General features: G+C 41.5%; 3 protein-coding genes and 1 long non-coding RNA gene across 8 annotated transcripts in view; 3 read left to right on the plus strand and 1 right to left on the minus strand.

Moving 5' to 3' along the window:
• The first annotated feature begins 22,824 nt into the window (after positions 1-22,824).
• USP9X (ubiquitin specific peptidase 9 X-linked) lies at positions 22,825-93,608 on the plus strand. The gene is made up of 45 exons (XM_081199227.1): positions 22,825-23,735; positions 43,542-43,795; positions 46,790-46,935; positions 47,070-47,149; positions 49,947-50,059; positions 50,589-50,807; positions 52,232-52,347; positions 53,618-53,869; positions 53,958-54,096; positions 55,396-55,548; positions 56,680-56,784; positions 58,052-58,258; positions 59,134-59,270; positions 60,099-60,232; positions 60,813-60,900; positions 63,117-63,459; positions 65,652-65,747; positions 66,139-66,350; positions 66,910-67,150; positions 67,381-67,530; positions 67,630-67,750; positions 68,240-68,370; positions 68,858-69,136; positions 69,340-69,465; positions 70,008-70,133; positions 71,005-71,171; positions 72,109-72,217; positions 73,580-73,726; positions 73,925-74,071; positions 75,113-75,335; positions 76,273-76,493; positions 77,769-77,959; positions 79,006-79,179; positions 80,400-80,541; positions 81,011-81,761; positions 82,324-82,447; positions 82,743-82,968; positions 83,894-84,023; positions 84,525-84,710; positions 85,515-85,735; positions 86,073-86,161; positions 87,448-87,604; positions 89,482-89,694; positions 90,392-90,487; positions 91,847-93,608. Exons 2-45 carry the CDS (start codon positions 43,700-43,702, stop codon positions 91,979-91,981), a joined length of 7,659 nt encoding a protein of 2,552 aa, XP_081055353.1. The 5' UTR covers positions 22,825-23,735; positions 43,542-43,699; the 3' UTR covers positions 91,982-93,608.
• Positions 93,609-103,690: 10,082 nt separating this feature from the next.
• On the minus strand, positions 103,691-109,496 carry RPL8 (ribosomal protein L8). The gene is made up of 6 exons (XM_081197232.1): positions 109,353-109,496; positions 108,285-108,429; positions 107,077-107,218; positions 106,720-106,938; positions 104,576-104,691; positions 103,691-103,910 (listed from the first exon to the last, which is right to left on the minus strand). Exons 2-6 carry the CDS (start codon positions 108,420-108,422, stop codon positions 103,752-103,754), a joined length of 774 nt encoding a protein of 257 aa, XP_081053358.1. The 5' UTR covers positions 108,423-108,429; positions 109,353-109,496; the 3' UTR covers positions 103,691-103,751.
• A 112-nt stretch (positions 109,497-109,608) lies between these two features.
• On the plus strand, positions 109,609-114,933 carry LOC308588684. Its single transcript, XR_014008871.1, has 3 exons — positions 109,609-109,809; positions 113,022-113,454; positions 113,485-114,933. It is a non-coding gene; the product is annotated as an uncharacterized lncRNA (long non-coding RNA).
• A 13,330-nt stretch (positions 114,934-128,263) lies between these two features.
• DDX3X (DEAD-box helicase 3 X-linked) overlaps positions 128,264-144,179 on the plus strand; it is a 20,174-nt gene continuing 4,258 nt past the window's right edge. The window contains exons 1-16 of one of the 5 annotated variants that reach the window (XM_081199486.1): positions 128,264-128,724; positions 130,354-130,411; positions 131,390-131,440; positions 134,151-134,210; positions 137,445-137,576; positions 138,549-138,675; positions 139,462-139,632; positions 139,716-139,815; positions 140,364-140,499; positions 140,799-140,884; positions 142,052-142,150; positions 142,516-142,676; positions 142,773-142,917; positions 143,215-143,404; positions 143,621-143,802; positions 143,908-144,025. In XM_081199486.1, coding sequence (XP_081055612.1) covers positions 128,680-128,724; positions 130,354-130,411; positions 131,390-131,440; positions 134,151-134,210; positions 137,445-137,576; positions 138,549-138,675; positions 139,462-139,632; positions 139,716-139,815; positions 140,364-140,499; positions 140,799-140,884; positions 142,052-142,150; positions 142,516-142,676; positions 142,773-142,917; positions 143,215-143,404; positions 143,621-143,802; positions 143,908-144,025 — 1,861 coding nt within the window. In that variant the 5' untranslated portion in view covers positions 128,264-128,679. The remainder of the gene's footprint in view (positions 128,725-130,353; positions 130,412-131,389; positions 131,441-134,150; positions 134,211-137,444; positions 137,577-138,548; positions 138,676-139,461; positions 139,633-139,715; positions 139,816-140,363; positions 140,500-140,798; positions 140,885-142,051; positions 142,151-142,515; positions 142,677-142,772; positions 142,918-143,214; positions 143,405-143,620; positions 143,803-143,907; positions 144,026-144,179) is intronic. The other 4 variants (XM_081199487.1, XM_081199488.1, XM_081199489.1 and 1 more) reach the window with 4 other exon arrangements.

Below are 144,179 nucleotides of genomic sequence, written 5' to 3' on the forward strand. Positions count from 1 at the left end.
GCCGAACCTGTAATCTCTCTTCCCTTCACAAACATTGTTCCTCCGGAGCAGGGACAGGATAGAAGGACGGACGCTCTGCTTTCCCTCTCTACTTGCCTGGAGGGGAGGGGCTTTCCCTGCTCTTTGTTCGGACGCTCTGCTTTCCCTCTCTACTTGCCTGGAGGGGAGGGGCTTTCCCTGCTCTTTGTTCGGACGCTCTGCTTTCCCTCTCTACTTGCCTGGAGGGGAGGGGCTTTCCCTGCTCTTTGTTTGGACGCTCTGCTTTCCCTCTCTACTTGCCTGGAGGGGAGGGGCTTTCCCTGCTCTTTGTTCGGACGCTCTGCTTTCCCTCTCTACTTGCCTGGAGGGGAGGGGCTTTCCCTGCTCTTTGTTCCGTTTGAGCAAACACAGCAAGGAAACAGAGAGGGCGGGCAGTAAGACCCTGAGGCAGAATGCAGGAAAGCTGCCACTTCCTGTATCACGGAGCTCCCTTCTCCCTGAAGCGCGGTTTGATTTTTGCCTTATTTTTCCACACATTCGCTCCATAACACGCACAGACATTTCCCCTTCCTTTTTAGGAGAAAAAATCTGCGTGTTATAGAGCGAAAAATACGGTATGTGGAACCTTATGAGAAGTGGACGTCAGTCCCCATATGTTAAAAACAGCGGGATGTATAGGGGAACAGAGAAGAAAGTGGCAGAAAAAGTGGGGAAAGGCAGCGAAAAGAGTGACCCTCCATAGGGCACATAAAGCACAGGAGAAGGGCGCGGCCAGAGTGATGCCTCTCCATAGAGTGTATGACCCTCCGGCCCCCGCGGGACCTGATGGGGTTGTGCCCAATAGAACTCATACAGTTCAACATGTCCCCTTCTCTAGTGCAAATGTTTGTAATTGGAAGAACCAAAACCCTTCATTTGAAGAAAACCATGCCAATTTTTAAAACATACAACCCCACTTCTTATGATGTGCAATATTTGATGGGTGCCCTGCTAGCTACAGAGGCGGATAGGCGAATTCATGCTGAAGCCCGAGCACACATGAGAATGCAAGGGACAGAGGAGGCCCCTGAAGCCTACTTAAAGAGGCTGAAGGAAGCTTACCGCCAGTATATCCCTGTGGACCCAGATGAGGCTGCCAATGCCCCTATCATAAAAACTGCCTTTGTAGCCCAAGCGGCGCCCGATATCCACCAAAAAAAAAAAAAATGAAGGTTTTTTTTTTAGGGGCCACACCCTTGAATGGATGCTGGAATTAGCCCAGACCATTTATAATTAGAGGGAAAAAGAAACCCAGAAGAAAAAGAAGAAGTACCAGGCAAAGAAGTTGATGGCCCTGAAGACAGGAAGTCCACCGTTAGGAGAAGAAGAGGAGGGCGAGGCCGCTTAGGAAAGAATCAGCGTGCCATCTGCCGAAAGGCACCTATTTCTTCTCCCAGGCTAAAATGAGGAAATGTCAGATGCTACTACATCCGCGTTAGAAATTCCAAGTCACCACAGCCCTCAACCCAGCTACCCTATTACCGGTAGGAGAAGGTGAGGAGCCCACGCATGACTGCATTGAAGTAATGAATGAGGTGTATTCTAGCAGGCCTGACCTTAAGATGAAGCAGATCCCCAATGGCCATCATGGTTTATGAATGGAAGCAGCTTCATTGAGGCTGGACACTGGAAGGCAGGCTATGCAGTGGTAGCCCTGGAAGACCAGGTGATCGAAGCAAAGTCACTCCCACCTGGAACAACGGCCCAGCTGGCAGAGCTAACTGCGCTTACCAGAGCCCTGAGCCTGGCAAAGGGACAGAAGATAAACATTTATACAGATTCTAAGTATGCATTCCTGACTTTACATGCCCATGGAGCCTTATGGAAAGAAAGAGGTTTGCTTACCTCCAGAGGAAGCCAGGTGGCCCACCCGCAAGCCTTATTGAACCTTCTGGATGCTGTATGGGAGCCCAAGGCAGTGGCAGTTGTCCATTGTTATGGACACAAGACTGGACCAGGGGAAGTGGCCAGAGGAAACCGATTGGCAGACAGAGTAGCCAAGGAAGCAGCCCGAGAACTGGCCCCCGCCTCGGTTATTGGAGCACTGGTCCCAGAAGAGATTTTAAGCACTACTGACAAGCCAGCTTATACGAAGCAGGAAAGGGACACTGCAGATGCTCAGGGGTTAACGTTGTCCAACGAAGGATGGTACCTTACCCCTGATGACAGGATATGGATTCCGGAGTCCCTTTCTCGGCAGGTTACTCAGAGATACCATGATTCAACCCACATAGGACCAGATGCTACAACCAAGCAGCTGGAAAAATGCTTCTATATAGCCCACCTTTACCAACTGGCAGCCCAGATCTCCAGGAAATGCCTGCTGTGTCAAAAGAATAATCCCAGAGCCGGACCACTGGCTCCCCCAGGGATTCAGCACAGTGGAACTGCACCTATGGAAGATCTTGTCGTGGACTTTACTGAATTACCCCGTTGTGGACTGCACCGCTACCTGCTGGTAGCAGTGTGCACCTACACCGGATGGGTTGAAGCATGGCCCACAAAGACTGAAAAGGCACTTGAAGCAACCAGGTGCCTGCTTAGGGAAATCATCCCTCGCTATGGACTACCAAGGTCCATAGGATCTGACAATGGACCAGCATTTGTTCATGCAGTCCTACAGGGACTGGCTAAAGCGCTCCAGATCAACTGGAAGCTGCATACTGCTTATAGACCCCAGAGTTCTGGAAAAGTAGAGAGAATGAACAGAACTCTAAAGAATCAGCTGTCCAAGCTGACACAGGAGACCGGGTCCAATTGGGTGACCATGTTGCCCTTGGCATTACTCAGGGTCCGCAGTCTCCCGTCAAAACGGACCCATTTGTCACCTTTTGAAGTTATGTTTGGAAGACCAGTTCCAAATGTTAGAATGTTAACTCCATATGTTAGCCAAGATGTGCAATTGAATAATTATGTACAGTCACTCTCCCGAGTTCTTTCTTATCTCAACAGGTGGACCCAGGCTCGCACCCCATGTGTGTTAACTGAACCGTTCCATCAGTTCGAGCCAGGTGACGAAGTGTGGGTGAAAGACTGGCAGCGAGCCCCCCTACAGCCCTGCTGGAGGGGACCCTACACTGTGCTACTCTCTACCCCTACTGCTGTGAAGGTTGCCGGCATCACCCCGTGGGTCCACCCTACTCGAGTGAAGAAAGCCATTTCAGACTGGACAGTAACACCAGATCCAGAGAATTCCCTTCGGCTGACCATCTCCAGACGCCCGGTAGACAACCGCCCTGCTGATATCACTCCGGAGGCTGATATCTCCACGCACGGCTGAAGAATTGGATGGGAGGGGCGCCCGCGGGCAGCGTCCCCAACGTAGAAACTTGCTCTCCAGCAAATTCAGAGGCACCAATCGGACTTTTGGTATTGGGCCCGGAACCCCTTGATATAGTCACCCCAAGTGTCAGGCCATTGCAGGGGTGGACATATTCCTGTGGGTGCATGCTGATATATGAAGAGGGAGGAGCCCCTTTTGGGTATAATATCTTGAAGAGACAACACGAGAGCCCAGTCCACCCACAAGGGATTGTAGGGAAATTGCTCCATATAGTAGGTGCCTCAGCAGAGAAGTGGAGAGGCACCCCTGAGGCCCGGCAAATAATTGAATACGAGTATCAGTGGGCCCTTCAGCTGTAGAAGAAAACTAGAAATGAACCCCGAGTATTGGTGGAAGGAACCATGGAAGGATTGGGTTCGGTGGGTAGGAGTGATATGTACCGCCCTTGTCATATGGATGCTCTCGTATTTCTGTTGGCACGAGCGCCATAGTATTTGTGGAAGGAAGCGATCCCCCTCCATCCCCTTGATGATCCTTCTCCTATTTGTGATGGGAAAATCTATTCCCAAGGCCGAATGCTTCCAGGTCTTAAATCGTAATAACATTTTCCCCACACAGGAAATGAGAAAACAGGGGGCTCAGAGTCCCTATAACAAGTGGCTTCAATTGGCAGAAATAGTAGCCCATGAAACAAATAAAACTGCTTGTTTAGTTTGTACCCTTGGACCCTTAGATGGAGGAGGAGGAATGCCCATGCTCCCCATACCCCTCAATCGTTCTCAGATCCAATATACATATAGTCCATCCCGCCCAACTCCTTATTGGAACCATTCAGCTCCTTTACGAGTTTATAGGGTCTCTGGATGGTTCTGTATTAATCAAACCCGAAATGCCGTCTACAACTATACGAGGTTTATAGGACGGTCATCATGTAACTGTACATGTAGTAGTCCTTTGGACATCTCTGAATGTGGCGGGGCTTGTACCAACCTTGCACTCATGGAGGAAAGTTCTCGAGCCAGCTGGACCTCTTCTCAGCGCGGCAGTAATATTTATTGGATTTGTGGAACAAAAGCTTATCACATCTATCCACAAAATGGATATGGTGTCTGCTTTCCAGCATTTCTTGTACCTCCAATGTGGATACCCTCTTCCCCATCCCATCGTACCCGCCGCTTTGCTGATCTCTCCAACATCGCGGGGGGTAGTAAACAAACCTGGGGAAAGGACGAATGGCCACCTGAGCGGATAATCGCCCACTATGATCCTGCCTCCTGGAACCCCGATGAGCTAGTAGCAGGCGCCAGAGAGCCCATTTACAATCTCAATCGAATCATCAGGCTCCAGGCAGTGGTAGAAATTGTGGCCAATGCCACAGCCACCGCCCTCCGCCTTGTTGCCACCCAGCTAGATGAAACCCGAACGGCTATTCTCCAATTGCGTTTGGGAATGGACTTCATTTTAGCTAAGCAAGGAGGTTTTTGTGCTGCCCTGAACCTGACAGGTGGAGCATGTTGCTTCAACATTTCAGACCATGGCGAGGCTATCCGTGATCTGGCAGCAAGCATTGAAAAGGTAGCACATGTCCCTGTACAAACCTGGGAGGGCTGGGATATGTCTTGGTTGGACGGCATCTTCCCAGGTGGATGGCTGGGGAGAATATTTACTATGGTGATAGGTCCAATAATGCTTCTATTGCTTTTCTGCTTCTGTATGCCCTGCTTGATGCAATGTATGCAAAATATGATGGAGAAGATGATGTCTCGCATGATGGGACCTCGCGTGCTTGCTTTCATGAGAGATTATAGACCCCTACCCCAGAACGAACCTAAGTATTAGGTTGTTCATAAGAAGAGGAGGGAGTGAAGGGAGAGGGAAGGGTTGCTTTCTATATGCTTTCTAAGAAGGATCTTCTATACCTTGGATCTAAGTCAATTTCTGAGCTAGAAATAACTTCACCTGCAGAATAGGCCCCTCGCTTTTTTATTTTAGGAATGCAAGATAAAAAAAGGACACATACGGAGGAGACGGGAGGAAGGGATGCAAGACGCCTGTATAGGGAACAATAGGAGGGCTGTTTAGAGGGCTATAGACATGCTAAAAATAAGTTGAAAACTTTCCAGTTGATTGGGGAGTTTCTGGAGGGCGTGGGGAGGAGGGAGAGAGCCTACTCAAGGTATAAGAAAGTCTGCAGAGGCGTATTTTTTTAGGCAGTCAGTCTTCCAGAAATTATTCTACTGGCTGTCTCCTGTGCACAGAGAATAAAACTGCTTTCCTCCAAAGAAGGATCTTTCCTGGAGTTTTCTTTACTCTCTCTCTGGATCTGAGGACGCGGGCCAACGGTTCCCTGGCATGGACTAGGCTCAGCCTACAATAGAGGTGACTCATGTTCCAGCATTACTTTTTAATGGCCTAACCAACAATTGCTACCAAGCTTATGAAGACCTGCAGAGGAGGACAGAATAGTTAAAAACAGAATATTGTAGTCTGAGTGCTGAGATAATGCCATAGCCCCCAAACAAAAATGTTTCATTCAAGGAGAAAGAGCTGGATCCTAAGAAACAACAACACTTTTATTGTGCTATAAACATGGTGGGGGTATACTTCCTGCCTCTGACTAACACATATTGACACATATTGTTAATATCAGAAACTACTTATAAAACCTTGTTTTCTGGATTAAGGAAGAGCTCGGCTTTGTGAGGAGTAGATTGCGGAAAAGAATCTCCTTTTTACACAGAAAGTCAATAAAACTTCTTACCAAAAAGGACAATAATATACTGATTTTCTTAGTTCATTCCGGAAGAGGCCACATTGCCAAACTTGGGGCCACTTCTAAATGGTGATGCTGTAATAAACAAAAATGATTCTCATGTAGATGAGGATGCAGGGTGTTTTTGTGCTTGCAGGAGCATCTGGTGCAGGTGCTAATATGACCTCCACCTGTCTGGGTCCTAAAGAGGTTAGTAGGAATAAAACTCGCAAAGATCTGAATTAAACAAACTTTCTTCAACTGAAACCACATTCACACCGAACAATATACTACAGCAATTGTCCACATAGAACTAAATTTATATGTAATCTATTTAATACAATAACAATGGAACAAATAGTTCCACTGTCCACAGAACAAGGAAAAAAACTGCATAGAAAACCAACCTATCCAACCATTTAATCTAGTTCACCAAGGTGCTGAACACTTCAAAACTTACTCCATGCATACAGCTTTTGTCCCAAAGTGACAGGACAACAATAGAAAATGGCAATGTTTAAAACACCAAATCTTGAAGGACGCATACCTTATACAAGGTGATAAGAGACCAAAAATCTTATTCAACTTCCAGCAGAACAAACTGACTTTGATTGTGTACACATTACCATTTATTCCAGCTCCAGTGCACTCTCACCACTGATGTTTGAAGCCAAGTAGACATGACATTAGCCACACTCCATAAACATAATGCAGTTTCTTGAGAAATATTTCTGATAGATGTGCTTTCCCTCAAATCAATTTCTATCTTATTTGAAAAGCTATGGCCATTTGTAAGCCATGGTTAAGCTGAAGTATGTACATTTCCTACATCTGTTGCTCATGCACAGATGACAAATTCCCTGAATAAAAGTTCAGGGGGTTCACAAGACTTGAAAGACAGCTTGGAGAAACAACCTTACTGCACTGTAAGCCTCTCTCCATCTTCACCTATACTGGCCTAAATCAGCCCATTAAGTAGTATGGAAGCAATCCACTCCATCAGGAGTTCCCATGTGATAAGCAGTTCTACACATTATAGCAGTACAGTGGTACCTCGGGTTACATACGCTTCAGGTTACATACGCTTCAGGTTACACACTCTGCTAACCCAGAAATAGTGCTTCAGGTTAAAAACTTTGCTTCAGGATAAGAACAGAAATCGGGCTCCGGCAGCAGCGGGAGGCCCCATTAGCTAAAGTGGTGCTTCAGGTTAAGAACAGTTTCAGGTTAAGAACGGACCTCCGGAACGAATTAAGTACTTAACCTGAATACCACTGTATAAGGAAGTCTGCACACTACTGAATTTTCACTTTAAATTGTATAAGTCCCTACACACTGTAAGTTTGATTTACATAACTTCCTATCTCGAACATGTTTCTAATTAACCACATAAGAAGGTACTATAATAGTTGTTATAAACAAGGTATTTTGGAAGTAATGTCTATGTCCTAGGAGGAGTGCCTGTATTTAAATATTTAATGGTTCATCTTGGGTAAGTGCAATGATTGTGTGTTATTTATGACGCTGTGAGTTGCAAAGGTGATCTGGGGGTTAGGCTATATGCTAGAGCCCATTCTGTATGCATTGGGGAAAACACCAGGGAGAGGAGAGTAATTCTGATATATCCAGTAGCAGGAGACAGATTGTGCTGTAAATACTCTGTCTTGTGACCTTGGCCAAGTTAGGAAGGAAACTGATAAGATTTAACTGCTGCTGAACAAATTCACCCCCTTAGACGAGCCCATAGTCTAGAGAAGCCGATGCACTTGGATTTAAATTGTCTGGCACCTAAGTCCTAATAGCATTTACTTGGTACTAAGATGCATTGATTTCAGTAGAACATATTGCCAAATAAGCATGCTTATCTGTGAATAATGAAGGCAGTTGATGATGATGATATCTATTTATACTGCCCTTTATCTGAGCATTGTTGTTTAGTCGTTTAGTCGTGTCCGACTCTTCGTGACCCCATGGACCAGAGCACGCCAGGCAGAGCACGCCTGAGCATTATCTGAGCATTACAGGGCGGTTTTCAGATTCTGCTATGTTAGTCTTATAAATGAATTACATTGGCTTAACTGGGTTATAGAGAGGAGATGTGAATATGGAGATCTTGTAATAGAAAGAGCTTCGGCTGTTGATGCCTGCCAGTCAGGCAGCTGTTAAAGCAGTGATGTTGTTGGACTAGAACCCCCATGCTGATTGCGGCTGGTGGTTGAGTCTAACAAAATATAGAAGACACAAATTCCCTATGAAGCCTTTGCCTATTAAAAAATAAAATGTGCAACTTTCTAATATGGGGAAAGTGCTGGTGCATGCATTGCCAAATACACTACACTGTATGTTTGTTTTATGTGCTGCTCCATATGAAATGCACATGCCATGCTGTTGTGTATGATATGCTATTGCATGTGTTTTTCCTTGGCATATTGCTGCATGTTTCCACATGTTTGGGCGCTACATGTCTCTCTGTGTGTATGAGATTGTGTGACAGAGAGAATGCAACTGACATAACACTTGATTTGCAGCCACAGACTTTGTTCACTTCCTCTTATCTGCTAAGCAGCCTTTGAGATCTCTGCAATGTTTGCAGTCTGTGATAACAGTGGCCGACATGCCAGGATTGTTGTAGGCACACTTTTTCATCTTTATTCCCACCCTTTTGGAGCACTACACTGCCAAGTATATTTTTTGAACCATTGGACTAACTACAAAGATAATAACCCAAACAGCATTAATTTAGAGACAATTATTAAAAAATGGCTACTTTACAGTGTTGGTGTAAAGATAACTTAGATAATATGCTTGAAATGCTTTTAACACCTTCAAATGCAATATACTCGCAAAGTTGCAGAGCCATGCTGAAATTAATTTTTGCTTCCCCACCCTGCAACCAATAGATTTCTCTTAACATGAATATCCTAGAATATTCAGGTCCTTGACTTTACAGGTTAAAGACTGCTCTGGGTTCCTTCACAATCACATTTTACTGACACGTCTGTTCCTAGCATTTTGAGGGGCACCAGGTTTTTAATCTTTTTTCTCCAATTTGCAGTTGGGGGGAGGCAACTCGTTTATACACTTATTTACAGCATTTATCTAATTCAAAACTGCTGAAAGTGAAGCATAAACTAAAAGCATTGTAATCTAAAATACAGGCAACCCCCCCAATTTGTGTGGAGGTTGCTTTCCGTGTCATTGCACAAGTCAGGAGAGCACGCATAAGCCTTCTTTTCCCCACCCCCATTAGGGGCCTCTCCTGGATCGTGTGCACAGTTGTGAGTTCAAAGGACGTGTGCAAAATGGCCGTCCCCTGTATTGATAACAATATTATACCATGGTTGCAGTTGGAGACCCAGATCTGTAGAGATGCCCCTTCCTTTCATAAGGATGATCACAGGCTGGTAACCAGGCATGTATGTGGTCGGGTTCAAAACTTAGCAACATTAAAACCTGCTTTTAATCACATACATTTTTTCAGTGATTTTTTTTCTAAAAAAATGTTTAGGGGTACTCTCATTTTCCTACTCATATTGAAATACTGCCCCTCAATGAAGCCAAACCTAGATTCACAAAATGTTTAGGGGTATGCGTCCCCACAGAAAAAAAGCACTATTTTTTGCAGAAATTTCTAGAAGCAACTGAAAATGCTACCTTTGGGTTCTAAATCATACAAGGCTCTGAATAAGGTAGACAACAAATGGAGCCAACAATTGCATTCTGCTGCAGTATATTTTCTGCAACAGATGAAGGAATTGAGATCTAAACTGTGATTTGCCACCTGATCAGCTTTTTATCAACCATTTTTACTTGCTCAGGTTTCACAGAGCTAGTGATTTTCTTGTGACTCATTCATCTCACACACTCAACACTCTCTTCCGCTCTTTTCCTGTGGGCACAAATAATTCAAGTGTCTGAAAGATACCTGCAGTAATTCTATTGTGGACTTCTAGGCACCTCCATTTGCAGCACTTACATACCTTTATCCCAACAAAATAGAATAGAATTGCAGCTTCTGTACTGAAATGCCTGCAACACAATAGCAAAATGTCCCGCATTTGCTCTGAACTCCAGAGTGAGCTTGTCAACTATGGACACTTTTACAAACCTTTTGTAATCATTTTTGTAAAAGTCACTGCTTTAAAAAAAATAATGTTTAGGGGTACTCTCATTTTCCTACTCATATTGAAATACTGCCCCTCAATGAGGCGAAACTTAGATTCACAGAATGTTTAGGGGTACCCCTGCATCCCCCCAGAAAAAAGCACTGGTAAAAGTTGTTCTTTTTTTGTAAATACTGCAGATTTCCTCCTACTGTTTCCTTCCCTACATGATCCGTCATTTGGTGTAAATACAGAACTGTTTCATTTTATTTTAAAAACATTATAATTCACACACTTTAAGTAATAAGAGTTCTTAAAAATTAATAAATGTTTGAATTGAAAGTGTGTTCATTTCAAGCACAGACCAATCCTTTCTGCAAGCATCTATGTATACATTTTAGACATAAAATTAAAATTAGGAGAGCATGGAAAAATTGTTATTTTACATGCTGATGCATGAAAAGATATTTAGACAATTTCTTTTGTTTATATTTGCATCAAACATCTATACAGCCACAATGGGAAAATATTGTAATTTATTTATTGTTTAAAAAGGAAATTTGTGTTAAAGCAAATAGGTAAAATATAATTTATTTGATAGAAGGTGGCACTGAGATATGAACTGCTTCTTTCAGAACTGAAAAAACCTGAGGTTGAAAGAACCCATCACATTCACCACTAAATGACTAGTGCATAATATCTTACCACAAAGCAAATTTACCTCTAAGAGATATTTGTATAATTCATATTACTATGGTAACCAAATGCCTTCCAAAGCATACATATTATATACCAAAGGGATATGCTATTCTCCTTTTTTCCTTTCATACCTGAGGGTAGCAATTTTATGTATATTGTTAATAATTTGACTTTTGCTGTTAATGCATCTATCACTTTGGTTTTTCATAAAGTGTTCCTTAAAAGGGGCCAAAGATTTAATAAAAGAATATTAAGATTTTTTGAGAGTGGAGCTTTGAAATGCAGCAGTCATCAAAGTTTGGGAAGGCGACACTCGTTCAACAGAAACAGTCTGGATCCAGTTTGCAGGTTGAATTAATGGGGGTGGGGTGGAGAGAGAGAGAGAGAGAGAGAGAAGAGGGAATTGTGATTTGGGGGGGACAAAGTACCTTTGGGTGCAATAGCTCTCACTGGAAATCCGATGCAGAATAAGTGGGATTGCTGCCTGTTATAGGAGTGTTCTCTCCAAAGGAAACTAAAGCTCCCCTTGAATTGTTCACCCCTTGAGGAAGTGGAGAACATGTCACAGTTGTGGGATGGATTGACTCATTCATTGGGTTATTCAAATTATTTGTTTAGTTGCATATAACCTAGAAACCTCTCTCTCTCTCTCTCTCTCTCTCTCTCTCTCTTTCACACACACACACACACACACACACACATATGCGCTGGCTTCAGGGGGCTGAGGCACTGTGTCACCCCCCATGCTTTTTTTAGGGGAGGCCATTGTTAGAATTGGGCACAGAATAATGTCAAGATGTTGTGTCGGGCCACCCCAATGTGTTTCAGAAGATGGCACCTCTGATCCACACTCATTGGCCTTGCTGTTGCATCCTTTACCAGTCCATTCTCCTGCCCTCCATCTGCTGGAGCTTCCAGTCTCCTCTAGGCATGTAGGTTCTTTGTGAGGTGGAGAAATGTGACTGTGCAGGTTTCTAAATTGTATGGGAAGTCCAGTTGCATAGAGCAGGCTCCTCACTTCAGGACAGCAGCCCCACAGGAATTGGCTGTTAGGGGATGTAATGGGGGGCAGCCAGGTTGATCCTATTTTCCCCATCATGAGATGGTAATAATGTGAGTGGCAAATGAGTGAGTAGCCTACATCTGTCCCTCAAAATAAGGTATATGAAATATACCCTAAATCAGGGCTTTTTTTCAGCAGGAACTCACCAGAACTCAGTTTCAGCACCTCTCAGGTAGTCACCATTGCCATTCTAACAGAATGAGGAAGGCGGTCATGGTGAGTTCCGGTACCTCTTTTTCTATAAAAATAGCACTGGCCTAAATGCCTAAGGTATTGATGATATATATGCTTTTAATTGCCACCATCCCTTAATTTATTGAAAATTTCTGGCAAGTTGATTTTTGAACAGTTGCCAACGCAGCTATTTTGCGCATCTGAGGGCCAAACCAGATGTGACAGGGACGGGCAAGTGTTTTCCTCGTACATGGCTTCCCATTCCACATATACTTCACACCCACCCTATACATTTAAAGCGCAATTAGAATATATGACCCCCTCCCATGGAATCCTGGGAACCATAGTTTATTAAGGGCGCTGGGCATTATAGCTCCATGAGGTGAAAACTACAGTTCCTAGGATTGTTTGGGGAGAGCCATGTGATTTGAAGGTAGATGTGTGGTTTTACTTCAAACAGAAAAGGACAGCATGTGGTGAGGGGTGCTGAACACTGAGCTCTCCCATGCCTTTCCTCTCTTCAAACTTTTATTTGTGCCTGATTCACTTCTGGCATTAGAGCTAGAAGGAGAGAACATTGGCCCTAGAGCAAATGGGTCAGAAGTGAGTGAGGCAGACCTTTTGTATGTGCTCATTTTACCGTTCAAGAGACCCACCTCCATTCCCCACATTCTGAGGGTGGTAGTGGTTTTCATCAAATCTAATTTCACCCTGAGAGTGAATAACTTGCCCAGGGCCTCCCAAGTATGCAGACAAGGCCTCCCAAGTATGTAGAGCGTGGCCAGCTCTGCAGAGCAAAATCATTTTCCGCACTGTATAAGTTATGTCTCAGTGTTCCAAGTACAATAAGCCTTTGGACTGTCACAGAGCTGCAAGCATGTAACTCTGTGGAGAGCTGTCTTGCTCCAGCTGTATTTTCCCTGTGAGCTAAGCATTCAGAAACATGAGTCACTACAGAGCAGTGAAACGAAATGGGAGCTACTGAATAGGAGCAGTCTTCAGGATCATTATATAGATCCTTTGCTTGAGACTCCCACAATTCCTTCATTAACATCTGTGATTGAGAAAAACATCCAGCAAGATTCCTGAGGCAATGTACTGTGACCAGTTTTTGCAGTCTTAATCTAAAAAGAAGCTTTGTTTCCAAGAATGGAGGGAACATTACGAGGCATTTTCTCAATAAAGATGGTTCTCAGCACAGCCTGATTTTTGGATGGGAGCCTTCCAAATGTTGCTATTAGAACAAAAACAAAACCCACAAAACCATTTCAATTCCTATGTGCATTTCTGGATTTCCACCCAATAAAGGGGGGGGGGTTCCTCTTGGCAGTAGGAAACAATTTATCCCAAAATAGTACAGCTTAAAGCATGAGTGGGATTAATATTTTAAAATATGTGCAATTAAAATGGAAATACCCATGATGTGTGCATCAAAGTAGGTAGCTTCTAAGTTTCTTTTCTGCTCACCCTTAAGTCAGATACTCATCAAGCAAATACAAATGTGTGTTTGGCTTGCCTATGGAAGGGGAATTTAGTCTTCAGCACATCCCTCTTGTGACATTTATTGACTGCATTTCCATAACTCTTTCCTCTCATGCATTTAATTCTCACACCAACTCTATTTATCAGATTGTATAGACACTCTGCAGGCGCTTCAGTGGAGTCCTAAAGGATCACATCACACTTTCTATCCAAGTTTCTTTCTTGTACTAGGAAAGTTCCGTTATGCTATGTTCATCTCTTCTTCTGCTTACAGTACATGCCTTTGTGTGAGAAAAATGAGAGCCAACCCCCAATGTTTCAGAACATAAGCAATATATGCAGTGGACAAACAGCTGAATATTTTGTAACTGATTTTTATTGGTGTTCATCCTCCTATTTCTATAAAGGTAATCAAAAGGAAGTTTAGGGTACATACACTGTTGTGGCTCTTTGAGCAAGCAGCAACTCTACTCATTCGTCAGCGGGGGGGTGTGTGTGTGCATAAGCAACAAGGGACTTGTAATGGTTCTAAGGGGTTGCTCGTGCGTAAGCAGGTGCCTATCTCCCTGGCTGGGTGCAAACACCTGGCTGGGCTGCCAAAGTGAACCTCCTCTGTCCGGACAGCCACTCACCCGTGACTGACTCAATCGCTGGCAGAATCCGTGAGTGGGCGTTTCTTAAACTTCTTCCAGCAAAGAAGCTCTTTGACTAGTCTCCGCCTACCCTCTCTGCGCGAAAGCCTTCTGCACAGGGAGGGCGTGGGCAATGGAGGACCCCTACTCTCCCCGCTGGTTCCAGGCAAGGAGTCATGGGACCGCCTCGCCACTTCCCCCACCTGCCCCCCTTCTCCACTGGTGCTACACTGATTCTCTTCCCCAGAAGATGGGCTGCTTCTCCTGATCCCTGGACGCTCTCTGGAATCCCTCTGGCTTTTGCGCTCCCCCTCCAGTACTGATGGCAGTTCCCTGACAGGACCTAACTAGCTTTGATAAATGGTTTTTGAACTCTGATGGAGCAGGTAAAGGCATGGTATCCTCTGATAGGTTTGAAGCTCAAGCAATGAGAATGGGAAATGACATTGTAGATTTACGTAGACAACGAGGACCAGCTGATGGGTTGTGGACTCTTTAAGTCAATATTGACACAAACCAGGGAACTGTCTTTAAAGCTTTTGTATGGCTGATATCTAACACACCTACCATCATATCTGGTGAGACTGCATGGAGATTCAAATGTTCTGGTATGTGTGTGTGAGTTTTGAAGAAATCTCTAGGATTACAAAGCAAAATGTCCCAGCATCTTCAACACTGGCCTTATTATGCTTGTTTGATGAATGGAAAGCTGTATTGTATAAGAGAAAGACCTTAGTGTTGTGTGCTTCGAATGTAGCCCACTTATAAAGGTAAGAACTATCTCCAATGCCTCTGGCCTCAGTCACCACTGACATGTGGCCCCCAGAAGGCTCTTAATTTGGGAATGTGGCCCTACCCCTGCCATAGATAGACAGCAATGGAAAGGTGGGCCTGGAATACAAATTTATCAGAGGCCAGGTCTACCCCAACCTCACCACTGCTCCATCACCAGTTCTACCAGCTGTGACAGATCTACTCGCTGAAGCTAACTACATTTTGCTTTGTTTGTTTGCCTACCTACCCTGTAAAAATTAATGTAGGTGCTCCTGACCACAGGCCCCCAAACCCTGCTCTAGAAACTGGGTGGTTCTTTTTCTTTTCTTTTTTTAGAAAGTGTCAGCATTGTCAAGAAGAAGAAGAAGAAGAGTTTGGATTTGATATTCCGCCTTTCACTCCCTTTAAGGAGTCTCAAAGCGGCTAACATTTTCCTTTCCCTTCCTCCCCCACAACAAACACTCTGTGAGGTGAGTGGGGCTGAGAGACTTCAGAGAAGTGTGACTGGCCCAAGGTCACCCAGCAGCTGCATGTGGAGGAGCGGAGATGCGAACCCGGTTCCCCAGATTACGAGACTACCGCTTTTAACCACTACACCACACTGGCTCAAGCATATTTTAATAATTTTTGAACCATCTTGCTAGGTTTTGGACCTCAACACATATTGCTATGGGTTTGCCACTGTGTTATTGTTTTCCCCTGATGCATCTATTGTATCCTTCAAAATGTGTATGTGGTAAACTAACAGATAAAGGTGGCAACCCTACTAAAATTTAATCAATAGGGTAGGTGTCTTTTTTATAAAACTGCTTATGTTTAGCAACCGTTTCATTTAAAATATTGTTACAGGCCACCCCAATCTCCGCCAAGTGATAGCAGAGAATCCAGGGGTCTGTGCACTTAAGGGTTTGTGTTTCCTTGGGGTAGATGAGGCACAGCAGAGACCAGTGCATTTGAGAAATGTGGTTTATTTTACACATATTTACAACCTAGGTTTTGTTGGAGAAGTAATTCATAGGATTTACATCCCAAGAGGGGCTTGTCCTTCTCAGCAGTGCAGCATTACATCCCGAGGCATCCTAAGTGCCATCCCCATGTCTCTCTGTAGTAGTCTGCTATAGCCAGCCAGCATTTCTGCTGCCCTTCAGTCCCCGCATGGAGTTCTGCCCACTTCCTGCTCCTTCTTCCCAAAAACCCCTGCTCCCAAACCTCTGTTTTAAACTTCTGTAGTGACATAATGCCCCCTGTTACCCCGAAAACCTCCTCCTTTCGCTTCTTCTGTTCTGTCCAGTTCTCAGCCAGGGAAAGGACAGTATCTGCATGGTCAAATTTTTCTTAATAGCCCAGTACTTAGTTCTCCTTAGTGCGATCTCCTGAACAGGAGAATAGGTTCAGCCTCTATTTTCCCCTGGCCTGACATCTTCCCTTAATACTCCTCAAATCAGCTAAATTCTACCTCTTTACTACATCTAGGATTATAGGGAGTCTGCACCCACCCATAAATTTGTAACAATATGTTCAAAACACAAGCTCATCTAATAGCTCTTCATACTTCATTTATATTGAAAAGTGGAAAGTTTTGTTTAGGTTTGGCACTTCCCTTGGGAGGAGTGAGGACCGAGGGTGACTTTGCAGACATCTGTTTATTTACAGTATATAAACGGAGGAAGACATTATAAGAATGCAACAGGAGGAAACAAGCAGGGACTGCTAATTCCACAACAATATTTAGTGTAGGCTAAGTATCAGCAAGAGGGATCAAGATGGATTAAAAGGTGCTTGATCCACCTGAAACAAAAATTTGATGATTGACAAAAGCGAATTTATTCAGGTGTCTTGCCATCATGAGCTGAAGGTGCCATGCGATGGTAAATGCACAAACTTCCCTGGGTAGTCTGTTTTAGCAGTTAATCATCTCCATCACTGAAACAAAGTTTCTTTGTGTTTTAAGTTTGTTCAGCATTACCCACAGTATGGATACTATCATTTAATCTGCAGTGTCTTGCACCTTCATTAATTTTCCATTATTATCAATCTGATTATCTCCACCAAATAACTCCCTTCTCACACTTTCCCCCTCCTCAGTCCGGATATTCTCATTTCCTCTCCTTTTTGCAGTATCCCTCATATGAGAAAATCCTGACTGTGGGAGAGGATAGTGTGGGAAGATGGTGGTTTGGAAGAGAACATCATCTGGACAACAGAGAATTAGTGGAGGTGCAGGAAGCTTATTATCCACATTAAACGACAATGTGGATGAGCACAGAATGTCAGCCTCTGCAGGAGTTCCTTACTTGATCTTTGTCAACTCGTGTGTATTTGCTCTTTCTGAATTTGGGTCAGATGCAGCAAACATCTGGTCAGCATTCCATACTTTTTGCCTCTGACATCACATATTATTAGGGAGACTCTGAGTTTGTCAGACACTAATATAAAATATTTGTTCCAAGGTCCTCTAGATTCCACAGCTAGACTAGTTACTGAGTGGCAAATTACATGACAATTTGGTACTAACATGGTGTGCCTCCTATGCACAATTATTGTAACAGGGGAAAAATGCATTTCAGATTAGAATGAGATGCATTGTATTTACTCTGGATCATACTGGACAGCAGGCAGCATTGTATAATCATCATGAAAGAACCTATTGTAAATCATATTCCTCAGGGACAAAAAAATTGCTTCTAGCTGAATGTGAGGCCTCAACCATTATCTTGCATCTGCAATTTTTACTTACATTTGGTTTGGCTTTGCTCTTTACGTAAAGTAAAAATAAAAAACGTCAAAATGAGAAATATGTTGGTATGACTAAAAAATGAAGCTTGGACCAAACAGGTAAGAAGTGTCAGGCAGGCGGTTAAAAAAAGCATTTTGCTAAGCTCTACCCATGATTCAAAACAAAAAAAAAAATAACCCAGTGCAAACACAGAGCTACTACATTCCTTGGATTTGTATTTTTAACTATAGTTGGAACATGCTCATTGAGTGTATTGGGTGGAAGGTTTGAGGCCTATTAAGTTATTCTCATTAAAGTGTTTAGTGAAAAGTGTTTTGCCCTGGAGTGTGGCATTTAACCTCTCAAACCTATTCAAGTAAATTACAGCAGGATCATAACAAATTACTCCCACTGGACAAGGAGAGGGTTGTTTATAAATCTCCTTTTGCTGGCAAAAGAGTTAATCTGGCACAGTCATTTTACACAGGGTGTAGCAATGCTTCTGTACTAGCAGTATGCTACATCTGGAGATCTCCCCCCTCAGCCACATAAGAAGATAGGATTCTGACTAACTTTGGCCAATCCTAACAAGGGTAAAGAAGGCCCAGCAAGGGAACATAGCTCATGGGACAATACCACGTAGCATGAGGCTACATTATTCTGTATCTGTATTTATCAAATTAAGAACCTACAAGTTGGAACTTTGGTAAAAGGACCACAATGCACAGAAACCCCATAAGGAACATCTTCTGTGCTTGCGACTGTGTAGTTAAGAGTCTTTTTTTCTGGAAGGAAGCCAGGTTCTATTCCTATTGCTTCTGCTTTTTCCCATGTGATTGCCAGCAAGTCACTCAAAAGATACATTTGGCCTTGTGAAGATCACATTTACATTTTTCATGAGTTTGAATCAAACCATCCTCTTGCTTCCGATTGCATTGCGCCTTCTCACAGAGCTACTAGCAAGTATTGTCTACTGTAAGCTTGCTACTGTAGTGCATTCTTCCTTGTTTATGTGTTCCAACTGAAATGTCCGGGAAAATCCAGACATGTGACAAGCCAACTTTTGTGTCCGGATTTTCACTTTTTGAAATATGGCAACCCTACTTTACAGACATCAACACAAATACATTGAGTGCAGAATCATCTTCACTGCTGTGGGGTCTGAGCCCTTTAGGAGGCGGCCTGTTGCCTACAGGTTCAATGTGTTGACCTTCTATCCTCTGGACTATAGGAATCGTTGCTATTTCTTATTAATTAATTACAGTGGTACCTCGGGTTACATACACTTCAGGTTACAGACTCCGCTAACCCAGAAATAGTGCTTCAGGTTAAGAACTTTGCTTCAGGGTGAGAACAGAAATCGTGCTCCGGTGGCGCAGCGGCAGCAGGAGGCCCCATTAGCTAAAGTGGTGCTTCAGGTTAAGAACAGTTTCAGGTTAAGAACGGACCTCCAGAACGAATTACATTCTTAACCCGAGGTACCACTGTTAATACTACCACTACTACGAGAATCGCACCCATTGCCCTGACTTTTCCCATCAAATGAGATACTTGAAGGCTGCTACTGACTTTTTTGATGGGATTCAAGCCCCTAAGTGAAAAACTGGAGCTTGTGGCTGTGTTAACAGCTGTCCTCCAAACAATGAGCCATGGAGGCTCCTGAATGAGCAATTCTTTGCAGTGTGTTCATCCATCATGCACTGGAGATGCAGAATGGATGCTGTAACAACACATCATCATGGCATCCCTGTGTTTGGTGTCTTCCATGCATAGATTCTATTTGGTGGTCATCAGTGATTGGTGGGTGATGTTGGACTTGTGGAGGCTGTGGGACTGCCTGTTAATGTTGCTAATTTATCTCATTTCTTTTGGTATTGTTTTTCTTTCTACTTTGCTGCTGGGAGTGTAGGGTTGTGACTATTTTATGACATAATTACACCAGCCTAGCTAGTGGTGCTGTGGCTGCTGGCAGTGGCATTGCGTTCCTTTTTTTGCCGCCCAGGGTCAACAGAACCCACTGCGCCAGTCTAGCCCTCGCCAGGTATTAAAACTCATGAATGTGGGGAAATAAAGCAAAAAAGCTGTTTCACATAGGAGGCTATAAAAATCACAAAGGCCATGGCCTAACACAATTCATAATGCTTTTGCTCACTAATTTCAACGAAATTAAATATGCTTGAATTATTGCTGTACTGTGACCAATTAAAAAATGATTATATACTGTATAGCAAAATCCTTAATTAGAGCCAGTGTGGAACCTGTAGGCTTCCAGATGTTGTTGCACTGCAACTCCCATCAGCCCTAGCTATCATGGCCAACAGTTAGGGATGTAAGTTGGGAGTCCAATGACATTTGGAGGGCTACAGGTTCTCTAGGCCTGCCCTTATTGCCCACACCTGTCCTGCCACTGAACCTTCCACTGCCAATCTTTTATTGCAAAACAAATCCTTAAGTGGGAGGAGAGGGAAGGCATCTAAACAATATTTTGAGCTATATATATAAAGGTAAAGGTAAAGGGACCCCTGACCATTAGGTCCAGTCGTGACCGACTCTGGGGTTGCAGCGCTCATCTCGCTTTATTGGCCAAGGGAGCCGGCGTACAGCTTCCGGGTCATGTGGCCAGCATGACTAAGCCGCTTCTGGCAAACCAGAGCAGCGTACGGAAACGCTGTTTACCTTCCCGCCGGAGCGGTCCGACCTTCTAATCAGCAAGTCCTAGGCTCTGTGGTTTAACCCACAGCGCCACCCGCGTCCCACTGCTATATATATATATATATATATATATATATATATATATATATATATGTAGGTTTTGGTGTCTTCGGGTGTCTTCCCGTGTAAGAGTTGGGGTGTCTAGGCGACGTTTCGACGAGGTCTCACTCGTCATCTTCAGGCTGGTGCTTTCGGCTTCTTGTTACTAGAACAGAGCAGGATCTCAGTGTTTGAGTTCCTATAAATACTGTTGAGGGGGTGTGGTGTATAGCCTCCAACGTTCTGGGCAGATAGGAAGTTCCTAGGTTAATGTGCCTTTTCTTCTTTTGTTCATTAATTACTTGAGGGATATCTTGAGTGATTACTTGAGTGATATTCTGAGTACCACTTAGGAGGGTCATTAGGTGTGGATTAGTTGCTAAAGCTTTCGTGTCTTGACCTCTTGACCTTGTGAAGAGTTTTTCTGAGAAGACCCTCAGAAGACCTAATGACCCTCCTAAGTGGTACTCAGAATATCACTCAAGTAATCACTCAAGATATCCCTCAAGTAATTAATGAACAAAAGAAGAAAAGGCACATTAACCTAGGAACTTCCTATCTGCCCAGAACGTTGGAGGCTATACACCACACCCCCTCAACAGTATTTATAGGAACTCAAACACTGAGATCCTGCTCTGTTCTAGTAACAAGAAGCCGAAAGCACCAGCCTGAAGATGACGAGTGAGACCTCGTCGAAACGTCGCCTAGACACCCCAACTCTTACACGGGAAGACACCCGAAGACACCAAAACCTACATTCCTGTACCCGTGAAAATCTACGAAAGCAAATATATACATATATATATATAATATCAAATAATCAAATGGGCTAAATGTTTCCATTTGCAGGTGTCCTCTAGATTTAGAATCCAGTTTCTCTAGCAGAAAACTAGAACTATGAAAATGTTGTAAGGGTCTGTGGGGAGGTAGTTAAATTTTATGGTATAGTGGTGTCTAGGCTGTATTGCACCATAATGTTACGTTTCTATTCAGTTCATGCCAGGTGCCAGAGGTATAAAAGAGAGCAGCTACCTAATTGTTTCAAAAACTATGAAGAAAGCATGCAAACTAATGACAGAAATGAAGGTAGCTCTCAGGGTGCATGTGTAGAACAGTTCAGTGAGCAGTTGAAAAACACAGGACACTTGATCACCATATTGAACAGACAGGGAAACACTATAAGGTATTCCTGCTGGTGGGACTCTACCCTCCGGCAGACACAGGGGAGTATAGACTCCAAGTGCAATTCTTAGCAGACACTTCTTGCTTGCAGTTATTGATTCACATTTTACTATGGTTTAGGTATTAGTTTGAAAAAGTTATTCCAGCTTCTGTTTACTTGAATATTAAATAAAATCACTGAATGGAATCCCTGCACGTGCATTCCAACTAGCAAGATGTTTTTAATTCCAACTCATGTCCAGGAAGATAACAAAATAACATCATAAACTACAGAATAAAAATATGACAGAAAGCGCAATGGGTGTGAGGTAAAGCCAAAACAGTAAGGTTAGCAATGAAACGTGAGCCACTATATGTAACATATTTTTGCCAGGTCTAAGAACGTAGGGAGTCTGTGAAATTTAAAAGTGTTGGGTACAAATGTAGTCAGGAGACGTTTATGCATCTTGCCAAGATGAGGCAGACGTCCCACTTCTTCTTATTATTTTAAAATAATAGTAACAAAGAGGGACGAGTCCTCTCAATCTGGCAGAACACAGAAACAGCACTCCTCTCGGCTCCTTTACACCCAGCACTACTTCTGCTCTCTTCAGAGCTGTTTCCGGTGGTTTTGTCCAGACGACGGAGATGTGCAGAATAATTTCCTCTGGCGGTGATGATGATGATGCGCAACGCCTGTTTCTCCAGCCCGCGCAGTGAGAGGACGCTCCAGCCGATAACGCCCCGAGGCCTTTAAAGGGCTCTTGCTCAGTTTCCCCAGGTTTGCACCCGCTGTAACTGAATCCCATTTCCCCCTCTCTTCAGCAGCCCGGCCGGAGCTTCTCTTCTCTTTCTTTCTCCCTCTTTCTCTTGCCGCCCCACCCACGCGTCAGCCTTTGGCTGGCCCCTGGGACGGAGGGGAAGGGGAGGGGAGAGGAAGGGGAGGGTCAATTCTGTTTCTTCCTCCCCCCCTCCAAACACGAAAAGGTGACGTCATTATCCGGGCTCTCCGCGGCGGCGCTCTTCGCACCGCGGGTCACAATGGAGCCAAAACCGAGCCCAACCGAAATGAAACGGCCGTGCTAGTTGCCCCCGCCTCAGTGAGCGCGGCCTGGCCCAGCTTAAGCCAGGCCCCGCTCGGCCGCCGTCAGCGCCCGGCCCTCACCGACGCGGGCGCCGCTCCGCCCCCTCCCCCCACACGAGGGAGAAAGCCCCCCCCTCACACACATCGCCCCCTCAGCAGCAGCGACCCCCGTCCCCGCTGCTCTCCGCCCATACAAGGCAAGGCGTAAACTGGTGCCTGCTCAGCCTCGGGAACACGGAAGGGGGGCAAGTGGGAGTGACGGACTGCCTGACACGCAGGAAAGGGAGGGGGTCACGCTCGCCGCCGCGGACGCTGTTTGGGTGGCGGGGCCGGCGCCGCTGCGTTGAGTCGGAGTCTGCGCCGCCGCCGCTGCTGCTGCTGGCCGAACCCTGCTAGAGCCGCCATATTGCCCGGGACACAGACACACCGTCTCCACCGCGCCTGTGCCTCGCGTCGCCGCTGCTCTCCGCCCCCTCCTCTTTCGCAGCCGGGCTCTCCTCCGTTGCCTCGCCGAAGAGAGGAGCCCCGTCTCGTCGCCCCCTCCCCGCTCCTCCTGCTCCCCTGCCCTCCTCCGAGGCACTAGGCGCATATCGGCTCCTCCGGACTGGGAGCGACGGAGCCCCGCAGGCCCAGCCCAGCCGGAGCTTCCTGGCCGAGGCAGAGCGCAGCGGGCTCGGGCCTTGCCTCTGGGCGCCCAGCACTGCGGCCGTCGCCGGGAAGCGGCGGCCCCACCGAACAGCTGGTGACGCAAAACTAAAAAGGAAGAGAAAGGAGACTCGGCCCGGGTCGCGGCGTGTCGGGCGGCTCCCTGGGAGCAGTAGTAACGGCAACGACTCGACTCCTGCCCGGCATGAGACACAGCCCCGCTGGTTGCTGCGGCTGCAGCCGCCTGGGATGAGAAACTCTTCAGCCACACCCGCTGCAGCCTCCTCCTCCTCCTCTCATCGCCAGCAGAGCCAGCGGCGGCGGCGGCGCCCGGGAGCGGAGCGGGCCTCGGCACTAGCGCGAGGAGCAGCAGCGGAAACAGGGGACGCTGTGTGGGGGTGAGCGAGCTGGGGAAGGCGCTGGGGCTGCCATGGCCGGCGGCGGGGTGGGGGGCTGGGAGGAAGGGGGGCCACGCTGTGGGGAAAACAAGGGGGCTGAACCTCCGGGGTGGGGGCGCCTCGCTGTGTGTGTCAGCGTGTCTGGGGGGGTTGGGAAATGCCTGCCCGTGCGTGTGTCGGTGTGTTTTGGAGTGAGAAGGGAAAATGGCTGACGACTCATTCTCTCTGCCCGGCCTCTCCTGGGCCTTGCGGGAGAATGGGGCGCGCACGCCCGGTATCCGCAGTCCCTGGGAGGGGGAAACACGGCCCCGCAGAGCTGGCCGGCTTCTCGCCTGACCCCCTTTCTCAAGTAGCCGGGGGAACGGGGCGAAGGAGGGACGGCGGAGGGAAGGGGCTCCCGGCCCGGCTTCGCCCGGCGTTTAGTTCCTTTTGAGTCTCGTTTCACTTCACGCCAAACGCCATTACTGAGGTGGAGTGATTGGAATCGTGTAGGCCTGGGCTACGCCAGGAAATAAGGCCCTGCTCAAGCTCTTTCTTTCTAAATCCTGTCTCAAACCGCCAGGCCCAGCGCATTCGCATTCCTTGTAAACATTGTCATGGGCGCAGGTGGGCTGTGTCATGGCTGCACTCCTGGTTTCCAGTAAGGCCGTCGTGTTGCCGGATAAGCCCTCAGAATTCAACACCCTTTCTCCGTTAGGTTCCAGAAGATTATATTCTGGTTCTTTGTGTAGTCCTGGTGGTTTATAACTCCTTACATTTTAGTTATTGTGCAAAGTATGCGTTATAATTCACATTATCTTGTTTGTCCTTTTTTAAAAGACCTTTTTCCAAACTCGGGAACATATCTCCTAGATACGTTGTATGAATAATCGACATAGTGCCTTTTTGAACACAGGCTTGCTTTGTGAGATGCTTAAGCATTTTTAGGCTGCAATTTTACCTTGATATAATTAGCATCTGGGCTCCAATTGATTTTAATGGAGAGGCAAATTTACTTGATGAATTTAGTTTTAATGTTATTGGGGTAGTTATTTTCAGACCATGTACAAAATGTGTCCTAATGTACATAGAAAAGGGACTGGAGAGTTACAAATCTATATACAATTGTGACTTAAGCCCCATTGAATTCAGTGGGACTTCTGAATAGGCATGCAGAGGATTGGGTGACATATGCAGTAAAGAATCCAAGGGGTCATGAAGAGTCGGACATGACTAAACAACAACAAAGGATTTTCAAGACACCTCAAACTTGACTCGCACAACAGTCCTATGCATGCTTCCTTAGAAGCAAGCCTTACTGAGTTCAGTGGCACCTACTCCCAGGTAACTGCTTAGGATTGCAGTCTTAAAAGACATGCAGTAGTGTGCTGTTCTTTCAGCATCCTAATTTTGCACCGTATATTTAACATACAATATTGATACAAATAATATTTGAATGGACTTCAACACAGACTTAAAAGTGGGGGGGGGGTTTCAATATAGTTGTCACTATCTACTGTGTGAAGACATGGCCCCAATATCATTTAAGTTCATCAGGTTTTTGTATGAATTGTGCTTCAACTTTTGCTTGCAAATGTCTTCTAATTATGTTGTATTTAGCTTTTATCATTTATAGCTAAGAAGAAATGTTTGGAAGAATGGGTTTTAAGTGAGTTCTGGACTTAAGAGTTTTAATAATATGTACATCACTTCAGGAAATTGTGGATAAAACTTAGAAAATGCATATTTTATTTGGTTGATTTGCACAAAAGGCACAGGGTGGTTTACAAGAAAGGAGATAGATAAAAAACACAAAATCCATAAACATTACACAGTCCTTTAAAAACATAAGGAATCACTGAATATCAATTACTAATAGCAGCAATCAGCTTTAATAATTTCTGAAGTTATTTATGAAATGCTTTCTCATCCTTCTCTTTGAAATCTCCTAAAGTGGTTAAGAAAATTATTTTGAAAATTAGGTTCAACTAGGTATTAGAATATGAAAAAATATTTTCCATCACATCTGGAGCTAAAGGTGACATATAACTGAAATTTATGTATTGTTTTGAACAAAATTATAATACTATAATGTGGAATAAGTTGCAAGATAATTTTTTCATGTGTTGATTGAAAAAATTACTCACAATTACCCTAAACATTTTTACTTGGAAGCAAATGCCATTGATTTTGAATTGAGACTTTCTTCCAACTTAAAGTGCTACACATACTTCTTTGGATGTATATCCATTTAAAATAAATTGATGTTTCTTCCAAATAATGTTTTGGCTGTACTATAAAAGCATACTTAAAAGATTGCAATAAGTTCCTTTATCTTTTAAACTTACTTGGTTCCCCCCCCCCTATGCTTTTCATAAATAGGTTTTAAGGCAGAAACATACAAATATCTTCTGTGTTACTCTTTGTCTTTGCTTCACTTGCAGCCTGTTCAATGTCTCTCTGAATTTACCCTTCTAATAATGTTTTCCTATTACAGAGGGCCAGCATCTTAGAGGACCAGTCATGGGAAAACAACTAAATTCTTTGCTTGTAGGAACATAATCATAAACATTATGATATATTCACATTACAATGTCACCTTTATCTGCTTTGAGTACTTCATTGTGAAATGAAAAGATGGGATACATTTCCTTGGGGAAATAAGAGGATCCTATATTATCATGACTCATAGTTGTTTCAAAATGCTGGAATTGTTACAAGATCAATATTATAAATGCTAGTATCTGGAGTAAGAAATAGCTATCTGTGATAATAGTCAAGAATATGCACTCTTTTGTGGGATGGTAGTAGGTTTCATAACAGTTTCTGAAGAGTAACAGGTCGTTTATTGACTAGGTAGGACAAAAGTCATTTAAGACATCTGGTAACACTTTAGTGAAAAGGTTTTCTAAAGTGACATTTTAAAAGCTATTATTGAAATGGCTGTTTCAAGTATCATGTCTTGAATATTTGTTCTCTTATATTGACTTTCAAAGAAGTTGAAAACCTTGGTATTTTTGTTGTAAACCTAGTATATACAACTTTTACAGGGAATACTTGCGGTTTTGTTCTCATTTGTATTTTTATGTCTTTAGAACTCTTGTTTGTCAAGCTGGTCAATTGTTATGTTTCAGCAGGAAGTATGTGTCTATGAAATTTCAGTGTATTTTTAAATTTTCATCTTTTTATTAAGAAAAGCATACCTGAGAGAGAACTTACATACAAGTTTAACTATTCAAATATTTTGTCTTTTATTATTTTCAATGTATGCTCAGCTTGCATGCTTACAGTTCCAAGTCCAGTTGAGGTCAGTGGGACTCTGCTTGCCTAATTAACACGTGGATCCAAAATATACTTGGAAGCAAGTCTTTAAATTTAATGAAGCTTACTTTCAAGTATATGAATTTAATACTGCAGTTTAAGCAGGATGTCAGTATGTGCATTAGATAGGTCTTGGGGCAAGAGAACAGAAAATAACATGGTTCCCCCGCCAGGTAGGTTGGGTTGCTTTGTCATGAGATTGGGATAAAAAAGTGTCTCCTTAGAAATAGGGTCACTTACCATTTTGTAAAAATGCTGAAAATTGTGAAGTGTAGAAGTTAAAACGTTTAACTACAATAATACTGCTACCATAGTCCAACACTTGGACTATCAAACAACGTCAAGTTGTTTACATCCTGTGGCTTATGCTGCTTTTTCTGTATTCTTTTTTTTAACCAACCCAGTTCTATAGCTTTTCTGCAAAGGGTTGTTGATTCACAAGTATTCGTGTTGATGCAAACTGATTGCTGTCCTGTGCCCTTCTGCAGTCTGATGTTTACTCTATTTGTCTTTTGTCCAGTATGCAGTCTGCTTGTAGTTCTTTATCTACTTTTACATTGCGATTTGTAGTTATAGGAGTGTCAGTAAATGGTATCATATTGTTATTTTGTGTGCCTATGTTCTATTGGAGCTGTTACATTTATGGGCCTTGGCAGTTGGTGTTAATATTTATTTCCATTACAGCTGTGATTGTGTCTTTATATCACTGAAAGAGGGGAAAATGAAGGTTTTCGTGCACATATGGTAATGCTAATTACCCTTACTTTCATGATCTTCTGCCATCACCCAACTCTGCCAGCCTTTCTGCAGGGCCTTTCATGACTGAATTACAGTGGTGTCATTACACAAGAAGTTACTGCACCTGTGCAATGGGCACTTTTCTGCACTGGTAACAAGACTTCTGCCAATTCAGAAATGATATGTATGAATTTATTTTCCTTAACTTAAAACATTTTTGTATGTGCATACATTCTGTAGCAGTTCATCTAAAATCCAAAATATATTCATTTCTTGGAAAGAACTTGTGCAAGAACTGTGCATTTTAAATACCAGCTATTTCCCTTAAAATCTTAGTTGTGATGAAATTTCTCCCCAATTTCTTCATTTGCAATATTGCATGCTTTTGTTTGGATTTCTAGCCTTTCGTGTCCTGCAGTCATAGCAGGCAAGTTACCTGGTGTAAACAATGCTAAGATTTATTTCCCCTTTGTGGGGGCTTGATGAAAAGGTATTGTTATATTTGCCACTCTGGCTGAATGGGTAACAGTGCAGGCCTTTTTACAATTCTTTGTAGCATCACTTGCCTTCTTGAGTGATAGTAAATTGATGAAGTAAAGTACTAAGTGCTCCATTCTTTGGATGAATTAATGTATTGAGAATGTCTTGTGTGTGGATATTCTTGCCTCAACATAAAAAATGACGCTACTATAACTTAAATGTACTTTCTAAGCCTACAAATGCATGTTTCTGTGGTTCCAGTTCTTGCCTGGTCCTGAGTTCTAGATATTTGATAAAACTTCATGAAATATTAACAAATTAATCCTATCCACTTGTGAGTTTAACTTGGTTGCTGCAACAAGTACTTTAAATATTTTGCTAGCTAGATTCTCAGAAGCCCTTGTAAATATGTCCTATCCACTGTATTGTGGATGGTATACTGGCAGCCCCCCCATTCAATATGTGTGTGACAGTGTATACGGCTATACGCTCATCTGCCGAACCTGGAAGTGACCTGGAAACTTCAAAAAGATGTCACTAAAAGGCCCGAATGAGTGTTTGCAGGCTTTTAAAATAGGTTTCAATTATACACAATTTCACTGATATGCGCAGTGCCTCGAAATGTTACTGCCATGTAAATGGGAGTCTGCCTGTATCTAAAGTCAGACTGGTTGTGGGATGATCAAACAGTATACTGCTGTGACTCTTCTCCCTTCCCTTAGTGCTCTGCCAAAGTGTAGAGGACTTGGGACGGAAAAGTTTGGTGGTTAGTGCAAATAATGGCTGGATCCTAATCCAGAGTTTGTGAACTGTTACTATACAAGCCCCTGGAATTACTTTTCCTTTTGTAAAGGAATATCTGATGGGTCAGAAGTCATTCAACACTGGTTTGGGCCAGTAGCTGCAGCTCTGCAAGTGATTTGCTTGGAAAATAGCGCTGCTGAGGCCAAAAGTAAAGTATAAAAGAGTTGTAGACTGCTTTGATTGGCAAGCACAGCTTTCCATTTTGTGCTTGGAAAGTCACTGCTGGCTCAGAACTAGTAGCTCACATACTACTTGTTGCTTGGGTTGTGTTGTTTCTGAAACAAGTTAACTATTGGTTGAACTTAGAACTGCAATCTAACATTTTATATTTTTCAGTATGGAACTTGTTGCCCCACTCTAATCAATCAACCAATTATCCTTTTACCAAGGGGCTTGCAGTGACATGGAGGAAAGAGGGAACAGAGATGGATAAGCAAGGGTAAAAACACGTGAATTATTCAGTTACAGGTATCACCCCCACTTAGATGGGGTTTATGTTCCAGGCCCCCATGCTCATAACAGAAAATGGGGACCACCCTCTAAACACCCTTTAAATGCCCTCTCTGCTGCTCTCTCTTCAATCCATATCAAAAATACTGTATCTAAAAATATCCACAACTAGAATTGAAGCTTAGGGGCCGGCTGGAGGCCGGAGGACTTGCAGAAAAGTGGTTGCTGCTACTGCACACACCAGCTGTTAGACTGAGAGGCTGAGCATCCTAAGCAAAGCCCCACTGTGCCTGTAGTCTTTTTGGGGCTTCCTCACTTTACATCCTCTTTGGGATCTGGGGAGGGTCTCTTCTCCAGCTCTCTCCTGACATTTCCAGGTTTATTTATTTCCTGGTACTTTGTGTATACATGGTAGTGTGTGAGTCGATCACGTGTAAATGGGGCGATTCCTGTATGTGTACTTTGGCTTCATTATAATAGGGACTAGGTTGGTTATCTTTGTTACCTATGGTTTCTAGCTATTGGGTATGAAGCTACTAGAAGTGTACATGGTATTCAGTATATGGTTTCTTGTATGTCTCATGATGGAAATGAACAGTGCCAGATATATGTTCAAAGCAGTTCAAGAAAGTGTACCAGAAACATTACAAGAAGCAGGCTTTGTGTCCATGGCTAAGAATCATTGGTTGTAAACCAGAATGGGGAAGGGAGGAGGGTAGCAGTTGTCTGGCTTGAGGGCTAATCAGATTCTAGAAAGAGAAGGACCAACAGGTCATCTGAAACAGCAGTAGTGTGTTTAATAGATGTTGTGGACAGAGGAATAAGTTCTGCCAGGAGGGCAGTTGCATGCAATGAAATAGACATATGGCTCTTCCATTTTGGAAGTTTGCGATTATGTTGGTTAATTATCGATCCCTAATATTTACCTGTTTGAGGTAAATACTGTAAGTTGAGCTTGTGCCACAATTCAGTAACCCAAAGGTAAGCATGAAGTGAAGCATTAAAGGTACAGTCAACAACCATTTCTCGTGGGGGTTCCATTCCCAGCCCCTATGTGCCTCAGCAGTGTGTATAAGCACGTCCTACCGCACCCTTTTAGTGATTTGTGGGGTAGGATGTCATGCATCTTTTGGACATGCGCTAATCAATCAGTGCCAGTACAGAAGAAACTGAGGCAATGTCTAGTAATGAGGGAGTCAGTTATACTTGACTTGATCTTAACCAATAGGGAAGAGTTGGTTAATGAAAAGTGACCTTGTAATGTAGAATTTCATGAAATTATTTAAAGCCCAAAGTGAGCATCCTCGGGTATCTTTGGATTATAGGAAAACAAATTTCAATAAGTTCAAGAAAATGCTAGGTAGGAGCAGTGTTCAAAATTCCCCAGGTGCGTTTCACTACTAGTGCTGGTCCAGTTGTGACTACCTGGAGATTTCTGGGTGCCAGGTTGGTGACCACAGTTTAAAAACATCTGCCTTAGTCTATAGTTAATTCTTTTTCCACTGTGTGTTTCTCCTTATTGCATACTAGGACAAGTAAGAGCAAGCTACAGTCAAGTAGTATAGTTGAGATCATAGAATGGTAGCATTGGAAGGGATTCCAAGGGTCATCTAGTCAAACCCCCGACAAATAGATATTCTGTTGTGGCAACCATAGCCTAGGTTTAAGGTGCCATTTGGTGCCTAGCTTATATATCTGAGTTTCTAACACTTGGTAGGATTCCATGGCTGGATATGCCAATGGGGAAAGCAGACTAATGTGGGTGAGAATTCCTGAAGATGGGGTCACTAACAGCACAATTGCAAACAATTCTGGGGGGGGGGAGAGAAGAGAAATGAGAGAGATGTTAAGAAACTAGTGTAGCTGGAAGAAAGGGTTAGGAAGGAGCTGAAGATAAAGGGACATATACAGAGAAGTGGAAGGAAGGGTAAGCAAGGGTGAGTACAAATAAGTGGTCCAAAGTTGTAGGGGTGGTGTCAAGAAAACTAAAGCTTGAAATAAGCTGGTGCTTTTGGGGAATGCTAAAAGAACAAAAAGAACTTTTAAAGGTATATTCAAAGGAAGAGGAGAGAAATTATAGAACAACAGCTCAGTAAGGATGATGAATGGGTGACAAGGAAAATGTGAATCTGCTGAACTCCCCCCCCCCCCAGTTTTCTTCCAAAAGTGGAACTGTGAGCAACTTGTTTTGAGTGGGGTGTTTGAGGACTCTGGAGCAATAGTAAACATCTCAGAAGACGGGGGGGGGGGCATTGGAGGATCAAAATGACCTTTATAGCATGAAAAACTGGGCCAAACCTAAGAAAAATGAAATTCAACAGAAACAAATGCAAAGTTATGGCTGTAGGCCAACTCTTCCCCCCCCCCTGCAATGCACAGGTATAGCAATAAAGTGTTTTATGGGTTAGCAATTGGGCATGTGAAAATGTAGTTGGTTTCTGACTGAAATTTAGTCAGTATCATGATGCAGCTGCAAGAAAGGTTGATGTAGTTTGGGGCATTTATAGAATCATAGTCAACAGAAAGTTTCCATGTCAACAGAAATAGTAATTTCCATTTTATTTTGCACTAGCCAGCCTTCATCTGGTACATTGTGACCAACCCTGGGTGCCTTAATTTAAGAATGATCTAGGGAAATTTAAATGGGTTCAAAAGAGAGCAGTGAAAGATAGTGGTATGGAAAACAGTCCTTATAAGAAAGGTTTAAGGAAGTGGATATTTTCAGCCTGGAGGAGAGAATATTGAGAAGAGGAAATGATAGTATGCTTTAACTTTCTGAAGGCTGTCTGATAGAAAATGGTGAATACGTACAGTACTTGTTTTCTGGTGCCCCAGAAGGCAGGACTCTATAACTAATAGGCATAAATCCCAGGAGAGTTGATACTGAGTACTAGGAAAGATTACATGGTAGTTCAACAGCAACGCCCCTAAATCCATACTACAATGTTAATAAATGCTTATTGTGGGAAGGCTAATCTCAAGTTTGGGGATAGCAGAGTATCCACACTACTTCTGCTGCTCCAAAGTTTAGAGAAAGAACATCTGCTTCCTTTTCTCCTTGAGAGAGGGAGGGCTTATGTTGTAAGTTTTATTTTAAAAACTTCTTTTACAATATTTGTATACGTTTCAACCAAAATGGTTCTAAAAGTTCACAATAATATCTAGGCTTATTTGCGTTGAAGATTGTCTTCACAATGATGTTTGTGGTACAGTGCTGGAGAATATACTTTATGAAATTCAGCAGGATAACATTCAAAAGCCCTTACGTTTGTTCTCAATATTCAGGAAGAAATTGGGGCAGTAATTTATGTGCTGATAGGCATCTTTGCCAGAGAACCAGGTGGCTTGGGTATTTGTAGAAAAATATTCTGAGTGACTTCTCCTTCTATGCTGAGATGGGTGCTGTTGGTTTAAAGGCAGTAGAGAAGTTTCTCACATTTGCTAACTAGAAGAGTGGTGGAGACTAGAGAAAATAATGAGTTTGAGAGGTGTCACATGTGGTCCTAACTTTGGAAAATAAGTGTTTGTCCAGCTTCAGTCAAATTCTTGGTAGCTTACAATAGAATCATTGATAATACGATCACAAATATAATAAAAGCAATACTTTCAGCCATCCTTAACATTTCTGGCGACGCAACCCCAGAGTCTTTAACTGTTAGGCCAATAAAAATCTTAAATATAATAAATTACCTGTGCTTTTTAAAAAAACAAATGGTTGGGGAGTTCCAAAAGTGTCCGGGTCACCATGAATAATGTGCAGAACTTGTTAAGTAGGAGCTTGCCCCTGACATCTTGTAAGGTGGAGAGGGAGTTAACTTGCCAATGATCTATGGTAGTAATAAACATTGCACATGAACAGATTAATAACTTTATGAGAATTCACACATTCAGCCAGTGTTAGAAACAGATAAGAAAGGTAGGGGCTAAAGGCACCTTAAGCACAACGGAATGCCCAGGTGTGCTACTTTATAACAAGAATACAAAGCTGAAAATGAATGAACTGCAACTAAAATATTATGTTCATTTTTCACATGGTCTAGTCCTTCACCTGTTCACCCCCCTAATATTCTTAAGAGGGTCTCTTCTCCTGTCTTCAGAGTGTAGCTGGAGGTGGGGAGGCAGAAAAAGGTCCTCTTTTCCTTCCACTCTGCAGCTTTAATCTGGAATCTTAGGCGTAGTACTGCGCCCAGAGCTCGGAAACTGTTCTCACTAATGAAATTCTCTGTCGCAAAATGTGCCTAGAACTATGGGAGTTTCGAACACTGCATTCAGCATGTGTTTTATTTATGTTTGTATTCAAATAAAATCTTTTGTTTGCATGGCAATGGAAAACTTCAAATAATCTACAGCTTTTGTTAATGTGTAGTGTTAATGTGGTAACTTGTACTTCCTAACAGTGTAATTTTTGCAGTGCTAAAGGTTTTTATGAATTAATGAACAAATCTGTGATATTAAAGGAAGCCAAATTTTTATAGAGTTATTTGCCTTTCAAATTTTTGTATTTCTGTCCTTTCTGCTTTATGGTAGGGCAGAGGTAGCTAATGTACCTGGACCCTTTTGTTTTACTAAGCTACTCTGATACATAACCAAAATGCACTGAGGGAGTTATAGCCTGCAGCTGCGTTTGAAACTCCCATTTCTCCAGATAATAATAATAATAATAATAATAATAATAATAATAATAATAATAATAATTTATTATTTGTACCCCGCCCATCTGGCTGGGTTTCCCCAGCCACTCTGGGCGGCTTCCAACAAAGATGCATTTTGTGACAAGGAATTTCATTTGCGCTATGATTTCATGTTAAAACTGCAGAGGGGTGGGCAGGGGAAGCATGGCTTTGTTTTTTGCAGTCTTCAGATGAGGACTAAATCATGTGAAAAATGAATATAAGATTTTATCTGCAGTTCATTCATTAAAAGTGCACCTAAACATTCTATTGTTGCGCCCATAACCTAAGTTTAAGGTGCCATTTAGCTCTTAGCTTTCATATCTCAGTTGCTAACACTGGCCTGCATTAGTGTGGGGCAGCAAGACTTGTGTCCTAATATTCCGAAGTCTTCAGAATGGTCCAGAAAACACAGTGCAAAGTACCCTGAGTTGTGACCTGCACATGGATATGGTGAATTGATACCTCTCAGTGTTCAGTAAGTAGCTAGACAAGAATTGAAGGCTTATTTCCATTATATAATTATATAATTATATTTCCATTATAATTTCTTCTATGAAACAGTAAACTTTCTACATCTTGGCAAAATATTAACTCACAGTAAGTAGAAATAGTGGTTTTAAACTAACTTGCTAACAGTGATGCAAAAGCCATGCAACATGTCAGAACACAATGAATGATCTATTCTTAGTGACCCCGATTTGTCTTCTTGCTGTAGAAATTTCCATAACATGGAAGCTGTGTTACCACTTTTTAGGATTTAAGATTAATATTTAATTGTATTTACTTTTAGTGTGCAAACACTAAAATACTGCAATATGTTACCATTAGAAATGCCTGAAATTCAGCCTCAAGCTTTGGAAAATTAAAATCACATATTCCATTACATTCTGCTATCTTTCTTGAAATTTTCAATAAAGTAGCTCTCAGGGCACTTTCCTTGAATGATTGCTTGCTCAAACAATTGGTTGATTACCAAATGTTAATGTAAAGAGTGCAAAAGAGTTAGATTAAATTTAAATATTTAAAAGAGTTAAATTAGGTTTTAATATTGCACATCTGGAGATTTTCCTTGTGAATGCCTTCTGTATTCATTGGCATTGTGTCAGCTTTAACGATACAGACAACAGTTTGATTTTTCAGAAACTGTATAATTTGTACTTTCATAAATTTTTGTTTTGATAGAAAGTTTTGATAGAAAATGAAATATGCTGTTTGATAGCCCAGACATGTTCGTATTGAGAGTATATGTTTTTGGAGAGCTGACATTCTGAAAGAACATCTGTTTCTTGTCTCTATACATGAGAAAGTTTGGACAACTTTACATAAATCTATTTGCTGCTTTATGCGGAGAGTTAGTGATAGTACCTATAAATTACAGTGCTGCAACTCTGCTGGTATGTATTTGTCAAGGAATAAATACAGTGGGTTGTATCCAACATTATGGGAATGGAAGTCTTACTGTACAATGGGGCTTTTCGACTCCTCATTTCGACTCCCAACACCCCACACTCCTCAAAAAGCCTCTACAGAGTATTGGGGGAACCTCTGACCTTGTGTATGCATTTCAAAAGAAATGGGAAAACAACAGCTTGCTTTGGGAGAGGCTTTCTGCAGGGTACAGGGAGTTGGAAAGCCCTAAAACACAACTTACTTTAATGTTACAACCATTCTTTTTGATACTGACAGCAGTAGTATAAAGACGACATGGATTTATTTGAAACTCCTTTTTTGATATGAAAGGTCACTTCCCAGAATTTAATTATTGAACTGGCAGTACTCTATTAATTTGAAGTTTGTGAGATGTTTTAGGATTTCAGGAATGCTTGGGGTATTTTCTGGTTTATTTGCCTAGAAAAACCAAATGGCATTGCTAAAGCATCAGTAACATTGTGTCTAAACCGTGTCACTATATTTTTTGTCCAGTAAGGACTTCGGATATTTTCGTGACAGTCTCTCCCAAAACACCTAAATAATCTTCCATACATATGTGCTGCTGCTGCTTTTTCTTTTTACTGACCAGAATACCCTATGGAAACTTAATGAAATATTTGTATAATGGTATGTTTATTTAATACAGATTTAGTCAGATAGTTTTTCATATCAGTGGTTGCAGACTTGCTATGTCTGTCAATGGATTTTTTTGTGATTAATTTTAATGGAAAGTGGATTGTATCTGAGCTTGATGAGGCAATAATCAGGTATTCAGAATACTTCATTAGTTTGGGTGGAAGGTGGTGTTGCATGCACTAGGCCTCTTAAAAAGTTTATGAAGACTTTATGAATTCTGAAAAGTCAATCAAAGGTATGTGGTTGGATTTCAGCTGTTTGGCTTGTCTTGAGTTTTAGAGCAATCAGTTTGGGAAAACACTGTCTATGCAGAATTTATTTTGGAGCAAAACATTCCTTCTATCTATGTATACCAAGACCATGGTTGTAGCAATAATTTGTATATGAGAGAAATGCAGTGGGCTTGGATCCAGAGCTTGTGCACCTCTGGATTGATGCCCCTAACTTTTAAAAATAAGCAAATAGGGAATTAAACAATGTGAGGTAAGTTAAAATTGCTTGAGATGTGAATTTTTCTAGAAGATGAAGAAAATTGTACAGCGAAAATTGTATCTATAATTATATAAAGGAACTACAGCAGAGTTTGGTAATTCTACAAACAATTATAAAGAAGCTCAAATTAGCAACAGTAAACTCTAAGGCTTCTATGTTTACTAATAACTAGAATAAGATTTATGAAACATATTTATTTGACTGTAGCAGGTGGCTATCAATGGTAATGACAACTGTAATGCTGGATTTCTTTGCAGTCCACTTTAGCTTTTGAATTGATTTTACTTCATCAGTAAGTACCACTGGAGGGTGCTAGCTAGATGTTCTCTCTCTCTCTCTCTCTTTTAATTAATTTTTCAAATTGAAGTTTTTATATCTATAAAATAACAGAAAGAAAGAAAGGTTTACACATATGTACATGTTAGTAACACAAAGCATCCCCCCACCTCACCCCACCACCACCATTGGTTCGACACAACTCGAAATGTGAGTTAAAATCTGACTTCCTTCCATCATTGCTTGACCTTATGCAAGTCAGATTTTTACCTCCTTGCAAATGTATTTTTCCTAGAATATTTTTGGTTTATTATTCCATTGAGAAACATTAAAAAGATATATAAATTAAAAATTGATAAGAAACCTGTAGCTTTTCAGATATTGCTGGGCTTGAATTCTCATCATCCCTTACCATTGACCCTGCTGGCATGGGCTAATGGGATCTCGAGCTGAATAATATCTGAGACACAGGTGCTTTAGCGAGATGTGAATGAGTCTCATATGCTCCCCCACCCATCCTCGTGTGTCTAGGAGGAATATTTTGGAAGTGTTAACTTCTGCTTTTGGTAACAGCAGTTTGTTGTATGTTCTTGCCTGTCAAACTGTAATTAGCATTAACTACAGTTAATTTCAAACCAACTACAGGCAATGGTTTCTGAAGCTGGCTTGTTTACACTAACCATAGTTAACGATAACAACAGTTCCAGGTCCAAATGACATAGCAAACCGTTAACCTGAAGCAAAAGTATCCAAACACCAAATCCAGACTGTGGAACGAGCAGAGGGAAGGGCCTGAGCTTAGGTGGGGGCTAAGCTGGTTCATATAATTAAACTCAGGGGTGCGGAATCTTTTTTTAGTCCCATGGGCCACATTTCCTCTTGCATAACTTTCTAGGATAAAGTGGCTCTGACCAGGAAAAAGAGGAAAAAGTGGACCAGGCCAGAGAGAAGATGTTTATTTTTGTATGGTACCCTATTTTCCATCCATGTAAAAGTCATAAGCTTCCACAGACACATGTCTCCATCCTCCATCTAGGAAAGCAAGAGGCATCCTCCAAGCTCAAGGGCAGATGCCAGACAGGCACAAACACTTGAAGATAATGTGAAGCAGGGCTGGTGAGGGGTATGTCTTGAGGAAAGGCATGTGGACCAAATATGGACTCCTAGTTGGCCACATTCAACACCCATCCCAGTTTCCCATCCCTGTTGTACATTATATTCTAGCATGATGTCCAAATGCAGACATGGTCCAAATGACGGCATCTTTCACATAAAAATTATAAAAAGAATGTGTAACAGTTTAGAGTTGTATAATTTCAGTAACTAGCAGATGTGGGCTATCTACTAAATGTTAACAGTAGATTTGCCTTAGAGATTTCTGGTAACTAAAATGTACAATAACTATCCACGTATTGTTTTGGAATCAGCTGTGTGGCTGACATTAGCTCGCTCTACACCAGTGGTGGCCAGACTTGGCCCTCAAGCTGTTTTGGGACTACTATTCCCATCATCCCTGACCACTGGTCCTGTTAGCTAGGGATGATGGGAGTTGTAGTCCAAAAACAACTGGAGGGCCAAGTTTGGCCACTATTGCTCTACACTATTACTACTAGCCATATATTGTCTAAGTAATTGCCTTGAAAGCTCACTGGGTAAGATTCAACGAATGGCTAAGGAGATCCATACACCCTCTCACTATATATAAGGATCTGGTGACTTCTGTTTCAGTGTAACTGAAGAAGTGTGCATGCACATGAAAGCTCATACCAATAACTAACTTAGTTGGTCTCTAAGGTGCTACCGGAAGGATTTTTTAAAAATTAATAATTTACCGTATTTTTCGCCCCATAGGACGCACCGGCCCATAGGACGCATCAAGTTTTTGGGGGGGAAATAAAGAAAAAAAAATTATTTCCCCCCCAGGCGCTTGTGGGGCAGGCAGCGGGGAGAAGCGCTCTTCTCCCCGCCGCCCGCCTTGCGATCAGGTCCGGGGACAGCAAGGAGACGCAGCGCGTCTCCCTGCTGTCCCCGGAGTGGTGGGGCAGGCAGCAGGGAGAAGCGCTCTTCTCTCCCCCGCCCGCCTTGCGATCAGGTCCGGGGGCAGCAGAGAGACGCAGCGCGTCTCCCTGCTGTCCCCGGAGTGGTGGGGCAGGCAGCGGGGAGAAGCGCTCTTCTCCCCGCCGTCAGCCTCCAAACCACTTCGGGAGACAGCGGGATGGCGGCGTTCCGCCTCCCTCTGTCCCCCGACCTTGTGGGGCTGGCGCTGGGGCTCTCCTGAAGCCTGGAGAGCGAGAGGGGTCGGTGCGCACCAACCCCTCTCGCTCTCCAGGCTTCAGTGAATGCCTGCATTCGCCCCATAAGACGCACCCACATTTCCCCTTCATTTTTGGAGGGGAAAAAGTGCGTCTTATAGGGCGAAAAATACGGTATCTCTTTTTTTAAATTTTGTTTCGACTATGGCAAACCAGCATGGCTGCCTACCTGTAACGAGATCCATTCAGTCAGTGCAAGCATTTCTGCTTGCCTGATAGAATGATTACCCTCCTCCATCCTGCACAGTTCTCCCAAGAGGGTTATTCCAGAGCAGATTTGGGAGCTGGGGAAAGGGGGAAGCCACATTGCTTTAGCAAGATTCCTTGCACTGGGTTCTACTAGTGGAATGAAGTAGTCGAAACTGGGCCTGTGTAAATAAAAGAGATTGCATAACTAAATCACTTCTTTGTTTAACCCATTTCCCAAGACTGACACAGGAATCACTCTAAAAGTATTCTTTTTAAATCCTAAATTCAAGATGATAGAGTTGGAACTTGCGAACAGAGTTTGTTTATGAGATCAGAACACAGTAATTATTCTGTGTTTTTAAGTGACTCGTAATAATGTGCATGTGCTCAAAATCATGTAACTGCAGGTTAGTGGCAGCAGTAGAGGAAGTTGTTGTTCCCTGTTCTTCCCACCACAGTGCTCATTTCCTTTCCTTTATAGAAGAAGGGAAGTGGTTGTCATAGTGATAAAGAGGAAACCCATTGGAATTTTCTCTTTTTACAGACTAGCAGATTTACAAGATTATAAGCTTTTCTGAGAAGACCCCCAAACCATTTTAGTTTGAACAGGCCTGTCACAAAGGCCTGTCACAAAGGTCTGCACAGACCCTGCTGTCTCTTAAAATTGCTTTAAACCAAAGATCTCATTTCTCCAAGAGATCTCCCACCCTTCATTTGAATTCACAAGTGAAGGGCAACGATGCTAAATCAGTTGTCTGTCAGGAAGTGGAGGGAAAAGCATTCCTCCAGTTTACACCTTTTAACATTAACAGTGTTCTAAGTGTTAACCTGGTGTGTGTTTGTTGTAGCAGGCACCAGGATCCTTTACAACTGGATGGTGTTTCCATGTGGAGGTAGAAATCTGTTTTATTCTTTTAAATAAATAAACCTTTATTGTCACTACACCACCTGTGTGCAGTGAAATTAAACATGCCCCCCTCTTCCCCCCACATACACTCAGTCTTGTTTGTGCTCTGTGTGCTTGTCGGAAGTCAGTTGCACCACTATTTTTTCCCATTCAGCAGCCCAACAGCCCACTGATAAAAACTGTTCTTTAACCTGTTGGTGCGGCTGACTATACTTCTGTATCTCCTGCCCGAAGGTAGGAGATTAAAGAGGTGCTGGCCAGGGTGTGAGTCGTCCCTAAGAATTTTCCTTGCTCTCCTGAGGCAGCGGTCTTCCGCGATGTCATCTAGCGAACTCCAGGGACAGCCAATGATATCATGTGCTGTATTCACCACCCTCTGTAGGGACTTCCTGTCTGTGGCTGTCAAACCGGTGTACCACACTGTAATACAGTGTTTTAGTTCATTATATCTTACTGGAAAAAAATAGCAAAAAGAAAAAAAGAAAGGTCTCATGTCACTGTGGCTTGGATCTGCTTGTGGATGTTTTTGAAAAATGAGAATGCATTTTTAAATAAAACGGAGGTGACTGGAGGAGGAAAAAACAGTGATGCACTCTGTGAACTGCACTGCTCTCCTGGAAGCAGTTGCAGCTCACAGTAGGCAAGAAGGCAAGCTGCAAACTGTTTTAACACAGATTAGTTACACCATGAAACTTTTTACTCATTCTATTTTTGTATAGTTATGGTGATTGAAAGAAGGTGAAGTGGTAGATTCTCCAATTCTTGAACTTCTTGAAATTCGTTCTATAGTAATTGTGGATGATTGAGTTCAGAACTATAGACTACTTGGATTAATACATATGTACAGTGGTACCTCTGGATGCGAACGGGATCCGTTCCGGAGCCCCGTTCGCATCCTGGAGCGAATGCAACCCGCGTCTGCGCGGGTCGCGATTCGCCGCTTCCATGCATGCGTGTGATGTCATTTTGAGCGTCTGTGCGAGCGGCGAAACCCGGAAGTAACGCACGTCATTACTTCCGGGTTGCCGCGGAGTGCAACCCGAAAATATTCATCCCGAAGCTACTTCAACCCGAGGTATGACTGTAGTATGTGGCTTTTAACTGATTTACAAAGTGTTTGTAGGCTTGGCTGATTCCAAATTTTAGTGGGCCTTTTCCTGTGTTGGTCTTCCCTGCTGTAAGTGTACCTGACCGCAGAACTGGGTAGCTAAGCACTGCCATTTTAAAATTTTCCAACATGCTCTGGAGGTGCATGATATCTCAGAACATTGTGGGAAATGGCAATATGTAGCTGCTCAGTGGAGGCCTAGCAGCTGCTCAAGGATACAAGGTGTTGAGCTGGGCCTGATTGCCTGGAATATTTGTTACACATAGCTTTAGTGGTTAGAATGGTGACTCTTAATTCATTATTATTTTTTTACTGGAACATTCTTGTGAGACAGCTGAATTAATATTTTATGCCAGTTGAGTAGATGTGCGTTTAGTTGTAACCCATAGCATTCTTAAACTACTGGACTGTGCTGTTTAAAAGTAATTCCTTTCACCCTTTAAATAAAACTATTGTCTATTTAGATGTGGCTTCACAGATTGTGCATACCAATTCCAGGCATTAAAAGCCTACCAGAAATAATGGAGTTGCCAGTAAGCAAGTGAACATGATGCTTCAACCAGTGGATAAATAAATACTTTTCAAAAAAGAAAACTCAATATTTATTTGATTTAAATTGTAGTTAAAAGCCAGTTTTTAGATTAATTTACCAAATTCATCTTGATGCAGCATTAATGCTATTCCTCCTTGTCTGAAATGTATATATTCTATTTAGTATTCTAATTTGATTGGTTTTTGTGGTTATCACTCACCAGTGTGTTACAGGCTACAGTGGTACCTGTGGTTACGAACTTAATTCGTTCTGGAGGTCCGTTCTTAACCTGAAACCGTTCTTAACCTGAGGTACCACTTTAGCCGTCGCTGTGTGATTTCTGTTCTCATCCTGAGGTAAAGGTCTTAACCCAATATACTATTTACGGGTTAGTGGAGTCTGTAACCCGAGGTGTTTGTAACCACTGTATATCTAATTGCCATATGCCACCTTAAAAATGAGAATGCCAGAACAGGGCAGTCTTGAAGCACATCTGTAGCAAGAATGAGGAACTTGTGTCCCTTTAGATGTTCTTGTAGATGCCCAGCTCATCCACTCCAGCAAGCATGGCCAGTAATCAGAAATGTTAGTAGTTGTCCAGTATTTGGAGGGCAACAGGTTCGCCACTCCTGGTCTAGAAAATGCTCAGGTTCTGAGAGATAGGAGTTGCCGTCACTGAAGAGATACTGAGATCAACTCTTTGTACCTTTTTAACAATCTAACTAGTAGTCAGAATACCTATGGTAAATTTAAGGGAATTCTAAGCATGATTGAATGTAAGCTATTACTGTACTGCCAAAATGCTGGGAATAAGTTTTTATGTAGGTGATTTTCTGTATCATTTGAGATAGATTTATTTCAAAAAGGGTGAGGGTGAATTAAGGATGAACTCATAACCACAACTGGTCCAGCACTGACCATGGCATAGTTTTTTCAAATGTACTCTTGTAGCAGAATGCCCTTTTTGCCGCATAAACTGCTATTGTTGGAACTGTATTTTCTTCATGCCTGAAGAAGACTTGCTATTCTGAGGGAAGAGATAAGCGACTGGTCAGATAAGTCTGGCAGTATAAGAAAATAATTGGGTCACAGTAACTACTTTATTGCTTAAACTCTATTACCCTCATAGTTTGGCTCTCAAAGGCTTACTAAATGGCTTAGGCCAGTGGTTCCTAATTAGCTAAGCACTGAGGACCCCTTTTTTTCAAAAGCCAAGCCATGGACCCCCTTACATTTTAAAATGTTGATATTATCTCTGGTATTTTTTGTTATGTGAATGGTGCCATAGCTCCCCTGAGTGGGTTGCATGGACTCCCTGGGGTCCACAGACTCCCAATTGGGAACCACTGGCTTAGGCCATTTGTAATTCTGAGTTAGATTTATGTGTGGGGCAGGAAGTTCTTTAAATGGGGCTGTTTGTATTTGCATGTTCAAAAAAGTTTAAAACAAAATTAAATGTTTGAATGTATCTCTTTCAGGTTATGCAATGGTCTCTGCAAGATGGCTTGTTCTTGAGTTGGAGCTTTTTAAAACAGACATATGCTGGTACTTCAACTTTATTAAGCGGACTATAAGTTTTTCTCTCTCAACAACTACATAAGCAGACAAAATTGCAAAAATCTGCCCTGTTTCGAGTATGACAGCCACGACCCGTGGCTCTCCAGTAGGAGGGAACGACAGCCAGGGCCAGGCTCCTGATGGACAGTCCCAGCCTCCTCTCCAGCAGAATCAGGTATGGTGGATATTCATATTAGTAATCAAAATTTAGATATTTTTGAGCAAAAGTTGCAATTGATAGCACTAATTAACCTTAATCTTGCAACAGTACACTTCAGTTCTACTTTCCACATTAAATAAATTCCAGTAAAGTTGGTCTGGGCACTTCCTGTTTACAAACCCCTTGCATGGTGAGAGTCTCTTTGAATATTTGTCTTAAAAATTTAGATACTCTAAATCAAGATTCCACATATTTTGGCTGGCCTTGTTAATTAAACATTTTTTGGTCCTGATCTTGTGTAGTACCCTCTGTAATACAGCATGAGGTTGGGTACAGTCACCCCATAGTTCTGAGCTTGGAGATACACAGGGAGTTAGTGTGATCTTTTCTGCAAAAACAAGCCCATTTCATCTTCTTCAGCTTGGAAAGGGGAGTGGGGATTCCCTACTCTTGTTCTAGGTCTCTGAGTCCCTCAGAAGCTCAGGTATGATTACTGTTCCCAGGTCTGGATCCAGTTTAGAGGGGAAGAAATGGCTGGGACTGGTTATTTGAACAGTTGCCTTCTGAGATGCACTAAGAAGAAGTGGCAGCACCTGGCTGCACTGGGGTGTGCCAGGTTGCCACTGCACTTTGAAGCATAAAACAACCCCCAAGCTTTCTTTCCAATCTTAGGGCTGTGGAGAAGGCAAGGATCATCCTCACAGTAATGCTAGACTTCTGAGGTCTCTGAACTGCTATTCCACTGCATAAAAAAACTCCTGTTTTTCTTGCCAAATGAGTGAAATGTCACATTCTATAGTAGAATAAAATTACAATTGCTAAGGGAATCATTGTTGAAGTGAATTGTAATAGTTATTAAGCTTTATTTACATAGACAAGTTTTCCATGGCTGCTTTTGGAAGCACTAGGTTTTGTACAGTTAACTTCACTTATAGCAGGTGGACTGCTGATGTTTACAGTAGCTTTGTAAATTCACAAAAGCTGCCTGCCACCCACACAACTATTTGTAGCAAATAAGCATAGTAAATGAGAGAGAATACACAAACTCTTCCATGCCTGTTTGCACACAAATGTTTAAATGTGTTCTTAAGTTGTTACAAGTAAGCAGATAAGTGACAGCTTGTATGTATTAACTGCATATACTAGAGGCTATTTCTTAAATTACTGCTTTTATTAAACAAATTGTTGTTTGGATATATACTCTGTTCATCCGGCTCAGGAAAATATAGTTGTTTAAAACCATTCTGAAAAGATCCAGTGATTAGATTGGGATTTCTCAGAAATTGCTGCAAAAAAATGGTTTTGCTTGTTGCACTTGAGATTTTATTTTTTGCACACATGGTGAACAAAACTGGTTTTATTTGAGGCCTGTTCTGATGATAGTGTTACATGCTCACACATGCTTCCTTTATGCACAGTGATAACAGGAGTGTGAGTAGTTCAGAGCTCTTGTATTCTTGCTGCATGAACATAATCACATTAGTTTCTTGGAGATCTTTCACCAACTCACATCCTCCAGTTGAAGTAATCTCTCCCCCCCAACTTTCTTTTGATAATTGTATCCCAAGAGTGTTGATCCAAACTTGCTTTTGCTGTTCTTTCATTGTTCTCAGCATATTGGCAGTCAGTACAAGATGTAAGAAGTTTCTCATCCAAGCAAGATAGATTTGTGGATGTTCATCAAGGAGACGTTGCTACCAAATGTAGTGCAGCACTGAAAGCTAGAGGTGCAGTTCTAACGAGCCCTGTCAGTGCAAGAACTTCAGTTTGCACAATGGGTCTGTCCCCTCTCCCCTTATCCATGTGCCTCCCTGCACCTCTGAAATTAACTCTCGGAGGGTCAGGAGAAGTGCCAGAGCAGCACAGGGAAAGGGGATAGGTATCATTCTGCCTAGTAAGCTGAAATGCTTAGACAGATGGAACAATTGGAAAAGCTTAATGTTGAATTCCACGGTTGGTGTTTGCACAATGTTGTGAATGTGTTGTCTCCAATGAGGAGAAGATTGTCAAAGTGTTGCTGGCTGATGTGCTTTTTCTCCTTTTGTAAGAGCAGCCTACAGCTCAGTTGAGAACTTTAGAACATACTTGGCTCACATTAAAATATTGTAAATATTGCCAAGGAAACAGGCAACTGGAATAGATTTTCACTGGTGCTGTTCTCAGTAGCAAATAGAGCATGGGTAGTCAGCATTCTTCTCTCCAGATGTTTTGGGCTTCCATTGACCGTGCTAGCTAGGCTGATAAGAGCTGTAGTCCAAAACCTCTGGAGGGCACTGTGTTTGCTATCCCTGAGAATAGAACTTGGTGGAAAGTGGCTTTTTTCTTCATCATGCTTGGAATGTAAAGTGCTTTCCCTACAGGAGGACTCAGAGGGCACCTGATTGAGACTTGAGTTTTATAGGTTTCAGGCTGCTGTGGGTGTTGCTTGTGTTATTGGTGCATTACATTGCACAGAGGCGTTGAATTCATTACATTTGCAGTAGTGCATGATAGACCAGTGTGATCTCACCAGTGCTCCCTGCACTGGTCCGAAATTGCTGCTGTCCTGCCCTGTCAAGTAGCAGTGATGCTGGTGTCAGGAGGTTGTGTCTGCAGCTCTACCCCACCACACATGGCAGCTACTGAGTTAGAATTATGACCTAGAAGCAGGAGGACCATATCAAAGCTTCTGTTTTGATTTTGGAGGGGGTTGTGATTTAGAAAAGCTATTAAATTTAGTACATAGGGGAAAGGAAATTTGCAGAATTGTATGTTGAAAACTAAAAACACATAGTACAAATATGATTAAAATGAAAGTGCGAAATAACTGTCCAGTGCAGCATAAAGATGATGAAGAAAGAGATACATTTACCCTTGAAAGGTTAGGGGGAAAGAGGCCTACCCTTTGAATGTTATTAGAAGGATACATTAAAACTTGATTAAACTGTATGATGACTCCGTAATTTTAAAAATTATTGCAAGAATTTCAGTATTTGAGTGGTTTACTTAACTATGTATTTTCTAATTCAGACTTCTTCCCCTGATTCTTCAAATGAGAATTCCCCAGCTACACCCCCTGATGAACAGGGTCAGGGTGATGCTCCACCACAGCTTGAAGATGAGGAGCCTGCATTTCCACACACTGACCTGGCCAAGTTGGATGACATGATTAACAGGTATTTAGATATATTTTTCAGGCTGTGTGTTAATTTGTGGCTCAGATTATTTTATCTTTTCCAGATGAAAAACATTGAAGGGAAAAGTTAGATTTCATGTCAAATTGAAATTTTATATTCTAATGTTTTCTTAGACCTCGATGGGTTGTTCCTGTATTGCCTAAAGGGGAGTTAGAAGTTCTTCTAGAAGCTGCTATTGAGCTTAGTAAAAAAGGTAAGTTGAAAAATTAAACTTTTAAGAACAATGGGTATATCACCTCAGTGACCTAAAGTGGTATCCCTTATTTAGAATTGCTAGCTTTACTAACTACTTGACTGTGTATACAGAGAGATAAAGAAATGAATAGATTCAAGCCAGGAAATGGGAGAGCTGGAGAGTCCTTATGGCTTGCAAGGGACCCTTCCTGGTGCCTGAAGAGGACTTCATTGGGGACAGAGGAATCCCCAAAGAGACTGGAGGCGCAGCAAAGCTTTTTTTAGGCTGCTAGGCTTAGCAGCTGATGTGTGCAGTAGTGCAGCAGCCACTGCTTTTCTGTGCATCCTCCAGCTGGCCCTAGTACTTCAACTCTAAGTGAAGAGAGAGTGGTGGGAAGAGAGAGCTGGAGAGCTGGAAAAAATGGGCATTTAGAAGGTTCTCTGCACTTACGTGATTTTCGCTTATGTGCACAGGGGCCTGTATATCTAAGCAGCATTTCAGTAGTTGAAGAAGTCTTGTAACATAGTGGCTGAGAGTGAGCTATGACTTGGAAAGTCCATGGGTTGAAATTTAAACTTAGTAGGCAGTACAGTGGTGCCTCGCAAGACGAAATTAATTCGTTCCGCAAGTCTCTTCGTCTTGCGGTTTTTTCGTCTTGCGATGCACGGTTTCCCATAGGAATGCATTGAAAATCAATTAATGCGTTCCTAGGGAAACCGCCTTCGGACCAGGTCCGGGGACAGTCTGCCCCCGGACCTCTTCTGGAGGCTGGGGGGGGGGACAAGGGCTTTTCTTCCCACCCCCAGCATTTTAAAAAACCCTGGGACAGCGGAGGACTTCTCCGCTGTCCTGGGCGATCTTAAAATGCTGGCGGGCGGCATTTTAAAATCGCCCCGGACAGCGGAGGACTTCTCCGCTGTCCGGGGCGATTTAAAAGCCCCTGGGAAGGCAGGCAGGGGGGACAAAGACTTTCGCCCCCTGCCCGCCTTCAGAAGGTGTTCCCGCCCCCTGCCCCACTTCGGAACAGCTTTCCGAAGTGGGGCGGCTGGGGCAGGTGTCCCCACCCCCCCTCCCCACTTCGGAACAGCTTTCCGAAGTGGGGCGGCTGGGGCTGGTGTCCCCACCCCTCCTCCCCACTTCGGAACAGCTTTCCGAAGTGGGGCGGCGGGGGCAGGTGTCCCCGCCCCCACTTCGGAACAGCATTTTAAAATCTCCCCGTGTCCCGGGAAGATGTTAAAATGCTGGGGGTCGGGCTGCCGACCCCCAGCATTTTAAAACCTTCCCGGGACACGGGGAGATTTTAAAATGCTGGGGGTCGGCAGATCGCTTCTCCCCTTTGCCGCCCCTTGCTTCAAAAGGGGTCGGGGGGGGGAGAGAGAGGAAGGCACACGCTTTTCCCTCTGTCCCCTCTTTTGAAGCAAGGGGCGGCAACGGGGAGAAGATCGCTTCTCCCCTTTGCCGCCCCTTGCTTCAAAGGGGGTCGGGGGGAGAGAGAGAGGAAGGCGCACGCTTTTCCCTCTGTCCCCTCTTTTGAAGCAAGGGGCGGCAACGGGGAGAAGATCGCTTCTCCCCTTTGCCGCCCCTTGCTTCAAAAGGAGTCGGGGGGAGAGAGAGAGGAAGGCGCACGCTTTTCCCTCTGTCCCCTCTTTTGAAGCAAGGGGCGGCAACGGGGAGAAGATCGCTTCTCCCCTTTGCCGCCCCTTGCTTCAAAAGAGGTCCGGGGAGAAAGGGGAAGACGCCAGCATTTTAAAAAACCTCGGGACAGCGGGGGACTTCTCCGCTGTCCGGGGCGAATTTAAAATGCTGGCGGGCGGCAGCAAAGCCTTCGCTGCCGCCCGCCAGCATTTTAAAAAACCTCGGGACAAAGGAGAAGTCCTCCGCTGTCCCGGGGTTTTTTAAAAACCTCTCCGCCCCCCGCCAGGCTTCGGAGCAGCCTTCCGAAGCCTGGCGGCGGGAGGAGGTCCGAGGACAGTGGGCAAGACGCCCTGTCCCGGAGATTTCCCTATGGGCTTTCGTCTTGCGAAGCAAGCCCATAGGGAAATTCGTTTTGCGAAGCGTCTCCAAAACGGAAAACCCTTTCGTCTAGCGGGTTTTCCGTCTTGCGAGGCGTTCGTCTTGCGGGGTACCACTGTATTGGGCAAGCGGCTTGTTCTTGTCTACCTTTGGGAAGATGATGATAGTGACCCATGTTATAGGAATTGTACAGATTATAAAAAGATAATTGGATTTTTACAGGTTTTAGTTTAAATCATTTGTGTTACTACAGATGGAAGATTTGATGCATTTCTAAAGAATTAGCACAGGAGAAAGTGCTCAGCTAATAGAATCAATGTTGGGAGTCAGTTTCAGGTCTAAATTGCCTTCAGATCCATTGCAAGTTAGAGAAGGGCAGGCTGGCTGGGGGCTGACTGGTAGAGGGAGTTGCACAAAAGCAAGGTTGAGAGGAAATAAATAATAAGGATATTAAAAATGATAACCCTACTTCTTTTAGCTATTGCAATATTCTTGATAGGGACTTCCTAGCTTCTGGGCATTTAATGTCTGCAGTGTAGTGTTTCCTGCAACCTTGAAGGCTAAGAACATGCATAGAAAAATAATCAACAGTAGTTAAACCGTTGCATGGATATAGTGTCTATGCAGTGTTGTTAAGAAAATTTAACTCACGTTTTATGCAGTTTAGTTAAAGTATAATAAGTATTAAATGTATTAAACAGCTTTCTTTTGAAGCATTTTCCGAATGTTTTACTGTTGGTAATTTAGTAGTCAGTGTATGACACCAAGTAACTTAATTCTTTGATGATCTCTTTTTACACAGGCCTTGATGTTAAAAGTGAAGCATGCCAGCGATTTTTTCGAGATGGGTTAACAATCTCTTTCACAAAAATCCTTACAGATGAGGCAGTGAGTGGCTGGAAATTTGAGATTCATGTAAGTTTGTTTTAGCTACCCATTCATGTATCCATTATGTCAACAGCTTCAGTATGGTAAAAACTGGTTAATTACCTGTGACACTTGTGAAAACTGTTGTGTTACTTTTACAGCGGTGCCTCGCAAGACGAAATTAATCCGTTCCGCGAGTCTCTTTGTCTTGCGGTTTTTTCGTCTTGCGAAGCACAGCTATTAGCGGCTTAGCGGCTATTAACGGCTTAGCGGCTTTAAGAAAAAGGAAACAAACTCACAAGAACTCGCAAGACGTTTCGTCTTGCAAAGCAAGCCCATAGGGAAATTCGTCTTGCAGAACGACTCAAAAAACGGAAAACTCTTTCGTCTAGCGAGTTTTTCGTCTTGCGAGGCATTCGTCTTGCGAGGCACCGCTGTACTGTATAATTCCTGTAGCTTAAATTTGTACGGTTTGAAATAAATAATTTCATGCAACAAGGGTTTATAGAATTTTCTTTACTCTGATAAGGAATTTCACTATCAATCAAGTTTATATAAAGTATTTTTTTCTTAATAGAGATGTATCATTAACAACACTCACCGCCTAGTTGAACTCTGTGTGGCAAAGCTGGCCCAAGATTGGTTTCCTCTTCTTGAACTTCTTGCAATGGCCTTAAATCCTCATTGCAAATTCCATCTTTACAATGGTACACGTCCCTCTGAAACTGTTCCTGCTGGAGTTCAGCTGGCTGAAGATGAACTTTATGCTCGTCCTCCAGACCCGCGGTCACCAAAGGTATGTTGATTTGAAATTTTGAAGCAGCAGTGATCATTCTCACTTAAGACATTTCTGGACAGTTGTTTTCTAGGGTATTGGTTTGCCTCTTCGGTTTTTTGCTAAGTTGGAAAAGTAAGAACCAGCTGAAGCAGAAACTATACTCTCCCTGTTTCCTAGTGCATTCTTAATCAAGTCATAAAAGCAGTAGACACATAAACACGTGCTATAGCCTGCATTGTGCTTAGGCACAAATCAGAACTAGGTATCATCTTAAATATTCATCTTAAAATGAATTCTCTTCACTATTTTCTGTCAGATTTCACCATGGTTATTTATTAGATCTGCTGTGAAACCTTGGCTAATGCTAAACATGCTTCTGTCTTAACCAGGATTTGTAAACCAAGTATCATTCGCCTTAATATACAGTCGTACCTTGGAAGTCGAACGGAATCTATTCCGAAAGTCCGTTTGACTTCCAAAATGTTTGAAAACCAAAGCCCGGCTTCTGATTGACTGCAGGAAGCTTCTGCAGCCAATCAGAAGCTGTGGAAGCCCCATCAGACGTTCGGCTTCCAATAATAGTTTGCAAATCGGAATAGTCACTTCTGGGTTTGCGGCGTTTGCGAGACAAAATGTTCAACAACTAAGTTGTTTGAAAACCAAGGTACGACTGTAGTTGCAAATGTATCAAATCACAGCCCAAAAAGTTGGAGTTAAAATTTGTGAAAGTTGCTAACTTTGTTGTAGTGTATAAATTGGTACGTTACTTTCAAAGCTAACTCTCTTGGAGCCTCAAGGTGTTGGGAAGTCTCAGTTCACATGACTGGAACTTCAAAAGGAGGTCAATACAGTGGTACCTCGGGTTACATACGTTTCAGGTTACAGACTCCGCTAACCCAGAAATATTACCTCGGGTTAAGAACCTTGCTTCAGCATGAAAACAGAAATCGCGCAGCAGCAGCGCGGCGGCAGCAGGAGGCCCCATTAGCTAGAGTGGTGCTTAAGAACAGTTTCAGGTTAAGAACGGACCTCCGGAACGAATTAAGTACGTAACCAGAGGTGCCACTGTATAGCTTTTGGCTGAGGCCTGTTATGATGATCTCCATATACTAAAACTGTCCCCCACACCCCATTAATCTATTCGCTTCTGGTTTCTAACCTAAAAGGAAATCTTGTATTAATTTCTGTCGGAAGATAACAGATTACTGTGCATAAAAGCTCTCTTGTTCAGAAATACCTGTCTTTTATAATAGTAGAATACTGAATTGCTGGTATTATCACAACTTGCAAAATATTTTGAAATGATTAACAGTACACGAGAGGATAATCATGGTTAAAAGAGTATATTTACTTCTAATTGTGACCAAAAGTAGGACTTGTTCTTTGCAATGTAAATATGTGTTGGTAGAATGACATGTAAAGCAGGAAAAATTGTTTTGCAGGGTTGGCTAGTAGATCTCATCAACAAGTTTGGCACGTTGAATGGGTTTCAGATCTTACACGATCGTTTTATGAGCGGATCAGCATTGAATGTTCAGATTATTGCAGCTCTCATCAAGTGAGTCCCTTTTCTATGTATCAACTGAATAACAGTATCCCTTGAGCCAATTTGTTCAAAAATAGATATTTTGTCATTTAGGGTTTGCAGTCTAGGAGCAAAGATTTATAAAACTACCTTAATTACCATACAGATTAGCTTTGAACCTTACACACTTTCAGAAGACCTTAATTTTTCTTCTTTGCTTTGATCTAGCAAGCTCAGCTTTTGGGCAAGTAACCTTAATTAGGAACCATAATGTATGGGAAATTACGGCAATGAGACTGATGAAAGCCAAGGTTTGTTGTGAGGTTTCAGAGTTTCCCCAGTAGCAGTTTGCTGTTGGAATAGAATGCTGGAACTTTGGTGAGCTACGTCTGTTCCTGGTGGAGGACCACCACTCCATTTGAACTTTCTACACCCTTTATTGTTTCTTGTGTGAAAAATTTGGCACATCTGGATTGTAATAAGTTGGGGCAAGAGGATATTACATATATAGTAGGGAGTTGCGTCTGTGTATTTTGCAGAATTGTATGTATAAGGACCTTAGGAACCTTACCCCCAGTGCTCTTGGAAGAGAGATACACACAAACTCAGCCAGAGCCATTTTGCTAGCAGTTCAGCTCTTTGTAGAGAACATTTATCTTGAATAGTATGGAAGTGGTCAAGATCTGGGATGAAATTAATAATGTTGAGACACAGCAAGATCTTTTTTCAGTTATTGACGTCCACTGTTTACACTCACAAAGGCCCTTGGAACAATGTCATGAGATGTCATTCTGGCAGGGGCTTCTGGGGCAGAATGGGAGTCCAAGTGGGGAGAGGGGCACTAATTTTCCCACAGTACCCTCTGTCAGTTTGACACTTTGTTACCATAAAGTAGGCTTCCTCAAACTCAGCCCTCCAGATGTTTTGAGACTACAGTTCCCATCATCCCTGACCACTGGTCCTGCTAGCTAGGGATCATGGGAGCTGTAGACCAAAAACATCTGGAGGGCCGAGTTTGAGGCAGCCTGCCATAATGCATTGCTTCAGTGGGTAGACGGGACATGGTGGCCACCAGGAGGAGCTCCAGTGTTAGTGGTGGTTTGGGGTATCCAATTCACATATTGCCCCTCAAAAATACCTGGAAATGACAACATTCATCATCTGCTAATGGGATGGCAAAATGTGGGGAGGGATAATATTTTGGCTGGTAATCATTAATTTGCTGGTTTGTAATTTTTTTTAGTAAATACTGGTTCTCCTTAATACTACTTTAAGCCTTTTATACTGTTTTTTCTCTCTCCAGACCATTTGGACAGTGCTATGAGTTTCTAACACTGCATACAGTGAAGAAATACTTCCTTCCAATTATAGAAATGGTTCCACAGTTTTTAGAAAACTTAACTGATGATGAACTGAAAAAAGAAGCCAAGAATGAAGCCAAAAATGATGCTTTGTCAATGATAATCAAATCTCTAAAGAACTTAGCCTCAAGAGTTCCAGGGCAAGAGGAAACTGTAAAAAACCTAGAAATATTTAGATTAAAAATGATACTTAGGTAAGGCCTTTTATTTTATTTTATGACTACAGTGTTTTCTATGTTTGGTATCCGATTCTGCTTCTCTTATACATACATTTCTCCACAGGTTGTTGCAAATTTCATCGTTTAATGGAAAAATGAATGCACTAAATGAAGTTAACAAGGTGATATCTAGTGTGTCATATTACACTCATCGACATGGCAATCCCGAAGAGGAGGAATGGCTTACAGCAGAAAGAATGGCAGTAAGTTATTTGAATTATATCATTGTATCCGTTCAAAGCAATTGTCTGCCTTTCTTTCCAGGAGATGTTTTCCTTAACTTTGATTTTGATTTTATTATTTTACCTTGTTTTGTTGTCTATGGGCACAAAGTAGCTTATGAGATTAAAAACAATAAGACATTAAAATGTATGTAACAAACAATCAAAATACAACCATACACTATTTGATAAAATCAAACTCAAAACGACCCACTAAAAAGCTCAGTATATGGTAAAAATTCAAGAACCAAAGACTTTGTGTAACAAAACCATTTCCAGCAAGGTATATAAACCAAGGGTGGGGAACCTGTGGCCCTTCAAATATAGTTGGACTTCAACTTTCCTCAGCCAGCATGGGAAATGGTCAAGGATTATGGGACCTATTATCCAACAGCATCTGGAACACCACAAGTGTGAAAAAGTGAAGGATTCCACATCCTTAGGGCAACTACTGAAAAAGCCATGTCATAAATAGCTCAGTGGAGTTAAGACTTCTCTCAGCATGCCCTGTGTACTTTCTACTCTATGCTCAAATTTAGTGGGGTTGATAGTGGAAGTTTTAATTTTAATACTGCAACATTATGAGTTTGGGGTAGGGAATTTGTGGCCTTCCAGATGTTCTTGGACTCCCACGTCCCATCAGCCCCCAGCCAGGATGACCAATGATCAGGAGTGGTTGAGAGTTGTGGTCCCCCAACATCATGTTATAGCGGCTGGAAATGGTTAGGACAAGGTGCAGGAATGGAAGGGAAGCACTGGGAAAATGAGAAAATGAACAGATATTGTGAGTTGTACTATCAGCCCTTCTGGAAGTTGCTCTGTTTGCCTGTTGTTTAACTCAGATAGGTAACCAGGTGTACTCTAACTCCCATCAACTGGCGCCAGCATGGCCAATGGCCAAGGGTTGATGGGAATTGTAGTTCAACATCTGGATGGAGGGCCATTGGTTAGCCACCCCTGGTGTAACAAGTATCTCCCTTTTGACACTTCTGTGAAATGGCTTTTGATGCTTCTGCCAAATAGCTGGTTCTTGGCATTACTTTTGGTATCTGCTTGCATGCCTATATTGTATATTGAGCCTGAATAGTGTAAAATGTGAAATTGCCAGTATACCACATTTATCTTATTCACGTTGCTTATGAATAAGATAAACTCTGGTGGTCAGAGTTGGACCCCCTGTTCCATATTGTTACAAAAATAAGTTTGACTTTCATTTTTTGGGTGTGTTTATAATGTGCTGCTTGCTGTCATCTGAAATTTTCTTTACCTTCTTAAATTTAGGAGTGGATTCAACAGAATAATATCCTATCGATTGTGTTAAGGGATAGTCTACATCAACCTCAGTATGTAGAAAAATTAGAGAAAATTCTTCGTTTTGTCATCAAAGAAAAGGCCCTCACCTTGCAAGACCTTGACAACATTTGGGCTGCACAGGTAGGGACTAAACAACTGTCACCTTGAGTGAGAGCAGTTTATTTTGAACTACTTATCATGCATGAGTTGGAGTTACTTATAATTTGTGATACAGGTGTTAAAGTATAATTCGTCAGTCTCTCTGCAAATACCATAGTTTATTATGTTATGTTCTTCTGTAGTGGACACAAACTTTTGGTTAGTTCACATATGCTGTGCTACCAAAAGAAGGAAGCTAAATGTGGCACAGGAAGCCTGATGAATTATTGGTGTGCTCTTTTTTCTTGGGTCATCAAATTTAAGAAGTTAATCATTGTAGGTTTTGCCTTTTGATCAACCCCCGTTTCCATTCCCTATGGCATAAACACATATAACTGAAACAATTGCATATTCTTTGATTTATCTTGCCTTTCCTTTCTCTGTTTTGTGTATGGTAAGCTTCTTGGAGCAGGAATTTATCATCTTGTTGCTCTGTGAAGTGCCATGCCCACTGAGAATGCCATATAAATATTATTATTATTAAGTTAAATGGGTCTAGTAGATTGAGCTGACATTGCGGTCATAGTTCTAATTGCCTCCTTTTTCAAACTTGACTAGTTAAGTTCTATTAATGTTTTGGAACAGGAAGATTTAAGCCTAGTGTTGCTGTTGCTCTAAGTCAGTTGCAATTCTAAAGTGTAAATTAAAAAGCCCAATTTTTATTAGCTTAAATGTTCAAAAGCAAATGTGCTTTAGAAATATGAAGGAGTATCAACTATTGGCTGTACCTTTCTTTGGGAAATGTAATGATGATTTGTAAACTGATCATTTAGCCTCTTTATATAGAGTATCGATTTTGTAAATAAAAAGCCAAAAGGGTTTTAAAGAATAGGAATTGAAAAAGTCAAGAGAGCAAGAGATAAGTGCAGTTTAAAGTCTGAGGTATTATTTAAGCTATCTTTTCCAACCTGCCATAGAAAAATGAGAACAGGATGAGAACAGTGCTAGTTTTACAAGAATTGTTCTAAGGTCACTGTAAGTGCAGGTCAATTCCACTTTGTAGGATACTATGTGGGGAAATGGCTGTAATAGAAATTCAAGTCTCAGAAAAATAAAGACAATCCTGTCTTTTGTAGAGATAGCAGTAAATGGTGTTAACTGTTTCTTATCAAGGCAGGAAAACATGAAGCCATTGTGAAGAATGTACATGACCTCCTTGCAAAACTGGCCTGGGATTTCTCTCCTGAACAACTTGACCACCTATTTGATTGTTTCAAGGTAAGCATACATATTAATCTGCTGTTATTAATTGGAGCAAGGGACAGCCCCAGGGTCAACAGTGGGAGTTCCTGGTATTGAAGGAACTTTACTATTCCTTCAGTGCTTTACTATCACTGAACTTGGGGATAAGCTAAGCTCCTCCAGAGGCCTGAGTTTTTTGTACTTCATCGAATTGGGAGGAGCAAATGTTATGTTTCGTCATGTGGAAAAGCAGCCTCTCAGTGCTTAGTGTGCATGTTTTAGTGGGTGGAAGATGAATTTTCAAAGGATGAAGGGGGTCGAGAAACCGTAGTTTCTGTCCAGTCCTCTGGGATGTTTGGACTTATAGTAAAATTGAGGGCTCGTGGGAGAATGCAACAAAGGAAGTCTCTGTTTGAGCAGCAGTTTCGCCATCAACCACCAGGTGGTGCTGAAGTCCTGTAACGACAGCAGATTTATGTGCACACAGATATCCCCTTCACACTCATGACCAATGCTTCTTTTTCACCCTCTCATAATAGTAGAATCCAGGGCCATCCAGTGAAGCTAATGATGGGCAAAATGAAGTATTATTTCACTTAAGGCATAAACAACAGAATTCACTCCTAGAAGGTGTAGAGATGACCACCAATTTGGATGATTTTAAAAGAGTAGGCAAATTCATGGAGGATGAGGCCATCAATAGCTGCTAGCCATGGAGGCTATGTATGGCATCCATTGTTGCAGACAGTACGCTTTTGAATACCTGTTGCTGGTATTCACAAGTGCAGATTGTGCTCATCTACTGTGTGTGAACTTCCCATAGTCTGTTTGACCACTTAGAAGTTGATGTTGGTGTCGATGGGACTTCGTCCTGATTCAGTAGGGCAATTCTTAACAATTTTGGGTAACGAAGTAAATTTTGCTTGGCTTCTGCTCTTCTGCTGAAGCAGGGCCATGGATTTATTTTGAATGGAAGAAGAGGCCTTTCTGTCTGACTTCCTATTATTTCCTATTACTGTGAAATGCAGTCACTGAACAATTAATATTATTACTGATTACAAATCCATTCAAGTGAAGTATTTGAAAATGATCTAAAAATAGCTTAGTTCTTCCAGTTTTTGGTAAGCTACTCAGTGCTGACATTCTAATTGGTGTTACTGGAAAGAACAGTAGAATTACTATCATATCTTAATTTGCATTTTGACAATATAACTTAATTTTAACACTTTTAGTATTTCAGTTCACATACCTTTGATTTTCAGGCCACATTAAAATATTCTGGTGGTGTCCCTTTATTTTCTAGGCAAGTTGGACAAATGCAAGCAAAAAGCAGCGTGAAAAGCTACTTGAGTTAATTCGTCGTCTTGCAGAAGATGATAAAGATGGTGTGATGGCGCACAAAGTACTGAACCTTCTATGGAATTTAGCACATAGTGATGATGTTCCAGTTGATATCATGGACCAGGCTCTCAGTGCCCACATTAAAATCTTAGATTATAGTTGTTCTCAGGTAAATATATTCTGTTTGGTAGTCATTATCTTTGGGTTGGCTGACATTATGCTTGTGTATTCCTACGTTTCTCTCTCCTAGTTTGCTGTTAAATATAAAATGGTGACCTTGCTGTTGAATTCTTTCAGACTAGGATTGCATCCCTGGTTTAGAGGGGTTATGAAAATCATAGTTTGGCAGTTCAGATGTAACAAGAAATTGTTTTTGGTGATGGAACTTATTGAAATTAGAGCATATGATGAAGGGAACTTGTGAACACAAGGTTAATTCATGTATGTCCCAATAATCCATAGTCCCATTGGTATTAACACTGGGATTTGATACTATAGTGGCATTAAAACTGTTGTATTATTTTCACAAAAATAAAGGAAGAGGGTAGATATCAAAAAGCTCGTTTCAGATGCTACTCCTAACCATGGCTTAGAGGATTATGAGCAAGCTATGGGCTGGCATATGTTCTCCCTCCCTTTCAGCTTCACTTTGTCTTCCTCCCTTTTGATTTGTGTTAACGAGAGCTTGCCATGGTGTCCATATTATTTATGTATTGAATTTGTACCCAGCCCTACTCCCAAAAGGATACCAGGGCAGCAGACACTAAAGGGATAAAAACAAATGATATTAGATGTTGCAGGGGAGGGTTGGTCATTGTCCTTTTGTGCTGTGTATGTGATGAAGGAGACCCATATTGGGCTAAAGGTGCCCTCCTTTGCTTCTACCTGTTCTCTTTTGAGTTTGTTGGTTAACTTCTCTAGTAGGCTGTTTTCTAACCTAATGATTCAGTTCCAAAGTATTTAAAACAGGGAGCCAGAAATGGATAAACCACTTTAAAATTACTTAATTGTTGCAAGCTAAAATAAAAATATTTGTTTTTTAAGGATCGAGATACACAAAAAATACAATGGATAGATCGTTTTATAGAAGAGCTTCGCACAAATGATAAATGGGTCATTCCTGCATTGAAACAAATTAGGGAAATTTGTAGTTTGTTTGGTGAAGCACCACAAAACTTGAGGTGAGACTTTAATATAAACTTTTCATTTCTTTAATGTGTTGGGCTAGAAAAAAGGGTACACAGTTCACATAATCCATTAGTATTGCTGAAATATAATGGGAAATATTAATACATAATGGATGCAATTCCATTTGAGATGGTTGCTGATGACCCAGATGGATGGGTTGGGTAACTTTTCTAATCACGTGACAGAGGCAGGAGAGCAAAGAACTCTGGGAGGCAAGCGCAGTCTCCTCAATTTTCTCTCTCCTGCCTGACGATCAGATTATTTCCCCCTGGTTCTCACTGGTCATTCTTTCAGTTAAATTGGCTTATGGCATTCGTAAAGCTGAAGCCTATAGAAGCCAGAAAATTGGGAGTAACTCACTCAGTTGTCTGAAGATGGAACTTGTTTCACACTGAATGTTGAAGACAAGAACTCATGTCTTTGCTGTTACCTTTGGGGTGAGGGCACTGTTGCCCAATCACAATTATACTAAAATACTGGATTTTTTTCAGTGTTTTCTGTGGGAAGCTCTTGTCTTGGGGTAGGGGGAATAAAGACTTAAAGGGCAATCTGAAGCTTGGCAGTCTGCATGAGTATGTCATTGCTATGGTTGAGAGAAGTTGAGATACAGAATTTTAATGCATTCATTGAAAATAAAAGAGACAGAACTGGGGAGAACTAATTGGTCTGCTTAAGTCCCCAAACCCCTCTCATATCTAAGGGGATTAGGAGCTTTGGGAGGGAGTGTGCATAGTTTTGCAATATGGTAGCCATTTGGAATGGATTGTTTGAAACTCTCAGTAACAGGACTTGTAACACTTTGATGTGTGCTTAAACTGCAGTCAAACTCAGCGAAGCCCCCATGTGTTTTATCGCCATGACTTAATCAATCAACTTCAGCACAATCATGCTCTAGTAACTTTAGTTGCAGAAAATCTTTCAGCGTATATGGAAAGCATGAGACAGTATGCTAAAGGTGAGTTAAATTTAATTTTGTCTAGAACTACACTATGAGATATATTGCTATTTATTTCCTCTTTATATGCTGAAGGAAGTGGGAAAGTCACCTTCCACCTAGATTCTACTTTAGGTATTTTTCCAGACCCAACTGTACATATTTAAGCAAATACGTGGGGAGGGGCAGAATTATTTTATTGGCAATGCTGCCAATTTTGTGTACATTTGTGTATTTTTACAATAGCTATAAAATGTGCTGTGATTGAAATTTATATCTCCCACATTTTGCTTAACTACTTCTGGAAAAGTTAATTTCAACATTTGCTGCAAATATGGTATCCAATATTGGGTAGTTTCTGATAATTTTCCAAAGTAATTTTGTTGTTGGAATGTAAACTCTGCATATACCTTTCAAATAGAAAAGCCATCACTAATTTTAAATACTCTTTTAATAGATAAGACTGGATATGAAACTTTATAATGTATGCAACCCTAAGCACTTTCTTGGACATAGTGGCACGTCCTTTAAAGAAAAATTGAAAAGGTTTTGCTGTTGGATTAAAAAAAAAGTATTATAATATTTTGTATTAAATTTTCAGAGCATGGAGAGTACGATCCACAAACTGTAAGACCTGGGAGTAGATACAGTCATGTGCAAGAAGTCCAAGAACGTCTGAACTTCCTACGGTTGGTTTTAGTGATACTTGCTTTACATTGGGTGTAAAAGTAGCAATCTATGCTGTTCAAAAAGCAAAAAATGAATGCCCCTTTTTGCTGTTGAGAACAGCGGATCTACAAAATGATATTTGTCTTGTGGCTGAATCTATTTCTAGACAAGGTCGCAGTAAGGCACATGGCTAGAAACAAGTTCCTCTTGCATGCTCTTTAGTTCCAGGTCTTACCAGCTAGAATGCACAATCCCTTTATTTGTCTCATTCCCATGTCACAGATGAAGGCTCACTGGCTGCTTTCATTTATCCACATACCAGCTCTCTATTGCTCCTAGCGCAAGCACTGATGATCTTTATTCTAACTAGTTGAGTTACTGCTTAATTGCTCTGCTGCCCCCAGAAGAATAGGGGCAGAGAGTGTACTGGTACACTTTTTAGTCTGATACAGCTGATGCAGACATATCCCTTGTTTCATCAAAACATGTTTGAAGGAGCAGGTTTTCTGATGGTAGGCCAGCAATGATATGTGATAACACTAGAAACCTTTCCATATACAAGGGATTAGAAAGAGGCATGCAGTACCTCAGTCAAGGAAAGAGATGACTCATGTACAAGTTCTAATGTTCTTAAGGTTTGAAAATATAGAGAATGAATATTTCTAGCCAAGTGTCCATTCCACAGACAAGGTTCCTCACTTAAGTTTACTCTGACATCCCTATACTTACTGCTTACACACACACACACACACACACACACACACGCACACACACCACTTGGCTAAAAGAAAAAAGCCTTGAATATTAGGTGAGATAAGCCCAGAATAATCTACTAAAATCAGAGCACATGTATTCTTAACTATGATGGTGGATGCTTTATTTAACACTTCTGAAGAATATACAGTTGTAATCAAAAGCATAACAAAGCATTTCCCCCCTAAATATTCGCAGTAGATAACACCATGAGAGGAATGGTAAACGTTCTGATTATGGCTGATACTGCTCATGTTCCTTCTAGGTGTGAAACGTATCAGCTGGGATTAATGGGGGAAGGATACCTTTATTTATCCATGTGTGACCACTGGATAGAAGAATTGTTCTTTGGACACAGTAGTTAGGCTCTGTGTGAAATTCACACAATTTTCTCTGTGCAATTTGTACACAATTTTCTTTACTGCTCTATTCTGCTTTGGATAGTTATTGAAGCATTTTTCTGCTTATAGTACTGAGACAGATGCATCTACGGGAAATCAATAGCTGGGATTTTTTTGTAGGACTGAAGGATGTTCAATGAAATTGAACCAGCCAACTAGTCCAAAAAAGTACATAATACCTATTTATCTAGGCTGCTTGGCATGATACAAAGGCAATCTGTTTGCTTAACTCAAATTTTCTTTTATAGTTGGGATTCTAACATCTTTTACCTGCTTACACATGTCAGTATGTGACTGACATTTGTGTACAGAGTAGTTGTGTGAAATGTCAAGTTTATAATATGCATATTATTTAATCTGGATACCGTATTTTTTGCTCCATAGGGCACACCAGACCATAGGGCGCACCTAGGGGTTTTTTTTTTGGGGGGGGGAATAAAGATTTTTTTTATTCCCCCCCCCCCAGCCCCAAAGAGCAAAGAAGCCAAGACAGCCAGCGGGATGAATCTCTTTAGCTACACACAACCTCTCCAGCCGGGAGAATCTGCGTGTGGCTTCGTTTTTAGCCGCGGGGCTGGGGTGGGGGAAGCCCAAGCTTCCCCAGCCCCCAGAACAGGTCTGGGAGCAGAGGCAAGGTTGCGCAGCCTTGCCGCCGCTCCCGGAGCTTGCAGGCTGGGGGAGCGCTCCGAAGGTTTGCAGATAGCTGCTTGAAGCCCAGGGAGCGCAGTGGGAGTTGGCACTGCGCTCCCTGGGCTTCAGGCTGCTATCTGCAAGCCTTTGGAGCCTGCGGGCATTCCAGCTGGGCTCCGAAGGCTTGCGGATAGCTTCCTGAAGCCTGCATTCACTCCATAGGACGCACACACATTTCCCCTTCATTTTTTGAGGGGAAAAAGTGCGTCCTATAGAGCGAAAAATACGGTAGATTGTTCTCTTTTCTGTGATTGAGAATATTCCAGAATGTATGAATACATTGGAGAACAGTTGAAAACAGCATCAGCTACTGAGTTTCAAGTGTTAATTCATAGAGTTAGAGCAACATTTCTAATTTTAATGACTTCTTGTTTCTCTCTGTTTCATTCTAGATTTTTACTGAAGGATGGTCAACTATGGCTCTGTGCTCCTCAGGCAAAACAAATATGGAAGTGTTTAGCTGAAAATGCAGTCTACCTGTGTGATCGTGAAGCCTGTTTTAAATGGTATTCTAAACTCATGGGAGATGAACCGGATTTAGACCCTGACATAAATAAAGACTTCTTTGAAAACAATGTTCTTCAGTTGGACCCTTCACTCTTAACAGAAAATGGAATGAAATGTTTTGAACGTTTCTTCAAAGCTGTGAACTGTCGAGAAGGGAAGCTAGTTGCAAAGAGACGAGCCTATATGATGGATGACTTGGAGTTAATAGGATTAGATTACCTTTGGAGGGTAAGTGTAAAAGTACATCTAACTTACTCAAGTTGTAAAGGTAAAGGTACCCCTGCCCGTACGGGCCAGTCGTGTCTCACTTAAGAGGCCGGGGGCCAGCGCTGTCTGAAGACACTTCCGGGTCACGTGGCCAGCGTGACGAAGCTGCTCTGGTGAGCCAGCACCAGCGCAGCACATGGAAACGCCGTTTACCTTCCCGCTGGCAAGTGGTCCCTATTTATCTACTTGCACTTAGGGGTGCTTTCGAACTGCTAGGTGGGCAGGAGCTGGGACCGAACGGCGGGAACTCACCCCGCCACGGGGATTCGAACCGCTGACCATGCGATCGGCAAGCCCTAGGCGCTGAGGTTTTACCCACAGCGCCACCCGCGTCCCCACTCAAGTTGTAGTTTATAGTAATTTGACAAAAAAGTTGGTTTGTATGGTTAGGCCATTAAAATAAAAGTTCTGCAGCTGTTATTACATGTGAGTTCTACTGTGTACTTCAGCTACGCATTGCCTATTTTGATACGCTGTGATTTGTACAAAGTGCAAAATCGGCACATGGCTTGGTGAAAAACTCATTTGATGTTGGATATGAGGTTGCCACAGATACTTATTCTTTCTAGTGCTGCTGCAGAAGTCTGCTATGTCCATGCAGCTACACAATGCTTCCTGAAGTCATCATTATATATGTGGAGTATCAGGTTGCAACTGTGGCTTTGGTAGTTCGTTGCTGTCACACTGTAAAAGGAGTGCTCTCTCTGTAGGAATGGCAATCAGTGTCAGGAAAGCTACCAATTATGTAGTTTGCTTTCATTTTCTTCCTCTGTTCAATTAGTCCAGCTGTCTCACTACCCAAACTGGCAGAAGTAGTCTTGGGTGTAGGGTTGGAAAATTCCCAGACTTGGTGATTTCAAAATCCATGCTGACTTGGGACATTATGGCTGCCATGGCAACCAAGGGGCTGCCTCAGTACAGAATTGACCTGACAAATAACAGGACATAGCCTTGATCTTTTATTTACAAAAGGATGACTGGTAGATGGATTAGTATTGTAGGGCGGGGTAGGGGTATGTTTGCATTACCCTGTTATGGAGCAACCATTTGCCTTTAGCCTGCAGGAGTGGAGTACTTAATCAGCAGCTTTGCCCCTCGACTTGGGGGATTTTCCATATGGCATTATCTAGTGCTCCTGCCAAGTCCCTGGTCTCACAATGGAAAGTGTCATTGACCTACACTTTGAAAACCTTCACATTGCATATCAAATAGGCACATTCTCCATTATCATTTCAGCACCTTCCAAATACATTCCTTTTTTTCTACAAACCTTCTAAAATCTTTATTCCAATTGGTATTTATTTTGTATTTGAATTGATTTTATGTAGGTGCTACTGTTTTAAGTTTGTTATTTATAGTTGTCATTTACATTTGTTTGTATATATACAGTTGTTTTGTTTTTATATATGTTATATTTTAAATCACAATTGCTGGTCAAGTTAACCTCTAAATGTTCAGAGCTGCACTGCTCAATCTTTTAATGGGAGGCAACGCTAATTTACAGTTAAAACCCCCGATAAGTTATTTTTTACTATTGGCCAGGCTTGTAATGAGATACTGGAAGAACTCCGATGGCATTTCTTTGACAGACTGGTACAATAATGTATGGCAAATAGCATTTGGGGGAAAATAGACTAATAAAATAAAATTGGCTCAAGGTTTGAACCATAAAATTATTTTGCAACTGATTGGTACAGCTTTGTTATTATATGTGGCTAAAACTGAAAACATCCGACTCCCTTCACATTATAAAACTTTTTGATTAGCATAAATTGTATATTGCTTTCTATGTAAATGGTTGTCTGGGATAGAACTTATTATGTTCTTTGGATGTTATTTCTGATGTATTGCTTTAACTTCATCTCATGGGCTAGGGTGGGAAAATTTATTTTATGTGTGTATGATGTTGTCATATGTTAGATGAATCTAATGACTTTTTTAAAAATTGTAAATCACTTTGGGATGCCTCATGGAAAATAGTTCATAAATGAAATAATATTACTGTGTGTTGTATCGAAGCCAAGAATGGGTCATAAGACCATTTGCAGTAGATTTTATATACATATTTTTGTCAAGATTGCACTTAGCGATTTTATTCTCATAGGCCATAATGCTTAAGTTAAAGTGGTATATGCTTTATATTTCTGTCTTAGGTTGTAATTCAAGGAAGTGATGACATTGCCAGTCGAGCAATAGATCTACTAAAGGAAATCTATACCAATCTTGGTCCGAGATTGCAAGTAAATCAGGTAAAATTATGAAAAAAAACTGTTGTTGTTTTTAAAAAATAGGTAGCATCTACCATTTTCATTGATGAAAGTCTCCTTCCTTAGTATGCTTTGCTTGAGGACTATTTTACAAAAGTAAATCTTTGAGAGCAAACATTTCTTCTTTAGCTGGCTCTTCATTCAGATAGGAATTCATACTAACTAATGGCTTTTAAGTTGTTAATTGCCATGTATTTTCATCATTCCAAAAATTCTGTTGGCACACTGAAGCCTGCTAAAAATACTAGTGTTGCTGGAATCTTCTGCTCAGGAGTGTCATCCTTGCAAATTACAGATGTAGGATTAATTTGTCTCTCTTGTGATCTTTTATATTGTTTTGTTGAGATATAGCTATCTCTTGGCATTTCTGTAGGTAGTAATCCATGAAGACTTCATTCAGTCCTGCTTTGATCGTTTGAAAGCATCCTATGATACTTTGTGTGTTTTGGATGGCGATAAAGACAGTATTAATTGTGCAAGGCAAGAAGCGATAAGAATGGTGCGAGTGTTGACCGTTTTAAGAGAATATATAAATGAATGTGACAGTGATTACCACGAAGAACGAACAATTCTACCAATGTCAAGGTTTGTGGAAATTTCAAAACTCTGGTAAATTAGGATGCAATATTAAGTAATTTTCCGAGTAATTGTGGTGTTAGGATTCTGCTATGCATCTCATATTGTGTAAAAACTTTTAAATAACATAGCCTGTGTAATATATTAGTACAGTATATTTGTAGAATCATAAATCTTATATTTCTGATTTCCTTGCCACATACATAAAGGCAAAAGATAATCCATTCATTATATGCTGTAGATAACCTTTTCAGATTTATTCCCCTTTAGTCTAGCAAACAAGTAGAAGAATTATTAAAAAGTAAGCAAAATTTTCTGAATTCCAGTTTTATTGGAGTGTTGTACTCTTTTGAAAATAAAATAAATCTTAACGAGTAAAGTCAACTATGTCAGCAAAATACCGCTATTGGGGCAATTATTAGGTATTGTTCTAATGTGACATTTTGGCTGGCCTGTTAAAGGCATTGCCCCAATATAAATTTAGTTCTATAATTCTCCCTGGCAGTAGTAAACGCTTTTAAAGATTTTTGATTGTTTTAAGTGGTATTATCTTTATCTTTGTTCTCAGAGCTTTTCGTGGTAAACACATCTCTCTGGTAGTTCGTTTTCCAAATCAAGGCCGGCAAGTGGAAGACTTGGATGTTTGGTCCCATACAAATGACACGATTGGTTCAGTTAGACGTTGCATTCTCAATCGTATTAAAGCCAACAGTGCACATACAAAAGTAGAGTTATTTATTGGAGGCGAGCTAGTAGATCCAGCAGATGATAGAAAATTAATTGGACAATTAAATCTCAAAGATAAAACAGTAAGTACTGTAAATATAATATATTGATCAGCTTACTTATTTTTGAAAGTTCCCTGTTGAAAGTTAAATGAATGCATAAATATAATTTGAAATAATGGCATGTTTTGTGAGTAGCTATAGTATTAACAGTTTGATATATTCAGTCAAGTTTGCTATTAGAAAGTGACTGTTTTAACAATTTTGTAAAATCTCTCCATTTTATCACTTTCTTTTACTTACCACCCCCCCAGCTAATTACAGCCAAGCTTACACAGATAAGTTCCAATATGCCTTCAAGCCCTGATAGCTCATCTGATTCCTCGACTGGTTCTCCAGGCAACCATGGCAATCACTATAGTGATGGTCCAAACCCAGAAGTTGAAAGTTGCTTGCCTGGAGTTGTAAGTAAAGAACAGACACACGCTCAAAATTATAGACTGAAATTTATTATCTGATATTAGGAGCTGGTATCTCATGACAGATTTTTGCTTTTATTTTAGATCATGTCACTGCATCCTAGATATATCTCGTTTCTTTGGCAAGTTGCAGACCTAGGCTGTAGCCTAAATATGCCACCTCTTAGAGATGGTGCACGGATCCTTATGAAATTGATGCCACCAGGTAAGATTTATTTTCAGTGTATTTTCTATTTATAGAAAGTGAAATGTAGAGCATCTTAGAAGCTACCTGTACAAAACAATCAAACTGCATGTTTAACTCTCCATGTTCAGAATCAGTGTGGGGATTCATCTGTGTGAGTGTGTTTAAAAGCAGTGCACACACACTGTTGCCCTTTCCACTCCAGAAAGTTCAAAAGCGAGTATCAAGCTGCTTTTCCTCAAACTGGTTTTGGGGTTCTTTGAAGACACATGCTGAAAGAGGTGGTCATGAAAAATTTCTAGTGCATGCCATCTCTCCAGTTTGCAGCATTTGTCTTGGGACTGAAGCAAAATGTGATTTTCAAAGAAAAAAAGACAAAAATTCTCCATGTTCTTCAGTGCTATCTATTCCTTTGCAGTTTCAATGTATTACACTTTCCAAAAGTGCTTCAGAAATCTATATTGTATTCTCTGTGGGAAGAAACCTCTTTAAATTGTGCTTTTATTCCAGATAACACTACTGTAGAAAAACTAAGAGCTATTTGTTTAGACCATGCAAAACTCGGAGACAGCAGCCTTAGCCCATCCCTTGATTCTCTTTTCTTCGGCCCTTCTGCATCACAAGTGCTATATCTTACAGAGGTTTGTAATATCTCATTTTTAATATTTTGATACTTGAAATTTTCCTTCTAGTATTATTTTTACACTGAATTCAGGGATCACACCCAAATTGCAGAGTACAGTTCTACCTCTAGTTGCGGACACGATCTGTTCAGGGGTGCCATTTGCACCCCGAAAAGTCTGCAACTAGAGTGGCACTTCTGCGCATTTCTGCGTATGCACATGCGGCGAAACCTGGATGTATACACTTCTGGGTTTGCCGCGTTCTCAAGCCGAAAAGACACAACATGAACATAACGCAACACGAGGTATGACTGTACTGCAAGGCCTTCCCATAGGACTGGATTGTGGGGAAGGTTGCTCATGGAGAAAAGAGCTTCATCACAAAATGTAAAGGAAGCAAATATGCAAAAACCACCCTCTCATCTTGCATTTTAGTATACTTAGTTTAAAAGTTTGCTGAATTATTTTTCCCGTTTTCTTTCTCCCACTTCTTTCCCCCTTGCAGGTAGTTTATGCCTTGTTAATGCCTGCCAATTTACCTCTGGGAGAAGATGCCACTGACTTCCAGTACAACTTCTTAAAAAGTGGTGGCTTACCTCTTGTGCTGAGTATGCTGACCAGAAATAACTTCCTGCCAAATGCAGATATGGAAACAAGAAGGGGTGCCTACCTAAATGCTCTAAAAATAGCAAAACTATTGCTAACTGCAATTGGCTATGGCCATGTGAGAGCTGTGGCGGAAGCTTGTCAGCCAGTTGTAGAGGGCACAAGCCCAATGTCACAGGTAACGTTAACTTTGTTCTTAAAGCAAAATCGTAAATGCTTTATTGTGATCTGATAACCAGTAAATATTTAAAGTCTGATATTGACTAGTATTGCTTAATTTGTAAATGGCTATGGAAATCTATTTTTTCTCCACCATGTTAAATTTTTACAGTTGAAGATAGTATGTTCTTTCTTTAAAATATTGAAAATAAATTGTTCCAGATCAACCAAGCAACTCATGATCAAGCAGTCGTGTTGCAAACTGCTCTACAGAACATTCCCAACCCAACCTCAGAGTGCATGCTAAGAAATGTAGCAATACGCCTTGCACAGCAAATATCTGATGAGGTTAGTATAATTTTCACTATTCCCACAGTTCCTGATTTAGGCTTAAGGCAGTGACTTGGGGAGTGGGAGAGGAGAATCTGTACTTTCCTCAGCAGCTGCTTATATATCCTTAATGGAAGCTTGTCTCTAGTGTGCAAAATAGAAGGAGCTTCCTTAGTGGCATATGGTCACACCTTAACGCTTCCTGGTTCTGTAGTTGCTGATTCGTATCCCTGTGCCAGGATACTGTCCCTTTCGAGAGGAGCACATACTTTGCATTCATAAATCTCAGTGCCGTTTTAAAAATATATGGTAGTAGGTGATGAGAGAGACTTTGGCTAGAGACCCTGGAGAACCACTTCCCAAGTTGACAGTACAGGGCCACATGGACTTGGTATGAGCTTCAGCCTCCAGTGCAAGAATACAGACTCTCATGGATTCAGATTTTTGGGAAATGTATTAAGTGTTTGCTTTTTTTACTCTTGCTCTCTATGCTTCTTTCTCCCTGTCTGAAGTAAAAACATTTGGAACAGTTATATTTGATGCTATCTTTCTATTTTTAGGCTTCAAAATATATCCCTGATATTTGTGTTATTAGAGCAGTGCAGAAAATAGTTTGGGCTTCAGGATGTGGATCAGTACAGCTGGTATTCAGTTCAAATGAGGATATTAGTAAAATTTACGAGAAGGTAAGAAATCCTAAGCAACCTTTTCTCTCAAACTGATCTTTGATAAGGCCTATCCTAGGAAATTCAGACTTCAAGTGGCCTGTTTAGAAATTGTAAGCATTTTTATATGATTTTAAATAATTTTCATCTAATAGATTTCCGAGTTAAATTGTTGGTAGTTACTTTGCTGGCACTTTTGTTGAGAGAATGCCTTTATAGTTTTTAAGAAAGCACTTCAGTGTTACCTCATTGAAGCATAACTTCGTAGCAGTCTCAGTGCCTTTTTACAGTCCCATGTGGATGGAGAATTCTTGGGTTGGGGCAACTGGCTAAAACGATTTAAACAGTTCTAATTTTGGTTCCCCTGTTTTGTTTTTTTCGGGTTGGTGTTGGTAAAACGTTTAGTTGGGGTTGGCGGTTATTTTAATTTGGGTCTTCTTTTTCATTTCTATTGATCGATTGGTTTGTTTGTTGCTTTTATAGGATATTTTTTGTTTTTTTTGTTTTTTGATGTTTTGTTACATTTTTATATATGTTGTAAGCTGCCCAGAGTGGCTCGGGAAACCCAGCCAGACGGGCGGGATATAAATTTAAAAAATATTTTTTATTTATTACTATATTTTCCCCGCCTTTTCACTAATGCCTTTTCCCTTTCACATAATTTCAGCATTGTGTCAGAATTGATGTTTGTATGTGTGGCTATAAATAAGATAACAGACCGCATTATTATAATTAATCCCTGTTTCAGTTGTAGGCCTTACTCAGGCTGTAGGTTGTAGTAAGTAGATGTTTGTTCTCAGTATTGGTTTGTATCTGAAGGGAACAGTTAAGAAAATCATTAGTTCCTCTTCCATACCTGTTTAATGTCACTTATTTCTGATTAATTTTACAGACAAATGCAGGCAATGAACCAGATGCAGAAGATGAACAAGTTTGCTGTGAAGCACTCGAAGTGATGACCCTTTGTTTTGCCTTGATTCCAACAGCGCTGGATGCACTTAGCAAAGAAAAAGCTTGGCAGACATTTATCATTGACTTGTTGTTGCACTGTCACAGCAAGTAAGTGGTTTTTTTTCATCTCACAGTTGCTGACTCCAGGTGGCAGCAGGTGACTGTAGATGCCCAATTCATAGTACACTTGCTGGGCTGTGATTTCATTTGTATATCTCTAGATCATAATGGCTGTCACTATAACTGTGGTATGGTGATGTTTTTTATTTTCATTTTCTGAGCCAATATCAGGAGATGCACAGGGGGGTGGGGGAAGAAAAGGCAAAAGCCCTTCTGTACAAGCAAATGTGTTTGCACAGAGCTTTCACTGATAGGACTGGTTAGGTCAATCCCACCTATTGAATCCAGATTTTCAGCTAGAAGCCAGAGGAGAGCAGCAACAATCATGATGTCATAAACTCTCAACATTTCAGATGAAGTGTGCCCACAACTGGCTATGTTTTATCTCTTAAAGAATGATTCTCAGATACCTATATTTGTCATTCCCCAAAATGTTACAGATGTGATGGACATCCTTGGTTCTAAACTATCAGAACCAATTTGTGGGCTATCACAGATTCCACATTTAACATTCATCAGAAAGGACAGGTGATCTCCTGTCCTTTATGGATCTGGTGTTCAGGCTCTTGATTTTATTTTCTGTCAACTAAATAACTTTTAAGTGTCATTGCATTTGGTCCTTTTTGGTTCAAGTGCCTTCACAAAACACAGCTTCGCTTATCTCCCTTCTACACATGCAAGTTGTGCATGCCCACTGCTACCTGGAAGACCCGAATCTCCCGTGGTCTCTTTAGAATTTGACAGCACCTTCATAATGTAGATTTCAAATTAAATTCCTCTTCCCTCAATCCTAGGAACTGAAAAAGCAAAGACACTCCTTCTGATAAACATGCAGGGAAGCTGTCCAGCAAATCTCAATTAAGAGTTGTCTTGTTTACAAAGTATCTGTATTAATTTGATTTTTTTCTGGTTAATTTCCCCCCAGAACTGTTCGTCAGATGGCACAGGAACAGTTCTTCCTAATGGCTACCAGATGTTGTATGGGACAGAGACCTCTGCTTTTCTTTATAACTCTGTTGTTCACTGTTTTAGGGGTAAGGCATTTAAAACTCCACATTGTTACTTACACTAATGTCTATAAGAATTTCCTGCAATAGATTTTTATAGATACTTTCCAATAGCTCAGTGCAGTTAACAGATAATACTTGAAATAAAGAAATTAAGATAGTATCATGTATTGCATTTGCTTTTCCTTCTGAGCCCCACATTCAGTGTTATGAGCCTCAAGCATTTTATCACTGATACCAGTCTCATGATTAATTCTACAATCTACTGGAGCTGTTCCTAGCTTTGAAACCAGGTCCACAAATCGGTATACACATGAAAACATTCAAGGTGGTTTGAATTGGAGCCCTTTGAGTTGCAGCCAATTGATGTAGAAAGAAGGTTGCTTTCTCAGTAGGGCATTTCCCCCCTCTGTGCCCCCAAAAGTCCCTCTTGGGGGTTGGTGGACCTTCATGAAAGGTCTGGAGTGCGTTGGTGGGGCACAGTGAGAGGCGGAATTGCTGAAACTTGGGTTGAGGCAGCTGACATTAATCTTGCTTTTGGATGCAACCCAGTGGTTTTGTTAATTTCTTTAAATCTTCAATTACATTTATAATCTACATTTTTCGACTGTTTGACAGATGGCTAACCTGTGATACTACAGGTATTGTTGGACTGCAACTCCCATCAGCTCCCACATGGTCATTAGTTAGGGATAGCATAGGTAAACTATGATGGCCACCAACTTGGATGGTTTTAAAAGGGGAATAGACGGATTCATTCTATCAGAGCAGTATGCACTCAGATCATGCTTGGAGACTTTGCATAGGCCATCTGGTTGCATAGGCCAACTTTGAGAACAGAATTCTGAACTACATTGGGGGTGGGGAACCTTGGTCCCACAGGCTAATCTTGGTCTTCCAGGGGGTCCATTTGGCCCAGCAGGTCCCCCCCCCCCACAAATCATGGCCACTGTCATACCGTCAGCCGTCATCACTAGCAATGTCAGCACTTGGGTGAAAGGGCAGGATTCAATATTGCATTGGTTGTGTGATCCTGGTCCCAGCAGAGAAGAAGATCACACAGCCTAGACATTAGGATTTAATCTCCACATCAGCTAATGAGCGAAGAGTAGAGATGGGAGCTAGGTCCATGCAATATAAGGTATTTAAAAGGGAAAGGAGGTTGGGGGGGGGAGAGATCTGCAAAGGTTTTTGCAAATCTCCTCCCCAATGTCAAGTAAAGGCAGTGTGCTGGAGAAGTCTCCATGTTTTCTTTGCTTACAAGACCCACCTCTCCCTGTCAAGTGATGGAGAAGGACTAAAGAGGTCACCACTCTTTAAGAAACATTCTGTGTTGCTGTTAATGTAAATCACCTTTTCGAATTTACTCATGACCGCTTTCTCTTACAGAGTACTGCACGAGAACGTGCTAAACATTCAGGAGACTACTTTACTCTATTAAGACATCTTCTTAATTATGCATACAATAGTAATATTAATGTGCCCAATGCTGAAGTTCTGCTTAATAATGAAATAGACTGGCTTAAAAGGATTAGGGTAAGTTTTGTTGTTAGTTTTACTCATTTTACTGATCGTTTTATCTGTTAACATTTATGTTTTAGCTGCCATGTTTATAAGACAGAAAGGTGGGAGCATATTTGTAATGAGTTGTAGCAGTATATATTTTCATTTTAAAGTGAGTTCCCAGAACTTGTGACACAGTGTTTTTTCTTTCTTTTTCTTTTCTTTTGTTAGGATGAAGTGAAAAGAACAGGAGAAACAGGTGTAGAGGAGACTATCTTAGAAGGTCACCTTGGAGTAACAAAGGAATTATTGGCATTTCAAACTCCTGAAAAAAAGTACCATATTGGATGTGAAAAAGGAGGTGCTAATCTCATTAAAGTAAGTAATTGCTATATGGAAAAAACTAAAATCATAATGAAGTAGCTTGGTAAGAAGGAACTTGTAAACAAACATATAGATTTAATTAAATTTGAATAATTTTTAGGAGAGCAGGAAATAGTTTTTATAGAAATGTATGAATTCAGTCCATCATAAAATTGCTGCTGATAATCTTGTGAGAAACCCACTTTTTAACAAATAAAAGGCAAAAGTGAATGATGGATTATACTGTGAGATAAAGCTGGAATTCAGAACTTCTCAGTTTAATATGAGGAAGGACTTCATTGAGGTATTGCCCAGGGCAGGCAGAGTTGCATGATTTAGCATTACCGTACAGTAATAGATTGGCTCAATTCAGTGTGCTACCCATTGTGGGTTTTTAAAAACATTTCCTATGAATTTTGATCATGCTGGAGCATGGCTAAAGGATTGGAAGGGCTAGGATTGGGTGTATGTAAATTATTGAGGGCAAGTGGGCTGTTTCTTAGACTCAGGAAAATGGTGCTAGGTTTCCTTTTTGCCTTGGAATCCTTGTTCAGGCTTCCGTTCCTTCTAGCAGTTGACCCCCAAAGGTTTAAAGTCATGAGACATTTTGGGGTGGTAGGTAATTCTGGTTCAGGTATTGCCTGTGTGATAGAACACATTTTTCTGTATGTGTTAGACAGGCCATTAAGATCTTTGGAGGGGGCCCTTTTCTGACTGCTGCTGCTGAGTGAGACCCAGGCAAGGGCCTTCTCACCTTCCTCTGGAGGTGTGTCTAGCATCATCAGTAAACACTTTGACAGCACATAAACTCTTCACTCAGGCTTTCTTACTGGATTTTGAATCTTTTTGAGTTGTGGAATAATCTATTGGATTGTATTATCTTGCTGTTGTTTGAAGTTATGAGATGTATTTGTAATTTTTTAATGTATTTCTCATTGTGTATTTTAATTGTTTATGTGTTGACCACTTTGCTGTTTTGAATTAAAAGCAGTATATAAAAGGCAATAAAATTATGGATAACTTGATTTTTTTCACTTTCCCTTTTTTGTTTTTCAGGAGTTAATAGATGATTTCATCTTTCCAGCCTCAAATGTTTACTTACAGTACATGAGGAATGGAGAATTGCCCGCTGAGCAGGCCATACCAGTCTGTAGTTCGCCAGCTACCATTAATGCTGGATTTGAGTTGCTAGTAGCACTTGCAGTGGGCTGTGTCCGAAATCTCAAACAAATAGTAGATACTTTGACTGAAATGTATTATATAGGCACCGCAATAACTAGTAAGTACTTTTCATAGATTTTATGCTCTATTTAATATGAAGCTTATATTGATTTAAATATTTGCCAGGCTTTAGACATTATTGGAAATCAAATAATTACATATACTTTTTGCTCTTCCAAAATGTTATTTTGTTTGATATCCAGTGATGTAGACCCATTTGAAATCAGTGACAAGTAATAAGTCCATTAATGTCATTGAGTATTCTAATTGACATTGGATATAATCATTTGTCTTTTCCTTGCAGTACTTGCCAGATATATTAATTATAATTCCTAAGATGAAATGCATAGAGAATAGTATCTATGGTTGGGATGCATGCTTTGCATATTGAAGCAGTTCATGTATAGACATAGGCAATTGTAGTAGGATTTTCCATTTCAATAAAGGATATTACTGACATCTGAGGCTGCTTCAGAGGCACCCAGTGGTCTAAGGTTGTTGTGTGTGTGGTTTTTTTGGGGGGGCAGGGAAAATACATTGAAGGAGGTGTTCCCATTGGTGCAAAAACCCGCCATAGATCTTTGAATCCTGTTCCATTTGTTTACAGGCCTAGTATAAGCAAGCTAATAGATTTACAAATCTCTCAAGAATGCTAGTGATCTCTAAATAGTATAATTATTTAAAACAGGAGTAGGCAGTGTAGTGTCCAAAACACTCGGTGGGCACCATGTTGACTATCACTGATTTAAGGGGTACTCAATTTTTAGCTGCTTTTTATTGTAGGCTTCATTTTGATTAAATGCAAATATCAAATCTGAGATTTTGTGTGCCAAGGACTGGAATAAGAATATATACTTAGTAAGTCTCATTGATCAATGGAACAGGCTTTGAAATGAACTTATTCCGTACTAGGGTATTAAGTTAATGGCTGTTCAGAAGTGTATAGTTTTATTCAGAAGCTGAGCTAATTTTCTAATACAATTGATTTCTCCTAGCTTGTGAAGCACTAACAGAATGGGAGTATCTTCCACCTGTTGGACCACGACCACCAAAGGGATTTGTAGGGCTAAAAAATGCAGGTGCCACTTGCTACATGAATTCTGTCATTCAGCAGCTGTACATGATTCCTGCCATCAGGAATGGAATCCTTGCAATTGAAGGCACAGGAAGTGACGTAGATGATGATATGTCTGGAGATGAGAAGCAAGACAACGAGGTAACACTACATTGTTCTTGACAAATTTTAATGTAGTTTAAGACTTTCCCTCCTCCCATAGCTCTATACTGTATATCTAGTTATAATGGGAGATATTCAACTTTACGCATACTCAGAATGGATAATAACTTAAAGAGAAAGAAACGGGAATTTATGGCCACTGGGGGGGGGGGGAGACCATAATGTGATACTATTTGTGAAAACCGGAGAACAATTCCAAACTGGTGCAACACAATAGAATGCCCAGTATCAAAACAATTGATACTGCTATAAATAAGCAATCAAAAGTTGGTAGTCCCATGCTGCTTTTTATTGTTTAATTAAACACAAAGATCTCAACCCATTGGGTGACACCCAAGTAAGGTCATATTCAGAGTAGTTCAATTTATTTTTGGAACTATTCTTTAATAATGTTAGTGGTACATTTTATTTAGCTTTTTTATTACTTAATCTGCAATTTTCTTTTACATTGATAGCTGTAGAAAGCGTAATTTCAATAAAATGTAGCAATTTTTGAAGAATTGATGTGCTAGTTTTCTTAAGCAAAAACAGTCTTACAATGCCTTAAAGACTAGCATATTGATTACGGCAGAAGCTTTTTGTTAGTCTTTAAAGTGCCATAAGACACTTATTGTTGTCAATAAGTAATAACAGTAACTCTTTGGTGGTTGTTATTAATTAAAGTAACATTTCCCCCTTTTCGGTATATGAGATTTAGTAATAAGGGTCAATTATAATGGGTAATGAGATAAAAGTATAATGACAATAAATCACCTTGATTGTATTTAATCTGAAAAAAGAGTAAAAAAAATAAACCATGAGGGCTGCTTCTCATGAGTCTTGTTTTTGTACATGAGTATAGATGTCCACATACATAGGTGGAAGTAAGTGGGTGCAAGATGGCTTTCTAGTCCTTTGAAAAGCCTCTCACAATGGTAGGAGGAGCTTCCTATGCATGGCAAAGTCATGGTGTTTTGGACTTACTGAAAAAAGTAATTGGAAAAGACTGATGTCTGTTTCCGTATCTGTAAAAATCGCAAGCTGAACAATCCTGTTGCTTACTTATGAGAATCTTTAGGTTGCCCGCCTGGACTTTGGAACTGAACTGCTTTAGTTGAGATTAGAACCTTCATAGGGTTTCGTATGTACTTGCATTTAATCTGAGCTACTACTATTATTTCTCTAGCAGACATTACTAGGTTTTGTTCATAAGGCATATTAATTTCTATTTATTTTTTCATGCTTACCATTTATATTACATTACTTTTTTAAAAGAGCAATGTTGACCCACGGGATGAAGTATTTGGCTATCCACATCAGTATGAAGATAAACCAAGCTTAAGTAAAACAGAAGACAGAAAAGAATACAACATAGGCGTATTAAGACATCTCCAGGTCATCTTTGGTCACTTAGCAGCTTCTAGGTTACAGTACTATGTACCCAGAGGGTTTTGGAAGCAATTCAGGTAAATAGGAAATTAACTTACGTTGAACTGTGTTTATGTGAAGTCTTATGATAGAAACAGTATATGTTTAATGAAATGCAGTGGAATTTAATATATACTCCTTAAGTGACAGTGTGATGTGTATCTTTTTAATCATGCAGAAGGCAATGTCAGGAAACCCCAAAATCACTGTATAGATGAAAATATTGGGCTAGTTCAGACATGGGCTGAGTGGAAGGGCCACAGCTGAGGGGTAAGAGCACCTGCTTTGTATGCAGGCCCCAGGTTTGATCCCTGGCATCTCCAGGTACAGCTGGGAGAGACCTTAGCCTGAAACCCTGGAGAGCTGCTGCCAGTCAGTGTAGACAAGTATGTTAGATGGACCAGTGGACTGACTCAGTATAAGGCAGCTTCCTGTGTTCCTCTGCGTAGGCTGTAAATATGGCAAGAACAAGCCATATTTACCCTGCTCTACAATAGGCAAAAGTCTTCAGTGTGAAATGGAACTTAGGCTTATACATTTCTATATGAGCAAGCCCCACTCATGAGAGTGGTCTACTGGTGGAGGAGGTGACTGGAGCACTTGACTAAGAGCCCAAGTTTCAGGCCCAGGTAAACAGTAATGGTTCCAGGGCCTTAAGGCTCATATCTCTACCACGCTGAACATTTAGTCTTTTTATATCTGAACTAGAGCCGGGTCATTTCCCCCCAGTTTCAGAGTTCATCCAGTTTTGAGAATACTTTTCACATTGCCCCTCCCTCACCTCAATAAGGGGAAGGCAGTGCAAAGTGATTTATCGGAGTTCAATTTGTGGTTCCCCAAATGGGCACTGCCAGTCTGCTATCTGTGTATGCTGAGTGCCACCCCGAGTAAGCCAGAGTACTAGCTTACATATTTTAAGAGCTGTGCAGCACTTATGAGGATTGCTAGCTAATTGTAATGCTCAGCTTATATGAAGATAGATTTATATAATAGTGATGTAAAACTACTTTAATTTTTTCATGCTACTTGATTTTGCTGTTAGAAAATCTGTGTGCTTTTATTATGAGAATCTCTTCCATCCTAGACTCTGGGGTGAGCCTGTAAACCTACGTGAACAGCATGATGCTTTAGAATTTTTTAACTCCTTGGTGGATAGCCTAGATGAAGCTTTAAAAGCCTTGGGTCACCCAGCAATGTTAAGTAAAGTTTTGGGAGGCTCCTTTGCTGATCAGAAGATCTGTCAAGGCTGCCCACATAGGTAAGTGTTTCTTCTCTATCATCTCATTTTCATAAAATCAAAGTAATAATGCTCATCCACTAAAAATATGCTACAAGTCTCCCATTTATGGAAAAGTACAGAGACCATTTAGGAGTGGTTTATATTAGCAAGTTACTCTAAATACAGCTGATGTAACGTTCTGAGCCATGTTGAGGAAAGTTATCAACCAAAGTTTCAAAAAAAAATTCAGAGTCAGCTCTATGATAGCAAGACACACATTTTCTGATGTAATTAAGACGGCAATCACCAGATGTTACATATCAGTTACATATCTGAGTATAGCCTGGTTCGTGCTGATATCCCCAGAGAAGCCTAGGCAACTCTATGGCTATGGCTGCTGACACTCAAGGCAACATGCTTTTGTGAGCCCACACTTAACGTTTGTAATTTGTCATTTGGTTTGACAAGATGGACTTGCAACAAAATGCTGCAATATGGAGCACTCCTCTTCTGGTGCCAGCCAGACATGCCTTTATCCAGGATACTTCATTTCGCACCCACCCACCAGCCACCCCAAGATGCTCATAGTTTGTGATCTTATTATACCTTATTAATTCGGGTCGTCCGTCCCCCCCCCCCCGCCCCTTAAAGAGTTTTGTCCTAAAGTCATTTTTAGAGCCTGTAATATCTCCCTATTGTACATGGATTGTGCTGTTTTGGTTACAAAAGGCAACTGGAGAATGAATTTGTAATATGATCAAAATAAATACGGTACTATAGAGTAAAATTTCAAAATGCTTTTTTGAAAGCTGATGCTGTGTAAATGTTAAATAATAGTGAAGCACCCTAAATGTTCCTTAAGTGTATTCAAAATACTAGACTTTATGATATTTTACATTTTCAGATTAAGATGTACAATACTCCCTACCAAAGTTTAAGTCCAGATTCAGAGACTGACTTGCTGCTTGGCTTGTTCACACATTACAGTTGTGGGTACTGATAGGAAGGTCTTGGTGCTGGTCATCATCCACTCGTGTCTATTGCTATTTTTCAGGACTGATAAAGTTGTTCTGAGACAGTTGAGAAAAAAATGTCATAAGCCTATTTATAACCTCTATGGAACAGATTTCTTGAGCATTTTGTACACTTAAAATACACATTTTTGGTACTGTTTTCAAAACATTGCTTCAGGATGAAAATATTTTCTTGAATTCATACTGTGTCAGCATAACTTAACCTAATCTGCCAACAATTAATAGGTACGAATGTGAAGAATCTTTTACAACGCTGAATGTAGATATAAGAAATCACCAAAACCTGCTTGACTCTTTGGAACAGTACGTCAAGGGAGACTTACTGGAAGGTGCAAATGCATATCATTGTGAAAAATGCAACAAGAAGGTAACTGAAATACAGCATTTTTCTTTTTCCTTTTTCTCTTTTTATAAAAAAAACTTTGAAAATTCATATGAACGTGTCAACTATTTATTTAATTTTGGAAGACCTAATGCAGGCATGGCCAAACTTGGTCATGTTAGCTAGGGATAATGGGAGGTGTAGTCCCAAAACAGTTGGAGGACCAAGTTGGAGGCCTGAAACATTTTAAATGGCTTCATTGTGTAGGAGAACTGAGAGTTACAGTTACATACTTCATAACCACAATTCAGGAAGGACTGTTAAAGCTGCAAACCGATCTTTTCAGTATTATATCAAATTTGTCTGTGATATGCAATGCATAATATATTGATATATTGGTATATTATAGCACTTTGACAAAGAATTGTGGCAATATTTTTCACTTGCATTTGTAATTGGCATTGATAATTTACACAGATAGAATACATTAACATGTGAATCTTTTATTCCTTAGGTTGATACAGTTAAACGCTTGCTAATTAAAAAGTTGCCCCCAGTTCTTGCCATCCAACTAAAACGATTTGACTATGACTGGGAAAGGGAATGTGCAATCAAGTTCAATGACTATTTTGAATTTCCGCGAGAGTTGGACATGGAACCTTATACAGTGGCAGGAGTAGCTAAACTAGAAGGGGATGATGTAAATCCTGAAAATCAGCTGATACAGAATGAACAGTCTGAAAATGAACATTCTGGAAGTACTAAATACAGACTTGTTGGTGTATTGGTGCACAGTGGTCAAGCCAGTGGTGGACATTACTACTCTTACATAATTCAGAGAAATGGTGGAGATGGTGAGAAAAACAGGTGGTATAAATTTGATGATGGTGACGTAACAGAATGCAAAATGGATGATGATGAAGAAATGAAAAATCAGTGTTTTGGTGGAGAGTACATGGGAGAAGTATTTGACCATATGATGAAGCGCATGTCTTACAGACGTCAGAAGAGGTGGTGGAATGCTTACATTCTCTTTTATGAACGCATGGACACAGTAGACAGAGACAATGAACTAATAAAATATATTTCAGAACTTACAATGACCACTAAACCCCATCAAATTAAAATGCCATCTGCCATTGAGCGAAGTGTACGGAAGCAAAATGTCCAGTTCATGCATAACCGAATGCAGTACAGCCTAGAATATTTCCAGTTCATAAAGAAATTACTGACTTGTAACAGTGTCTATCTAAATCCTCCTCCAGGTTAGTGTTTGGATATTTATAATATATTTTGACAAGAGGTAGTGAAAGTACATAGCTTTTAACATTTCTCATATTTTTGTGTATCATTTTAAACATTACAAATTTGGATAAGAGACTATTATTCCTCAGGCATTTTCTAATATGTAAGAGTGATAGAAAAGACAAGGTTGCTGTTTCCTTGGTATTAAGCATTATTTACATTTGCTTAAAAAACGTATTTGGCCGATAAATGCAACAAAAAAGATACTGGTGTCTAACTGAAGTGCTGTGGTCTGTAAGTCCAACCGTTTTATAGATCACAAGAAAAAATGTTTAGCAATGCTGGCTGACAACTTAAGTTTGAGTACTGAATTCTCTTAAATATCTTTCCTGGTTTTTTTAAAAATAAAATTTATATACCACTTAATATAAAAAGAAATCTCTGAGAGGTTTACATAAAATATAATAATTTTCTAATAATTTAAGATTTATATTGAGAGTCAGGTTGACAAACAACCCGGAATAATCTGTTGTATCACTTTCAAATAAATTTCTTAACATTTTGTCTTCTGTTTCTCTTTAGGTCAGGATCATCTATTGCCTGAAGCAGAAGAAATAACCATGATTGGTGTTCAGCTTGCTGCTAGGTTTCTCTTTACCACAGGATTTCACACAAAGAAAATTGTCCGTGGTCCTGCCAGTGACTGGTATATTTGCCTTTAAGAAGAATTTGACTGTCATAAGTTTTATTGTACTGATTATATGGTACAATTTAATCATTCAGAATGTGAAATAACAGTGCATTGAAACTGAGCCTCAAAACCACTGTTTCTAGTTGTTTTTAATTTGGTTAAAACTTGGGTTAATAAGGAATCCTGGTTCATATTAATCATGGTTAACAAAGCTCCTACTACTAACATGCAGTGCTAGAGTTGAAGTGTCCACCTTTATACACAAGTCTGTTTTCTGGGTATGTGATGCTGTTAATTTATTTTTTTCCAGGTATGATGCTTTGTGCATTCTCCTTCGTCATAGCAAGAATGTACGTTTTTGGTTTGCGCACAATGTCCTTTTCAATGTTTCAAATCGCTTCTCCGAATACCTTTTGGAATGCCCTAGTGCTGAAGTGAGGGGAGCATTTGCAAAACTTATAGTATTTATTGCACATTTTTCATTGCAAGATGGACCATGTCCTTCACCTTTTGCTTCACCTGGACCTTCTAGTCAGGTATGCTTTTTCTACAATCAGAATACAATAGTAGAGAGCTGTCAAATTCTATATAGTCTAAATATAAATTGATATAATAGAATTTTTGTATAATCTCCATTTAGCACAGGGTGGGGAACTGTTGACCCACAAAGGCTTTTTATGTGACCTGCAAACCCCCAACACGTTTTGTGGCCACAGAAGTGTTGCTGCTTGGGCGAGGAAACACCATTGCTCACTGCTTCTCCTCCTGGCTTCCTCCACCACTTCTGCAAAATTTAATTGCTCCTTGCTTTGAGGCACTACATGTCGCTTTTACTGTAATTCCCAAGTAAACTGTCACTCCAAGAGTATTCGGTGATAATCACCTGTGCTCGGCTATCTTTAGACACCCAAGCACTCAAGAAGCAGCCGTTCCATTGGGAACTGTAAGAGAAGCCAGCTATACCTTGCAGCAAGGGGCAGGGTGAGAGAAGCCAGTCCCTTGGAAGTTTGGTGGTGAGGAAGTTGCAACCCTTGGGCTCAAAACAATTTCCCATCCCTGGTTTCAGAATTATTTATTTATTTGGTCTTTCTCCTAAGTTCTTGACTACCTTCCTGAAGGTTACTGTTTGAATTGGTCTCATATTTAGTACCCCTGCCTCTCCCAGCTTAATCTGCTAAGTAATGTGTGATACATTCCTCTATTATTCAGTATAGGATAAAACATTTTAATCACAGAAATTTGATACAGTGAATAGTTCAGGAATTTGATATCATTAGTTCTGATAATTAAACAATAAAAGTTGCATTTCATTCTGGTTTGAGAATTTACATTCAGCTGGTCTTTTAATAGGCTGTAGTGAAGCAGCTTTACATGTTTAATAATAATAATAATAATAATAATAATAATAATAATAATAATAATAAATAAATAAATAATATCAACCTTTGTGTTGTTTTGTAGGCCTATGACAATTTAAGTTTGAGTGACCATTTGCTGAGAGCAGTACTGAATCTTCTTCGAAGGGAAGTGTCAGAGCACGGGCGCCATTTGCAGCAATATTTCAACTTGTTTGTGATGTATGCCAACTTAGGTAATGTGATGTTTCACCCTAAAGGCTTTGTCCATGTTGTTCTGTCACTGCACTTACTTAATAGTCTTGACTCTTGCCCATTGAATGCTTAATGGTGCGGCATAAATTGTTATTAATAGCTTAAATCCGTGGTTTTCAGTCTGTGCTCTGGGGATCCCTTAATGCAGGACAGTCTTCTCTGGAAGACAGCCACCCACCACTACCAATTTTTCCGTGATCCCACAGCTGCAAGGGAAAAGAGTGTTGGTTGGTTTTTCCCCAGAGCTATTCCTCAGCAGACAATTGATGCGTTCTTAATCTTGTTGAATCAGAAAGGTTTTGAGTGATTCTGGCTGGATTGTTGAAGGCATGGAGTATTGTATTCACAGTAAATGCCCATTTATGGATTTCCCAATGTGAACAGTTATCTGAATATTTTTTGTTTATATGATTCAGTTCAGTAGCTTAAATGTAGCTAAGTATGTTTTCATTATTCTTCCTCTTTTTCCAACTTCCCTTTAGGTGTAGCAGAAAAAACACAGCTTTTAAAACTAAATGTACCTGCCACATTTATGCTTGTGGCACTGGATGAAGGCCCAGGTCCTCCAATCAAATACCAGTATGCTGAACTAGGCAAACTCTATACTGTGGTGTCCCAGTTAATCCGCTGTTGCAATGTGTCATCACGTATGCAGTCTTCTATCAACGGTACTGTTAACTCTGGAGCATTTAAACAGAATATATTTGTGATTAAATGTGTGTGGCAGTTTATTATTCATCATGGCATCTCACTAATCTTTTGTCTGTTACGCTGGCCTGTGTTTACTTAAAGATTTGGAAAAGTTTCAAATCATTAAAATACAGTAAGCTCACAACTTACACACGTTTAAGTTGTGCTCGTTAAGCTTTTCATGCTTGGCATTTTTTAAAGAAAAGAAATTAGAAAGGAGACTGGCATCCAGGAGAAAAGACTTCAGCAGTCCCACCTGCCATTGTACCCAATGTGTTTTGACTATACTTGATTTTTAGTTTAGGCGTGATTGTGATCCCTGGAATGTAACCTTCCATGTAAGTTGAGGATTTTCTGTATTACCAGAACTGTATGTGCAAAGGTTGGTTCTCTTAAATGTGTCTAGATGTGACACAACTATTCCATATTTTGCTAGTGCAAGTTAAGCCTATTCCAAGGGAAGTCTTAGAAAAGCCTTGTTTAATTGTCCAGGCTTTGATTTTTCACTAAGGAATACTACCAAACCCCATGTTTTACAAAACCAGCCGCGATGCTTTACAGTGATCATAACTGTTACATCAGAAGTTGAATCTGCATCTGTCAGACTTGGCCTAGGTGAATACTTATAGAATAGCGATTTTCATAATCGAACAAGAGACATTTCACATATGTATGTAATGTACTTCACATGTTCTGTGAAGTAATTAAAAAGATGACATTAAATAGTACCTTGTTGGTTTCTGTAGTTCAAATAAAAAATAATATAACAAATTTCTTTTTAGGTAATCCTCCACTTAGCAACCCTTATGGTGATACTAATTTATCACAGCCTATAATGGCACTTCAGCAGAATGTGGCAGACATCTTGTTTGTGCGAACTAGTTATGTGAAAAAAATAATTGAAGACTGCAGTAACTCAGAAGAGACCATCAAACTACTTCGCTTCTGCTGTTGGGAGAATCCTCAGTTTTCATCTACAGTCCTTAGTGAACTACTTTGGCAGGTAAAAAATGATTAAAATGTCAGGAAAGGTGTGTTTTATTCAAGAGGTTGATGTGCAGATGTCATTGTCCCTTGATTTTCATCCTCTTAGTCTTTAGAGTTGCAACAAGTAGTGGTTACTTTAAAAAAAGTCACCACCAGAGAAAATGAATGCTCTTTCAATGATAAAGCCTAATTTAACAGAAATATTTCCTTAGCTTGCGGCGTTGAAACGAAAGCTCATTCATAATATAATACTGTACCCATCCAGTTATTCATAGCATGAATTCTCCTGTACTACACACTTAAATAATCATTAAGTGCATGTTAATATTTTCCTCAAATTCCACTTTTTAAAGGTTGCATATTCATACACATATGAACTTCGACCGTACTTGGATCTCCTTCTGCAAATCTTGCTAATTGAGGACTCTTGGCAGACTCACAGGTTAGCACTTGGGTTTCTTGTGTTTTTGGATTCTGCATTTTTTGCATTAATAATGTGGTGCTTCTGTGTGAAAGTCTTGGTGATTGCTTCATGGAGACATAGCATATTTTAGTTGCCTACTGGAAACAATAAAGTACCTTAAGCCATATCCAAAGTGACTGTTAACAGAGCATATGGGGACTGCCAAATGGTCATGCACTCTGTATACCTATACCTATACCTATATATATATAGAGAGAGAGAGAGAGAGAGAGAGAGAGATATGTATGATGTATATGATAAATTAGCTAGCAAGTTTTTTGTGCAATTGTTACTTTAAATTAAATTTTACAGATGAGTTTAGTTGTTAAAACTGTTAATTCCTTGGTTCAGCTATCTTCTCTGAGAATGCACTAGGTGGTTCTGGATAAAGCATTATTCTCTTCTCTGCTTCCCATCTGTTACATGGGGGTGATAATACTGGTGTACCTTCTTTGGCGATCACTCGTAGCCGAGTAAGATTGTCTTCCATGAGCACAGTCTTAACAGTGAGTCCATAAGTGACTGGGGGAGCCAATTCTGGATCCACACATCTTTCCAGATTGGGGACATAGGTTTCTGGGTGGACGTTGATCATGGCGGCATACTTTAGCAGGAAGAAGACAAGAAGGACTACTGAGATGAGGGGGAACTGTTTTGAGTACTTGGGGAAACTGCTATATAAACACTGAGCCTTATTAAATTGGTTGACTGTTCTATTTTGTGTGAATCAATCTGCTATGAAAATCATTCAGGCTATAGCTCAAAAGGATTTTTAATTTTATTTCTGCAGGGAAGTGGAGGGAGTTTATGGTAGAGAAACAGCAGCTGGGTTCAGGAAAGCTTAGGCAGAAATGGAGACCTGAGCTCACTTTGCATGGGCCCTAAAAAAAATCTGGTACAGGCCATAATGGTGATTACCAAGTGAGAAAATGAACACATTCTGCATATTTAGATGTCACCCTTTTAGAAGAGGGTGTGAAGAAAAAAATTAAAAATATCACTGACAGTGCTTCACAACTACTGGTACTCTGTAATGATACGGCAAGATCCTAGAAGAGAGACATTCCATCTTGTTATGAGTAGAGGGGGCGTGCCTCTCCTAAGATTGTGTCTTACGCCCACAGTTTTGCAAGTACAGACACTGATTATCTGGATCTGCTGGGTCTAAGCTTGTGCAACATTTTAATTTATGATGCTGACATTTACATGCATGTTTATAGTCTGTGTGAAATTCTGACTTTTTGCTGTGTTTGGGATTCTCTTAGGATTCACAATGCACTTAAAGGAATTCCAGATGACCGGGATGGGCTATTTGATACCATTCAACGCTCTAAGAATCATTATCAGAAAAGGGCTTACCAGTGTATAAAGTGTATGGTAGCTCTTTTCAGCAACTGTCCAGTAGCCTACCAGATTTTACAGGTAATTACTTTTATCTCAAGAAAAAATTACTTTCTCTATTTTTCTAATGCTACAAAAAGAGGGACAGGGCTGAGCCAAGTTTAGTTATAACAGAACTCTTTCTGCAGAGTCACTAAGATAAAGCCATGGTCTTGTATATTTTATCCAAATAAATTGGGGAAAACACCACCAAGAGCAAATGTCTATTCCCTCATAGAAATAAAATTAGAACAGAATTGTAGGATTGGAAGGGATTATCGAGTTGAACGCCCTGCAATGGAGGTATCTCAACTAAAGCATCCATGACAAAATAGAACCGCAGGGACCTTACTGGAGTATTTTTTGTTTGCTTTGGTTTTTTGTTTTACAAAAATTAAGAGTAATGAATGGGAAACTATACACCCCGTTTAAAAAGCTGCATTGGACTGAGGTGTGTTTAGAAGTACTGTAAATTTCGCTCTATAACACGCAGATTTTTTCTCCTAAAAAGTAAGGTTTGTGCGTGTTATTGAGCGAATGCGTGGTCCCTGGAGCTGACTCGCCAGAGCGCAGGGGCAAAATAGGCAAAAATCAGGCAAAAATAAGATCGGGGCGGGCTGGCGGAGGGAAGAGGAAAGGCGGAAGCTTTGCTGCATTCTGCCTCAGGGTCTTACTGCCCACCCGCTTCTGTTGCTGCGTTTGCTCAAACTCAACAAAGAGCAGGGAATCCCCTGCCCTCCTGGCAAGCAGAGGGTTAAGGAAAGGATCGAGTCCTTCCTTCTAATTCTTTCCTAGTCACACTGCGTGCAGGCTCCAGCCCACCACCTCCTCCTCTCCGTGCTCTAGGGACTCGCAGGCAGCCGAAAAACATGCAAGTGGGAGAGAGAGAGAGGGCTGGCTTGGGTGGGGGACTTTTGCTTTACAATGGTAGGTTTCTCATTTCTTTTCCAAAAGCAGAGAGCCCTGCCCCCAGGCCCCCTCCAAATTACAGCTTCTCCAAGCAATGTACTGCTGGAGGGAGACAGTATGCTTGTTTGGAAGAGAAACCCTGCTTCCCTGCTCGTAAGTAACAGCAGGTTGGATTGCAGAGTGAGACATGGAAATCTCTGGATTTATATGCTGTATATCAAATATCTTAATCTATACTTTCTACACGCGGCTGGTAAATCAGAATCTCCTGAGCCAGGAGGATTACAGCATCTCTCCTCTCCCCTTCATTAAAAGCCTAATACTCTTCTTTGAAGAAGTATAACGTGAGAATGTTTTTTATATATATATTTTAAAGTTCTTTTCCTCATTGTGCGCTATACACTGATAATTGCTGCCACAATAACAATTGATTGAAAATGGAATTTAGTCTCCCCCCCCCCATAGAGAGCTGTTCTTCAAACGTTTAGCCTTAATACAGTGGCTGATGTAATACCCTTCTGCTTCACTAGGCATTTTATATAGGGACATTAAAATTGATTTTCTACATCTTGGCAGATGAAAAAAAAGTGTGTTACATGCCCTATTGCCCAAAAGTGTGCAAGCACAGAGCAAAGGTTGCTGTGACAGAGGTGGCCAAAAAAGAAATACCGTAAATAAAAAAGAAATCATACTTCGTATATCCTGTCTGGCTTGGGGGGGGGGGACTTTTGCTTTCCTTCCCTCCCCATTTAAAACATGGTTACAAAGCATGGATCCACATGGATTCTCAGGATTTTTGCATTGGGCTACTCCAAACTCACTGTCAGATCACATGTCTGTGGCCACAGCATGAACCACAAAAATCATACATCCACTGTTTCATTTAGAATATTTTTTTTTCTTGTTTTCCTCCTCTAAAAACTACGTGCGTGTTATGGTCTGGTGCGTGTTATAGAGCGAAAAATACGGTAATTTTAAAATATTGAATGGCCTTTTTTTCATCTTTTCAGAGTAATGGAGATTTGAAGAGAAAGTGGACCTGGGCAGTAGAGTGGCTTGGAGATGAGCTTGAACGTAGGCCATACACTGGCAATCCACAATATACATACAACAATTGGTCTCCTCCGGTCCAGAGTAATGAAACATCAAATGGCTACTTCCTAGAGAGATCACACAGTGCAAGAATGACCCTTGCAAAAGCTTGTGAGCTGTGCCCAGAGGAGGTAAGGAGTGAATTTACAACTAACGTTGCTTTGGCATTCTTTGGAAGACAAACAACTTGTTTCATAAAATTCCTGATAGAAATATATGTTAGTTACATAGTTGAAATGCTAGCTGGCACTATAAGATTTAAGAGTTGTTTCTAGCTTAGTGAGACTTCGGAACTCATAAGTAGGCAGGAGTTAAGTCCTCCACTGTACCAAGTGCCCCCAGTTATCACTGTGAGAGGCAAGGGAGACTGAGCACTCCTCTGTCCACAGCCTCCAAACCTGTAGTTCTTAATATAGCAGCATCTACTTCTGATAGCTGTTACATAGTATAGGATTTAGAGAGGTGCCTGCAGAAGGGGTTGGCAGAAGCTGAATTTCTTTCTTGTTCCTTCTCAAAAGGAGCTTCTTCCAAGTGTCTGGGTATTCTGATTCATTTTGGGTGGGAGAATCTGCCCAGATTTTTATTTTGGAGTTCCTCCCTTATGCTCCATGTCATAGCCAACCATATATCAGGGTTGCCCAAACCCTTAAAAGAGGCTGGGATAGTGGGCAGTGATGTGATGGAAGCGGCAGGGTAATCAGCTTCCACCCACACATTCTGCAGGAATTTCTCTGGGTCCAATCAATTGCCAGACGAAAATAAGGGCAAGGAATTTAAATGTGAAAAGTAGTTTTATTTTTTGTTTTAATGGACAATTTTCATTTTTAGGAACCAGATGACCCAGATGCCCCTGATGAGCATGAGTCCTCTCCACCAGAAGATGCTCCATTGTATCCCCATTCACCTGGTTCCCAGTATCAACAGGTAAGCAGAGAATTATCTTTAAAACATGTCAATTCATTTTGGTATCCTTTGAACTTTTTGCTTCAGCTTTTAAAAAACATATTGCCAGTTTTTTTCCTTTTAGGACAAGGATAACTGTTTCACAAGAACATCATAGAATGTGATTCAGGGCTCTTCCAGCAAAGTGTAATGTGCAGGCAGGTTTTTTGTTTTAAGTATCTTGTGAATGCCCTCACAGACAACTATTATATGGGAACAATTATCTAACTTTTTTCTCTGTGAGCCAGCAAGCCAACTTGAATCAACTCACAGGTGCATCCAGAGAAAAACTAAATTCCCCCAATATGACATGTCCATTGATGCTTTGAAGACCACTTTAGAAAACAACCTATACATTGTAAAATGCCTAAAATTTCACTTAGGTTTTGCACACAGTAATCTGCTAATAGAAGTTTCTGAACCAGCATTGCAGTCTGATTCTGCCATGCTATAGTTCATGTATAACACCATGTGACCTTAAGTTGCATGTATGTACATCTCTTAAAAGTTAAATGCCTTTGTAAATGTAGTGCTAACTCCAGAAAGCTAAAATTGTAATTATCTTGCATTACCTTCGTAACTCATACATAACCAGTATTTGTTCCCTTTCCTTTCCTAAATAATTAATTCTATATCCTTAATCTGTTAATTTCCTTTCCTGCTCATTTTCCTTCATCTTGCTTTCTTTATCGATGTGTTCAGCAGAGCAGTTGGTAAGTGATATAGACCCAATCTCCTCAAAGTTGAAACACGTATAACCACCAGCTCCCTTATTTGTTAGTGTGTGGTGTCTTCACTTTCTCACAAGAGCTGGCTTTTTTCACCTGCTAACATGCACAATGGCTATATTTTAAGTCCAATTTTAGCTTCATAGTTGACCCAACTTCACATTACACAAAGGTACACGAATGTTTTACATCTGCCAGTTTAGGTGTGTTAACAGTTAAAACAAACATATTTGATGATGATCACCTCAAGTCATTTTATTAAGTTTGACACAAGAAATATACTGTCCCTTTGGAAGAAAGGCCATTCACAATTATCACTTCCTGTTTCTGTGTACTAATTAAAACTTTCCTCCCCACCATTCCATTTCTGAAGATTTGTTATGAGGACCTTCACATAAAGCTTCAGCTTTTGCATGAAGTTGGAATTAATTAACTGTAACCTTGACCTTTCAATTTCAGTGCAAATTTATCTGTTCTATTTTTAGTTGGCGGTAAGTGTGAGTAGCTCTCTAGTTGTAATTTAAAAATATAAATTATTGCTTGCCCAGTTCCCTGAGCTACTTCTTTGGGGAAATATAGAAGTTATTCTTAACATGTGTTTTGTCTCTTCCAGAATAACCATGTGCATGGACAACCATATACAGGCCCAGCAGCACATCATATGAACAACCCTCAGCGAACTGGCCAACGAGCACAAGAAAATTATGAAGGCAGTGAAGAGGTTTCACCGCCTCAGACGAAAGAATAGTGGAAATGCACATAATTAACTTGCCCCATCAAGACTGTGCACCCAGGCCTTACAGTCCAACTTTTCTCTGTGTCTGGCTAATATTTAGAAAAACTATTCCTAATCAACATGGAGTGAAGAGTCTATTCACTGTCTTATCTGCAGAAATTTGCTGTCAATATATAACCTGCCTGCAGTGGAAAGTGTATAGTGTTTTGTAATAAATGGCCTGATGCTAATGTGTAAATGGCAAAGGTGTATATAGTATATTAATGTTTGACTGTTAATTCTTAAGCAAGAAACATTTTTTTGTCTTGATGAGACTCACAGATCTACAACAATTAATTTCTTGATATATCCGCTGCGCTCTACAACCAGTGTTGCCTGCCTAATGGCAGTTGGATCAACTTCTTTCCCCAAAAAAGTAAGCCTCTCCATGTCAACCAGAAAAATAGTTTCATGTTAATTCTTTGCCACTGGAGTCAATTTTACTATGAGCAACGTAATGACTGGTAACCTTTTAATTATTTGGTTGATGTGGAAAATTGGTGATGTAACATTGTTTCTAGGTCTTTTTTCATTGCCTTTTTCATTCTGGTATTAGGTTAATCACTTTGAAGCTATAGTTAAGCTGTAACATTTAGCATGGCTTCACACCAGGTTAGTGTAGCCAGTGAGGAAAGAAAAATTACAGTTGTCCCAGAGTGACAACTGTGTTGTTCAGAGCCTATTCTTCTGCCACCTAGAATATAAAACATGGAGGGGAGGGTTGGGCAATGTGACAAACAGGTGGTTTTCAGTTGCACATATGTTCCTCACATCTGATGTTTGACAGTTTTGTCTCTGGGTGGGATAAAAGAACACTTAGTTTTCAGTAATAGGAAATTAAAAGATTTAAAACAAATATGCAAATTTTTGCTATGCCAGGATGCCTGGAGCATAATAGACTGTATTTGGTGTGCTTGTTTTGTTTCTTTGGTAGAGCTTATTTGATAAACTTCTAACACTTTCCTTTCTACTGCATTGCAGTGAAGTGGAAGTCAACAAAATCACACAATACTTGTGAGTGCCACTGCACCAAGTTAACTTGCTGGTTTTCTGCTCGTTCACAATTCTACTTGAAAACAAGAATTGAATCTTAGCTCTTTGTCCATGATAAGAGAAATCGAAACCTTAGAAGCAGAGATTGATTATTAAAAAAACAAACAAACTACTGGTTAGTCAAATACAAAACTGAGGTATCTCTATTCCAGAGTAAACATTTGTTTAAGGACTTCAAGGAAGACATCAGTAAATACTGTATTTAAATTAAAATTGGTAACTTGAATGTGTGTAATTATTTTGGAATCTGTCGAAAAACCAAATACCCCTGCAAAACAGATACAGCCCACCCTATACTATTTAAATATTTGCTGTTTTATTTTATAGAAATTATTTTGCTGAATTCACAAATAGAATTTGATTTAAGAAGACCATTTTTGTCCTGTGGTGTGTGTGTGGTTTTTTTTTTTAAAACAGACTGCACAGGTAGTTGAATTCTGTGCACTATACCGAATTCTGGAACTAAAGTCGCATTGAGAATTGGTGAACAGAAATTTGACCCTTGACAAGAATAAAAAAGGAAAACTGTAATAGTTTCTTAATGTGACTATCTTGTACTTTTTGTATGTTTTATATATACATATATATTTAATGAGCACAAGCTTGAAGGTATTTTATACAATTGAGTTAATACAAAAATGCTGCTTATCAAACTGAGGATTTATAGTTGAACAAAGTGAGAAACTCACAAGTGCGTTCTTTTGCATTTAGTGTAATAAGATAGTCTTAAACCATTTTTAAATATTCTATGTAGCAGCGATCACTTTACCCTTCCAGATTTTCTCTAGTATTCATGTTAATTGTTATGTTTCTAACAGCAGTTAATTGGATTGGTTGACAACGTTTGAGTGAAACATTCCCCGGGTACGTGGGTATGTTTAGTGTTGACTTAAATCAAAATATTAGCCTGTTTTGTATTAGAGCTGCAACAGTTCATATTTCCTTAGACCAGTAATTATTGTTAAAAATGTTTTTTCAAAGACTATCTTTCTATACAGGAACATGGAACTTGTTACTTTGGCCTTGGAAAAATGATTAGTGTCAAGTGATTGTGAAAATACTTTTTCTTTCTTTTTTAAACTTACTTTCACAAGGCTATGACAAAACCCTCCTGGAGATAGTTTTCAGACAACTACTTAGGAGGTATTGCGGGTTATCTTTTCCCCCTGGAAGAGAGACTCCGGAGACTATTGCCTCTTTAAAATTAATGTGTAGCAGAAACCTGAAAAATCATTTTCTTCCTTCTTGGCAAAACGTCTCATTTATTCATTTTAAGTGAAAATGTTCTGAATAATAATTAATGCATGCTTCTGTCAGAGTTTTGGCAGCAGTCACTTTAAAGCTGTAATGTAATACCTCAATATGAATGGCACACATTAAAACAAGTCCTCAAAGTGCCTAAAGGTTTAATTTTACTCTTCTGCTAATTATTGAATCCTAATTTTTGTTTGTAACAGCTAATGGGAAATCCCTGTCTTCCATAAAAGCAATCCATCCAACAGTAATCCTACATTTTTCCTAATCATTTGACATTAAATATATAGAAACTGATCACCCGTAGGAAAAGCTTTTAGTGTGTTTGTATCAGACTGTGTTCGTGTAAATAGCTTCCTTTGCTTTACCAGAAGCAGTTCTTTGTGCAAATGAATTTTTGCCACTGACTTCAGTGAGCAAACCTTAGCGTTCTGTTTTTGTGTTAGCGCTGTTAAATCACTCAAGTTAAGGAGGTATGCATGGCTACCAACTTGCTGGGTCTTCATTACATATTGTCACTTTGGGAGAGCTTTTGAATACTGAAAGTAATGGAAGCCTCAGTTTTCATTTAAAAACTAATAGATTTTAGTGGTTGTGGAAACAAAAGTATGTCTGCAGTGTCCACTGAAGATTCAAAAAGCAAAAGAGAAATAAAAAGAATCCAAAATGGAATTTTAAACCTCATGATTCTTAAGCCATGTTACGTCTTTTTAAAAGGACCATTAATTTTAAAGAATTAGCTTTAGAAACACAAATGTAATGAATAAATTTGCTTCCCAGTTGGATTTAAGTTGTAACTAGCAAACCTTTTCCAGGCAGTGTATTAAACTCTGGGTGTCATTAATTCATGTCATTACTAAATTACAAAGGAAAGTAAAGAGATGGGAGTAGAATAAGTATGCTGTTGTTCCTTTAGCTACACATTTGTATAGAAGCGAATGTTCATCACCACAGTGGTATTATCGCAAAGTGCAATTCCATTTTGAACTGAATGCAAAATATTAATTTGTTGTGGTGTCCATCTTTTCTATAAGGATGTTTCCTAAGTGTTTCCTTCATACCTCCCTTTCATTTCAGTGCAGCTTTCCTGGGACAATTTTCCTAAGTTGTACCAAGAGAATCCCCCCCCCCAAAAAAAAAGCTCTGTATTATTCATAAACATGCTGGTAACACTAGCAAATGTTATATGGCTAAACATTTACATTTGTTTTTCTTTCTCTGTTAAGCAAGCTATGGTAGTATGTATTTTTTTAAAAAAAAAAATCTTCCCAAAAAGGAAAATGTAGGATGCTAGAGAAAGTTATAGGGAAAAACAATTGTGGGGGAAAACAAGCACTCCATGAGCTTAGGATGACTGAACAAGGAAGGAATGTCTTGGTGTTTGGAACAGTTTTGTGCAGTTTGTGCAGAGGCAGATTATAAGCAAGACTTCCCAGGATGCAAGAGAAAAGGAGCAAGGCTTCCCCATAATGCAGCAGTTATGGGCAGAAGGAGAACTAACAGCTATGTGCAGAAAGAGGACTTCCCTTTACTTATTGAGTGGAGATTATGGAAGATAACAGAATATTGTGGCTGGCATAGTAGCGGCTCATCATGACTGTAGATGCATCACCTCATTTACAGTAGATTAGTAGATCTTAGGAACCACTCATTAAAGGAAATGGGCAGAAAAGAACCTCCCTGCTCTCCCTCCTAAATCTCCAAATCACCTTTTCTGAGGATTGAAAATCCTGGGTGGGTTATGGGAGCTAGGGGAAAGGGGAGAATTGGCCAAGATTTTGAAGCGTCTTCAGCAAAGATGCACTTGCACAAGGTTCTGCTGTCTGAGTTGGGACAATCTCCCCATCCCACTGTGCCATAGCCCACCCCTCAAGAAACCCTCAGAAAAGGGTGTTGGACAGTGTAGGGAGAAGGACAATCCCCTTTTGTTGTTTTCCTTCCATGAGCAATTCTTAGGATCCAGCCCAGTCCTTTTCAGGGAAGCCCATTCACACATGTGGAAATAAGCTGCCATGTGTTAATCACACACTATAAACGTGTGTGAACTCATCTTTTGTCTCTACCATTTTCTTGTGGCTAGTAGGAGACTATTATTGCTTGAGTCCTTATTCGTTGAAAGCCCTAAATGGACAGGGAAGCCTTTTATTGTGTTAAACCATTGATAGTTAAAATGGGATGAAACTCATATGCACCTTCAATTTATTTTACACAAAGCATATAAGAGGGGCTTGACTAGTGTCTAGAATTTTCTCTCTCTTCAATTTTGAGAACTGCATGCAGCATGAGCAGGAAGAAAAATAATTCTTTGTGACTAGATGCTTGTGCAAACATTGTTCCCTCTCCTGTCTTCTCATTGTGAGTAGCTTGCTATCAGATGTCCAATGAAATACTAAATTCCAAAGGATTTACTTGCTATATTGTAGAACTGCAGCTGGGCTTTATCTGTGTTAACTGTGAAAGAACCTCATTGCAGCAGAAGTAGTAGATTACCTGAAGCTTTTTGCGGCATATCATCTGTGCTGGCCTATGAAGACGGTTTGACTTAATGAATTGCATGATTTTGCTCAGATTATCAAAATCCACTTGTGGCATAAATTCTGTACTGCTGTGGCTTTAAACCATAGTGAATTCCAGCATGCTTAACAGCAAATACTGCAGAAGCAGGAACGCTCAGGTAAATCACAGGGTGAGTTAAAAAGATGGTGCTTAAATAGTGCTAGAATACTGCAGTGGCTTAAGAGATTTTAACTACAAATCAGGATGTTCCTAGTTGTAAATTCACCTCTGCCATATACTCACTAGGCAGACTTTTGGGTCTCAGAATTTCAGCAGTGCCATGTGTGATGCCAAAATTCAGCGCACGCAACTGCCTCTTGCACTCCGTTCTAAATCATAGTTGCGGAGTCCCCTGTGGGGCCCCTAAAGCTCCACACCCAATGAAGCCAAACCAGTTGTGCTCCCCTAAATCTGCCTTTGCCCTAGGTTCCCTTAGGCAAACTACTCTCAACCTCAGGTCCCCCTAATTTTGTACTGGGTTGGATAATAAAACTGATTTGGCTCAGTGTTGTAAGGATTACAGCTAGATTATGTTTGAAGCACTTTGAATGCTTGAAAGTTATATACAAAAGTTAGCTATTATCCTTCAGAGAAATAATTCTTTTTGGAATGTGGTGTTCCTATGCGTCTTGTCAATATATGATACTGACCATCAGCAACGCACTATTCTGTCTTAATTCAAAGTGTTAACCTTCCAATTAGCAGTTTTTGTATCAACTTCACACGTTTGCTCAACACATTCCCTGCCTTGCAAATACATTGGTGTGAACAAAATTATTGGCACATCAATCAGTTACAGATAGGCAGCAGAAATGCCTGGGGTTACTCCTGTCTGGGCATTGGGCAAGCAGCTATACAGCCAACAGTGATCCCCATGACTGAAACGAAGTCTATTTGCTCAAGCACAAGACCTGACTTGTTCATAATGTTTTAATGTGTGGGATTTCTATTGTTTGTTAGTTGTGTCAAGCATTTTTTTGGAAGTGATTATGGAGTTTATTAAGCAGCATATGTGATAAGCCAGCCAAAGGTTTATCTCTTATCTGCCATGATTATATATGAAACTTTCTCATATCTAACTGGTGCTGCCTCATTTTCAAACTTCCTCTAAGAAATTGATATATTTGCAGAATTGTATTGTGCTAATTATTGGATCAAATTGGCTGGCATACCTATATTTTGCTACTTACTACTTTGAACAGCTGTTAAAAAATTATGTGTCGCCCATTGCATTGGTTGTTCCTTGGTGTAAGCTTCCTAGTTTATCAGCTTAATTCCTGCTGCACCTCAATTCCTCAAAACAAGTTCCCGTCAGTGCTAAAGGTTCCGTGTGTGTTACTCCACATTTGATTCCTCTACCTATACTTGCCACCTCATTATGTACTTTTATTTTGTTATTGGACATGCTTTCTTGCTTGGTACATAATTATTAATTTTTTCTTTCTTCAGTGTATGAATCTCACAAATTAACTTCTAGTTTTCAGCATAGAAGATTGTTTAGGTGACTTAAAAACTACGAATGTTTTGAACTAAACATTTTCAAAGAAAGGCACATAAGCAGGGATCATAAGAGTTATATAAATTTATGCTTAGTGTGAAGGAAATACATAGCAAAGTTTCTCTCCCTCATAATTTTGGAACCTGATTCAAGATGGGTAATGTCCACCCGTATCTCCTAATAATGACTAATATATGTTACTTCAAGGACCTGGGGTTCTGTCCGCACTATATTTTTAAAGTACCTTTCCCCTCTTAAAGAATTCTGGGCACTGTAGTTTGTTAAGGGTTGCTGGAAATTGTAACGGGGGGGTAAACTACAGTGCTCCAAACCCTTTGAGAAGCCATGTGCTTAGAATGTGCTTTAATGGTGGTATGAGCACACAGAGCTGGTATTCCATTGGGTGCTGGTAAGAGCAGGAGAGTGCTGTTGCATTCATGACCTAATTGTCGGCATCCCAAAGGCATCTGCTTGACCACAGAGAAATGGGAACCTGCGCTAGATAGGCCTTTGGTCTCATGCAGCAGGGCTCTTGCTATCTTACATTTTAGGTCCTTGCTCAGCAATTAATTCCCCTGCGAGATCAGTTTCACACAGGAGTAAGCGGGTTAAGTTTCAATTCCTACCCCATTAAGTGGCTGCTAGCTAGTTCTGTTGCCACAAATGGCATTTCTTCCAGAGATACTTTACCTCTTAGGGTGGTAACTGTAGGCTGGCAGCACCTTTCAGAACCAAATGCTGATTCCTGTATTATGTTGACCTTAGTGATCAAGGCAGAAAGAGTCTAGTTGGGAAGAGGAAAAGTTAGCATATACTCCCCCCAATTTAACAATTTTGATAATCCTTGTTTCATCTGTTAAGACTGCTGTCACTTAACACACTGGCCCTTCATAGGCTAATATCCAGCTTAGTGCGCGACCATATGCTCTGGCCAGCAATGGCAAGGCTTGATGGAACAGCACAGCCCCAGAACTTGTCCCAGCCAGAGTGGAGGGGAAATTCCCCTTTGCTGCACTAGCTCTCAGTGCAACAATGACCTAAAATGAGTCAATGCCATCCAGTAGATCCAGTGCTGGCTTTCCCCCCACAACACCCCATTGCAGGGCTTCCTGCTGACTACCAACGGGAGAGGCTGCTGGGTGGTGCAAGGGGGTTCTTGCCTGCGGGGCTGGGCAGAGGGATACATTTGCACCACCCAAACTCCTTCCACTATAGCAGATCAGGGGCTTGGATTTCTCTGTAAATCATGCTTGGGGTAGATCTGTTGAAATCAGTGCACTTTGTCCATTGATTTCCATGAGTCTTATTCTGAGTGTGACTAGTGTCAAAACTTACATGGCCTATTCACCATGAGTTTCCTGTTAGTCCTATTAGGACTGAGAAAATTGTTCCAGCTATGGGAAGTATTTTTCTCTGTCTAGAGATAAATGAGCTAAGCTTAACCCACAATTCTGTAGCCACCTCTATAGGAATTCTATTTTTGGATATAAATGCTACTGACACATTTTTCATTTCTAATATTGCATTTATTTTGGCCATGTTACTTTGATTCCGCTGCAGCCCACGTTCAATTGTATTTTGAGTATTTCTAAGCATTAATTACAATTGAGAGTCGCCATTACCACAAGCAAGCATTAGGGGGAAAGACAGTCGAGGGGAAATTTAGTTAAGTGTGACAGGCCTTTTACTAGACTAATACTGACTTTCTTGCATGTTACAAACTTACAAAAACTGTACATTGTGGTGGTGGAGCAGCTATTTCAATGTGTAAGCCTATTCTGAAATACTTAATAGCTTTTAGTATATCTCTGCTTCACCATCACCCGCCCCCTGCAAGTATATTCAAATTACACTTTACGTCACCACGAGCGTCAACTACTATTTTGCATTTGAACTAAATTTAAAGTTTTCAGAAATTCATAATTTTAAATTCAACATAGATCTATGGGGAATATGAAAACTTAGAAACACTCTATAACTGCTTTTTTATACAGAAGTATTGGTTTACAAGACATACTGTAGATGGTTTCTAGTTCAGCACTTTCTGAAACTAGTACAGTACTAACTTGCAAGATTAGTCTTATGTTTAAGGGGAAAGTTCATTTATTATGTACATTGATGTCTAGCTACTTTAATGCAGTTGAGCTTTATGCTTTTCACTGATCTACAGGAATGCTGGAAATTTGGTTTCAATTTATTGTGGTTTACTTCAAAGTGTGCTTTCAAGTGTACAGGTAAAGGTACCCCTGACCGTTAGGTCCAGTCGCAGACAACTCTGGGGTTACACACTCATCTCACTCTCTAGGCCGAGGGAGCCTGTGTTTGTCCGCAGATAGCTTCCGGGTCATGTGGCCAGCATGACTAAACCGCTTCTGACAAACCAGAGCAGCGCACAGAAATGGTGTTTACCTACCCTACTTGCACTTTGATGTGCTTTCGAACTGCTAGATGGGCAGGAGCTGGGACCGAACAACAGGAGCTCACCCTGTCACGGGGATTTGAACCACCAACCTACTGATCAGCAAGCCCTAGGCTCTGTGGTTTAGACCACAGTGCCACCCGCGTCCCTTCAACTCTATACTTCAATATAAATGAAAGATTGCATGTACTATCACACTAAGGAGAGTAGTAGAAACTACTACTTGCTGTAGAAATTATTTGCAGTTCCTTAACTTTCTCCTCTAGAATGCTTTGTGCCTCATGATTGAAAGTAGCCCTTTTTATTGGAAAGCAATGTTTTAGGAATAAGTTACTTTGTTACTATCTTTTCAGGGTTTTTCCTGGTTGGTTAATTCTGTGAAATAATTTTGGTCCCTGTAATTTTAAGTTTTCTCTCCAATGTTCATATGCTGGACAGAGCAACATGTCACTGGACCCTTGTAGCAACATGCATGACCGGTATACCACTCTGTGCTGCTATTCTAACACAAGAACAGTTTGACTATAGCCTACTTGTTGCAGTGAACAATCATACAGTGGTACCTCGGGTTACAGACTCTGCTAACCTAGAAATAGTACCTCGAGTTAAGAACTTTGCTTCAGGATGAGAACAGAAATCGTGCAGTGGTGGCAGCAGCGGGAGGCCCCATTAGCTAAAGTGGTACCTCAGGTTAAGAACAGACCTCCGGAACGAATTAAGTTCTTAACCCGAGGTACCACTGTACACCTGTAGGCTGTCTCAAGTGTCCTACATATGGTGAAAATCATTATATTCTGCTAGATTGTACCGGTATTGTTAATCTGTAATCTATTGCTGCATGCTACCTACCTTTTCATAGAGTTAAGAGTTTATAATTGTTTCATGGGTTATAAGTATGGCCAAGACTAACATTTTTGAGAGCTCTACAGCTTTCAGGCTGTCAGCAGGACACCCCCAAAAATATTTTAATTCATTTTTATTTACATACATTTGGTGTATATTGAATATTGGACAATACTAAAATCACAAGTAACTGATAGGTTTTAGTCTCTAGCTGCACCTAGCAGCAGTTTTCAAACTATATAGTCAACGTGTTGACTTTTTCTGCATTGCTATTTTACTTCTAATTAAGCAATCTTCATTCTTAGCTCAATGATTCCTTTCAAGAGATTGTTCTTCACTAAGAGTTACATCACTGTTTTTCTAAAGGGTTGCTGTGGACTTACAACTTTATTCAACCCCAACCAACAGATCCAGTGGTAAAGGATGTGTAAATTATAGGTCAGCAGGCCACAGCTCCCACCCCCCCTCCCTGGTAGCCATGCACTTACAAATGCAAGCAGTAGTTTTCCAATTGCCGTACATCTAGGAAAAGCCACACCTGCTTCTGAGACTTACTGGGTTGCTCTTTAAAGCAATTTGTGCTCACACAGCTTTGCTCCACACATACGTAAGACAGCAGCCTGTTATTTTCAGATAGTGTGCTCTCTACCACGTGTATTCTAAAGGTTACGCTATATAGTTCTTGAAAGGAAATGAGAAAACTGCTGCCTGTGACATCATTAAGAGTACATGTCATTAGCTCAGCTTCAAAAATATTCCAATTTCTGTTTTCCAGTTAGCAGCACTGTTTTCACAGTTAGCAGTGTATATTTCTTACATGCTTCAACTTCCTTTTGTGAAAGCCGCCTTCCCTCCACCTCGTTTATCAGCAAAATACAGCATGCTCGTGATAACATCATGCAAAGCAAGAAGTATGTTAAGTGTCTAGAAAATGTATGCTCCCACAGCGTTGCTTTTACTATCTGTGGTCCTCTGAAAACTATTGCATCTACTAAACATTGAAACTTGTTTTCTCTATATTTGCGCAATGTACTTAGGGCACCGATAAATCCTTATGCTATTTACATGGTATGGGGCAAAGCAGACTACAGAACAGGAGTTCACTTCAGTCTTTTCATTAAATGGAAAGCAGGAACTTCTACTTGCACCTGCTGTAGCAATCTTTCTCATGTTGTTGTGCTGCTGCTGTGAGAGCTGTCACAAGAAAAAAGGTGGGGAAGCTGGAAAATATATTGTATAAGCAGTAGCCTTAACTCTGGATGCAGTCCTTTGAGCCATGTTCCAAGCAGCCCAAAATGACATTCTAGGGAAACTGATGTACCATCAAAACATCTCTCCACTATTTGGATATGGGCTGCTTTGACTATCCCTCTTTCCTTGAACAGGTGACCATGTGAAACGGCTTTTGGAGGGAGACACCCTCCTCCCAAGTTTGCCAAAAGACCCTTGGGTGCAGCTGCATAGTTTTGGTCCTTATTAAACAGGCTTCTTTAAGACAAAACTGGGCTTTTGTATCCAACACTGCAAACCGTTCTGCTCATGCAACAGGACTTCTTCCACTTGTGTGTACCCCCAACCCTCTGGAGAAATTTATAGTGTGCCAGGGAGTAAAGGGGACAGGAAGGCCCTATTACACAAGCAGAACATTATAAGTGCCTTAAACATACCTAACATTTTGTTCAGCATTATAGAACTGTTTAAAGGATTCTATTTTGCCATTAATCTAAGCATATCACTCTCTTTCTACTCCCATTTGACATGTCTTTGCTATATAGCAAAGTGTAAGAATGTTGCATTGTGTACTAAGAACCAAGTTTGAGATCTTGCCTTCCTGAAGCTTGATGAAACAGCACACAGACCTGCTGGATCAGAAGAAAGGCCCAAAGTCCTGCTTCCTGTTCTCAAACTGGTATACCAGATACTTGAGCTATCTGGACAACTTCATACACAATCTAAAACAGTTCCTTTGTAAGGTGATTAAAATTTCAGGACCATTTACACATCTATAAAATGTTTAGACAAACTGTTAAAACTAAAAAGAAAATGCCTCTCACACACATTGTACCAGTTTTGAACAAAAGGTAGCATTTATTTCTTTATGAATATATTGAACTGAATATTTAGTTCTCCTTCTCCTGCACGGTCTTTGTTCCACGCAGTCTGCCAGTACGACGGGCCGCAATGAGACCAACCTTGCGACCAGCTGGAGCATCTCTCCGGATGGTTGAAGGCTTACCAATGTGCTGATGGTTACCACCACCAAAGGGATGTTCAACAGGCTATGAAAGAAAAGCAGCAACCAGAGTAAAAAATAAGGCAGGAAATTATTTCCAATACAAAAAAAAGGGGGGGAAGAGAGAGAAACCAGCAACAAAGTTTATCACTAAGCTCTATCTGCATAGTTTGCTTAGATAAAAGGCATGATTTGATGACCTTCAGGAAATGCTACAAAGTGAAGGTGTTACATTCTGCTGTTGATTTAACAACTTAGCTTGTTTTACCTTTGAACTGAATGCTGATTTTTTTAAACATTCGTTATGGGGACAGCACCACTACAGATATATATATTGAATTACAAGCCTTAAAACTTAGCTTGCTTCATTAATGTAATGGTTGTAAAGAAAACTTGGATGGACACTTAGGGCATATTAGCACTATCTCCATTAGCAGCCATTTTATCTGGCTTCATCTGCAGGAGGAACCAGTTCAATCCCCTATCTTTGTTGGAACCAGCTACCTGTTGGTTCCTATCCTTGTGGAACCGTATTCTCCATACTATGAAGGAGTCACTAGCCAGGTCTGATTACATTTCTTCTCCCTCTCCATTCCATTTTCCTTGTCTAATGTCACTAAAATAGATTACATCTTAAAACTGCGAACCACCATCAGTGTATCAAGGTAGTAGGTTAAGTAACTAGAGGAAGCAGGTGCAAGAAAGACTTACGTTCATAGCTACACCACGGACACGTGGCCAGCAGTTTCTCTTTGCCTTGTATTTGTGGTAAGCCCGTCCAGCTTTCAAGATAGGTTTGTCAATACGACCACCACCAGCAACAATACCTGGAAGATTTTTTGCAAGAGATTTCCCCTGTTATTATTTTCCAAAAACAGTATTAGTGCTTTAACTGTTCCCATTAAACATGGTTAGTTATGCTCTTTGTAGGCCTTCCAAGTGCTGAGCACTAATAGTAGCAATAGACAATGTTTACCAAATTATTTCATTCGAAACTTTCCATTTGCTTTGCTTCTGGGAAATGCTTTCATATTGTCTCACAGTTCACTTTGGTAAAAATATTTGAACCTTCCATATTTAGTACTGTGATCAGACTTCTAAATGAGACTGCAGCACTGAGGATGCTAATGTGTGCCCTTGAGGCTGCCCACAAGTCTCTTAGACTCCGTTATAAGGTGGCAGGGGTGGCAATTATTATTTGTATACTGCCTTATACCCATAGATCTCAGAACAGAACACAGCCACCACCTCCCACATCAAGGCTAAAGGAAGAAGTGGTAGGACCTTTCCCACTCACTCTTTCAGCACTATGTGTATTCTAAGGTTCAGATTGGCCCCTGATCAGAAAGCAGAGTGACTTGTGAGGGTAAGTAGGGAAAGTGAAGCAATCTAGCCTGGGGGAAGAAAAATAAGACTGAAAAGTGAAGTCCGAAGACAATGAATTAAGAAACTTGAGTAAATGTAAATGTCTTGAAATTAAAAGTTTTTCCTACAGGTTCTCTTACTACCATATTATCACATACTGCATCAGTCTCCATTGAATGAATGTCACATTTAGTACTTTCTAGTGTCACCATGGTGCAGAAACATGGATCCAAAACACAGAACCCCATTGTTTATAGGGACTCCATCAAAACCATTATCTATCCACACATAACCAGATCACAGATGTATTCTGTGATTCTGTTGTCGTACTATGTAAAAATCATGATTCATGGCATGGATCAATGATTTCCCGGTGCTGGCAAGGAATGATTCTGTGAAGTCTACCTTTTTAAGCTAAAATTTGACAATGCTTTGGGGGGGGGAGACCATGTAAAACCATGCAGATTCAAGAGGATCTGTTTTAATTCTGCTGAATGATTTTATCCAGACCACCTGGAAAAGTGGAAGTTTGTCTATGTTCGCTTTTTGGGTGGGCAGGAAAAAAGCGACCAGAGGGAGTAATGTCCATGGCACTCTCAAAATTCCAAATTTGTGTAATCCACAAAGAAAAGCTAAAAGTGGAATATTATGTGATTACCTGTAGCTGTATTATATTTATGCTGTTATGATTATTAGTTATACACTTTCCTTTTTCTGTATATTTCTTCATTATTGTATATTTGGATAATTTGCAGTAAAACATTTTTTTTAATTCCAAATGTGCCCAGGGCAAAAAAAGAGGAAAAAAATAAGAGGTTGGTGACCACTGCTGTGGCAACACAGTATTAAATAATGACACAGAACACATTTTGTGCAATGTCATTTTTAAAGACTGGATTCTAATTTCTTAAGTGCTTACAAGCAGCTATAGTGACAAATACCAAGACACCAATAAGAATGCAACAATGTCAGGGGCTTAATCACCTTCTCATTCTTGCAATGCAATATGCCCATTGTCTATCAGCAATGCCCTTCTGCTGTCAACAGAGACTAAAGAGGTCAGACTCAATGCAAAATAATATATGCTAAAAAAAAATCTCTTTTAAGACACCCAGCTGCCAACTCAAAGTCACAATTATTCAATAAAGAACATCAAAGACCAAATGAATTTGCTTGACTAGACAGTTGGAAAATCTTAAGCTCCAAATAATCAGTCATGGTTATGTTCTTCTCTTTCACTACAGGCCTTAAATTAGTATAAGAAAGTTAGTAAAATGGTGATATCATGGATTGCTGTTGTAGTAAATAGCCAATTCGGTTGAGTTTGCAGAAAACCTCCTCCATGTTAAGCCCTTTTTCGAAGTGTTATTAGTTGGAAGCGCCAGAACACCTCTACAATCCAGATTCTGCAAGTACTGCAGTGTCCTTAAACTACAAACACTTCAGCTTATAAGGCATAAAACCTAGCATATATATGAGGCAACACTTACCAACAACTGCTCTGTTTGCAGAGGAGATCACCTTCTTGGACCCAGAAGGCAGCTTCACTCTGGTTTTTTTGGTTTCAGGATTGTGGGAGATAACTGTGGCATAGTTCCCAGAAGCACGGGCCAGTTTACCACGATCACCTGGCTTCTCTTCAAGACAGCAGACAATAGTGCCTTCTGGCATAGTACCAACGGGCAGGACATTGCCAATGTTGAGCTGAGCTAAAAGATTTGTACACATGAAAAACATTTTTTAGAGCTGCAGTATCACTCTAATGTGCCACCTCTCTTGAAATCTACATTTTCAAGTTACCTAACTATTTCCAAAAATATGCACAACTGTTTATTGTCTTTACTCACCTTTCTTGCCACAGTAAACAAACTGCCCAGTATGAATGCCCTCGGCTGCAATGAACAATTCTGTGCGTTTCTTGAACCTGTACGGATCACGGAAAACAACCTTGGCAAGAGGAGCTCCTCGACCAGGATCGTGAATTATATCCTATTGAAATATAAATACAGTTTAAGAATCTTATAATTTCAGATAGTTAGCAACACTGCCAATATACTCAGTGAATTACATGCACTTTCCAGATCAAAAGGCCAGGCATTTGAGATAACTGTTTAGCCCTACTAGGTAATATTACATATCTACATAACTTATGAGCTGCCTCATTTCCACATATTTTCCATTTGGGAATGGCTGAGGTTAAACAAAGTTGGAATAAAGGCAATCCTCCCCTAAATCAATCAAAAGTTTTGTCCCTTAGCCTCAGTGCTTTTCAACTCTGCCACTGCCTTTTAAATGGAAGCCTATAGTTGTCTTGCTCTCAAGCAAGCTTAAATATTTTTCAGAACTACCTTATTGGTATGCACTTACCTTCTTCCCTACCATCTCGTTTTTCTATTGTTATCAACCATCAGCAGAACAAAACCATTAAGAAAATATAGTGTGACTTTAGGATTTTTCTTAAGACCTGCAATGTTGGAGCCTGTCAGAGCACAGGTTACTGACTGAGTTTTGGAGATATGGGGGCCACTGCAGAATTCCCCATCCAAGGTAAGTTATAAACCATGTCATGATGCAGTTTATTTCCTTACCCACAGTCAGTACCTCAAGTCTTGTCTGGGTCTCAACCTCAACTTGTTTGTTCTCACTGCCCCCTAGACTGCCTCCAGACACTGACTTCAATAGCCTCCATGGTATTATTAAATGGAAACAAGACAGTATGATTTGCATACTGCTGACAGTGGTTTCATGTAGATGTTAATATTTACATAACCCACATTCAACATACTACCAGATTCATCAAGATGATAAAATACAAATATAAACATGCATCGTATTAATACATACTGTGTCAATCTTAAAAACATCAAATCATTTCAGAAATTTTGTACTTTAGAATTTCACAAAAGTATGCATAACAAAATAATACTGCCTGCACTAGTTCTCTTGACTGTATAAACTGCTAATAACTACTCTTATTAGGGAAAAAGGGATTATGATTTCTTAAAACGTAAGTTACAAGAATACAAACAGAACATCCAAACAACTTGGTACTTGCCTTTACAATGCCTTTGATATAGCCATGCCTTTCAGCAAAGTCTACAGCTCTCAGCTTTGCTGCGCCTTTCCTGTGCTTCACATGGGCTCTGAACACTGACCCCGCACCTTTTCTTTGACCTCTGATTACACGGCCCATTGTGAACCTGAAAATAAATAGTTATTAGGATGCTTATTTAGAAAATCCAGCTGTCTCTAGTGTAGAAAGATTCTTTAGTATGGGTCTCTGTCCCACCCATCTTTCAGTTTAAAACACTTTCAGTATCTAGTGTGCTTGTTTTCTATATCACAAGTATTTTAACTGCATTTCTAGATCTCACACACAGTGTTCCTATCAATCTAATGCACTATTTATGGTTTCTCAAAGCCCTCTCAAATGCCAAAGTTTGAGAGTGCAGCTTTTTTGTATGGGAACTTACTTTCTCCTCTATAGTCATGGTCTCACACAGCACTGTACAGGTTAAACACACACAAACACATACCCCAATGTTTTTATGTTCTTTTGAAAGTTTTTCAATGAAAATGTTTGCAACCCATACAGTACTGCTTTCTGCACCAAGTTTTTCTTGGTGTATGGACCTCAAGCTTAAAGACTTGCAATATGAAAGTTAGCTCATTTAAAAAATACAACAGGGCCTTTGACTAAAACGGAGTAGAAGAAAAATATTTGTGACAGCAGGAGTTTCATATATCTTAAGAATCCTCTAACTGTGTTATTCTATTCTGTTCTGAGGGATCGCCCTGAATGGCTGCCGTTACAGACATTTTTTAAAACACAAAATCACGAGGACAGAAATATCCCCCTCCGCCTGTTCCCCTCGAGCTCGGTCTCCCGTCGGAGCCCATCCTCCGCTGCTCGTGGCCTCGGCAGCCAAAGGAAAATCCAGGCTCGCCCGGCAGCGGGAAGTGAATCGTTCATGGGAGCCGCACGAAAAGAAGCGCGAAATGTTTCCCGCCGCGAAATCGGCCGGGGGAAGCGGAGGTCGATGCCGGCCATAGATGGCCGGCGGGGTGCCGCCGCGGCCCCGATGGACACGGATACGCTCCCGAGGCCTGTTTCGTGTCTTACCTCAGCCGGGGCTTGGCTCGGAAAGAAGGAAGCTCCGGAGGTCACGGTGCCACCAAGTCCTTCCGGCCTGGACGGCGAGCGGCAGGCGTAGAGGCGTCAGGGGCCTGACGGGTAATGTAGTTCCGGCATCCGGGTACTTAAACTCCGCGGAAAAGGCTCTGGGGCACGTGACGCGCTCCGAGCCTCCCCGTTCTGTTCAGTGCAGGACGCGGCTTCTCCGTCTCCCCTGCCATAAAAAAGCGCAAGGATGCGCAAAATGGCAGCGAAGCGCCCGCCGCTCCCGCTTCTCCTTTCCGTCACCCATGACGAGAGTTCGTGGGAAAGGCGTTGGAGAGCCGCTGCTGCTGCCCGTGCCCTGGAAATGGCGGGCTGTCGGCGAAACATCCCCCGTGTATATTTACCCCGAAGAAAATCGCAATAAGTTAAATGGGACTTAATGCCCCCACCCCACTTTCTGGTATGTTATGATTCATAGGCGGTTCTTGCTGTTTTGTAATTGACTTGAAAATTGTCTTTAAAAAAAAATATCCACTGGGCTCCTTCCGCAGCAAGTTGGCTTAATAAGATTGCCCCTGAAATTTGTCGCCCTCCCTTTCGAATCTGCGCTGTCCCTGCAGCGGATAAAGCGCCGGCTTGATTCCAGCTGCACTGCTGCTCCCTTTGCGCGGCCACACCAGGTTATGTAACGCGCGCCGCCTTCCTTTCAGCGGCAATGGAGCTTGTGCTCTTGTCAGGGCTTTTTTCCCTCTCTCTCTCACTCTCCCCTCCCCGCCCGCCGGGGCTGTGTTGGCATTTAAAAGCTGCGTCACGACAAGCAGCAGTTCGGCAGGTGAAGCTGTCAGTGCAGATACAATGGGCGAGAAAAGCTTCACATTTGCTGATTTCCTGCTTGGCAGGAGGCTGTTGGAAGGCATCGGAGCCATCCTGAAAAACGAGTCGGGGTTAGGCCATTAGAGAATTGGGAGGCTTTCATTCAGGCAAACTAAAATATCCTTGCTTGCTGAGATTAGGTAATGCTGTCATGTTTCTTTTAAACCAGTGGCTCTTAACCATGTTTGGGTCATGGGCTCTTCTGAGAACTTGATGAAAGCTATGGACCCCCCTCCCCAGAAAAAATATACACAAACACATATAGGCACAAACACTAAACACAAAATATGCATACAAATTTTATTTACAGCATTGGGAGAAAAAAGTATTTTTTGGGTACAGATCCCCTGAAACATAGGTAAAGAACCCCATTTTTAAACTAAGAAGCTGCTCTGCTGACACCTTTCAACTCAGACCCAAGGTCTACAACATCCCTTGTTAGTTTCCAATTTTGGAGAAATACTGTCTGTTGATCCCTAGGACAGGCAATATCCAAAATGTTTCAAATAATACCTTTTTATAGTGTTCTTTATTTTTATTAAATTATTTCAGCATACAACAACAGTTTGCAGATAAATAATGAAATATCCTAGCCCAGAAGCTGGTGTTTAGGCAATACATGCATAATAACAGCCAAATAACACAAGTTTTTATCCCAATCTACTCTTTTACAGATGGTGATGAACAGTTTAGGTTAACCAAAAAGTTTTAAAGTGTGAGGGGACCTCTCTACTTTTGTTTTTAGCTGTGTGCATAATAAAACTGTCATTCATTTACAAAGGAGTCTTTGTGCTTCATTCTAATAATACCTTTTTATTGGATGAATTGCATTGGCAGGTAACAGACTTCTGATATGTACTGAATTCTTTCTTAGATCCAATGGAAACTATATGAACCATTTCAGATATTGTTGCCTTTTTAAAAAACAGCATCTAAACTAATATCCAATTCAGTGCTTTGTTTGGATGCAAGGCATGTTATTGGCTCAAAATACAACTAGGTTGTTCTGTTTCTTTATTTGGATTGAAGCTGGTGTGTGTGTACACCACTTCCCAAACCAGCAACAGGAGCACATGGGAGTAAATGGGAGTGTGTACACAACCACTGTACACCTCCAGTTTCTGATTGTCTTTTACATATGTAACACCCGTGTCTGAGAAATTAGCCAGTTGCCTGCCCTGGAGACGGTTGTACTCCCCTTGAAGGAGCAAGCATACAGTCTGCAGACGCTTTGGGAACCAGCTTTTGTCACTGGAGGCACAGCTGACAATAATACACACAGAGCTTGCAACAGAGTCCATCACTCTGCTGCTACAGATTAAGCCACATTGGTGTATGCGTTGGAGCTGTGGGACTGAAGGGAGAAAAGAATAAAAATACCACCGCCAGGAAAACCAATTATTCTAAGGGCCTGGGTAAAAGGGTAACTAATCCATTAACTAGAGGCTTTGGAAAAAGCAAGAAAGTAGTGCAACTTCAAGTCATGGATGTGATTCTAACAGTGGGCCTTATACAGGCAGGTTGATGGTTTCTCATGATATGACAGATACTTGAAGCAAATCTGCAGTGACAAATATTTCAGTAATGTCTGAATGTAAGAACTAGAAATGTCTTTTGTCAGTTTGGCTGGTACAACAGCTACAGCCATTGCTGGACTTGACCACAGTACAGTAGTAGTCCAGGCACCGTTAAAGATTTGATTTCGTCAATGAACTCTATGTAAGGCTTCCCTTCTGCTTGGTCTGGAAACTGCAGTTAGTGCAGAATGCTGCACGACTGGTAACAGGAGTGAGACCCTGTCAGCATATTACACCTCTGCTCAGAGATCTGTACTGGCTGCTGGTTTGTTACTAGGTCAAATTCAAGGTGTTATTATTAGTATATAAAGCCTTCAACAGCTTGGGACCAGTTTGCTTGAAGGATCGCCTTACCCCATCTACGCCCATTTGACGGCTTCGATCTGTGCAGCTGGCGCTTCTACAAGTGCCACATAATAACCATTCTGCACCTACATTCTGAAACGCCCTGCCAATTAATATTAGGCAAGTGCCATCACCATGTTGTTTTCAGCACCTGCAACAGACGTTTTTGTTTTGGCAAGTCTGCCAAGGCATGCAACTTTAACATGCAATTTTATTATAAACCCTAAACAACATAGGGCCCAAATATCTGAAAGATGCTTCCAGCTCTACAGACCCTCTAGGTATTAACCCTTTTGGTTCCACCACCCACCTGCAGTCTCTTGTGTTTATTTTTCAAGGAGAGGACATTCCTTGAGGACGTTTTCAAGGGAGAGGACATTCCATTATGATTTACAGTGTCGAAGGCCTTAGTCAGGTCAATAAACACCATATACAGGGGTTGGGTTTGCTCTCTGCATTTTTCTTGAAACTGTCGAGCAGTGAAAATCATACCCTCTGCCCCCCCTAGAAGTTCAAAAACCATTTGGGTATTTAGGAAGGGTGCCCTCAGATATAGTTAGGAGAAGGTTTGCTAAGATCCTTCAAGAATTTGTTAATAAAGAGATGCCTCAATATTTGCACGATACATTCTATCACCTTTTTTTAAAAAAAAAAGATTGATAATTTTGGCATCCCTAAAGTCTGCTGGGATCTCTTCTCTCGCCCATATTTTTCAGATGAGCTTGTGTGTAGTAAGTTCAATTCTGTTCACTTTGAAGACTTTGGCAGGTATCCCATCAAGTTCGATGACTTTTTTGTTTTTCATTTGGTTAATGGCAGTACACAACTCTCCCAGATTTGGAGATACTGCAAGCTCATGTCTAATTTGTTTTTGCAGGGCCACCATTTTTATCTGTAAGCTGTCTTGAGTCCTTGGCAGGGAAAAAGGTAGAGAACAGCTGCCTGGATGCTTGTGGAGCGACAAGAGAAACATGAGAACAGTGATGACTAGATGCTCATTGCGGGCAGGTGGCGCTGTTACGTGAGTGAATATGGGGAAGAGTGTCATATCACCTAGGGATTCTTACAGTCCGCATATCTCATCTTTGTCCTTCATCTCCCAATGAAAAGCTCCCAGGGTCTCCATTCCAACTGCACCAGTTGTAGAACACAAGGTAGCCATTTGCAACGTTGCTCATCTTTTCTACAGTAGGGAGTTGCTCTGTAGTTTCAGTTTGTTCTGTTCCATATGCCCTGGTTCATATCCTGCACGCATGAGCGTCGTGACTGTTTGGCCAGCAGTGGCAATACCCAAAGACGAGTCTGCTATTGTGCTCCTCGTTGCTTTCCCTGGGATGTAGTGGAAGTTTGTTTGCAGTGGGGTTATAGCGGCCACCAGGGCCTCTGTTTTTACACACTACAGATTTACCCTATATCCCCTTGTACAAGGAAAACTCGCAGGTAAGGTTAAGCCAATCCACATTTTGTCCCTATTCTGGTGAGAGATACTTTGTGGCCTTGAGTGCTTTCCACGTCTTTCTTTCCTTGGGGAAGTTGGAGTAAGTGCAGGTGCCATACTTTGAGGCATGGTCTCCCCTTCCATGCTTACCCGTGTGTCGTGGGGGGGGGTGCCTTGTTCTTAGACCACCATTTGCAGGAGTGGAGATTTTTAATGGGTACAGTAATACCTCCATGACCGTCCGCCTTGTCTAGCGTCCATTCTGGCGAACGTCCACGTTAAACCCGGAAGTACCGGAATGGGTTACTTCCAGGTTTGTTGCTTGCGCATGCATGGAAGCACAAACCGTTCTGTGCACAGATGCGGCACTTTGCCCTGCGTCCTTTTCAGCTAGCAGCCGGGGCTCTGGAACGGATCCCAGCCGCAAGACAAGGTACGACTGTATTAGTGTCCTGACATGCGCTCACAGCAGCCTAAAGAACAAAAGATGAACAGACTCTGGGCCACAACTAGGATAGTCATGTTTACAGACGTTGGACTTTACATGTTGGCCTTTGGCAATCCAATATGTGGCTGTGTGATAGGACAGGCTTGCCTGCATGGAGGCTCTGAACCATTATCTGAACCATTACCTGCACCATTCTACTTTTTGTAACAGCATTTTAAGTTAACCAATGTGTTTTACAATCTTCTTATCCTCACGATGACATTGTCAAGCAGATCATAGTGCTGCTTGAACATTATAACAAAACAAACAGTACTAGTCTCTTGAAAATACAGTGGCATGAACTGTCTTGGGCTAGACTCCACTTCACTAGATGCATCATTCTTAGTAACCCACAAAAGCATATTGTTACACTTGCCAGCTTTAAACTGCTGCTGGACTGTTGTCTTATTTCTGGTGTAAGCCATGGCTAGCTGGCTACCTCTTTGATTAAAAGTGTGCCAGAGTTGTGTACTCAGTATCATACAATGAGCCATATTCTGGTGGGCTGGTTTTGTTTTTTTAAAAGGTATAAGACAAGGCTCTTGCCAGTTGGATTACTGAGAAGGAAAATGTGCTGCCAATATTGTGCCCAATCAAAATGTGACACAACCTAAGTATTTTAAGTTGTATAGGAGGAGACACAATTAAGAATCATGAGCCTCAGAAATGAATAAATAGCATGAGCATGTACAAGAGTGTGCTTGCCTCCCCAACATAGAATTTGTTTGTATTTAATAACTTCAGCCTAAACCCTTAGTCAGCTATGTGATACATGGAATCACTTTTTTTTACCAAAATGCCAAGGGGAAAAAAGAAAAAAAGACGAAAGTTGATTTAACAGCAACAAATAATTATTATTGTATTGCTAAGGCGGGGGGCAGGAATCAGGACTCGGCTACATTGGCTACATTGGCAAAGTAAAAGGGCTTTATATGCTTTCTAACACTGTGACACCAGGTGGCGCTGTAGAGTTCTGTTTTTGCCAACCCGATTTCTCATACAAAGTTTAGAACACGTTTATGAAATGCTTCTTTGATGTGTCTTGATCCAGCCTCAGTTTCTTACGTGTTCCAGTTCCCTAGAACAGCTCCAGTCTAGGTTTCACAAAAAACACAGGAACCTAGGCTCTGTGGCAGATTTTTGGTGGGCTATATCACACCTAATCATGGAGTTTGTGATTTGGTCACCATCATTTGCCCACCTTACAATCACTACAATCGAGTTCTGCAATCTATCCGCCCAATGGCAGTTTGTACACATACACAATAAATGTCCCTAGGTCCATTCAAGCTATAAGTATGAGCACACACCCGTTCTCAGGTGGTACGGGCAGAGAGTGGCAGCGGCAGTTGGGACTCACATGCCCCTCGGTGGGCTAAAGCCAGGCACCTCGGTCGGCTAGCGCCAGTCGCAGCAGACCGGCTGCATCTCCTGTTCCTCCTCCTAGCAGACCTTCTCGCTCTCTCATCCACGCTCCTCCCTCCCTCCCTGCTCCTCGCCGCCTTCTGACTCCCTCTCAGGGACCCCCTCGCCACACCGCCATCTTGGGAGCCGGTCCAGCCGAAACCAAGCAACATCTGGGGACGAGCCTGCTCCAAGCCAATTTTAGTAAGGTTGCGAATATAAGCTGCACTTTAACGTTTCACGGTCGGAATTTGGGGGAAAGTGAGGCTTATATTCAGGCCAATACGGTATTTTTATATGACATTCTTGTTTCAGAGCATCAGCCTTTAAACCAACTTCCTACTATGCACCTGTTTCCAGGTTTCCAGCTCATACTGGTCAAAAAGAAATATATGTCCCAGCACATCTCTCCTTTCCTCTCAGCATAATTACCCTGTGACTTCCATCAGCTGTTAATGAGGGTTAGTTGTTGTAGAATTGACAGATTAGCATTTTAAAAAATTACTTGAATTCTCAATCTCCCAGTCATCAAACAAAAATGGTATAATTGTAGTAACAACAACATTTATTTTTTATTTTATTTTTTTACAAACAAGAGACTCGCAGTGTGTCCAGTGGTGTTCACTCACACAAACACGCAGGGCAGTGAAATGAAATGAGATAAGAGAACAGCAAGGCAGCACAGAGAAAGAAACACGAAGGCTTGGTTCTGCTGCTGTGTAGGTGTGGCCTTGGAAATGAGCTCGGACCATGTTCAGAGCAGATTTGTGCTTCTGATAGGTCTACCATGGCAGCAGCCCTGCTAATATTGCGTATGCCATGGCTGAATTGCCATCATGAGAACAGGAGGAAGGGAGAACTTGCGAAGCCAGGGCCAAGGAGCTTGCAGTTCTAGTAACATACAAATTTATCACCTGGCGTCAAGATGTCGCCAAATCCCTTGCAACTTATCAAATGGCATTTGATCTCTCCTGAGAGCTTGCAGTTCTTTGCATCTCTGCAATTGATTGCAGGCAATTCAGAGGAGAACAACATGCACCAACAATACAGAGGCCAATTGTATGCCTTGTGTCCCTTCCAGGAATGATCTATCCAGCATGTACATAACAGCCTCCTGGCAGTGGCTGTCAGGAGTTCCTTTATGAAGGTTTGCCAAGAAAGGAACAATATCACATACCAGGGCAGCTTGTTGGCAAAACGGAAGGGGTTGCTTTGCCCTGCCGCCACCATCTACCTACTCCTGCTGCTGCTGCATCTGCTACTGGACCAAAATCAGTGCCAATGGTGGGGCACCCACGGAGGCATCTGCTGCCCGAAGCAGTGGTCTCATCCTGCCCTATAGCTGGGCCAGCTCTGCCACATACCATTTCAACAGATTTCACTTCTTGCCCCCTGCCTGTCCTGTCAGTAGCCTCCTTGAACAAGGAGGGACTTTCCAAAAAAAAGCCCCAGTAACTCCTCCATTTCAGCTTCCAATGGGAAATGAGATGTCTTTGCATAAAGATCCCTGGTACCATGTATTCTATTATCTAGATGTGTAGATTGTCCAGCACTTTTTATTGATATTTTCTTACTGATGTTTTATTGATCCTGCAATAATGTATGTTGTTTGCAGGCTTAATAAAAGTGTGGTGTATGCATAGCTAAATAAATAATCACAGTAATCCCTGGGTAGTTTCCAGAACATCATAAAATTAACATCAGTTGCAAAAATACATGTCAGTTAAACCAACAATTAAAAGTATATTTTAAAGAAGCACAGAACAGTATAAAACCATGCAATTTTTTCTTTAAAGTCTCGCTGGTTCTCTCCAAATGCCTGAGAGAGTAAGAATGTTTGGGGTTGATGTCAGAAGAGCTTCTGCAAGTAATTTGAGACTCTGCTGAGCTTGATGGATCAGTGTTTTGACTCAGGATAAGGCAGCTACCCAGGTTCTTTGTATGCAGAAGTTATACAATAATTTCTGCTTGTTTTTATTTTTTCTCTAACAGAAACATGCCAGGTCAATTGTTATGTCAATCAATGTCAAAATGCATAAAGTATGAGACAGATTCAACTAACAGATCCCACTACTAGAAGCCTGCACAAGGACATCCTGTAATGCAATAGGGTCCTACTCAGAGTAAATCCATTGAAATCAATGAGCATGACTAACATGCCTATAAATTTCAGTGGGTCTACTCTGAGTAGGACTTGCATTGGCAATAATAATAATAATAATAATAATAATAATAATAATAATAATAATAATTTGATATTTATACCCCGCCCATCTGGCTGGACTTCCCCTCTTACAACTCTTCATTGACGGTTTTTACAATGCTACATGGGTGCATAGACCATTCTAATTTAGGATCATAATTCTACATCAAACAAATACAAACTAAAATTATTTGTGGGAGGGAAAGGAAGTGTTAGAATTTTTTCATTTTGGTTAAAATAGTGCTATACCATCATTTTCTAAATGCATGGGAAAGTATGCAAAATATTCAGATGTACTGTATACATTTCCCCTTTTTAAAAAAATGTAAGAAGATTCAGCTGGGTGAAAGGAAAGCAGAGAAATCATTGGGTGGTAGCCAAAAAGCCATTTTTAAAGTAGGTACTGGAGAAGACAAAGTGGCTAAAAAAAATGATCTCATTGGGGTGGCATATTTTAAAATTTATAAACTAAAACTGCAAGGGAAGCTATAAGAGCAATGCATGCATTTGCCAAATAGATCTGTTCTTTTAAAATGCATTTTTAATGCATGCATATTCCATGGCAACCTTATGGAAATCTCAGCAAATGTTCCAAATATAGCGTTTACCCAATTCATCCTAAGGGTTTGTTTTTAAGTTCCCTTGTTTTTCCCTTCTTTATTTCCTTCTGGACCTCCCAAACACTTTAATGACAGCATTGATTTCATAGCACCTTCCCAGGAGGTTTAAGTGAGGGCTGCAATGCACTGGCAGTTTAAAGACCAAGGAACGTGAAGGGCTTCTCTCCTTTCATAAAGGTTACTTCTTATAACACCACATTTATTGGGAGATGAAAAAGAAGAACTAATACCTGTCTGTTGGAAGCAGGAGTCTTGTGAGTTTTCCCAGTGGAATGTGCCCCCCCGCCCCCGCTTCTTCTTATGCGACATTAATCTGGTGTCTGCTGCTTTGTTTTTGCTATGTGCTCTTGTAGGCACTTGGAGAACTATTGGGATTATCAGTGACTTCACCAGAGACCGAAACTTCAGCTGCTAAGAGGAAGAGGGAGTTTTCAACACCTAAACACCTTAAAAAGCAAAACAAAACTCCACGCACACATGGCAGAAAAATGATCTGAATGCATCCTGTAGACAGTTGTGTGAGAAAGGGCACAGTATGCAAATACAACAAAGGATCTTGTGGCACCTTCAAGTTCTTTGTTAATCTTTAATGTGCCATAGGACTTTTTGTTGTTGTTTCTGCTACCCTTCTGGGATTTGTACACGAAGAGCCACGCACGTGGCACTTTTGATTCAGGTACCCATCTGCATCCATGATGAGACCTTGATAGTAATTTTGGGAGGAAAGACTGGCCTTTCATGCTGTGTTGCCACCATGATTCATTTGATACGTGCAGATAGACACCCCCCATAGGGATCCTGTTGAAATTTCTAGGCTCTTTAAGGAATATTGGAGGATTTACAATACTATATTAATCATAAACAAACTTTCGATTCCTGAGGTAAATTTCAGCACCTGTTTTTCTAGAAAAATAGCACTGAAGAAGAAGAGTTTGGATTTGATATCCCACTTTATCACTACCCTAAGGAGACTCAAAGCGGCTAACATTCTCCTTTCCCTTCCTCCCCCACAACAAACACTCTGTGAGGTGAGTGGGGCTGAGAGACTTCAGAGAAGTGTGATGAGCCCAAGGTCACCCAGCAGCTGCATGTGGAGGAGCGGGGAATCGAACCCGGTTCACCAGATTACGAGACTCTTAACCACTACACCACACTGGATGTCCCTATTTTCATCAGAGAAATATTGGAGGATATGCACTCATCAGAATCATGCATAACTGATGACTGTGAGAGGAACATGCATTTGCCAAGGAGAGGCTCCTTGCCCCTGTCTCCCCCCATCCCGCCTTCTTCTGGGTCAAAAAGGACCTGCACATTGGCGATTGTGCATCAGTTGGATGCACCTAAAATGGACGCCGCCTGTGTATCCTGACCCCAGGATACTCCACAGCCCAGAAACTCTGGGAAATTGCAGTCAAATATCACTAGCAAGCTTAGGGCTAATTAATGCATGAAGGGGTTAAGATCACTGAACTGTATTGCTAGACTCAGTTAAGTCACACCCCTCATATTTAGTGAAGGAGGAAGTGAACCTTTCTTCATTCTGTTCCACCATGTGAAGCCAACCAGGCAATATGTCTTGGCTCGACTGATTCAAGTTAAGACCATGTGTTCAGAAGAATTTTTCCGTATTTTGCAAACCCAATATTTCTGCCTGTGTTCTTTTTGCTGCTGCTTTTTGCTGGAGCTTTTAAGCAAAGCATTTAAATTTATGAATGCTATGGTCTGTTCATTGCAAGAGGAATGGAGAAGGGAAGCACTGTAAGCAGACTAAATGGGATATTTAAAGTGTCTGCAACCTGCGCTCCACATGCTTCACTGTGCTGCACAATTTTGTAATTTTATGACTCTGCTGTGTAATTTTATGACTCTTGCTGAATCCAGCCTTTTTATTATTATTAATTACCTCACACAGGCGATTGTATTTATTGCACGGAAACCTCAGCCACCCCAACCAGAAACCTCAGCCACAAGCCACAACAAACAACCTGAGGCATTCTCCACCCAGTGCCAGCACTACAGTTCCACAGCTGCTAATGGGACAGACCATAGTCGGGATGGAACTGCTGCAATAGAACAACATGGGCTTTGAAGCCCAGAGTTTATATACCTCTTTAAACAAAAGCTTCAAAACCTGTTTCAGACTGAGTATGTGCCCCCATGCCTTTTCCTATGGACTAGTGTAGCCAGGATACTACTTGGCAGGGTGTGGTAGATTCCTGCCCTGTCAGGATACTCTTCTTCCTTTCCTTTATGGAGCCCAAATGCATATGCAATCCTTTAGCCAGTGTAGATAAATGTAGACTCTTGACTAATAGGACCGCCCTCATTGAGAGGGGGCACTTTTTTGTAATGTTGGTCTGATTCGATCACATTCCCTGAGCTAAGGTAAACTTGGCTTATAGAGACAGGACATTTATCATGAAGCAATCAATGTAACTCTTTAGATACTTGTTTCCCGGATGCTTCCAGCTTGCCTCCTTTTTCTGAATAAACCAATTCCATTCTAAACTCTTACGAACACAGCTGAGATAAAGCATATCCCAGGCTCCCTGCAGCAAGCAGATGACCCAACAGTTTATTTATTAAATTTGTATCCCGCCCACCCACTCCAAGGTGCTCAGGGTGACAAAAAACAAGTGAATAAAAACACATTTGGGGGCAACATAGGAAGCTGCCTTATACTGAGTCAGACCATTGATCTACCGTATTTTTCGCTCTATAAGATGCACTAGACCACAAGACGCACCTAGTTTTTGGAGGAGGAAAACAAAACAAAACAATTCTGAATCTCAGAAGCCAGAACAGCAAGAGGGATCGCTGCACAGTGAAAGCAGCAATCCCTCTTGCTGTTCTGGCTTCTGGGATAGCTGCACAGCCTGCATTCGCTCCATAAGACGCACACACATTTCCCCTTACTTTTTAGGAAGGAAAAAGTGAGTCTTGTAGAGCAAAAAATATGGTATTTAGCTCAGTGTTGTCACTTGCTGGCAAATGCTCTCCAGGATTTCCAGTCTTTCCTGGAGACGCCAGGGATTGAACCTGGGGACTTCTGCATGCAAAGCAGATGCTCTACCATTAAGCTACTGGTGACTGCAACTTCTCCAGCACTAACATGTAACTATATTGGTGTAAACCTTTCAAGCAGTAGTGCTGTGCTCTGCTGGTCCAAGTGATTTAGTCTCAATCTCTATTCCTGCATAAGTCATAACTAGACAAAAAGATCATACTGTTGTTAAAAACAGTGTTATTTTTCTAGAAAAAGAGGTGCTGGAACTCATCATGAATACCTCCCTCATTCTCTTAGAATGGCAATGGCACCTACCTGGTTGGTGCTGGAACTGAGTTCCAGTGAGTTTTGGCTGAAAAAAATCCCGGTTTAGAATGATTTTTTAAAGAACATTAATCTATAGGTGCCACCCTCCACCCTCCCAAATAATGCTTGGAAAGCAGAGTAATCATGGTACAAGCTATTCTGTGTTGTTCTGCCTTCTGCATAAAGCAAACACAGCTGCACAAAAATATCCTCAGGGTTTCTCAGGCAAAAATTAGCTTGCTTAAAGAAGGTGAACTTCAATAATGGAGCTTTTAGAATGTAGGCCAAACAGCAGTAAATGTTCAAGTCATGCATAAAACCAAGAGAGGGCATCAAAGCAGATGTAATTAAAGTTCAAGGTTCTGTGCGTAGGCATACGGTATTAAGGCTGCTGGCAAGCAGAGAGCTGTTATGTAGTGAGGCCATTTTCTCCAGTAAGAAGGCATTTTGCTGTTATAAACAACAAATTTCCTTCAAAACACCTGGTGACCATAATATAAAAGAACCATCCCTGTACAACTTAAGATGGCATTGATACCTCAGCTGGAAGCTGCACTATATGCTTAGTCTGCAGACTTTGGGAGACTGCATCAACAAGAACCCACATGTCAGGCAGTCCCTTGCTTCTAAGCTTGGCTCTTCTGGTTCCTTCTGGATGGTGTCTTTAACAATATCCAATAAATTCTTGTCCTGGTCACCAGCTCCACTGTATAGCATATTACTTTCTTGTTCAATTCTCTTCCTTCCCATCAGAATTCCTTCCTAGTATATAAACTTGGGTGCAAGATCCCTCATTCTACTAAATCTGCAGGCTAATGCAAGTCACACAAAGGATTGCAGCTCTTCCCATTCGTAGAAATCTGGATTAACCTCCTTTACTTTGATTTTTAAAAAACCTTCGATTCTGGTTATCATTGCTTTTAAGTGCAAATTAACTATGTTATGCACATTTCAAAAAATTGCACATTTATTCCATTTGCAGTACAGCGTTTCTGGGAAATTGATCTGAGGTTTATAGCACAGAATTATGGAACCACTCACATGGAGTGAAGCAGAGCTCATAATTCACATACGAAAAAGTATCATGCCGGATCAGACCAACGGTCCATATATGTTCCTCTAGACGTAGGGGAACCAAACACTGCCTGCCAGCTGACAGGGCTTTACAGAGCCGCAAGTCTGGGGCAGAGGTGGGAGGCTGGATGGTTGCTGCATGTGCTCCTGGCTGGTGCTTCGTTTGGGCCTGGATCAAGCTTGCTGTCATCACACAACCTCAGTAGGATTGGCTCAGGATTCCACAGATCCCCTCACTGCCTCTCAAGGTTCCAAGCGGAAGTTCCAATGAATGGAGGTACCATGGGCAGGCTTTATTCATCTTCCAATCGGGACACTGAGGGCTTCAGTACCTTGAGTAGGCTGGGAAATGAAGCCCTGTGGTTACTTAGACACCCTCCATCACTTCCCTGGAATGTTCAGACATGTTCTCTCCCCTGGCAAGTTCTCTGTATCTAGGAGGAGATGTACCAAGAAGGAGGAGTGATGTGCAGGATAGGCTCAGGCAGAAGAAAATGGCACACAATGCGTTATCACATTTATGTGTTGTTCAGGGGTGCCAACTTGAATAAAATATTGGGGGGGGGGTCATGTAAGCCCCACCCCACATAATTGATCACATGATGTGGCACATGCACATTATTTGAATGGTAATGCTGATCAACTTGGGGGGGGGGGCTCGGTCCCTTCAAATATTTTATTGGGAGACCAAAGGGACCTAGGCCCCTAGGAATTGGCTCCTATGGTGTTTTTGTTTTAAAAAAAGTGCGGCTGTGGAAGCGCCCTATCTGGATTGAACTCCAAGGGGGCTTTAACCATTTCCCATGATCTCTATTTTCCCCTATGAAAATTGCTCCCCCAAGCTTCTATTGGCCCCAGAAAGGAAACTGAAATTTGCAGCTATAGTGCAAGGGGGGGGGCTCCCCACTCTCCCAAAGGGCTGTAGCTCAGTGAGAGAGCATTTACTTTGTATGGAGAAGGTTCCTGGATTCATCTCTAGGTAGGAGTAGGAATAGGGTTGCCTGAAAGTTGCTGAGGGCTTTTCAGGAAGACCCCAAAAATTCCAAAAAAAGAGAGCGCTTTTTTGATTGACTTGCCTAAGGTCCAGGACAAAGTGCCACCTCTCAGAAATTCCCCCTGGAATTTCTATTCCGCCTTTGAAATCCTGGTAATGTCTGGGAAAATCCGGGTACATGGCAGCCCTAAGTAGAAAAGTCTCCTCACTTAAAACCCTGGAGAGCTGCTGCCAGACAGTGTGTACAATACTAAGCTTAATGGACCAGTGGCCTGACTCCAGGTAGCTGTAAAGCAGCTTCCTGTGTCCCTTCACATGGGTCGGCAAACTAAGGCCCGGGGGCCAAATCTGGCCCAATCGCCTTCTAAATCAGCGTGTTTTTACATGAGTAGAATGTGTGCTTTTATTTAAAATGCATCTCTGGGTTATTTGTGGGGCACAGGAATTTGTTCATCACCCCCCCCCCCATATAGTCCGGCCCCCCACAAGGTCTGAGGGACCGTGGACCGGCCCCCTGCTGAAAAAGTTTGCTGACCTGTCCCTGCATTTCAAAGAGCAGCTTTCACAGTAGCAGAGGAAATAATTAATTTCCCCTTCCATGCCTGTAGTGACCCTGATCATTATCACATGCCCCAGTTGGTTGATATTTTCATTTTAAAAGCAACAACCCTGCAGGCTAAATGCAAAGATACATTTAGCATTGTATCATATGAGAGGAGGAAATGATAACTAGCATACTTGTAGCAGCCTGCTCCACCCTTCTTCTTCTTTTTTTGCCAAATTATCAGAGCATTCCTTTTTAACCTCACATCCCATGCTCCATCCTACATCAGTCTGAAGTCTCCTGGTGCTCAGCAACATTCCATGCGGCGGCTACTGAATGAAACTCTCTTGGAAAATATAATTGTTTCAGAATAACAGGTCACTCCACTTCATCTAGAACACTTTGCCTTGGCAGTTTTCTAGGTATCTGTTTAGCTGGGAGAACAAGCAAACCAGGAAGTTGAATCTGAGAACTGATTCACACAGTCAGGCTACTCGAATCACAAGCACAAGCAATCGTGGCATTTCATGATCATGCAGAGGGAAACCATGGCCAGATTCAGGGTGGTGTGGGTACCAAGCCGAGGGGGCACAAAATAATAACAAAAAATAATTTAAAGAATTAGGAATTACTGTGAAAATAAGAAGTATTTTTTTTGGGGGGGAAGGGAATAAAATTTGGTCCATGCTCAGAATGCCATATGACCAAAATCGGCCCCTGCAAACTGGAAGAAGTGAGTGAAGAGCTAAGGAATACGACTGGAGCTGCTTGCATATATGTGCTCTCACCATCAGCACATGGTCATATGGGATGGCTGCATTGAGGAGGGGCTGGAGGATGGTGGGCTAAGCCCCCTTCCACATCCAACCGCATGGACTATGAGAAATATCTGTTTTCACAGCCAGCAGCTTTTCCACACCTTTCTCTTGCCTCTGGGTTGTGAGCAGCAGATGGGAAGGAGGGACAACTCTGCAGAAAAGGTTCCGGTTTGGCCTTGAGGGTCTTCCATTGTGCAGCATGATCCCTAAAGTAAGGGAACTGACTGCAAAACAACCCAAGGTCTTTACCATAGCAATATTAACCAACATAGATGGCTATCAGTTATTATTGGCTAGTGTTGAGAGATTCCCACAAGAGCCTGTCCAGTGTTCAGGCATGATGAGAGTTGTACTCCAGCAGCTTCCAAGATATCCAGCAGCAGTGGAAGCCACCCCTGTTTTCAATGCTATTTTATCTGTTGTGGCCTGTCTTTGATTTGACCCATTCCCTATTCATGTGCCTTTTGTGTGGGCTGATTCTGAATGTTATTTCTCTCACACACAGTTCCTTATTCAACACAAGAAATAATAAAGGAGACATAATATGTTTGCACACCTCTACTCTCCCCATCCAAAAGTCCCTCATTTGGAACAGCTGAAGTCATACACCTTCAGGTCCATGAGCATGGGCATAGCGGGGGGGGGGCAGGGAGAGGCTGCTGCCCCCCCAGTCAATAAAAATACAATAGTGGGGGGCAGGCCCTAATAAAAAGCCTGCTTCCCACTAAAAATCCTGGCTATGCCCATGTCCATGTCTGATGTCAGAGATGCTGTAGGATAGGGTCTGATCAGGGACGCGGACTTAGAAAAAATATTGGGGGGCCCCGGGAAAGCTCATGAATAATAAATAAGCTCATGAATATGCAAATAAAGTGGCTCCGGCCCTAAATAGGGCAAGCCACGCCCCCCAGCCAGCCGATTGGCTGGCTGGGAGGTGTGGCCAGTTGGGATTCCCCTGTTCTCGCGGGATTTCCGGCAGTGCCTTGGCAGTGGCGGTGGTGCTGCGAAGCAGCGAGGCAGGAGCCCCCGCTCCCGGGGATTCCCTAATCTCGCGGGGGACGGCCGGGGCTCTCCGATTAGGGCGCGCGGCTGGCTGGCTGGCGAAGGAGCAGGTGGGGAGGAGGCGGGGGGCGGCGGCGGCGCTCTGCTGGAAGGGCGCCCGCCCGAGATTATTGGGGGGGCTGAGCCCCCCCAAAATTTTTTTTGAGGGGGCTCGAGCCCCCTCAAGCCCCATGGAGTCGGCGGCTATGGGTCTGATCCAAATCTTCCTTTTTTTCCTCACAGCACTCCAAAGCTTCATATTTAAAAGGCTGAACACGGTTAAAACAATTTTGGCCCACTGAAAAAGGAACTGCTCTGGTTCTTCCAAAATGGATTTTTAAGTGGTGGCAGGTTTATAAATACTTACACTCTGTTTCCACACACACACACACACACACACAGACAGAATGGCAGCACAAAACCAGAAAACTGCACAAACAACTCTAAAAATTGTGCACGGAGAATCTGCTTGTGTGCTTTTGCACACTTATTGGGCAGCTTCTTTTTATTCTTTATCTTTTAAAATATATTTTTATTGAAATTTTCTGGTTTACAAAAGCATGTGCAATGCCTCTTTTTCAAGTTACATTTTCTACAGATCAGTTTCATTTGTTGAGACATTGGTATTACATTAGGAAGAAAAGGGGGAAACAGGTGGAGGGGGGATGGTAAAGGGTGTGTGGGGGTTGGGTGGCAATGCTACTGTATTCCTGTTTGGTGTGTGTGTGCCACTTATGTGGGTTCTCTTTACTAATTGCATGTATTTCTTTGGGGTTTAGAGAGGTTGGGGGTGGCCTAGGCTAGGGTGTGGCTGGTTGTCTTTGGCTGTAGTGAAAATTGTTTCATGTGTGAGTGGGCTGGGTGGGTGTTTTTGGATCAGGTTAGCCAGATTGATTTGAATGCTGTTGGCAGGTTCTTGTTGGGCTGTGTATGTGATAAAGGGTAACCATACCGGGTTGAAGGCGTCTTCTTCTATTTGTCCCCACGTCAGTTTCAGTTTGTTGGTTAGTTTTTCTAATAAGGCTGTTTCCCATACTATTTGACACCATTGGTCTATGCTTGCTCCAGACAGGTCTCTCCAGTGTCCGGCTATGATGCTTCTGGCTGCTGAGAGTAGGTGCGTTATGAATACACACATTTGCCTCAGAACAAGGGGCACTTGCAGCACTCTTTTATTTTGATGGGACTTACTCAAATAAATTTGCCTAAGATCATACTGGGTCAGATAGTGCAAATGTGAAGTTAGCATGTATACACGGGGAGAAACTACCAGTAACTTTTTGAGTATACAAAGATCTACTGAAGTAAGCCAACAATGTCAAATTGCTTTTCCTCAGGTGTTTTGGGGACGACGTTTGGGGGGGGGGAGGGTACTATGAGCTATGCTCCTTTGTCAAAATGCGTCCAAGGCGACAGGCATTCTGGAGAAGCATCCTGAAGAGCTAAAAATACTGGGCGGCCTCTCAGTCCTTAACCTTGACCTCTGGGGTCAGAAGCCTCCCGCACTTAAGACGGCAGAGGCCAAACTCCTCCTTGCAATGGAAGGCAGCATTTTCCATAGGCAAATGATGCGAGAGGCCCAGACAAGGTCATCGCTGTGCTTCCTTTCTTTGCAGAGGGTTTTTTGTGACCAAGCGAAGCAAGGGCATTAGGCGCCAGAGGGAAGGGGGTGGGAAAGGCGCAAGAAGGGGAACTCCGCCAGGAGGCCATCGCCTCCTCATTGTTTAGGGGTTACAGGGCGTCGGGAGGGCTGCTGGCCGCGCTGCTGGTTGCCAGGCGACCCCTCCTAGGTCACACACAAGGCAGAAGCGAGTCGCGCAACGTCACTCTGACGTTACCGCCAACTCTCGTGCTGCTTCTCGCAATCCTCGGGACATAGGTGGCGGCCTAGCCGCCTCGGCTCTCCACTTTGGGCCCCTCACACTACATCCCCACCCCCACCCGAAGGCTGCGCCACTTCAGCAGCCGCATACAGCCTAAGATGGCGGCAGGACCGAACGGAAATGCCCACGTGACCTAGGGAGCCCCTCTCTGTTCCCAGAGCCTTATTTCATTTGGACAGAAATCTCGCGAGATCTCAAAGAAAACGAGGAGGGGGGTGACTCACCAGTCTTTACGAAACGAAACGCGAGGGAGGGGAAGGCAAACCAGGGCGGGGAGGGGTAGAGATCTCGCGCGAGCAGCGCTGTAAACATTGTGTGAAGAAACCTCGCGATAACACCTAGATCCTCCTGAATCGGGAGGAGTCCGCAGCCTCCCTAGTTCTCGCGGTAGCCTTGGGATTTCTTCGCCCTCCCCCCACCTCTTTATGCGGAGCGGAGAGTTCTCCCCGCGATACCTTTTGCTGCAAGCAGAGGTGGGGGGAGGGGATCGAGAGGAGGAAGAAGGGGCGTGGTTTGCGCGCTGAAGTCAGCACGGCGCCTGCGAGGGGGCGGAGGAATATATAAGGGCCCGGGCCGAACTGGGGGGGTTTCAGTTAGAGACGCGATTCCGAGGCGAAGTAGCGGCGATAGCGACAGCGGCCCAGGCTAGTTCTACGTCTAGTGAATCCGAATTTCTCTACGCGGAGCGGGACCTCCCGACACGATCTCTCGTTATGAGTCATGTGGCAGTGGAAAATGCCCTCGGTCTAGATCAGCAGGTAAACGGGGGCGGGATGGCGGGTGGGCCTGGAGGACCGAGGCGTATCCCCCCCCTGCTCCCCGGCCTGTTTTCGGGGGCCCTCCGGACTCATTGAATCGATCCTAGTTCGCCCCTTTACTCCTTTTATTCTCGCCCCCCCCCCGCATCCTCCTCACGCCGCTCTCTTGGTGGCGCATTTAACTGTGACGCAGTTCCTTTTGTGGGGTTCGCCCCATTGGCGCCTCGCGAAGCCCCGAGCCTCCCTCGGGAAAGGGAGCGGAGCGAGGCCAGCGGAGCCCCCGCGAACGAGGAAAGGGAGCGGCGCGGCGGAGAGCGGAGGGTAGCTCGGGTGAAGCGCCGCCGGGCCCTTTGAGGCCTGCTGTGGGGGCTTTGTGCGTCGCTGGCGACTGCTTACATCTGCCGGGCCCCCTAGCGGCGGCGGCCGGGAACTGCAGCGGGTGGGGGACAACGGCGGCCATTGTGCGTGTGACGAAGCGAGGTGGGGGGGGGGAGAAAGAGGCTGCTTGGCGGCGGAGGCGCGTGCGCGGCTCCCTCTGTCTGGGGAAGGGGAGGAGGAGGGGAGTGGGAGCCACAATGGCTCTGGTGCTGCTGCCGCTGCTCCTCCCGCTCCGCCTCGCGCGCGCCCCCGACTCCTTTGTCCTCGAGGCCCACGAGGTGGGGGGGGGGAGGGCAGGCCTAAGGCCGCGTCTTCTTCTCGCCTTGGCTTCTCGGAAGCCTGTTTAAAATGAAGTTGCGCCTTCCCTCTGCCCGGTTTGGGGCGCGGTGGCGCTGCGCTAGAGCCGGCTCCCGAAGTAGGTCACGAAGCCGGCCGGGAAGGGGAAAGAGGAAGGAGCCACGTGACGCGGCCGGATTAGCGGCCGCCAGTGAAAGCCGAGCGCCGCTGCTTGTGTCGCTCCGGCCGTAAACCCCCCGGGGGGGGGCGGCGCTCCGTCTTCGCCAGGCCCGCTTGGGGGGCGGGGAGGAGGGAACGCTTTCCCCCAAGGCTCACCCGGCCGAGCGAGCCTGCCTTGTACAACTGCTAATAGCTCTGTCTGAAGGCCGCGCGAGATGATGTGCATCCATCTTAAGTTGAAAAAGGGGATTCTTAGATATAAATGGACTTTTTTATTAACCCCCCCTTCCGCAAACAAAATTCATTTTCACGAGTATATGAAAATATTCAGCAGCGGTATTTTTTACCTTGGTTGTATATACCGCTTGGACAATCCTAAGGCCTAGCCCCTTTTTTCTTGACAGCTTCAGTAAAACTACACGAAGGCTAAGGTATACAGTGCAAGCTTAAGTTCCATTTTATTTTTAAAAGCATTGGCATAAGTAGTTACGTTTGAGGAAAGGGGAATTTGGGTTGTAGTCTACTGTATTTTTGAATGCAAATATTAAGCATATTGGAAGACAGCACTAAATTGAGGCCTTTGTCCATAATGTCACATGCTTTAAGTAAAACCAAAGTACGTTTTAAGGAGGTATGGTTTAAATTGACATTAAATTTTCAACAGCAATATCAAAGCTATTCTGGTGTTTAAGGCTGAGAGCCTGCTAATTTACAATGTGAGATGAGATTAGAAATTATTTACTAGTTGAAGTATTTTCAATTAATCAGGTTGAATGACTATTCTTTTTTAAAAAGTTTGCTGGTCTAGACTTGAATTCTTCAGACGATCAGAGTGGAGGAGGTACAGCAAGCAGTAAGTATATAATTCAGAATTAAAGCATCTTACTGCAGCTAGTAGAGAATATTTGATGGCATGTTTGTCCAGTACAATAGTAGAAAAATGGCAGATTTTGATGCTTGAGAGAGCAGATCTATGGCATCCTGCAAGTACTGTAATTGTAGACTACTAAATCTCATTGGTTTTCTGTGTAAATCAGTTACACCTAAATCTGTTGTACATTACATATTACCATGCTAGAAACTTGCCTTTAAAATGAATGTTAAGAACCTTAAATTGGGTGCCTGCTTAATCAATTAATTGCAGACCTTAAAGGAGTAGACTGCAAGTTGCATACAGTTTTGGTGCACAATAGTATGAGCATGGTATCAAAAGGGATTTAGTGATTGTGTTACTCAAGAGTACATAAATTGTTTCATCTGCTAAAACAGGGTATGTATTCATTTCCTATAGTGAGGCAGCAGCACATTCCAGTTATTGTTGTTACTATTATGTATTAAATTTGTGTATTGTCTGAGAATACAAAATACATTAGAAAACAAAGCAAACTAATAACCCACTTCCCACAAACACATTTTGAAAGCCATAGAATGTTAATTAGCCAAATGCCTGCTTGAAGAGCAAAGTTTTCGTTTGGCACCTTTATTACATACATTTAGGTGTCCCTAGGGGAGAGCATTCCACAAATGGGGAACCACCATCCAAAAGGCTCGTTCTCGTGTTGCCACCCTTTGGTTGTTTGCATATTTATAACAATGAAAATGCTTGGGAAGGGGTGCTATATGTTTAGACTAAATGCTTAAGCATGAAGTACTTAAACACTTCTTAATGTGCATGTTGGTTTGGTTTTTTGTAAGTTATTTAAAGTTGGTATAGCAAAAAATGACCAAGTTTAATCAATAAACAAAATAAGGTGTTAATATTATTGGTAATAAAAGAGCAACAGACCTTGCTGCATAGAGTTTTAATCTGAAACTTTTTTCCAACTTTCAGAAGGCCGGTACATTCCTCCTCACTTACGGAATAGAGAAGCTTCAAAGCAGGGTATGTTCGTTGGTACTTGAATATATAGAACATCAGGGTTAAAAAAATAGGCTCACAAATGAATTGAACTGCAAGAACCTGAAAATGTTTGGTGCTCAGATTCAGGGAGATTTGGTACAAGGGGTTGGACATATGAGTACCTAGGCTTTTGAAAGTAGGGAAAGGTATTAAGAGTGCACACTTAAGTAACACCTTATTAAGTCTGTGGCAAAAATTAGATTCCCTCATTCTACAGTGGGTATGGGGAAGATTTGGGATCAATGTAGTTAGCTAGGCAAGTCTAAGTAAGCTGCTGATTGATGAGCTGTATATTTGGCTTGAGTAATAAAGCTACTGAAGTAACAGTGCAATCTGTTGTAAAATGTAGTGCTTGCATCCAAGCAGAATAAGATAATGGTTTGCTCATTTTGAAAGTTATGGTAATCATGGAGTCAGGCAGTGATTCCTGTATTGAAATGTCCACTCCATTATCAGAGTCTGTGTCAATAAAGAATGTGTAAGGGAGTGGCCCACACACATTATGAAAATGTAAAATAAATCGTGACTGTATACCCGTACCATCATCTTGATTGACACTGGAAGCAATTTTCAGTAGTTCCTGTATACCCTCTAAATCTGCTGTGGAAGTTTCCTTAAACCTCTGGAGATCTAGGAAGGATGTGGTGGGATGTAGAGCTGATGGAGTACTGGTGAAGATCCTCCACATTCTACTAATGGAAGCCTTACGGTCAGCTCATTGACATTTTTTTGTTTTCATAGCTTGGTACAATCCGTTCTAATAAGTTGGTGGCTATACCATGCCCTGAAAAACCCTATGTGTAGCCTGTAACCATCAAGCCTGTTTATGGGGAAGTTTGAACACAGAGCTTTGTCCAAGGATTCTTGAGCTTTAAGCTGTTGGTTGATTAAGCTCTTAATCTCCTGCTAAATTGCATCATGATACTCTAAAAATTCAACCCTCCAATGCTATAGGGGAATATGCTGCATTAATAGTGTCTGATCAACTACTAAACTTGGGCTGCAATCCAATACTCATTTACCTGGGAGCAAGTTAGTGTTTTACTCCATGTGGCTTAATTCAAATAGGATTGAAGTGCTGGAGAACATCAGGTCTCACCCCTCTCCCAACCTGTGACAGCTTGTCTTGGATGCCTCTGCAAAAATTACCTTGCTTGTGGACTGGCAGGGAGGCACCAAGAATACTTTTCTAGAGAATACTTTTTACTTTCAATTGTGATCTTTCAGCATTTTAGCTTAAATCGGCTTCATGGGTAAAAGCCAGAAACTAATTTACTGTGACTATAAATCGGTTTGTTGGTAAGTAGCTCTCCAAGTTAATAGAGGTCTCTCCCTACTTTGCTGCTAGAAGTCTTTAAAAATAGGTGTGAGAACCTATGGCCTTCCATATATTGACTGGTCTACAACTCTGGCCATTCTTGGCTGAAGGGGATAGGAGTTGCAAGTCCAGCATCTTCTGGGATGCAGGTTTCCAAGCCCACTTTAAATATCTACAGATTGAATATTGTAGATAGGATCTCTGCACAGTTCAGCAAAGCGGTCTGGAAGTGCTACTGAATTTGGGAGCAGGGAAATAATGTACAGATACTACTTTTGCAAGTATTCTAACTGCTAGATAGGAAAGTTTAGGTATAGGGTGCTTATTGTCAGGACAACTGACTCTGCCCACTTCGTTGCTCAACTGATAGAAGTTGTGAATAGTGGCAGAACAAGGCATAAGATGAAGCTTGTTCAAATTCACAGATTCTAATTTCTATTCGAAACTAACAGCTCTTTGCAAGAAAACTCAGTTGTATTGGGGCTAACAAATACTGAATGGCATTGATATCCAGCTATTTGTAGTTGTCCTTACCCCTTCTCTCGTGTAGGTATGGATACTGTAAAGACCAATAGAGTTGTTGTATCGCAAATCCACAGAAGCTCTTATCGCAGTTGGTCAAGTATGTCACAAGTTCCTTTATTTTTGCAACAGACTGATACAGGTGCCTGTGCCCATTTGGAAGTTGTTGCCTCACAAGGACATGCTTAGAAACATTGAAGAGTGATTCCTGCTGCTTCCAAGGACTACCCAACACAAGATAGGATGAACCTTTCCCAGGGGAAAGCTTATTCACTCTCATACACATGTGGTTCATTCTGAGTTCCTCTCAGTAGATCCATAGAAATTAATGGACCTAAGTTAGCCATGTTTGTTTATTTCAGTGGGTCTACTATGAGTAGGACTAGGACACAACCCTTAAACGCAGCTGTACAAATTATTGAGTGTGACGTTGCACAATACCTGTTGAATCAGATGCATTGCCCTTTTCTTGAGGGAAAGGACTCCTTGTGTTGGACTGTTTGGAGCTGTTGAGAGTTTATCTTGGCTTCTCAGGGTGTCTTGACCTGGTGAGAGGCTGGCTCCTGCCATTCCTAAGTCCTCTGTACGTGTGCTTTGGCAGCAGGACGGGGTTCCCCTATCCTGGTCACCAGGAGGCAAGAGAGTGCTCTTGTTCCCCTTCCCTCTCCGCCAAAGGTGAGCTGGTGAGTGATTGTAAATGTGGAAGCCTGGAAAGTTGACATCTTCACACGGATATTTTGAGTAAAATATCTTTTACAGGTTGAAGAAATTCTACTGTACCATTATATTGAGTTTTTATGCATTTGAACTGGATTGAATTATAATGCTGGGAGTTTTATGGCTCTTTTGCAGCAGGTAATGCCTATAACTATGCAGCAAACTACTATTCCAATTCGATGCCACCAAGAAGCTGTAAGTTGGTGTCAGGATGGAGTGGTCTTAAAAAATTGTCATTTGAGAGCATGCCTCTAAGCATATTGCATAGTTATAACTTGCAGTCAACTAACAGTGTGAGCATTTGTTCCTTTACGCTCATTGTCAGGCATGCTTCCTTTGCCTGCAACTTAACTTTTTTAGGATTAATTTGAATACAGTAAACCCACAACTTACACACAGTTAGCATTCAGCTTTACATGTGTGGCAAAAAATAAAAAGGGAGCGGGGTTCAAGAAAATATTTATTTGGAAATCCCACCCGCTATTGAACCCAATGTGTTTTGAATTTGGCTTTAGGTGCAATCCCTGGAACGTAAATTCTGCATAAGTTGCGGGTTTAATCTACTGGCTTGCTGTGTTTAAGGAAAACTACACATTAAGGAAACTACAACTTCAGTTGCACTTTGTACCTGAGCAAGCTTTTGTTTCTTCTAATGGATAGACTGAAAAATACAAGGAAAGGTTTCCAATTCTGCACCTTATAAAATTTAAACCCACAACAATCCTAATACTCAGGTCTTGGCAAGTGCTGGAATTGTGGTTTTTTTTGGATCTTCAGATTTATTAAACATGGCATAAAAGAAGCTGGCCCACAAGACACTTGAAAGTTACCAAGCCTTTTTAGTGCTAATTTTCTAGCATGTTTACCATGCCCCACAGTTTTAGTTACATGTTGAAGCTAAACAGTGTGCAGTGCTGTCTGGTGTGAGTAAGATATAAGAAGAGCCCTTCTGGATCGGTGGAAACGCCCATCCAGTCCAGCATCCTGCTCTCACACTGGCCAACCTAATGCCTATGCGAAGCCAACAAGGAGAATTCTAGTTCTTTCCTCTTGAATACAGTACTTGGAGGTAGTAAATAGCTACTGTAACTAGTAGCCATTAATAACCATTCTATTTGGATATAGAATTTTAGACACCTAATAAAATCTTTTTAAATATGGAAGGAAATACACAATATACTCTGAACTTAAATATTAATAATTTATTTTCCTTAATTAGTGGAGGGGTTGTGTGCTTAATCCTATTTACAGAATTTCCCAATTTAAAAAATCTATGAACTTCTCCCCTGAGCCCTTGGACAGGTTCTCTAAGCAGGTTCACAGAACTTCTATAAGTTTACATATTAGCATAATGTACTACATCTTTGAAAACTATTATTCCAACAGATGTCATGTTGCTTTTTTCAGTTCTTTTGCATTTTGGTTGCTTATAGGTTGGATAAGTAATTGAAATATTTAGAATAGATTGTTCTAGGTAATTTAGTAGAACTTGGCATTTGGAAATCTGTCACAAACTTCAGGTTTTTGGAATGTTAAAGAATAACAATTAGATGGAGCAGAATCTTACTTCATCCAGTCTAGAGATGTAAAATCTTTTTAACAGCGAACAAACAATTTTTCTAGAACTTCTTAAAAAAATGAAATACATGTACAGTAAATTGTTAATTACAGAAAGTATAAATGTTAGGGTGCTGTCCAACTCCCTAATCTACTGTGGTGGCAGGGGGCTCACTCTAGTGAGTCCAGATCAATCTGCTCCCTATTCGCCCACTGAAAATGTTCACTGGTAGGAGTACTGCCAGCAAGCTTCACTCCACCATCTCATAAAAAGTCCCCAACTGGGGAGGGATCAGGGTAATTCAGCTGGCCTGGGATCCTGAGCTGACCCCACTGTTGTCAATTGATTGCATTGGTCCTGATAGCTACAACAACTCTGCTCTTGCCTTCCAACCTGACCAGAGTGAGTGACAGTGCTGTGGGTGTGGCAGTGGCTCTGCTAAACCCTGCAGCTGCCTGGACAGAGGTTCGATTGGTCTGCTAGTCAGACAAATAAATTCAGCATCTTGGAAGTACCAAACGTGTCTCAGTGGAAGGATCTTGTAGTGAACAGAAACCTTGTAGTGAACAATATTCTTACTAGGGCTTAGGTAGTTAGGATCATCTAGGAATTGAAGAATCAATACAACCCCCTAAGGTAACAGTGGGATAGTTTGGATATCATGCTAAATCACAGTCAAGTGTGATGCAAGCAAGCCTTGGACTCGTACACTTCCTTCTTGTGCTTCCTTTGGTGTGCAGCCATCAACAGGAGTTAAGAATTCTTTTCTGTTAAGTGCAGTTTGTTATGTCCAAATTGACAAGCCTGTTAATGCTAATTCTGGTTTCAACTTGGCTTGTTGCAAATGGTTCTGTAGTTAATATTCACCAGTTTGTCAGTTTGGACATCTAGCATTGATATCAATCTTTTTGGGCTATCGGGCACATTTGGAACGATGAGAGTTCTGTGGGCGTCACCACCTCTGGTTGCTTCTTTCTCATCTCTTTCCATCTCCCCCTGCAGACAGAAAGCACACGTTTTTGACTTGAGTAAACATTGGATCCTGTAGAAATAAGATACCCCAAAAATGACCATGAGAATAAAGCTTGCAGTGCGAGACTGCACAGTAAAAAATGCAGATCTGATGCTTCCCACTATCACAAACATATCAATGGCACAAATTCTAATGGATGTCCTCCAGAGTACCACAGTGGCCACCCCAGGCATAACAAGTTGTGGTCAAGCACAAATATAAGTTGAAGCCTTCAAGAACTCCTTGTTGGCGTGTCAAGGAAAGTGTGGGAGCCCAAGGCTCACCAAGGTTCATTTGCATCACTAAACTGGCTTAGATTCAAACATCATTTTATGAACTTTATACTGCAATCTGCTCTTACTAGGAAGCAGGATTTGTAATCAAAATAATACAACACTCATCGTTGACTGGTCTGTCATTCCATTCATAATAAAATATATATTTGCCAAGTTTAGCACAGGATCTTGAATCTTGCTTCAGTCGGTTTGACTAGCTTTCTTTAGGACATGCTTCTGTTTTCAGCATGGCAGCGAGCATTGATGCACAAAACTAATACACATACGAATCACTGCATTAGTTTTTTTTTAAAAAAAATAATCTCTTGGCTCAACTAAATACACAACTTTCCATAAAACCTGGTTTGCAGCTTTGTAAAGTGGCTTACAATGCAGCATCCATGTCAGGTGAAGGCTTGCATCTCTAATCAAGAATTTAGGCCCAACACTACTCTGCTTTCCCCAGAAAGGAGCCTTTCATGTAAATTTCTGGCAGCAAAAGTCGCACTGAGGCTGTGGAGCTTGCAAAAACTTGCTAGCGCATTTTACCCTTTAATTTTGTAACTTTTTATTCTCTGCCAAAGATTCCCCCAGCTGGGACTCTCGTGGAGGTAATGGCTATATGAATGGATATGATCGTGACAGCCGGATGAATGGCTACGATCGTGATCGTGGTGTGTTTGGATCCAGAGGAGGATCTGGACGTGATGACAGAGGTGGGCGAGGGAGACCTGGCACCTTTCATCCAACAAAACTTGAGTGTCCACTGCTGCTCTTGGCAATAAAGACAGCTTCTTTCTAGAGAGCTTAGATCAGGTTATAGTAGCACAGGTTGAGACTTCTTAGGGGAGTTTGAGGCTTTGTTTATCAAGTGCCATTTGCAGAGCTGTTTTGCCCTCAGCTGGAAAGCTACAGAATTAGTACTCATTCTCTTTGGTTACTTGAATTTGGATCCCGGAGCCTTAATTACAGTTACAGCTACAGGATACTACCGTAGAATTCTGGAGTTGTACAGTTATCCAAATAAAACAGTCATACGAATGTCTCAAGAACAGTGAAGCTTCTCACTGAGTGGCCTCATTATACCAGTTACCACCGACTCCAGATTTTTCCTGTCAGGAAATACCATCAGTCTCCAGGTCTTTTCACTGCTTTCTGTTTCATCATCTTTGCTTCAGTGTACCTGTGGACACATTGATGGACTCCGGGAAGGTCTCGTTTTCAGCCCAGGTTGCCATTTTTTTTCTTGAGACAAATTAATTGTAACTACAATTAAGATAATGACATAATTTTTGGAAGTGGTTCACGAAAGGTTGCCTAATGGCCATTCTCTACTACAACGCCATGGGCGCAAAAGTAGGCAGGGTCCTAATGGACATTTCTAGGCTTTGCTTTTGGGGTTTGCTGCAGTTCGAGAGAATCATCGGCTGCTGCCTCTTGAATATAATTTGCTACATGATCACCCTGGACCAGCTTTTTAAACGCTGCCATCTTGCAATATTGGCAGTAAAACACCTGATTTCAGTGCCTTTTCTTGATTTAAAATGTGCAATAAAATATGGGAATTTCTCTTAAGACAGGCTGCTAATTACTCAAACATTTTCATGGTGATGGTTTGAGGGATTTTGTATCTTTACAGTGAGCATCTACACAATCAGTGATTTCATTGGTGATTTTATTATTCCTAGGATTTGATGGTGGGTGGAATGCTGGCAGAGACAGGGATGCTGCATACAGTAGCTTTGGTGCAAGGAGTGACCGTGGATCAGGAAAATCAAGCTTCTTTGCTGAGCGTGGTAATGGTTCAAGAGGAAGGTAAAAATGTAGCTCTTTTCCCATTAAAAATGTGAATGCCACCACTGTTAAACATTCAGTAATCTGTAGAAATAGGGGAGAACTGACCAAGGTTAAGACATGTGTTTTTTGTGTTGAAAGCCTGCTTTGTAGCTCTTAGGCTTGCATTGACTGTAGCATGTTAATTTTTATGTGTATAGGGCTACCCTCTCATTTCCACCAACTTACTGCTGTAGGACTTCTAAAGTTTACATCCACATAATAGAAGTCCTTGTGCCTTCTTAGCATTAGCACATATGCCCCAGCAGAAAGACAGGGGAATGACAATTTAGAGCAACTGTGCAGTTATGGCATATATCTGGGATTGGAAGGAGCTCTTTCAGTAAGCTTTCTCCTTGTTTGATGAAGGACCAGGAGGCTGGGGCGTTCAGGGGATGTGGCAGAATTGTGTTGTGAGAGCAGTAGAGGAGTTAAATGATCGTCCAATTCCCAACGTTGATTAAAATGCAATCTGAACAATTAAATGCCTCTACCTGGCAGGTGTGCCACCTCAAATTTCATTGGTATTCTGTCCACATGCCTCATATATATGAGACAGTTGAAATATTGGGGTAATACATCCTTCTCAAGGGGATGTCAAATCTTGGGAAATAGATAGCGGTGGTGTTATACTGATTTATTGTTTAATTATATCATGAAATACTTTGAAGCTGCCTAGCAGCCAGGCAGCTTCATTAGTGTGTTTAGTACATCACATCACAGAAACTGTCATGAAAACTGGTTTTAGTGTAATTTCATGTAATCTAGGTTTGATGACCGTGGTGGAAGAGGCGGTGAATTTGATGGCATTAGCAGTCGTGGTGGTGATAGAAGTGCCTTTGGCGGCAGATTTGATCGTGGTGGAAACAGTCGTTGGTCTGATAAAAGTGATGAAGATGACTGGTCTAAACCACTTGCCCCAAGTGAACGTGTGGAGCAGTAAGTACTAGCAGTGGGATCTGGTGGTCTGTAAGTCAGGTATTCAGTGCTGTGTGATGGTACATTGAATGTTTATCTTCTAGGGAGCTGTTTGCTGGTGGTAATACTGGCATTAATTTTGAGAAGTATGATGACATTCCGGTTGAAGCAACAGGCAACAACTGTCCTCCACACATTGAGAGCGTAAGTATTCGTTTAATGCTACAACTAGTGTGCTGTTTACACTAGAATACCAAGGGACTACTTTTATACATTTAAATTAGCGTTGTGGATCTGATGGTCCTTCAAAAGGGACACTTTACTTAAAAGTCTTTGTCTTTAGTAATCTATGTGATTGCTATAGGCAACATGGAATTGCATGCAGATGAATGAATGCAGGATGTTGGAGGAGGAACATAACTCTCCTTGCCTCCAGCAGCACACTATATTTCACATTAGGCTTTGAGAAAGATGCTTTGCTGCCTTTGTATTCAGCATAAACAAAAGGGGATACCAAGAAAGGAAGGGGACATGCCATCCTACATAAGAATCAAATGGGCTGGTGAGGAAGATGGGAAGTTGCTTCCATCTGCGTGAGCCCACTGCAAGACTTGTTGGTATCCAACCTTTTAGCAAGATGCTGGAAAATGAGGGGCAGTTCTCTGTCCATCCTCTGCCTTCCCCTCTTATGAGTGTAAAGCAAACTTTTTGGACTTTTACCAGGTTGTTTAATAACTTGAACTCTGTTGCAGTTCAGCGACGTTGACATGGGAGAAATCATTATGGGGAACATTGAACTCACCCGCTACACTCGGCCTACTCCAGTGCAGAAATATGCTATCCCTATTATCAAAGACAAGAGAGACTTGATGGCTTGTGCCCAGACAGGCAAGTTTGTGTTTGCTATGTGTTACTGCAGTGTTCTAATTGAGAAATTTGGGGGTGTTAATTGAGGGTTCTTGGGTGCACATAGTGAGGCCATTCCCTTTACTGGCAGTTGACTCTAGCACAACATGGACACCGATAATTTGGTAAGACGTATATTAGGATTTAAAATACCACCCTAAATTTAATGCCAGTTTCAGATTAACTTGAAATGAGTACAGGATGGATGGAGCATAACATTTGGGTGGGATTTATGGAATGAAAATGTTTTTGCATTGCTTTCAAGATTAAATGTCTTTTAGGGTCTGGAAAAACTGCTGCATTTCTTCTGCCCATATTGAGTCAGATATATACAGATGGCCCGGGTGATGCCCTCAGAGCAATGAAGGCAAGTTCATTATATCTTGTTTAAACAAACAATAGAGTATTTCACTTTAGCACTGTGCACATTGCCATCTCTGTTACATTGCTGAAAAATGTAGATCTTGAGTACAAATATACCGTTTATTACATTTATTCATCACTTACTACATAAAGCAACATAATTTACTAAAAGCAATCATCCTGCGATATTGTAGAAAGGATGGATTTTTTTTTTTGCACCCCACTAAAAGATAAATATTAAAGCAGGCTAGGGTACCATTATAGCATATAAGAATCAAATGCCAGAGTAAATGACGAAATGTTGGCCTACTGCCTAAAAGTTGATAATTGTGCCAGGCACCTCTCCCCAACATTCCACACCTAGGGGGCTACCACTGAAAAGGCCTTTTTTGTGTTGCGACCCTCCTCATCTCTCTTCTCAGGAAGCACAGAAAAAAGGACAATAAGATGTGTGTACAGCTTTAGGTGAAAACCAGCACTTTGAATGGAGCCCACCCAGAAACCTGTAGTCAACCTGTAGTGCGGTTGCTGGTGGTGTATGTTCAGATGTAGTTCCAGGCAGCAATTTGGTTGCTGAATTCTGCACTAGTTGCAGTTTCTAGACTGTCTTCAGAGGCAGCCCCACATAACACATTGCAGTAATTATCCCCGAGGTTGCCGTAACATAGACTAAGAAACTGGGCCTTCCCTCTCCAGGCATGCTAGTGGCTGTCCACCGTTGGAGGTACTGGTCCACTAAGGCCACTTGTGCCTGCTGTGACAGTAATGGATCCAGAAGTACTCTCAGACAGTGCATCTCTTTCAGGGGGGGGGGATGAACCCCATCTAGAACAGGTTCCACCATAACAGAAGGTGAATTGATTTTAAGACACTGCCATCAAATAAGTTTACACATCAGGATGGAGTTTGCACAGAATAGGTCTAGGTTCAGTTGTAGCCAGCATCTTGATTATGATGACAGTCACTCTGCTAGAATGGCTGTGATGCTAATAGTTACTGGCACAGCTTGTGGTTCTCCTGCCTGGGTGCAGTCATGAACACTGCAGGATTAAACCACAACCTTTAAAAACCTTTATGGAAAGAGCAGAGTAAAAGGGTAGCAGATTGTGTTGAGAAATAACTGTTACAAGCAGCTTATTTTCCAGCTGGTAATGAGGACTTAATATTGCAGGAAAACGGAAGGTATGGACGCCGTAAGCAATATCCCATCTCGCTCGTTTTGGCTCCCACAAGAGAGCTGGCAGTGCAGATATATGAAGAAGCCAGAAAAGTAAGTATTATTCAGGGAGTGGCTAATACAGCCACATTGACCTATGGTTAACAATACAGGAGCTGAAGGTGCAAGTGACAAATTACTAACTTTTAAAAGAGGAAAATTGGGTGGGTGGTTAAAAAACTTTCATGTATCACAGGATCACAGCAGTAGTGGTCACTGATTCTCCTCCCCCCCCCCCAAGAAAAATCTTAAAAGAACAAAAAAATAATAATTGGGGTGAGGTGAGGGAATCTGCAAAAATCCCAGGGCAAGGGGGATGGGCACATGAGGCCTGTAGATTAGCCAGCCCTGTGGTATTGTGCTCCTAGGAACTTGATATCTCAAGTCTTGAATTCTAAAACTAAATTTTGTTCCCATAGTTTGCATATCGCTCCAAAGTCCGCCCCTGCGTCGTGTATGGTGGGGCCGACATTGGTCAACAGATACGTGACTTGGAACGTGGTTGCCATTTGCTTGTAGCAACTCCAGGTCGTCTTGTAGATATGATGGAGAGAGGAAAGATTGGACTGGACTTTTGCAAGTATGAAAATGATATTTTAATAATTTTAGCATTTTGACAGCAGCATATTAACATGGAATCTTGGAAATCCTAATGTGGTCTTATAATACCTTCCAGATACTTGGTACTGGATGAAGCTGATCGTATGCTTGACATGGGGTTTGAACCACAAATCCGTCGTATTGTTGAGCAAGACACTATGCCACCCAAAGGTGTCCGTCAGACTATGATGTTCAGTGCTACTTTTCCAAAGGAAATTCAGGTATTCTGTTTTGCAAAGTAGTTGAATGCCCCATTTCCAGTGAGTCAGCATACTATAGAAGTGGTGATACTCAAACCAGCAAGGAGCTGCTGTTGTAGGCAGCTAATCATAGGTAGAGAACAAGAAAAATTCTAAGTATCCCCCCCCGCCTGAATACTTTGTTTCTAGTTTAAAAATATGGAGAGAAACACCTAGTTTGTATGCGTCCATGGAAGCTTATAGCTATAGGTAAGTCTAATGGGGGTGGATTCATTATTTAATTGTCTCTCATACTGAGTAGAGTTCTCTCTTTTGAAGATGCTTGCTCGTGACTTCTTGGAGGAATATATCTTTCTGGCTGTTGGCAGAGTTGGCTCTACATCTGAGAACATCACACAGAAAGTAGTGTGGGTGGAAGAGTCAGACAAACGGTCATTTCTGCTTGACCTCCTAAATGCCACAGGTAAAGACTGTTTGGGAGAAATGCAACACAACTCTAATGGCTCAGGTAATGAGAATCTATGTTAGGTGGAGGAAAAGCTTCAGACTTTTCCTCCTTGTTTTCTCCTATATTTGAATATTTTTCTTTAATCTGCATGCAGCTAGCTTGACTAGTAAAGTTATTTTTTTATGGTTGCAGTCATAATACCAGTTTGCACCACTTGGTGGTGCTATAACAATAGATTTGGCATTGTTTTGCTAATGAGATGCTTTGCTTACATAGGAAAAGATTCCTTGACTCTGGTGTTTGTGGAGACTAAAAAGGGGGCTGATTCTCTGGAGGATTTCCTCTACCACGAAGGCTATGCTTGCACAAGCATCCATGGTGATCGCTCTCAGCGAGACAGGGAAGAGGCATTGCACCAGTTCCGTTCAGGCAGAAGTCCCATCTTGGTTGCCACTGCAGTAAGTATAGACTTGGTTAAGAAAATGCTTGTGTCTTTGTATTGGCTCTTTACACTGCAGGTTCAGCTTATGGGGAGCTGATGGCTGACTCTTTATCTTCATTAGGTAGCAGCAAGAGGATTGGATATCTCAAATGTAAAACACGTCATAAACTTTGATTTGCCAAGTGACATAGAAGAATACGTGCATCGCATTGGCCGTACAGGCCGTGTCGGGAATCTTGGTAAGACACTCTTCATCAACACCTTGATAAAACTTCCATGGTGGTATAAGCATTTGTGTTTGCATACTATTTGGACTTTTAATGTCACTAAACTCCATCAGCATGCTTTCAGTATGAAAAAGTTGGTAACTGAGTAGACTGAGTAGTAGACTGA

Source organism: Podarcis bocagei (genome assembly GCF_964188305.1).
Source record: "Podarcis bocagei genome assembly, chromosome: 6".
Classification (NCBI taxonomy): domain Eukaryota; kingdom Metazoa; phylum Chordata; class Lepidosauria; order Squamata; family Lacertidae; genus Podarcis; species Podarcis bocagei.

Excerpts from the sequence above, each read along its gene's own strand:
- RPL8 (XM_081197232.1), bottom strand. The coding sequence starts at position 108,422 with ATGGGCCGTGTAATCAGAGGTCAAAGAAAAGGTGCGGGGTCAGTGTTC. Across the intron at positions 104,692-106,719 it reads TGCAAACAGAGCAGTTGTTG|GTATTGTTGCTGGTGGTGGT; the intron begins GTAAGTGTTGCC and ends AAAATCTTCCAG. Across the intron at positions 103,911-104,575 it reads TCCGTGGTGTAGCTATGAAC|CCTGTTGAACATCCCTTTGG; the intron begins GTAAGTCTTTCT and ends TTTCTTTCATAG.
- USP9X (XM_081199227.1), top strand. The coding sequence starts at position 43,700 with ATGACAGCCACGACCCGTGGCTCTCCAGTAGGAGGGAACGACAGCCAG. Across the intron at positions 47,150-49,946 it reads TATTGAGCTTAGTAAAAAAG|GCCTTGATGTTAAAAGTGAA; the intron begins GTAAGTTGAAAA and ends CTTTTTACACAG. Across the intron at positions 58,259-59,133 it reads TAGATTATAGTTGTTCTCAG|GATCGAGATACACAAAAAAT; the intron begins GTAAATATATTC and ends TTGTTTTTTAAG.